Source organism: Amphibalanus amphitrite, unplaced genomic scaffold, assembly GCF_019059575.1.
Source record: "Amphibalanus amphitrite isolate SeventyFive unplaced genomic scaffold, NRLGWU_Aamphi_draft 000149F_arrow, whole genome shotgun sequence".
Lineage (NCBI taxonomy): Eukaryota > Metazoa > Arthropoda > Thecostraca > Balanomorpha > Balanidae > Amphibalanus > Amphibalanus amphitrite.
In genome coordinates this window covers 466,352-610,530 of record NW_024881644.1, presented here as the reverse complement: position 1 = coordinate 610,530, position 144,179 = coordinate 466,352, and the positions used below count along the sequence as shown (strand labels likewise).

The window sequence follows — 144,179 nt, the reverse complement described above, 5'->3', positions numbered from 1 at the left end:
ATGTAAAAAGCCATAGTGGTATACTACATAACTACAAGACGAAGAGGTTCAAAGACTGAATATGCATATATTCATATCATACGGAACATCTCATCGGAACAAACCAGGCTGATACGATATGTACAGAATTTATCGGAATAGATTAGGATATATAATAAATATTGACCTCTTTTGAGATCACCGGACTAGAATGCTCCGAGAGCAAAGCGAAGAAGCACGCCTCGAAACTGGCTCGGGATCTCAGAGCACTGCGGCTGTCACAGCTGCGTCACATTTGTAGCGCGTCTGCGCCACATAATTGCGCGTCGCTGCGGACCGCTCTTTGGATGCGCCAGGAGCACTGCATCGGTGATTATTACAATCGCGAGACGCGCAACAAAACAACTCACACTCACAAATTCACTCACGCCTCGACAAGCAAGCATTCCGTGACCCACTATGTCTATACGCAATACACATACAACAAGTCTTGTCGCCATGGTGTTACCTTGTCAGCCGGGCACAAACCGCCCGAGGCGGTGTACACTGGTTTTCAAATTCTACAGACAGACAGCGCACCACTAAACAAGCTTCCACTGCCGGCCACAACAAGACGACCGGCAGTCAACGTTAAATCCGAAGAATTAGACGTCCCGTCAGGGACAACCAAAGGCGTTTAAAGCTATTTACCGTGCTTTCTTCTGTAAACAGAATACACCCTAGATTCAGCTAATTTTTACGGTATGATACAAAAGCAAAAACACTGAACCAATACAAAGAGAAGGCCGGAGCCGAGCGGCCCCGAATGGCATCAACAGCGGCATAGCAACAAGACACTCATCACACTAGTTAACAACAGGCCGTCCCTGCCGCGGCCCGGGTCACCGGAGGTCATCTGACCGCCACCACGTCACTGTCACGTGACCAGGTCAGGCCCGGTCAGGCCGCGCACTGCCTTCGGGCGTCTCTGAGGTGGTTGAACACCATCATTGAGTTGGCTACTGGCGATCGGAGATCGGGTTCCTGAACGATGTTAGATAAGTTGATCTTCTAATGCCGGGATGTCTGCGAGGAGCATCTTGAGCTCCGTCTAGGTATCTGATTAGTCTCATTAGAACCACTGCAGAATTGGTCCACATTGCACCAGCCAGTGGTCACTTTAGTTCACAGACGGTGATATGCAGCCACTGGGGGTCTGTCTGATCCACGGTCGACCTCGATGACCTCGCTATGACCGCAATGGCGCAGATGACCTCCGATGACCGCGACTCCCGGGACCAGCCCGGAGAGACGCTCGGCTCCCGTCCGGAGCCAGCCGGGGGAGCCAGTCCGGAGGAGCCAGTCCGGAGGAGCCAGCCGCTTCGCTGTCGTTCCATACGTCCGAAGGGTTATCACGAGGACGCAGCGTCGGGTCCCGGGCTGGGGCCCCGCTTCGGTGCTGGGTCCTCGTCCGAGGCCTTGGAGGCGGACTCCGAAACGCGCTGCCGCTTCCGCGTACGAAGCATGTCTGCAAAGACAGAACAGAAACCGGTCAGGGCGGGTTGCGAGCCGGTGACAGTGCGGCGCGGATCTCTGGTCGGAGCGCCGCTGAGCTGCTTGCACGGCCGGCTGGTTTGGCCGGTGGAGACGACCGCGGAAGGCACTGCGGAGAGACCCGGCCGGGGCGGTTTTTTGCCGCCGCGGTCCCTACTACGAGCGAGAGATGCGTGGAAGGGACCGGTTAGTTGGAGTGGTGCAAAACACACCTGGCCGGTTTTATAGTAGATTTTAGAGTTAAAGATTTCAACGTTGTTACGTAAATTTTGCAGCCAGTACCTATACACCTGGCTTTAAATTTGGGCATGTTTGGCAGACTGAATTCAAACTACGTAAAATAAAACTAGTTGTGACATTCACAAGATCGCTCGTCCTCACAAAATTTTCACGAGTTGTTGATTTTTCCCAAAAACACAGCGGCACCCAGCCCTGTGTGTCAAACCAAACACTTCCCCTGGGAACCTGCACTGAGTCGGGCCAGTGTCTCAAACATTTTCCGGGTCATTTCAGCATCCGATTTCCGAACACTAAATCATCGCCCTAAAAAACTTCGTGCTCCGTATTCTTCGTGGCTAGCAATAATTACGCGATCTAATGAAAACGGTTGTTGTCGGACCGTTGTCGTTATTTATAGCGGCTCATTACATTTCAGTGTGTTGTTACGGAGATGGATGGAAGCTAGCAGCCGAGGAAAACACGGAGCGACACAGCGCCGAGCGTCGTTACTGGTCGCCGTTAGCGTTGTTAACGTCGCCGGCATACGCATTATTTCAATATTCTGGCCATCAACACGCCCTTAGCCGAGGGCCTACAAGCAGCCCGGCTCGGTCCACACAGCCCTCGGCTGGAACAATCACGGCACTTATACACACAGCGAGAATGTGATGTTGAAAGCTGGCCAGATTAGCTTCGTGGAGAGTGTCGTACAAGGATCTGTTGTTTCACCAAACTTTTTTTTTTCGTTTTAACGGCTCGAAGCATTGCTTGCTATAAAAAATATTAGCCGGGGCAAATTCCAGCATTCTGGAAGTTACTTTTGAACACGTCTGAATTTTCAGATGACTCACTATCTGAACAGGGTTGTGCTCGACTCAAAAAAATTGCCGACTCGACTCATCATTCAACTTCAGAAAGCCTTGACTTAACTCTGACTCAAACAAGGAGCTTATTTTTCCCTTGACTCCACTCATGACTCAAGCGGCTCTATGAAAATATGAGTCGACTCAAATTTGACTCAAATTTTTTGTTTAGTCAAGTGAGTTGACTCAAATTGACTCAGATAAAAACGTTGTTGAGCGGAGGGGGGATGAAAAAATTCGGCAGCAAGCCTTGGTTTTTAAGCGGGGGGATGAAAGCTTGTCTCTAGAAAGTTGAGTCAGTTGACTCATGTTCCTAAATGTTCAACTCAACTCAATGTCAAAAGTTATTTTACTGACTCAACTCTGACTCAACTCAACGCCTTAATATTTTTGTCCGACTCAACTCTGACTCAACTCAACAGCTCAGCATTTTATCCGACTCGACTCAAATCTGACTCATTTGAGTCAGAGTTGAGTCAAATTGCTGACTCGACTCATGAGTCAAGCACAACCCTGTATCTGAAACAGTTCGTGGGTAAAAATATAAATTTGTGATCTCCACGCATCAGGGGAACACAATCCTTCAAGGGAAATCTCTTTAGCACATTGAATGATGAACGATAAAAAGATACCAGAACGGAAAATCAAATGAAAACTTAATTTCAAGGTTCGCAGCTGCACAAGCTACGAAAGTGCAGTAAATTCGAAGTTTGTGATTTCTAGTTTTTTTTTCTGAATTGTGTTGCAGTACTAGCAATAATATTTTGTTTCTGGAAGTTGAAATTAGTTCAAAGGAGTCCTTCGACCATAAGTTAAAAAATGACAGCATCTGCCTCGAGTGTTTTCAGAGCTGTTGGCGATCAGACCGGTATATCTGCGGCCGCGGCCGGTCCGTCCAGCGGCTGCAGCGGCCAGTGCCGGGGTGCGGCCGGGGCCCGGACTGGTCTGGCGTGCACTGACGTGCAGCGACTGGCCGGTCCCGTGCACGGACCGGCCTGCCATTACCGCGGCACAGGACCGGTTTTTGCTCGCGCCGCCGGCCGGCCGGGGGTCAACGGTTTCGGGCCGGCTCCGGCATGCTTTTTGCGCCGCCTTTAAAGTGCACGTATACGAGAAGGAAGGAGCGGGCATGCTCACCTGTGATTGCCGCCTGACTCCTGGCGGGCCGGTTCGACGCCCGGTCGGATGGGGCGGCGGCGGGGGCGGCGACGGGAGCCGGAGCCGGAGCCGGAGCAGCCGGCTCCTGAACCCGCTCCGAGGGCTCCGGGCCGTAGGCGGCCTCGGTGCGGGACTGCTCCGGCGGCGGCGGCTGCACGCGCTCCCACAGGTACCGACCGCCCGGCACCGGCTCCTCCTTCTCGAAGTCAAAGTTCCACTTCTTCTTCTGGCTCTCGTAGATGTGCCTCATCTCCTCCTCGAGGACGCGCCTAGTCTCGGCCGGGTCAACGGGGCCGAACAGGCGTCGTCGCGGGGAACCGGCAGCGCGCCTGACCTGCGCGTGGCCCAGGTAGAAGAGCCTGAGGTCGGGCGCGTTCTGATTGTCCATTATCATCATCGTCGACGGCACACAGCACGGGAGGACCGGAGCGCGCACAACCACTTTGGAGGGCTGCCGAACGCCAACTGACGGGCAGGGAGCGGAGCGACCGGCCGACTCCTGGGGCCGACTGGGGTGGGCCGCGCCGGGCCGGCTGCGCGGGGACACTGCGCACCAACAGCCAATCAGCGGCCGGCGCTACAATGACGTAGGGCAGAGCATGGTCTTTGATTGGTTGAAGGCCGTGGGACGACTGCGTGGGTTCAATGAGTTATAGGAATAAAAATTGCACATAGGTGCTCTGATTTGACCGGGCCCAAATGCAAAGATTTGTGGCGGCTCGTAAGCAGCAAAAACCAAGTACCAAGCTCTGATTTGGAAACGGTTCTTACCGGACCCAAATGCAAGAATTTGTGGCGGCCCGTAAGTAAGAATGATCAAGAACCAAGAAACGGTTCACAAGGGAAACATGAGACTGATGAGAAACAGGACTGATCAGAAGTAAGCTTCGGGGAACCGTTCCCATTCGATTAACAGCTCAAGTCTAAGCAACAACAGGCCACATGATTGCATTGCAGGTTTCATGAAAATTTGAACGTTTCGATAAAGTTAATCCAGCATGTAGGTAAAAATAAAATCACACTGGTATATTATAACTAATATTGAGTACAAGGTAGGCTAGGTACGTTGCTAGGCTGGTACAAAAATAAGGATAAACTTTGTGTTGCCACTAAATGTGGACGATTAGGAAGTTATTGATCGAAGTGGAAAATTTGGAATAAAAAATATATCTGAGAGCGATGCTGTTGGAAAAGTTATATGATGATCTCATCACAAATATTATAGTTATTAGTCACACATTGTGATGCTAATTGCTAGAAAATGAGAGAGGACACCTATTCACCAGGTCAAGCTAGGGTCAGGTCAATAGTAAGCAGTTTGTGTGATAAAAGACGCGAGTTTGTCATTGCTACAGCTTATCTCGTAGACGTTTAAAGTTCGGTGTTTTGTGTGAGGGTAACAGTACCTTACGTCAGATTTCCTTTTTTAACCCGCGCCCCACTGGGTGCATTTTCATGCCAATTCATTAACTTTTTTGAAGGTGGGAGGGTCCCTTTAAGAAGATATTGCAGAAAACTCGGAGGGTGCTCTTAATTGCTCCCCTCCCCCCCCCCCAGTGAGACGCAGGGTAAACCGCACTCTGGTGGGGGGCATTTTTTGCCCCCCCCCCTCCAGACTTTTCGATACATCTCCAGAACCGCTGCGCGCCGATCGTCCCCAAACTTCCAGTACCCTACACTCAATTTTACACATTGTGACCGAAAATGTTTCCAAAGGTTATGATAGGTTGGCTGCAAATGACGTCAGAGTGAAATCATGTTCTGCCGTTTTCGACCCAAAAAAAAGGTTTTGCGGGAAGAGCCATCAGGCCTATAGCTTTGAAAATACAGAAAAAACGTTTGGACATATAAGGCGTAGAATTAGCAGGGCTACCAAACTGCGATCTATGAAATTTGTTTTTTTATTTTGACCCCCAAAAATAAAAAAAAAATATTTAAAAAATATAATTGCCAAAAAATCCAAAAGTTTTTCGATTTTCGAAAAAAAACTGATCGTATATATCTGATAGTCCTTACCAACTCCTATTTACATACCAACTTTTAGATCGATACCTCTTTTGTTGGCCAAGATATAGCGAAAAAACTATTCAAAATTGATAACGTAAAAATTTCAAGCTCAATATTCAGCAATTCTAGACCACGTAGCGTAAAACAAAGACCACCATTTGACTCGCCGTGACAAGCTGCATCGAATCAATACCCATTTTACGCAAAAATATCAACTTCAACATTTGACCTTTTTAACCCTTGCCCCGTTGGGGGGGCCATTTTGGCCCCCCCTGTGGTTTTTCCTGAATAGCAAGAAAACGGCGGCGCGCAGCGCCGCCAAATTTTCAGTACCTTTCCGGGCATCAATTTGACACCTTCACACCAAATTTCAAGTCTTAGGTCACCTTAGGTCAGGAGTTATTGAGGTCAAACTGAGGTCATGTTCGAGCAAAAATGAGCAAAAAACATGCAATCTTGAAACGCTCACCAAATCTACAGTTATCAAGCAATTTCAAAGTTCTTTGTATGGTCTAATAGACAAAAAGCGGCGCTACAAAATTGCTATCTCGGATTTTCAAAATTTTGGGTTTTTGACCCAAAAAATTTCAAACAATTGATTTTTTTAGAAAAACTAAAAAAAATCCAAAACTTTTTCCGAATTTCGAAAAAAACCGGAATATATGTGATAGTCCCTACGCTCTTCTATATACATACCAAATTTTAGATCGATATCTCGTTTTTTGGCCAAGTTATAGCGAGAAAACTGTTCAAAAATGATGACGTGAAATTTTTGAACTCAATTTTTAGCGATTATAGACCTCGTACGGCAAAACAAAGACCACCATTGAACTCCCCGTGACGAGCTGCATCGATTCGATACCCATTTTATGCAAAAATATCAACTTTGAAATTTGACCTAATTTGACCTGACCTTGACCTGACCTTGACCTGACCTTGACCAAAACGTGACCTAAGCTGGCCCCAAAGGCTGCCTGACTCACATAATCGCATTCGTCATGTAAAATGGACCATAAAACATGTATCACACGACACTTTCATATTGTGACCCCCGATGACCTGACCTCTGTGACCTGACCTGGTATCAGTGACCTCAACTAGCAAAATATGTGTTTGAAGAACATTTCCCCATCGATGATTTTCAATGAAATGCATTTTACTCGATTTTACAACGCATTTCTTGAAATGCCTGTAAGCGGTGAAAATTGGACATTTGACCTGACCTGTGACGTCATCGGTTTGACCTAGGTCAATAAAATTGGGTCACAAGGTAGTTCCCTGATAGGGATATCCACAACCGTTTGCCGCTTGTCGCTACGTTGCGTGGTTCTCGAGATCTTAGGGGGGGGGGGCAAAATGGCCCCCCAACGGGGCGCGTTGCTCGGCAGAGCCCAACGGGGCGCGGGTTAACCTGACCTTGACCCCAGCTCCACCAGGGAGTGACCTAAACCGTTCCTGATGGTTTTAACTTTTATAACCATCACCACTGAGGTTGAAATGAAAAATTGGCCATAAAACATGCATCACACAGCCCTAGTAAAATTGGGTTCATGTGCTGACCCTTGGTGACCTGACCTGTGACCTGACACCTGACCTGACATTATCGGTGACCTCTAATAGCAACATATGTACTAGGCAACTGACGTTCTATCGCTGATTTTCGATTAAATGCGTTTTAGTCGATGTTATGGTGCATTCCCTAGAAGACCCGTGACCGGCAAAACATTTTATCATTGACCTGGCCTGTGACATCATCGGTGACCCCGATGTCAATGAAATTGGATTTCCTTCGACAAATTTGATAGGGCTTTCGAACCCCGTTTGGATTTTGCGGATCCGTCCAGTAGTTTCGGAGATACGAGGGGGGAGCAAAAAATGCCCCCCCCCCTCCCCACCAGGTGGCGTTATAAACGGACCCCATCAGGGTGCGGGTTATAGTAATATCGGTGACCTGGGGTTAGGCCAGTTTCGTGATTTTAGCATTTTGTAGCAATAGTGGAAAAAGTAGGTATACCAATAACCACGATCAGTTTCAGAATCATAAAATCTCTTACTCATGGGCTCCGTCACCGGGGGGACGGGGGGACTTGTCCCCCCCCCAATATTTTACATTTTTAACATTATGCCTATGGGTGTTGCATGGAAAGAATCGACTTCAAACGGCCTTCGTCCCCCCCCCCCTCCCAACCATCGGGTCGTGACGGAGCCCTTGCCCTTACTTACCCATATGCAACGGACAGGGCAAGCAGTTGATGGCCAGCAGTGATTTGAAAAGCCATGCTAGATCATATAGGTCACCAACAGCAGTTTTCAGGCGAAAATTTTAGATGGAGGCAAACCAAAAAATGCTACATCTGGATCCCGTTCAGCTCAGCAATAGCCGTTTTCACGACGTCCATCTGGTACACATTTGGTGCACATTTGGTGCAGATTAGGTGCAAATTTGGTCAAATTAGGTTCACTCGCCGGATAGCCCGTCGTGAAAACGGCTAATACGTATTAGCCCGTGCCGAGCCGGTGCTATATATGTACTATGTAGTTGCATTGCATCCCTCAACATTTGCTGCAAACTGGGGAGGAGGTGGTGGTGGTGGTGGGGGTGGGGGGGGGGGGACGGAAGTGCCACGGGACAGACAGCGGATGTGTCCACCCCCGCCCCCGCCCCAGGGCGACCTTCCCGCCACCTTGAGCTGGTATATGGCGCCGCCATCTCCCGGAGGGCGGGACTAAGCTGACGCGCCATGAAGAGAAACACCAGGCTGATGCAGTGGTGCCCGGGCTCGGTCGCAAACCTGGTAACGAAATGGAACACTGTTTGCAGCTGGCTGAAACAGTAAAATAGCGAGTGGTATCAACCTTTGCAATGAATACCTACACTTTCCAGTGAATTCAAATTAACCCTCGCCCGTATAGGGGGGGGGGGGTCGAACGGACCCCCCCATGGTTTTTCGCGAATAACTCGCGTAAAAAGCGGCCGATCGCGACGAAACTTTCAGTACCCTCGCATTCATCAATTTCACACCTACCCTGAAATTTTCATGACCCTGACCCAAATGACCTTTGACCTGTGACCTACTTTTCGAGACCATGTTTGGCTGGAATCGCGATTCGGCGTATATGTCGGCTCGCATTAGCCGCGCGTTTGCAGTCTTTTCGTGGTTTCAAGCGTTCAAGCATGTGATATGATGTTGCCCCCATGCATTAGGGTGGGTGTCAAGGTCACCTGAAGGTCAGGTCAGGTCATTGACCTTTGATGACCTCGGTTCACTTTTTCAAGTTTTACATGTTTCTAGGCCAGTTTTTGGAGCTGAATTCGAATTTAGCAACCATATGAACATTTACGAAGTAGTTTTGGTGCCTTCGTAACATGTTACGAAGCTGTCAGAGGCGGTTGCCACCTACTACGAATACCCTTACTGGTTGACCTGACCTGACCTGACCCGACCTAGCCTAAATACATGAAGACATCATCTGTGATCAAAACTAACATGATATTCGTGATCAGGACCCTGAAAAAAACCATAACAGCCACACTTTACGACGTTCTAACAGGTCCCGATTTTCCCGCCTTTGGGGTCATTGACCTGACCTGCAAGGTCAACCAATGACCTAGGACCTTAAAATTGGGTATCAATGGCTTCCTCTCGTCACGGGCAGCACGCTCGTTTTTTCCGCGAAGCTCTAGCTCGATCAGGGGCGAAACGGCAAGGGGGGGGGTCCAACGGACCCCCCCCCTTATACGTTCGCGGCTGGAAAAACACCAATACGGGCGAGGGTTAATATAGGTATGGAATCGTAGTTGTGCTTATATTCATTTTCAAGGTTGTTCATTTTGACTGTTTTAGAGGTTTACAACGATCATTTTATCGAAGATGATAATGCATAAATGAAATTTGTAAAAAGCACGTTAACTAACAGCTACTGTCCAAGTCAAATCTTCTAGGATTTTAAACTGGCCTAACTTTACGAAATCTGCGGTGAGAAGCAACCAAGTTTTTGCTCAATGGAATTCGCCAATGATTTAGGAGCAGACATGTGCTGGACCCCTCCCTCACAGTAAGCAAAGCTACATTGTTACTATTCAAATCCTTGTCCCCATATATGGACTTTATAGGTAAAACGTTTGGTAACGTAGCTTGCATTCCTCAAAGGACTTATAATACCTTCCACTTACAAAAAACTTAACCCGCGCCCCACTGGGGGGGCTATTTATAGCCCCCCCTCCCGTTTTTCTGCAATAACTTCCAAACCGCTTGGCGGATCGACGCCAAACTTACAGTACCTTTGGCTGCATCAATTTGACACCTTGTGTCAAAATTTGAACTTCGTAGCTACCATAGGTCGGCCGAAAATGACGTCAGAGTGACGTCATGTTCGGCCGATTTCGACGCAAAACATTGAACCACGGCAATCGCTCCCAAGAGCTCAGTTTTTAAGCTAGATCCAATTTCTTTGCATGAAAAGACTCAGAATTGACCGCGCTATCAAACTGCTATCTCGAATTTTCAAAATTTTGAAAATTTCGAAAATTTGATATAATAATATTCAAAATATGTATTTTTATATTTTTTCAAAAAGTTTTTGACTTTTCGAAAAAACCGGAATATATGTGACAGAACGCTTGATTATGACTAACTCTAGCAAGTGTTAGCTAAATATCTTCAAAAATGGCCAAGTTATACGCATTATTGCAAAAAATTCACAATTATTAATTTTTCAAATCAATTTTTCAGTACGTATTTGACATCGTACACCAATATAAATGGCACCATCGTGTTCCTGAGCTCAAACTGCATCCGATAGACACCTTTTTTGTTGAAAAATTTTAACTTCAAAATTTGACCTTTTTTGACCTGAAAGTGACCTGACCTAAGCTAAATTCGACTCAAAATGACCTCAAATGACACAGACGACATCAAATTCGAAATCTATGGCCTAAATGGACCATAAAACATGTGTCACGTGACCGACGCATGATAAAATATTTTCGTGACCTGTGATGACCTGACCTTGACCTGAAAATCAAAGTAAAAGCTTGGTACCCTCAGGGTATCTAGAGCATCTGTTTAAGAGTGTGTGTACCAAAAATGAGCCTGATCTGACTTGTAAGACGGCGGCCAGAGCCCAAAATGTGAACAAGCCAAAATGCTAATAATTTTTACTTTGACCTGACCTGTGACGTCATCGGTGACCTCGAGGTCAATGAAATTAGGTTTCGCTCGACAGTTTTTCCGGGGCTATCGGACGCCGTTTGAATTTTGACGATCGGCCCAGTAGTTTCGGAGTTAGGAGGGGGGGGGCTATGAATAGCCCCCCCCCCCAGTAGGGCGTGTTATACACAGACCCCAGTGGGGCGCGGGTTAACGGGAACTAACCTCTACGGGGATTAAAAAAAAAACGAATTGCTAGTTAGGTAAAAGCTGAAAGCAATAAAATATTTCTCCTTTCAGGCATAGCCATTGACGATGATAATAAAATCTCTTTCGTTTCGGGATCTGTGAAGCCGTTCACTTTACACGCTTCATCTCGGTAATGCAGTCATGAAGACGAAAGACTACCACACTCTTCCAATCCCATTTCAGTGGCCATAAAAGCTAAAACGTCGCTCGAAGAGCCACTTGGAGTGAGACGGTTCAATACGAACGGCCCATGAATACGTTATACACGCACGGTTCTGCTTACGACCCCATCAGGTGGTCGAAGAGGGAGACAGATATGGTCACTGACTGCATTCTTCTCCCACAAACCACTGCCTTTAGCAGGGCTGGAGTCGCTCAGTAGAAGTGCTGTTCAATATACATGTGTGTCCGAGCCTGTGCAACAGTTTATGCATTTGCCTCATGGGTCTACCGTTATATAAGTCGGTAGCAAAAGCCGCGGAAGCAGCCCATATATGAAATTTTATTACCCTTTTCGCTCCATGAATACAGCTACGATCGATTACAACTCGATGTGTGTTTAAGTGTGTGTACTTGCATGAACAGCTACGAAGATGCTCACATGACTTTCCCGCGTCACCAGAGTGCATGCGTCAGTGATTGATCAGCCTAAGCAAATTGACCTTTTACAGCTACTTCACTCTAAAGGTCTGAGCCCTGGGAGGCACTTCCGCCCGAGAGACCGCTAACTCCACAGCACCCAGCCAGGCAGCGTGGGGTGGGCGCGCCGTGCTCGCTCCCAGGCGGATAACAGCCCGTCGCCAGAGTGGCAGGCCGCCGCCAAATTAGCAGGTGTCACAAAAACAGCAGCCCTAATGAGACCTCCTTCGGGCAGACGGATGGCGCCGGCGTCTGTTGGCAAAATCACTGCCGCCTTTCCGTAATGCGACTTTAATCATGGCGCACACCACTTTCTTGGTTACCTGAGCGGATTCGGGGAGGTTTCGGAACGAGAGAGTAATGGCCAAAGTCACGCCAGATATGAGAGAGCACCTCCGGAATGTCTGAAAAAGCGCATGCCGTCACAGGAGGCGCCAACCTCCAGACCCTCCGATACAGGAGCGACTGGCAGCCAGTTGCGTCAGACGGAATGCATGGTACACATCCAAGCGGTGATTCAGGTAGCAGACATCTTGATTCTTGGTGCAGCATGCAACGTAGGTATATCTGGACGTATATCTGCATTGTCGAACATTTTTGGACTGGGCTGGTAATATCTCTAACCTAATCAAAGTAAACACGATTATATCGCCAGAAAAGGATCGATATCTGCTGTCTTTGACAAAAAGTTCACGCTATCTATTTTCATATATTTTACATTCACCCAATTACTCAGTAGCCGATATCACTTAGGTATCCATGATTCAGAAAACCGTATGGCAATGCAGCGAGTTTCTGTAGTAAAGACTAGAAGTCGAAGACCATGACCACTGTTCAGCTTTTTTTTCTTCTTCTTCCAGACGCGTCGGACGGGCCAGACAGACAGCGAATTGGCACCGATTGACCCTCAGCTCCAGGGCAGCCGTCATGAGCCAGCAAAACGCAGCCCTGACTGTCAGCAAAAAGCCGTCTGGACAAACCTAACTGTTGTCTCTCTGTCGTATTGTGACAGCGCCACGGCGCCCAAACAGTCCGCCTTTTTGCGCGGCTCGACCAACACCGAGCGTCCAAGTTCGTATTTACATGTGACACGAATTTCCCTGTTCCAATATTTTGCCACATCACGCAGAACGAGCGTCGCGCACGAGAGCGTGGCGTTTGGCCGGAGCTGACACCATCCGCCGCCACGCTTACGCGGCGGTTCCGTGGCCTTTCTCAGGCCGCCCCGGTCCGGCTGCGGCGCGCCGGTCGTCGCCGGCGTCACGCGCGTCGCCGACGGCAGTTACCTTTAAACCCCACGAGCCACGCATCGCCGCCCCGAGTGGCATCTTTCCGGCGGCGAAATTTAAACCTCGTCGGCGGTGGTTAACCCTTGGGTTCCCAGGGGGAGGTGTCCGGAAGCCCCGGCGGCGGCGGTCGGGGACGGTGGGGACGGAGCCCGAGGGGCGTCACACGCCGGGCACACGCGATCGTCAACCCCAGAACGCCGACAAGACGCACATGTCGACTCGAGAAAAACAGTGTTCGCTTCTCGACCGGGGAGCCCGACCCATGTCGCCGGTAATTAGGAGGGACGCGAAAATGTGCTCTTTCCAACCCCGCACCCGAAAGTCTAAATGAACGATTGCATGATTGGAGGATTGCCACAAGCGACGCCCGACTTACGTCACTGGTGGCAACGCAGCACCACGGAAAATACATGTTCTTACTCTATGATGTTACTCTATATCTTCTCTGATGGCGATATAGTTTTACTCTGTCCCTTTGTGGTAGAAAATGGACATTGCAGAGTAACTTTGGGGATCATTAGCTCCTGGAGGGTGCGTGAGTCGAAACACTGCCTGTGCCACGGTGAAAGGTCAACAGCGGCGGTGAGACGCGGCAGTGAGACCCGTCAGCGACTGCTCGGGAGTGACGTGACCGCCGGCGGCGACACTCCATCAGACGGCCGGTGCAGCATTTCAGACATTCTAAAGCGTCGCTCGATGTCTTTTAATGCATTTTATGGGCAGTAACGCAGCCCGTTATGGCCATCCAGCGGCCATGTGTGGGGTCATTCGTGATAGCTGAGTAGGTGCTTAGGCGCAGACGGTTATTTCTCAATATGTTTTTGAGCTGTGCGTGGGGTGAGCTCGCCTGGTAGAAACAATCTTTGCTGTATCATCTGTGGCAGTAGCTAAAACATCAATGAATGTCGACATTCTTTTTTTTTTAAGTCATGTTCAGTGACCCATGACAACTTTTCAATCAGCTTTTCAGCAGGAGGTACGGAACGAATTGTGTTCCCATTTTGGCAATGCACGATGCAGATTTGCCTTAAATTTACCTGAACTATTTGGGATGATAGTTCAGGTAACCCTTTACGACTTTGATAGAATAATAGTCCCTAAATGACCTTACCAATTAATAGCAACACCTCAGGAACTAGATCTTCTGGGTGCAAGGACACGCTGCACCACCTTCCCACTCTGGACTCCAGTTGACCCATCTCTCCCCTCCCCCGGCGTGCCCAGCGGTCTGAGTCATCCCACCTGGGCGTCTCCCCGCCCGCTCGAGGCAGGTGACGTGCCCCGCCGCCCCCGTCCCGCCCGCACCCCTTCCCTTCCCTCGCTGCGAACCTCGACGCGATGGGCGCGCCAAAACCAACCGCCGGAAATGGCGCGGGAACGACAAAAACGGCGCGTCTCCAAGGTGCGCGGATTATTGATTTATGTAAGTGACAGACGTCGGTCTTTTTAGCATAAAAACGTGCAGAGGCTTGCCCCCAGCCGGAACCGAGCAGCGCCCTGGTAGTTTAAGCCATTTAAACCTGACGCCATTAGCTGCGGTAAATTGAGAAGAATTTCAAACAGACGCCGAATCGTCATGGTTTCCCACATACTGGGCGCAACAGCTGTCACTGTGGTATAAATGCACCCCGTAGCGCCCTGCATCCCACAGGATCTATAAAGCATCGACACCCGGCGCTGTTTTAATGTGGACCGCTGCGGTATCATGGGAACATACCTGAGGCAGTTTTTTTTTGGCGGAGGGGGCTGCTGCGCAGGTAGCCAGGTCCTATGCATTTCTGCCTTTGTTTTGAGCCCACGGGGCCGAACACTGCCATCATTCCTATGCTTTAAAAAATTGTCATAAAATGAGACATACACGCAATGAAGTACAGCGCACTCTATGAGCAAATCATCTATGGCTACTGGCCATCTTCCCATAGTAAAAAATTCCAAGTCTTTGGATTATTAGTTTCTGAGCCACTGACGCCGTGTTCTAGTTAAAAACCCCGGGTCTTTTCACCGGAGGGCGGCAGCTGGCTGCTGGGACAGAAGAGATTAATCGATTAGATATGCAGACAGCTGACAGGGAATATGCAATGACCCACAGAAAGTGTCACAGGACGCGTACACACACAGGGACCGGGGGACCCACGCGGCACCCGGCCACCCGCATGTAAGGCACAGAGGGCGCCCGGTGGCTGCTCCCTGTGTTTAATGGGAAGGAGGCGGGCCCAATTATAAGGTGCTTCAAATGAATGCATAGCATTGACGGACAATGGACCTTATTTTAATAATGACGCAGCTCTTCAAGTTCTGGGTCACTTCTGATTGAATCTTGCCTATTTGTCCAAATCAAACAATGTATTTTAGATGCATTGTAAATTGTTTTGAAATGCATCAATAATATTTTATAGAGCTTTCTAGCTCGAAAATTTATTTCTGTTTATATCGGGATGCACTATTCACAAAATGATAGTTGCAACGGCAACAGCCTTTCAATGGCCAGCATATTACCCTTTAGTAATATTTTACCATTTCCGGGAACTCTGTCAGACGTAGCTCGCTAACAAACCCCCTCCCCAAACCATCGCTGTCCGTCCACGGGCTGCACTGCTCACCTGCCAACAGCCCTGATAACGTTAAATCACGCCCCCTGATATTGCAGAAGACAGGTGATGCGTAATTGCCGATTAGAGCCGTGTGTGCGGGCGCTGAGTGCACCCTGAGCAGCTGTGCAGACCACCTGGTCAGGCATATGTGGTGTGAGTCCGCTGGCTATTGTGCGAATTCAATCATAAAGTTCTTGCTGGTAGGTGAAAGTTGTTATTCAGTTTATTGAAAAGCTGACGAGTACTGAAACACCGGCAATGCAATGCAGCTGGCTTGATGACAGAGGAAAATATGCCGGCGGGACAAGTGTTCAAATATTTCATCGTGGTATAAGCGCATCATAGCACCAAACTATATTTTTTCTTATGCCACGTGTGCATTGAATGTTTAGAAAGCTTATCCTCCAATCGTGCTCAACATTAGGAGCGAGCTAGCACTTTCCGATAGTGGGTTCAAATAACACTTATTACGAGATACTTCACTAATAAGAGCATAGTTGAACAGGTTGTCATTTATGTCTCTAAAAACCCACGCCAAATGGAACCCCAGCCCATGTCCCTCATCCATATGGCCACCCGTCTCTGGCGCCTCGCGTGCAGAGCTGCGCGAGGCGGGTCAGGTAGCGCACCTCGCAGGCTCGCTCGCGGCCTGGCTCGCTCCCCGCCGTCGGCTACTCATTACCGGCACTGCTCCTCTCCAAATACTGCCGCAAAACACGGCTCTAATCGACCAGAGGCCCGCTAAAAAGCCGAAAACGTGTAAATTACGACCTCGCCAGCGCCGGATTCGGCTTCCTGTGCGCAGCGCGCGGCCCACGCTCGCCCGGGGCGCCTAAACGCGGCTGAATTGATTTACACAGCTCTCCCCGGGCGCCGATGGTAAAAAGCGAGCTGCTTCCGGCGTCGAGGTTGCAAGTTCCCACGAGCGCCCCGGATGCGGAATTCGGGCCTGGCCTGTGAAAAACAGAGCGGGGACACACGGCTGGAAGGACACGTCGGATCGTCTCACGGTGCTGACCTTGGTGCCGGCGATGATGTCAGAGGTGCTGGGATGCTCAACACCGCGTGCGGAAGGGGAAGCTAGCGTTTTTCGGTGTTTTTAGGTGTGTTGTGGCAAGAGATGAGATCTGTCTTCTGCCGCAGCTCTGCTCTTTCCGTCCTGCGGAGGATGATAGCGGCAAGAAAAACATCTAAATGCGCTCCTCAACGTCTGATAATCATTATTGCCCCTCGTGATTAAGTTTTTATTATTTCAGGAGGCGAAAAAAAAAGATGGAGTGGCAGCTGGATGATGGGGTTTGATTGGAAATCGGGTAGTTAGCATACGACTGCACCCAGAAAATTATGCAGCTCATTTATCACTTCTTACTTGACGGCGATTAATTTACATCTACAACTCCTTGGCAATTTGTGATGGGTCATCACCGTCTTGAATAAAGCCTACATACCCTGTCAGCTGTCACTAATCACTCTCATCATTTCAAGAGCGCGCTTATCGCAGAAGTGACACAGACACTTATGGGACCCATTAATTTTGGATGCATTTATTCATCGGTGTAGCCAAGTGCCTTTGCAAATATGACAAGTCTGAAGAGGAATCGGATGTTTTCACTCCTATAGTGTTGTTAAAGCCATCAGTTATCTTTATACATGGGAATTAAACAGACTTTATGTAAATGCATTCATGCAATGGTGTCAGCGTTCATAACTAGTTAAACTTTGTCTCGTATTGACAAGGAACAGTCCATGGTATACAATGTAAAAGAGGCAAGGAGTGATATCGTGATGTGATTCTCAACAGCGGTCTTAAAACCATCTGCAGGATAAGAAGTTGCTTACTAATATATATTTTTGGTTGGGAGGGAGGGGGAATAACATAGGTACGCGTTTGATGGAGCAGTGACATCGCAAATTACTGATCCAACACATCCCTACATTTATTGAAGTGTTAACACCTATTGAAGTGTTGTAGTTACAACACTTCAATCGATCACTTCGATACACGGCACCATACTATTTCACCAAGTGTTCGATAGCCTCCCGATAAGCACTCCACCGCACAATAAGGAAGCTTTGGAGACCCCTGGAGCCATTGCCTCACGATGTCTCACGGGCCATGCCACACGATATCTCACGGCCGGTGTCTCACGATGCCTGACGAGCCGGCACGGCCGGAGACCATCCGTTCCGCTGTCCAAATCACAGCCCCCGTGCGCGGAGCGTGAAATCACCCTCGGGCTCGTTACCGCTCCGTTGTCGGGCTCGCAATCGTTCTGTCGTCTCATTGTCAGGTGGTTGGCAGACGGTTGGCGGGATGTTGTGGTTGGCGGGTGGTTGTCGGACGGTTGCTGCAGAAATTGTCAAACAGTCGTCGGGCGTTTACTGTGCCTTTGTTGGCCTGCTGTCTATACTGTTGTCGGGCGATTTTCCGTCGGGCGGTCGTCGGCGTTTCTCTCGCGTTTGTCACACTGTTGTCGGACTGTTGTCGGGCCGCTGTCGGGTTGACAGTCGCCGGACCTCTATGCCGTCGCCCCGCCGTCATCAGCCGAGCCCAGTTCCTGTGTCAACGGCAGCGATGGCCAGCGCAGCGGAACGCGTCTCTCCCGACGCGGTCCGACGCTGCCCCGTCACAGCGGACGTCACAGCGGACGTCCGCGTCCCGTCCAGCGGCCGTGACGCGTCACGTCCAGTTCAACGGTCGCTCCGCGTGACCGTGACGGCACGGTGAAAGGGTCGTCCGAAGGGGCTTGAATCTCTGTCGTCATGTTTGAGTCGATCTGCCGTCATGGCGTGCAGTCGAATATGATGGCCGAAAGGGTTGCCCGGACGGGTGGCAAGTTTGACAGTCCCAGAAAAGATGTGAAGAGATGTTAACATTCAGTGCTGTTTTGTCGAGAAGACATCCAGCTCGTCGATGTGTGCTATCGCAGTGTCGTCTTTGCTTGAAATGCGAAAAGTGAGTGAGAGGCTAAAATTCAAACAACGAATTCAGATATGGATTATGCGACATCCATATAAGATAAAACCGAATGCTTATTTGCATGTTATGAAAAAAGAGCACAAATCACATTTTATAATGCAGTCACAACCTACTTCCCGACGTGATGCTTTCAGCTCCACCTCAAACGTCGAGGCGTGTGCATGAATTACCAGGAATCACCACATGCATTAGCGGCCCCCGCTTCATTCATTACCCCGTTTCCGTTTGCCGGCATCCTGTCACACCCTCCTTGGCCACCTGTCCTGCACGTGCACTGCACGCTGCTGAGCACTGCACTGAGCACAGGCCTGTCCTGTCTTGAAGGGAGTGTGACAGGGAGGGTGAGGGGCCGGGGGCCCCGAGGTCGGCACAGGGGCCGTGACGATCACACTTCATTCTGGAGCTTTGAATGGAGAGACGGCAGCCGGGCGTGGCGGCGGTTTCCGCCGCACCTGCGACAGTTTGAGGTGCCGTGCTTGGTGTGCTGTTGTCGAGGTGTTTAGAAGATGTCTGTCAACTGCAGATGAGGCAGCGTGGTTTGTGAGAGCTGATGCTGCTCACTTTTATGATCGACGACAGCCTGTGGGCTGTGTGGTCTGATCTTGTATTGAATATGAACTGGTTAACGTTATTCGCTTGCTTGTGTAGCTTTGTGTGGTGTTATGGCCTCACTAGACTGCACTATTTTGAAAACTATAAAGCACAATTTTGGGCTAATGTCACGCATTCCCGAGTCTTGAGTCCCGTCAAGCTGTACTTAATTCATAAGTAAACCAAAAAATCCGAAGAAAATCAAAATCCCCAAACTACCAACCCGTCCCCTGGCCAGTTCAATGGCGTGGATGCCGCCCCGGCCTGCGCCGGCACCGACAGCCGAGTCCCGGTGACAGTTCTATCTCTCCATCACCCTCCCCTCCCCCGCCCCTCCTCCGGTCATACCTCCCCTCCCCTTCCCGCCGGCCGCCGTGATTTGAAATTAAAAGCCGCGCGGCGCCGGCGGCCGTGCGTTTCCTCGCTGGCTAATCGTCCAGCCGTCGCTTCGTTAGCAATTATGTTTGAATTTAAACCGGATTCGAGCCACTTAACTCCACAGGTGGTATACCTGCACAATGCGTACTGAGAGCCATTGTAGCAGCGGCAATGCAAACGCACAGGTCCGTTGAGACCTCTGTGTTCACCTGTGTGGGCACCTGTACGAGTTGCTCCTTTTCTACCCGACTTTGCCATGCTGTTGAGCGACTGTGCAGTGGGCAATGGGGCATACTACACCAAGTATTGGCAATCTAGATCTACCATTTCTGCCATCCTGAAGTGAGGCTCAACTAAACACTGAACAATTTAAACAACATCGCGATTTCCATACAAAAGACCGGCGGTGCATTATGCATTACAATAACAACTGGATGAATGAAATTCCATCGTCCAGCTGTTTCCATTCAGTTGACATTTGGTGGGGCGGAGGTCGCACTAGCCGCCCGGGACTGCTGCAATAGACCGGAAACGTCAGCCGGAAACGCCTGGTACCGGTGAGGCTCTGGCGGCTGGCGAGTGGCGAGTCAGCCACCGACGGCGACGGGACGGCGCAACGGCGCAGTTTGTGTAGCGGACGAGAGAGTTCGCCCGTCCCCTGTGCCCGTCGCCGCTCCACCGCCACCGCCGCGCCGTAACGCTTGGCCCACGCCAAGCCTTCCAGTAGGGTTTTGAATTTCTGCATCCTGTTTTTCGCATGCAGTTTGCCGCCTGTCAGTCGCCTTGCCAGAGTTCAAATGTCCAGGGCCCGGCGGTGACGACTCTGCAGCAGATATCAGTTGAATGGCAGTCGCCGTCGCGGCGCCACGCACCATGTATTTGCAGGTCGGGGCTTCCTGTAGCTTCCCGTCTTGTCAGCAATGTCTGTTTCCGGCGGCGTCTGTTCGGAGTCAGAGCCGGAGCTGGAGTCAGAGACGAGGTCAGAGTCAGAGTCGTGCCCGTGCTCATGGTCGAGGTCAGAGTCGAGGTGCCGCCAATCGCCGCACTGCGGCAGAACAGCTGGCCAGTTCATGTTTTGCCGGCCGCTGTGGTAAAAAACGGCGCCGAGCTGGCTTACATGATCATAAACAGTCGCGGTGAGCTGCATACAGGAAGCCGCTCGGTGGATCTGGTTAGACTGCAGTCAGTGGCGATCCTGAAAGGGCAGAAAAAGAAAAGGCAGAAAAGATATCACTGCGGCGAGGCGTACAGTTGTTGGTTTTGCTTCAGGTGTTTATAAATCATTTGCAATTCATCAAATATCCATTGCCCATGCGTCATCCGATTCCAATTACAATTATGAGCTCCAAATGTCTGTGCTAGACAATGGTGAGCCTTTATATAACGAAGCATTACTGATATACTCGTAAGTCTCACCTAGGCACAGTCAACCTACGGCGCTGTTGGAGTCAGAACTCAGAATGCGATTCCTTTCTGTGAACCCTTTCTGCGGCACATTCCGTTATCATTCCAGCGGTTCCCTCAGCCACAGATGGGTGACTCGGTGTCATGCGCCGACACCACGGGGCGTGGCCGTGGGACCGGGATCGGAACGGGACCGGGACCGGGGCCGGAGCCGGGGCTGGGATCCGGAGCCGGGGCCGGAGCCGGGGCCGGAGCCGGAGCCGGGTCGGGTTGACTGCCGACACCAGTTCCGGCCGCGCCGCAGCGGATGTCAAACCGTCAACTGCCAACCGGCCCGCCGTCAAACCCGCGCGCGCGGAAGGCAAACAGAGCGCGGTGTGACGCTCGTGACGCGGCGCGGCCATTGTGGCGCGCGGCGCGACGCTGACGGATGGGCGTGCCGCCGCATTCCGCGTCACGAGCGCCACGCCGCCAGCCAAAGGGTGGGAACGCGCCGCGGAGAAAGGCGGCCAAAGCGGCGCGCTGCGGCGCGCGGTGGCACGCTGCGTCGGCATCGCCGCCAGCGCGTCACAATAGCCAACCGTCTGATCCATCAGGAGCTCTGTTGTGCGCCGGCATTGCCGCGCCAATCAGTCGCGGCGTAATTAAGCGGCGCTCGATCTGGCGCACTGACGGCACAATCCGGCGCAGCGCGGCCCGCTGATGGATCGGCTGCAGCACTCTTTCGGCGAGTTAATCGCCAGTAGACAGGGCGGGGTTCAGGAGTTGAGGGCGATCCCGCCCCGCTGGAATCGCAGAGGCTACCCACCCGACACCCAGAGCAACGCGATCACGAAATTGGACTGACATGCTTGTCGAGTTGGGAGTGTTCGACATCAAACTAAAGGCAAAAAGGTGACTTGTTGATGGCCGGAAATAGTCATCAAGCGAGCATAAATGCAGTCCAGCAACAGAAAAGCTGTCAGTGTGTCAGTGAAAAAAATGAAAAAAAATCATTCCTTGTGTTGCCTAACATTTGCTGTCTCCAACCCCAGACTCGTTATACAGCTTATAGACGACTGACAAGATCCAAACAAAACCGAGACATAGTTATACCCATAACCAGTCTAGAAACAGGCAACAAATTTAATTATGCTTATACCCTGACCACTAAAACCCATTGAACATAGACAAGACAATAGTAGAGCATGATGTCGACCTAGACCCTGACTGAAACCGTAGTCACACAAAGGTTAGACTACACCTTTTTTCCTTCAGTTTGAAAAAGTTGAAGCGCAATTTGAAAAAGATGCAGTTCAATTTGAAAAAGTTGTACTTCAATTTGAAATAAGGTAACTTCAATTTGAAAAAGATGAAATTCTTTTTGAAATAGTTAAAATACAAATAGAAAAAGATATAATTCATTTTGAAACGTATCGGGCTCGGATGAGAACACACTACATATAGTGTGCTCGTACCCATGAGTATTATTGATGAAAATTATTGGATTGGAGCAAATACTAAAAATACATACTTTGCGCTTCAAAAGCGCTTATTTCTCCGATTTTCTGCCATGAAAATGGATTGAAACAAGCCTTTGTTTGCCAGACATGAAGAGTAACGCTAAAACGCTGCCATTGTCCTATATTTGCGCCACCTGTCGAGTGGCCCATTTGCAATATGCACTGTGTAATGGGTGAAGCCACCAGTCCTGTATAGACAATTAGACATGCTCAGCAAATGGTTTCCGTGATTTGTGACGTGTGATTTTTGTCGCCGATTAGTTGCGTCCAGATGTATGGAATTGGACACTACACCTTTAGGCGGACCCATTCTGGACACCTTGTAGAAGTGTCCATAGAACTGGTGATGCTGTCATCATAAGTAAATTACAAAAATGGTCTTGCTTGATTTATGGATGCGGAAATCGTCTGTAATAACTTTTGAGGTGACTTAGTTATTCAAAATCTGCTTTTGAGAGAGATCTTTAGATGGTGGCGCAAATGGGGCAAGGTCTGGCGATTTTAGGGCAGAGGTGCCCTAATTGCGCCTTTTGCAAGGGTTTACTACTGAAAACCCTTCTATACCGCCGCGCCCTGTAGAATTCGCGGCTGATTTAAGAAGTGTGGTAAGGGCATTTTTATAGCAAATTTATCAAATTACGAATTAGAAGACGTTAACCAGCTCTCCACCCATCCCTTTACGAGAAATAGTTCATTAAGCTAAGCATGGCGGCTGGCGCAATTTGGGCACCGTCCCCTACTAAGTTACTCAACATGGTTTCTTTTCAAATTGAACTTTATCTATTTCAAGTTGAATTTCATCTTTTTCAACTTGAATTTATTTCTTTTCAAAATGAATTTTATCTTTTTCAAATTGAAGTTCACCTTTTTCAAATTGAATTACATCTTTTTCAAATTGAGCTACAACTTTTTCAAACTGAAGGAAAAAAGGTGTAGACAACGCTAGGCCAGTCCAGGCCAGACCAGATCAGACCTGGCCTCCCACCTGGTCAGATGTGAACCAGCCCTTCCGACCCTCTGTTCCCCACACGTCAAACCGACATTAGTGGTAGTGTGCGTGGCCGACGTCATGTAATCCCCCCTTCACTGACCACCCAGCTGGTCGGACAGCGGGGCGCCCGTCCGAACCCATCCCCCCGCCCCCTGCCCGATCCCATCCCCCCCCCCGCCCGACCCTACACGTGCCCCGTCCGCTACTGGGGGATTATCTCCCCGGGGAGGGGGAGGGAGGGAGGGAGGACCGCCACGACCCAGACAGTAATTGGAGTGACGTTTATGGACCCGGGTCTGTACCCACTGACTGGGAACTAATTGAATTACTTCAGACCGAGAGGGCGACTGTCGATGAGGTCCCAGCGACAAATCGAGTGGTGGGTATAATGGGACCACCTCGAGTGACGCTGGGACAACGCAACCATGATTAGTAAATTGAATATTGCAAAATTCCATTGCTACGTCCAAGAGTTTGCCAGAATGTAGCCAGAATGACACTGTAACTTAAAAATACCAGCCTGATTTCTTAGGACTGCTCTTTGACTTTACCCACACTCTAAACTAATGACTTGTCTGATAATATGTTTTACTTTACGAGAGACTGAAGCAATATTCGAAGGAGAGAGATTGGGCCAAAGTGCGTGCTCTTACATGAAGTCGTTTATGGCGGTCAGATAGTGCTGATATAGTGTCCTGCTCCGACGGAGGTGGTCCTTTTTGCGCACGACGTGCTCTTTGACATCTAAGGCGGACAAAAAGGTGCGCTTTCGGTAGGGCCAGTAAGGTAGGGGTGTTTGCTCCACTTCCACAGACTGCTTTTTACGCTAGGTCAAGGCTCGGTTATCGTAGTTTTTACCGGCTCTCTGGCAGTATACTACCGGATAAAAACTCAGATTATGACCCATCCCAGGCGTCAAGATCGGGCATAAGGGACGGGAGTAGTCGTCTATGAAATGATGGTCCCGAAATTCGACCGCCGTAACAGGACTCAAATTATCGGATAATCAGAAGAGCGGGTCGACGAAGTAGTTAGTCAGTAGCACGCACTCCCAGCGCGACCGATTCTAATTCTGCTTCTCGATGAAGATTTAGATGTTAGGCATAGCGAGCCCAAGTCAACTCATATAGTGTTACTTGCGGAGAGTTTCGTAGAATCGTAGAAGTGGGCGGAATTTACACTGATTCTAGGCACGCATTATTGCAAATGGGAACAAGCTTAACGAAGATTGGTCTTCGAATTATTTCAGATTCGGAGCTACTATCATCAACCTGCGCCGAATGCACCATATTCACCCCTGTTGCGCCGCACACGCCGCACCAGATGGGCAAAATCTCAATCGGGGACGACGCCGACTGAGAAGCGGACGACGCGTCGCCGGCCAGATGGGAAAGAGTTGCGGGATTAAAATTGATGAAGAGGTAAGTAGAGTTAATGGATTCTCCTCAGAACGAACCCGGCTCATGCCAGATTCCAATAATTTGGTCATTAGCCCGACGGACAAAAAAAAGCGGTCACCGCCGGCGGCACTCAGAAAACAATGCGGCCATTATAGCGGAGAAACGGTGCCGGTTCGGGCCGGGGACAGCCGCGAACGGTATGGGTTATCACGCCGCCTCCCGGTCCCAGCCGACCAGCCGCTCTGGGCGGGGTCGAACAGAACGGGGTCGGAACCGATTGTGTGGAAGAGTTCATTCATCATAGATAATTATTTATCCGCTGTGAAAGCGTGAAGATACTTTTGGTGATGTCGGTGGGGTAATAAGCTTGAATCCTATCTGTACCGGAATGTCATGGCCAGGGTTAATGCCCACTTGGCTGATTGGAGCGTCATTTTAGCTCTGGATCTGTTTGGAATGGTTGCAGAAGATGGATTACCAGGCAGACAGAAACCATGCTCTATTTTGTTTAACACAATTTAATTATTAGTTAAATCAATTTCATTTTATTCAGCGTAACAACGCCCGAAAAATTTTCATTTTCGTGCAAAATGTATTCACATAAACCTTTCATCTGTCTCACCAGATCGCCAGTCATCCGTCCATTCCCACACTAATCCTACGGGTCATCAGCGCACACAAACAGCTCAAAGCCTAATCCGATCGACGTCCACGGCCGCTGACCGTCCGGCACTAAACCGCTGACCGTCCGCGGCACTAAACCTCCTGCCATCCTCCCCCGCCGGCCGCCGCCTTTGTCGACGATCTGGCGCGGCGCGTGCTGCACGTGCGCAGCTGCACGGCGCACGTGCCGCCATAAACGCCGCACACAGGTGACCGGCGCGCCGTAATCGCCACTCTGGGCCGGTAATCCGGCCGGGCCTTTAAAGGCGGTCGGCGCCATCTGTCGTGAATTTCGGGGGATTAGACGGGTGTCGGAGGGTGCATGGAGAGGGTGGGGGTGATAGGAAAATGGTGCAGGGGTGTGATGATGGCACCCGTGACCGCTGAGCAGTTGGTCAATATGGACAGTGGCGTTATTGAGGAAGGTACGTTATCGTTCCATTTGGGGGATTGATGCTGTTTGCCACTCACTGGAAAGCTCTCTTCAGCATTGTTCTTTTATTTGCCATTTCTTTTATCTTACTAATAGTGTCTTGCACTGTTAAACATGCCGTTGAGCGTTAAATATTCATTCTAACCTCAGTTATTGAAAAAATGTATTGTAGCAAAAACACGAATAACCCTCGCCGGACCTATTGGTTTTCTACATACGCGCCGGCCGAGGGGGGGGGGGGGTACGACCCCCCCTCGCCGTTTCGCCCCTGGTGGAGCTAGCGCGTCGCGGAAAAAACGAGCGTGTGCGCCGTTACGAGACGCAGAGATTGGTACCCGATTTTAAGGTCCTAGGTCAACCGGTGACCTCTGAGGTCAGGTCAAGTGCCCCAGGGTACGGTTCAGTTTTTGGTGAATAACTTCGCAAAAAACGGCCGCAGAGCCGCGATTTTGGCAGCATCGTGCTCGCCTTGCTCAGGCGCGTCGAATGATATACTTTTTGTTCGGGTCAGGTCAACTTAGGGTGTTGACCTCAGGTCAAGGTCAGGTTAGCACCCCCAGGTCACGAAGTTGGTCGAAAGAGGTCATGTCGCATATCATTCGATTCGGCAGGTCTTCCTGAGTCCATTGGTGGCTTTCCCGACTCGCTAGCTCAATTTGATCGGGAGTTATTGACGAAAAACTAATATGACCTTGATGACGTCATAAATGACGTCACGGAAGGTCAACATTGCAAAAGTGACGCATCTAACCTTGCAAAGTGTGCATCAAATCACGATTCTGTGTGCTTGAGATAGTTGGAGATCGCTCCCGGCGCCAGAATAGCAGTTTGAATTTTTCCCCATTGACTTATAATGGTGAGGTCACGAAAATGACCTGACCTCATATGACCTTTAGGAAAAATCCGAGATATACAAGTTGTGAGACTCATAATGGATACTAGATCCTGCAAGTTTCATTTCCCTGTGACATCTCCTCTGGCAGTGAGGGCGTTGCGAAGTTGCGACATCTGAAGACCGTGCAGAGGTTCACTTATGACGTCATAGGTCAGTGACCTGACCTGACCCAAAAATGCGGTTGGTGTCAAAAGATGCGGCTTGGATCAAAGGTCAGGTATGCCAAGTTTCAGCTCTCTCTATCGCCAGCGTGTTCGGAGCTATCGCGAAAAAACCCTATGGGGGGGGCGGCACCCGCCCCCCCCCCCTCGGCCGGCGAGGGATAATGTATCAGTGTTTTACCACTCCTTTGCCCGTGAAGGGCAACGGTGATGATCATTTATGTACACGAACAGAAATGTTTCAGGAATACGCTGGTGAACTACCAGCACACCTTTTTGTTGTCTCCATTCTCTCAGAATGGATTCCCTCAGTCCTGAGTCCTCAGTCTCCATTCCCTCAGTCGTCATCCTATTGGCTGCTAGCTGGCCCCCGGTGACCAGTCAAGGACACTTGAGCCTCCGGTGACCGGTCAAGGACACCGACAGAGGGCAGCTCTGTCCGTGCTTTGCTGTGAGTGTCGCGAGGCATGTCTGGTGGCGATCGTTCGTCTCCGACCAGTGTGTGTCCACGTTCGGGAGAAGTGTTAACTTTATAGTTATTATACGTATCAGATTGTCACGGATCATAAGGCAGTGGAGAAAATCGAAGTGGAAGAACCGAAGAAACATGTATTTTCATATTTCAATTTGTTGGGCGGAGTGGATGTTGCGGCTGCAGGTAGGTGCGAATTCCTTTCTCTTTATGAATATTATGCCATTTTTACAGTTAATATCTGATGAAGAAGACTCCATGAATCATCGGGTAAAGTGAAATTCATAAATACTGCGCGAAATATCCTTCCAATTATCATCCATCCCAAGAAATATTGACAGCTTTCGGCTGCCAAAGCTGCTCACTACCCTGTCGGCCACTGTTGCCTCCGTCTCACCGGCTCACCCCGTGAGCTAGTCGGTTGTGTGTAAGTACTTACCTCTCCACTATCCTCCTTGGTTACACCCCTCCCGCTCTCCCTCCGAAAGACATCCGAGCTGGGCCGATCCGGGCCGGTGACGTCTGCGGTGCCGACGTAAACAGGGGTCGACGCCAGGATAGGGGTGAGACGCCAGGGCTCCCCTTTGCGGCTACCGGTTGCAGGGGATTGACCCCTCGGAGAAATCCGAGCTGCTCGTTTGTGGTACGCTCCACCTGCGGGGCTGATGGGGGGGGGGGGCTAATGAGGCAGAGGGGAGGGGGCATGCAGGGTGCTCTAGATGCGGGCGAGTGGGGAACGCAGACCGTGGTATGGTGGTGCTTTACATTGCAAATTGTGGCAGTGGCTCATGCCTGAAGCCTTTCAGCACTGAATGAGCTAGCTTCAGTTGAGATAATTGAAGTAAGGAAGCGTTCTCAGTTGATCGTTGATTAAAAAAAAAAGTTGCTTAAGTCCACTGACTTCTGGAAAACCAACTCATGGAAACACTGTGCCGGTTGGCTGCAGCAAGCAGAATGCCGCGTTTGCCGGCTTCTTTAGGGCATCTATGTAATTCGTGCACAGCTTCAAAGTCTATTAGCTCACAAACAGAGCACCAACTCTGCGTGGCTTTTGTTTTCCCCCGGCGTGAAAGGAGGCCCACCGATCGGCTGCCGCCTGCCTCCTGCCTGGGGCGGTCGCGTTCCCATGTGATTCCCATCTGTTGCCGCCGGCCCACTCCCTCCCTGGACGGCGCGGCGCCCAGTAACTACGAGCGGTGCTGCCGTCTGCGCCGGCCCACTGCCGGCTGTCGGCGCCCCATAACGCCGTAATGAGGGTATTTTGGTCGCGTTTGCGGTGTAACCTCGCCTCTCGAGTCCGAACGGAAGGCGCGGCGGAAACACAGAAGGTGGATGCGGAGGGAACTAATGATCAACATGTGCCACCCAATGCCCATGGACCTCCGGCGGGCCGGCGGAAACGGCCTCTTCGACCAGTTTTGTCGCTTTCTGACTAAATGATGTTTCTAGCCGCCACCAGTGGTTATCGCTAGGTTCCTTTTAAATACTAAACCAAGCGTGAATGCTAGGCATCCATTGCGCTTGCTTGGAGTCGTTTGGTTGCTTTAATCGCTTATGAATCAACATGGCCCATGAGCATAGCAGAGTGAATGAAGGGAGAACAATACTTTATCCATAGACTATACTGTCCCCCGTTCCAGCGCGGCTAACGACCATTCTTCGATCGTCTTGTGAGCGTATCCAATGTCACCACTGTCTATAAAAACCTCTCTCCGATGCCGAGCATTCGCCGAAAAACCTAATTACGTCTATAGCAGCCCGATGAGGCGTGCCGGGCTTCTGCGTCTAACAGGCGGAGGGGCGCGTCGAGGCACTTCTTGGCTACCCACAGACCGACAAAAACACCTGTGGGCGGCGGTGGCGGCGGGGCGGCGGCCGGGCGGGGGCGGGGGCGGCCGGCCAGGTCAGCGTCCTGCAGCCCGTTCAGGGAGGCATGATAGCATGCAACGGCCACCGGTCGGCACCGCCCCGGTTTTTGTGCGCAGTGAGAGCGGGCCGGGCGGTGCGGGCGGTGCGGGCAGTGGCCCCGGTTCCCACAGTAAGCCGACGGGCGGGGTGGGGCGGAACACGCACACACGCTCTGCTCTGTGACCGCCGCTGACCCCCCACAGAACCGGGTGACACAGGTAACTAGATACACGGAGAGACGAGGGAAGGGCACATACCAGAGAAAGGATGCGGAGAGAGACGTGGGTGAGTTCAGAAAAATGAGGAGTGTTTGAAACTTATGTCGGTAAGATGAGCGACCTATGCATCGCGCATTTTGCGTCACAGAGCACTGACATCGACCGAACGACATGTGATTCTTGAGTCTTTGGATGTCGATAGCCGCCAGACTTTGTACTCAATTGCCACTAGATCTTTACCGGCGCACGCTTTTTTCTACGAACATTATATCCCTTTCAGCATTTAGGTACCGCTTTTCACTCGTGTACCCTCGGAGGTCTTACGTGTACAAACGCACCGATCTCGATACGCCTCCCGACACTTATCTACAAAACACCTGTAATTGCCTGTGAAAGATCGCTCGCTTTAGCAGCCTGACGTCCTATGCCGCACCTGTCTCTCCGTTCATTTTCATGCCGTCACTCAGATTTTTTTACGGCCCCACTAGACCTTATCAAACCGTCGACCGTACCGCCCCTGTACCAATATTGATAGAGAAAGCACGACCCAGCCGGTTAGAGAAAAAATCGTCACAAAAAAACGCTCGCGCCGACACCGCGCGAGTGGCGCGCGGAGAGCGGTGAACCTGTTCGTTTTTTTGTGACGTGATATGGTGAATCTGGTGTGATTTATTGCGTGTCTGGTGTGACGGCTAAGACACCTGCCGATGAGAGGAGGCCAGGAACAGCGACAGGAGAGCGTGTTGTGACGTGTCACAGTCGGCGACTGTCCAATCTGAGAGGGAAGAGTGAAGTGCGGGGGGCTATAGAGATGGAGAGATGGAGAGATGGAGAGATGGAGAGATGGAGAGATGGGAGAGAGAGAGAGAGAGAGAGAGAGAGAGAGAGAGAGAGGGAGAGAGAGAGGAGAGATAGGGAGGGGAAAGGAGAGAGAAAGAGAGAAGAAAGTAGGAAGGGGTATAGTAGCAGGTGCAGTTGGAGATGGACGTGATTTCTGTCAAATGGTGTGCTCGTGGAATTGAAATGAAGGCGCTGGGATAAGTTGAGGCGGAGAGAGATTACATGTGAGGTACCTAAATAGTTACTGGTGCTCACTGCTCAGACCGGATTGAAATAGGACCGGCTGGAATCATTGTTTTTCCAAGTTAACACTTTTTGTCGGATGCTAGCATTTGTACAGAGGGTAGGTACATTTCATATTTTCTTATGCGCAAGTAGTAAAATATATCTTGGGGCGAAACTATTCAGGCCGATTTAGGAAATCACTGAGCTCAGTAGTGAGCCAGCTCTGTTTGGGCTATCACTTCTGGAATCTGTACTACTCGTACATTATTTCCTGGGTGACCGTATAAGCCAGGTGAAGCAGATGCCCTGCTCATTAACAGGCTCCGCAAAAGCTGCCAAATCTGCGAGATAGCTCGAGTAGTCTCCAAATGAGACATGCTTCGGTTCAATGATCATACATAGGCCATCATTGCGAGCACGCTACGCCACTTGGCTGTCCTTGTGAGGAAAATAAGCCAGCGACAAATCATACCGGGAAAACAGGCGTGCTATTGAGTGGCATCAGCCAATTCGCAACGCCTCGGACGTGACCAAATCGAACAAATCGGAGCATCCAAACCGCAGCAAAAATGTCTCCCAATTATTGAACACTTCCGGGGCTCATCTTCCACGCTGCGTTTAAATGCTGACACGAGATCTCACCGTGAATGCCAGAGGCTGCGCTTAAACGAGGTTTGCCGTTGGGCTATCGTAGGTGCAGGGTGTGACCAACATGATACGAAAGGACGTGATTTGGAACGTGATATGTGACGTGAGGATGTTAACCCTATTAGTGGCAGGCTCCTGGCTACCCCTATTAGTGGCAGGGGGGGGGGGCTGTTTACGACCCCCCTTGATATCTCGAGATCTAACGGGCCGATTTTCAAAATTCAAACGGCACTCGATTTCGCTCAACGTGATCTACATTTCTAAAAAATAAAAAAAATAAGAAAATGTCAATAGGAGGGTAGAGGGGGGTAAAAACGGGCAAATTGCAGATACATTTTAGACTGTTTATCACTGCCAGGTTTCTGAACCAATCTTAACGTAACTTTTGCCGATCGATAGAGAATGAACTAGGAATTCACATGGATCCTAAAAATATGCATTTTCAAAAATCATAGGCGGATACAGATCATTGAGATTGGGGGTACACAAAAAGTATAGTAAATAAGGTTTTTGTTGGTACTGTTTCTAAAAAGGGTAGTAATGGTCTTGTTATGTTGCAATTTTCTTATGAGAGAACGACTACAATTGTATTGGTCATGCATAGGCGGTGTCAGGGCACCTATGTTGGGAGGTAAAACATAAACCCCCTTTTTGGACGCCTGGATCCGCCTATTATAGCAAAAACGTGTCAAAAGAGGATGCACAATAACTTTGTATATGTTATCACATGACACCTTTCATTCACTGTTCGTAAAACTGGTGCATACAGTTATAATACATCAGCATCGTGATCTTCGCCCAAATGACTCGCTTCACGAATAGGATCCCCCAATTCCTAGTGCTCTGGAGCCGCCCCTGGTAAAGTTATGAACTTGAAATTTTCAGGGAATGTGCCCAATTTAGTTTTAGGAAAAGTCAGAAAATTTCAGCATCGTAGCTTCAGCGGTTTTGGAGATATTCTCGAAAAACCTGAGGGGTGGATGAAAACAACCCTCTGCCACTAATAGGGTTAAGTGACTGACGCCGATGATAAGGTGTCGTCAGCCGTGAGACGATGGAAGTGTAGATGGACGCCAGTCGGCAGTCGCTTTTCAGTTTTCTTTTGAATGATTCTATTCTTTGGCAGCATTATTGCGACGACATTGGAAAGCCAGTTGAGAACTCGGTGACGGGTGAACAAATTATTGAACAAATCATGGTGCTCAACGCCTCAACTCGTCCTACTAACAAAAAAGTGTGATTTTATATAAATGCTGCATTTGTTAAAAAAACCGCCTTTTTTGGCCTCGACTGCGCACAGAATCCAAGTCCAACACAGAGCAGCCGTCCTGCCCGGTGACGCTGTTAGACACTGTACCGGCCGCGCGATGAGCGTGCACTTTAGCGGGCCTGTTCCCACCCGCGCCGGTAAGTGACTGCGGTCAGACTCTCTCACGGGACTGTGCCGGGACGCCACGAAATGTCACGTGACGTCACGGTGTGACCGGACACGGTCCGGCGTGTGACCGGACACGGCCCACGTGACCGCCACGAGACCGGGCCCGCGTGCGACCCGCGCGCCGCCGCCGCCGTCGGAAGACGCGAAGGTGAGGGGTTGGGAAGAGTGCATTGGTGTGGGAAAACGCGAGGTGACGGACGCGGAAAGAGACTCAGGTGTGGTCAGCGTGTTTCCGACACGCATTTTGACCTCGTGAGAGCTGATGGCTGACGCTGTGTCCGTGGTCACATGTGCCCGGGGCGATGTGGTGCCCCGGGCGGTCGGAAACTATAATCGCAAAGGTACCGCTCGTTTGTTGCCGATTACGCTATGCTGGGGCTCATGACGATAAAGAAAAAGTATATGGCTTTAAGTTGATGTAATTCGGAAAAAAAATTCACTGATTTCATGTTAACGATATTACAGATACTTCGAAATCAATTGAAGCTAAGAACCTAAATTATAGTTTTTCCCTTTTCTAAAAGCTCAAAATGGATTGTGTCAATCAACCCGAAGAGCCGAAGAGACATGAAGTGACTTTACGTTCAGCCCGTCTGCCCGTGCCCATGGATGCCTCTGAGAATACTAATAATTATGCCTGTGATCATTGATATTCTGAGGTCATTTGACTACCTTCCCCGATAGTGTTCTCGGTTAGTGTTCAGGCGTGCGTTCAAACAGGGTTGACAAATCACCATCATGTCCGTGTCTTCACTCACGCTTGGTTCACAATTCTCCTTCTGAGTAGATAATACCTTGTCGATTTTGAATAGAAAGCATGTTTACCAACATGATTTGAATACAAAGCAGTACACAAGGCCGTCGATTGATAATTCACGCGGAAAACAGGAGCGGTATGCTTTGAAGTGCTAAGTTTTATAAGTGAAATTAGTATCAGTTATCACCAAACGTATACTCTTGATGCCGCAACACAAGTGGTGGCTGAGTTCTGTCAAATTCATCCATGACTGCCCGATTGGGCCGAATCGAGAGAATCTTTAAAACAATCGGCTGCAGCCTTGCGGAGAAGCCTTTCCCTCGTGTCCCCATCCACATGCTAAAACCAGGCAAACGGAAACCGTGTGTGACTTTGTGGGTGTTTGGATTCCCATACATTACGATTTTTACCTGGTAAGCGCTTCCGTCGTGTATCCTCCCACGCCGTTTCCGCGCCGTTCGGGCTAACCCAGACTGTAAATTATAGACGCAAACACAAGCAAACATCGATGACGACAGTTTCACGAACAAACGTCAGCCCGAATGTGACCAGTTACTCTCTCACGGGACCTACAAACAGCGTCGTCATGGAAACCGCTGTTTAATTACCATGACAACCGACAAAACGATACTTTTCGGAGCCTTCCTCACGAAACTATCGGCGGCGTGATTTCCGTTTCGCTTATGTCTCACCGTCGAACGGCATCCGAACACGTAACGATGATTTATGTTGGAGTGCGTCAAATACGGCGCGTCGCCGTTTTAATTCGACGGAAGTGGCGCGGCGCGGCACCGGCCGGGAGGTGGGAACGGTGCCGGTTCCGGTCTCAAGGGAGGCGGCGTCGCGCGGTGCCGGGCGTATAGGGTGCCGATGAGGCGGTGTCGCCATGTGAACGACGCCCACTGCACAATGGGAGGGAGGGGGACAGGCGCAGCGCGGTGTGATTCTGGTTTATGCAGCGTCAAGCACTAAAAAGTATGGAAGGACGTACATGAAGCTTTCGGGACAGGAAAACTGAGCTTAGCTTCCTACTTTTCTTCATGATGGAGAACAATTTCCGGGCCTGGATATTCAATAAGCTAAATAACAATCAAATGAATGCAAAGCATTATTCCATTTCACTTGTTACTGCACTAAAAAAATTAACTATGATATGGTGACCTTTTCTTCAAAACGGTAAAAAATAGTGTGATGACCAGTATTGATTACATTTCACGGTCCCTCACTACCGACAGGCGTTGGCACACGTTGCGTGCTTCTTTGTAGCGGCTGCCGCTTCCACACCACCTAATGACGCTCAGAGATAGATTCGGCGACCCATCCAGCAGCTGGGGGTCGCCGGCCACACCTGGTTGTCCAGCGTTATCCCCACATCTTCACCGGCGGGTCAGCATGCAACTTTAGCCAGCTGATGTGGAGAGATTTGCGTAATGTCGTTAGCGTTAGTACGGAGCTCTGCGTTTGTAGCAAGAGTCCAATCAACATTGCATTTGTGGAAAAAGTGGCATATTGGGAAGAGACGCAGTGTCAGAGAATGAAACGAAGGAAAGAAGTTAAGCTGAAATGATTTCTGGTAAACAACTTCTAACACTGGTGTGAATAAAGAAGCTGGTGATAATAAATTTTGACATCACAAAACATGATTTTTCAATACTTGGAAAGCAAAACAGGTCATAAAGGATGGGTGTTCTGCATTGTAGTGGTAAAAAGCCTATAGATATGTTGGCATAATTGCGAAATGAATCCACCGTGTTCATATAATTGCATTGGTACCGTGGACATTGCTGTTTTGCACATCAGTGTTTTTTCCTATTACGTCAAGTGTCACATTGACTCACAACACAAAAATGGGTCATTGTTCTTTGAAAAAGCTCTTCTTCGGAATCACCATTGACGTATTTCCGGCGAATCTTGATGGGTACTGATGTGGTAATTAAAATGCTTCATATATGAGTTAGGTACTAATATTGCACAATAATTACCTGATTGGGAGGAAAATACGGCAAAGCTAGAGGAAATCATCTAAACTATTGCAAGTTATAGTCTGTTGAAAGAGAATCAGTTGAGACCGGTGTTTAACATGTCCCATCTCCAATCCGTAAAGTGAGAGGCCTGGATGCGAAGATAGCTGAGTTATGCCCTTCTCAAAAGCCCCATTCCAAGCATGTTCTGCCTTGGAGTAAATGTGCACGCATCCGATGTATGCTCATTATCACATGCGTATGATTGGCTTCAGGCTTGGCTCATTGGCGGTGCGCATGTTTTGGTTTGCTAAATTAATCACTTGGTTCGGTCCCTGTCAGTTACACAATAGATACCCTTAACCCTTCGCTGATCTAAAGTTGGGCGGAGCGCACACAACCATTAGGGCGTTTCTTCATTTTCTACGTCTTGACCGAGGAACATCTTCGTATGACTTTTGGGCCGTCATTAATTACACCTTACACCCCACTGCCGGCTCATCGGGCTAACTCGACTTCATTAATAATGTTACTCAACCGGTCGCCTTGAGGAGCTCTCTCATTGTCTCCGGTTCTCAATCCGTGCACGCACTTCGCACAATGACTTCCCGCTCCGTTTCCGAGCGAGCGGCGCGTCTCTTCTCGGTGAATGCACGCGTCCGATTAGTGTTCTGATACGGGGCCGCCGCCCTCGCGGTCCAGTTTGCACGGTGCCGCGGTATCATTGCTCTCAGGTGGCCCGCCGCCGCCGGCAGTCCTCCAAATTAGCGATCACGTGACTGGATCTACAGGAGCGCCGCTCGCCCCCGGGGGACATCACGTGACCTGTGCAGCCTGCCGCGGCGCCCGGGGCGGTACCACACGCAGTGTTTGGCGGCGGTGGCCTCAGATCGGGAGCGGGGCGGCGCAGACAGATGACCGGTCATCACGTGAGGAGCGGTGCCGGCTCGAATTACCTCCACGCGTGTCTCCGCCGCGGCGATACATACGTGCCCGGCCGGCGGCGACAGATGCTCGTTACCGATGGTGCTGGAGAAGGGACTGCCCCTCCCGCCACGCGGCAGGTGCACAGCGAATGGACCAGACAGGGACGGGCTGAGTGGGTGGACGAGGTTTGAGCCGCCTTCCAGTATGGGTGAATTGAGGGACACATTGTTTAGGGTTGTCGCTTTGTGAAGACGGGTTGCCGCATAACTATTGCCGTTGAGCGCGATAAAAGATCGCATAGACTAATTCTGAGTTTCATCAAAGTTAAGCACGTCCATTGATTTGGATGCACTACTTGAAGTGAAGCACCACATATCAACTAATAAAGCGACGAACACATAAGTTGCTCGATAATATTGTAACAAATGTCTGATATGATGCGTAATACGCATTACGCGTCGCAATGCACTCTCACCCACATTACTGGGCACTTCATTAATCCAACCCCTTGGTCCGTGGGCGAACCTTTTGTTTCTTTATTGGGGATTTAGGGCGTGTGGACTCTAAGATCATTTTGCGCCCATCTGTGGGTGAACCCTTTTCATAAACTGCTTTTCAGTATTCTGTACGCTTTGAAATAGATTTGGTCTCACCATTAATGTGGCGTTATCAAAATTTATCTGATGAACCGGACAAAACGTGAGATGTGACACAAATTACAGCGGTCTATTAATTACATCCAGGCTACCTAATAGTCATTAAATCTTTAGACAAGATCAAGCTTGGTCATATGAAACGTTGTTCATCATGTTTGAATCTTTTTTATGAAATAACCAGTGAACTTCGTTCATCACTCCTCTTTTAAACAGGGTTTGGTGTTTGTTTAATTTTTCAAATAAACAAACATAAACAAACTGTTCACGAACAAATGTGTTCGCGAACAAGTGACGTTCTTGGTCAAATTTTGGTAAACAAACAACGAGCAGTTCGCGAACGTTCATGAACTGTTCGCGAACGCGGTAAAGAGGGGGTAGATAAGACCCCCCTCCCTAGCTATTTCGCTCCTAATTGAGATAGAATCTTGCAGAAAAAGCCAGCGTGTGCGTCTTTACTTTACGTCTTTGCGATTGGTATCCGATTTCAAGGTCTTGCACCAACCGGTGACCCCTGAGGTCAGGTCAAGTGTCATAAAGTAGGGGTTTGGTTTTTGGTAAATAACTTCGCCACAAATGGGGATAGAGCCGCGATTGTGGCACCATCGTGCTCGTCGTGGCCAGGCCCGTCGAATGATATACTTTTTTGGGGATTAGATCTTTTCAGGATGTTGACCTCAGGTCAAGGTCAGGTCAAACCCACTCGGGTCACAAAGCTGCATGGAGGATGTCATGCTGCATATCATTCGATGTGGCAGTTCTTTCTGAGTCAAGTGATGGCTCAACCGACTCGCTAGCTCAATTTGATCGGAAGTTATTAGCGAAAAGCTCTTCTGCACCAAACAACCTTAGTAGCGTCTTATATGACGTCACGCGAGGTCATAAATGCACAATTTAGCCTCAGCGTTGCAAGAATAATTATGAATCACGATTACATGTGCTTGAGGTATGACTGGTGCATTTTCCTCATGTAAAACATGTCTGCAGTCATGTCTGCACGGTATGATAACAATTGCTAGAAAGATATAAGAAATGACTTGTTCATGAACGTTCACGAACTGTTCGTGTACAGAGAATCGTTGGTGAACACGTGACCTTGAATGCCAAAATTCGTAAACTATCAAATAAACAAACAAACAAACATTGTTCACGAACTGTTCATGAACAAATATCCAAACACCAAACCCTGCTTTAAAATGTTAGAATTATAAACTAAAATAAAATAGTTCATTAGTTATTCAAGGATGCTCGACCACCGATTATTATTCGGAAGTCTGATATTCAACAAGGACTGAATCTGCTGAATATGGAGATATACAGGGTGTTTCACTAAAAGTGTCAAAAAGTAAATGCTTATTAAAGATATATAAAATACGCAAAGCACGTGGTTGCGCACGTGGCTTTGTTGCAAATTTTTGGACATTTATGCTTTGGCCACTTAAGATATATTTTACACTCATACGGAGAGAGGGCAGGAGGCCAAAGTTATTAGTCGTTTTTTTTCCTTATACAGAACAAGAACAGGTTATTTACACCGCAACGGGAGCGGTGGATTACACTTACATTTGGTGCTATCAGAAACATTGAAACCGTACGCCGACTTTTCAGGAAACGTTTCAATCTCTCACCTCGCTACGACCCAGATTATAAAAGTTTCAAAGGGCTTCTTGAGAGGTTTAAAAGGGTTCCTTTGATGCCGGTTCCAGTCCCAAAAAAAGGCGGGTCGCCCCCACCTCTCGGCGGAAATCGTTGAAAAGGTCAGGGTCTTTTTTAGGGCTTTTTAAGATAACAAGAAGCTTATTTCAACATCAGAAATAGCCAAGCCCCCAATTTATCAGAAACAACCACTGTAACAGCTGTAGCCACCAAGAACTGGCTGGACCAGAAGTTCCGTTCCCGGGCCGAATAATCAGCTGCCTCACCGCCCGCCCCTGGCCAGCGCGAGGCCCCGATCTGTCACCGCTAGCCTTCTGGTTTTGGTCAGTAGCTCTCGCAGAGCTGAGGAAGACTTAAGTCGCATCACTTTTGGAGCTGAAGAGCACAATGCAAGGCTTTGCCGACAGTCTGGACGCTGAAGATGAAAACGGGCTGTAAGGCACCTCCGGACACGTGCCGGAACGGTGCATCAAAAGAAGCGGCGGATATGCATGGAATAGGTTTGAGTGACGGTGATATCATTTTTATATATTCAAATGTCCAACAATCGCGGATGGAATGAGGTGCAAATGTCCATAGAAAACATTGTTATTATGTGCATAAGGGCCTTTTACTTTTTGACACTTTTAGTGAAACACCCTGAACAGGGTCAACAAATAATATGATCGCGCTTCATAGGTAGCAATGTAGTACGTTCAACCCAAAACTTCCATTATCATATCACCTTCACGCCTTTTTTTCTCCATCGGTCTGGCCTGACCTCGGAGTTTTTTTTTCTCGTCCGATTACCATGCTCCTGCCAGCAGCAAAGACACCTCTTTTGGAGGGGTGAGATAGAATCGAGATGTGTCTGTCTCCTGGGTGTGTTATGGTAACGACGTAACATTGGCCATACACTCGTACACAACCTCCACAATCCTCCGCGTTTTGCGGCTTTATCTTGTACTTCAGCACATAGGAATGCATGGCAAAATATTCAAAATTTTGTTTATAATGATCAAACCCTTTTTAGCCCAAACTAATCAATCAATCAATCATTAGTCTGTTCACCGTCGCCTCGGAGTGCTCGATTTTTTTAAACTTTGCCCCTAGTACCCTCCCTCTCTCTCCGTCCTCCAACCCTCTCTCCCGTCCTCATCGGTCATCTGTCGGCCCATCTCTGAATGCGTGCCGTGCCGCTAATACATTCAGCGCGATTTGAATCGCCGCTGAGGGCTGTGCCGTGGGTGGTGCGTGGTCCTCGGACGCCGGCCACCGCCCCGCCGGCACCGCACAGCCATGTGATGGATCACACCCTCGGGCACTAATAATCGACCCCAGATGGCTCGCCAAGATAAATCGCCAAACCGAACGGGCGTCTTAAGCCTTCGCCTGGTGCCGCCCATTTATATTTATCAAATAACCGTTTATCTGGGGCCAACCGTTTGATTTTGCCATTGTTATAGTTATTATCGTATTGTAATGATGGGGCGTGGAAAGGCAGGCGCAGTTTTTCGAAACGGCGTTCTGTCCCGAGGCACTGTCTCGCGTTTTCACCTGGGTGCCGACCCGTCTGCGTTCGATAAAATAACGCCCCAGAATAGAGATGGATTGACGGCAGCTATATTAAAAGGTGGCCTGACTGTGGACCTCTCGCCGGCCTGTCGATTCTATTTATTTTCCTGATCGGAGAACGGTCGAGCGCGTGCCTCAGGGAAAAGCTGGACGGGCCGCTGACGACTGGGCGGACAGACGAACAGACGGACAGACGGACAGACGGACAGACGGACAGACGGACAGACGGACAGACGGACAGACGGACAGACGGACAGACGGACAAACTGACTGACAGACGGACAGACGGACAGACAGACAAACGGACTGACAGATGGACGGACAGACGAACAGACGAACAGACGGACAGACGGACAGACGGACAGACGGATAGACGGACAGACGAACATACGGACAGACGGACAGACGGACAGACAACACAGACAACACAGACAGATAAACAGACTGACAGATGGACGGACGGACGGACGGACGGACGGACGGACGGACGGACGGACGGACGGACGGACGGACGGACGGACGGACGGACAGACGGACAGACGGACGGACGAACGGACGGACAAGAAAATTCAACTGATCTACGTCGACTACGTTTGCGTCTAAAAAGGAGCATTGGTTTTCTATCTGCTTACATTAGCATTATTAATTTTCATCCATCACCGCCATGCGCGGTCCCCTGGACTTCACCCCGGTTAGCCCTCACCGTGACGCTAGACTTGCACCCGTTTTGGCTGCACAGTGCGGCGGGTGGTTTCGGTTCGTTTCGACTCCACAGTATGTAAGTCAAGGCGACCAGCACACAACATTGTTTCGGTTCGTTTTGACCACACACATTTCAGTAAGGCAGCTGTGTTGGCACACATCGGCCGCGGAAATCCGCGAAATCCGCCCCGCCGCCTGACTCAAGTCCTTGGCAAATATGTGCGACAAATGGGTCGGCTCCAGCAAGGGAAAGCTGCGGGGGGAGGGGCGCAGGGGTCAGTGTACTGGGGTGGTGTGTTTAGGGGGAGGGGAGGGCAGCACCTAATGCTAGGTGCTAAGGATCGCCAGTGGTGAACCGGTATTGGGCTATAGGAGAGCTAGCTAAAAAGACTCTAGGTCTAATGGCATTTTCTTATTTAGGGCGAATTCCGTATGCTATGCAATAAACTGTTTTTACAATTTTCAAAATGCATACCTGAATTAGACGAAATGCATGAAAGGCATTGATCAAAGATGAAAAATGTTTAATTTTGTTGGGAACATTTCTATTAGAATGAAGGGTTAGTTGCGCAGTGTGCATCTGCCACAAATATCTAAGCAATGCCGAACAACGGACACAACCGACGTTGCTACTTTGCCGTCTTTACCGATCTGGATGTTATCGCTACCAATGCTATCGATGCTATCGATGCTATTCTGGATGCTTCCATCGCAGTAGTCTCATTCGCTCCCTTCCAGTCACCATAAAACGACCTCCAGACGACCTCTCTCAGTTCATGCGATGGCAAGGCGTCTGTAATCTGTACCCGTCGACCCACCTCCCAGCCCGTATACCATCATCCAAACCGTTGGCAAATGTTAGAAGAAGAAAAAAACATCCAAACATGCACTGCTGCAAACATTGCGCGTCCGTCAGAGGGGGAGGGGGATGGGGTGGTTTTCCGGCGGCGAAGGGGCGCCCGGCGGTCGGCCGGCGCCTGGCGGGCTTCCGTCGGAAGTCGCCTGCCGCCGACGGTATGTGTGCCCGTGTGTATGTGTGTGTGTGGCTGTGTGTGCGGGTCTCGGGTGGCGTGACGCGAACCACTCATCGGTCATTGGCCAATGGCTGCCCTGCAGATGACAGGCCCCGCCCTGCGGCGGCCGCTGGAGACCCCTCCCGCCCCCTCCCCCGTCTGGGCCGGGGTCTGCGCGCCGCGCTGGCTGGCCGCGTCTGCCGACTACCGATATCGGGTCTGTTAGACCTAACGGAACCGAATTAACCTCGTGGCTGGCACTGGAAAATTGTTTGAACCTTTTCATTTACTCTTGAGTTTTTACAATAAGATCTAGCCTCGTTCATCAATATGCTGGGTTTGCAATGCTTGTTCAATGTTCATAAGCCTGTTAGTGCAGAAATCATTAGTCGCGAAATACGGGTCTGAGCAGCGACCTCCCGTCCACGTTGGAGGCAACACTCTCTTTATATTTACTACTGAATAGAAGAGAACCATAGACTTACTTCTATAACGACTTATAAGACGACTTATTACATAACTGTAATTAACTATGACGTTCTGACTTCGGAGTCCAATGATCCACTAGCTGAACTTTAGGGATGGGGCGGATCTGTGACAAGGATTCAGCGATATTTTGTGATATGGTCATTGGTCACGTTTGATTTTCAAAATACGTTTTTCCTTTTATTTTCGTCCATATGTTCCTTCTTTCTCAACTCTTCCCGCTTGAACCTGCAACTAATTTACTATCTCTGAGTATCGTCATTTTTTTACTCGCATCTTGCAGTTTTCTAAGACAAATCTAGCATCGCTCATTGGATTTGACAATGCCTTGACTGAACTGTGACAATGTTTTGACAGTTAACCCGCGAGTTGCTGGGGGGGGGGGCGTTAAACGCCCCCACTTTTTTCGCCGGGCCATAGCATAAAAACGGCGCGCCGCAGGCGCGCCAAATTTTGGGTACCTGTAGGGAATTGATTGAAGTTTATTGTGACAAAGTTTCAAAAAAATCGGTCGGAAAATTTTTGAGATATTGAGGTTTTAGTGACGTCATGATTTCTGAGTTTTCGACCAAAAACGGAATATGTTCAAAAAATCATATAAAATCACAGAATAGACATACAGACATGCCGTAAACGCCATTAGACTGCCAATACCATGAACAATCAGATGGCTATCTTCGATTATTGATTATCGTTCCGCATTTTCCAAAATCTTGGACTGAATCTTGGCAATTCCTCGTGACTACTTCACGACCATGATACATGCATTTCTTAAATTGAACTTTTTTAGCCAAACACGTACACATATGATAAAATGAATGTCACCATCGTGTTCTACGCCCCAAATTACCCATAAAACATGTGTCACAGGCTGCGAATATCAGTTTTTATTTTCGGGCCTGCCCGGTTGACCTGACCTAACCTTGACCCTGACCTATGCTTGACTGACCCCTGCATGGAGCTGACACTCTTGTAGGCCTTATATGATGGATTGTGCACCGTTTTGACAGAGTTTATGACGAGAGGCGCCCATTGCGAAGTTCTGAAGTCCATGCTACTGAAAGCCCGATTTCAGGTGTTTGACCTGACCTTGACCTGACCTGTGACCTCAAAATTCAACTTTAAAGTACTCATCTGAAGCGTCTCGTCGCGTTCTTTCGTTTGCCGCCTCGTGCGTTTTGCTGCGCCTATTGGTTCTCGAGTTATCGGCTGGGGGCGTTTAACGCCCCCCCCCCCCCCAGCAAACGGTGGGTGGCGAAATACCCCAGCAACTGCCGGGTTAATTCTACAATTTAGCTGAGATCTGAAAATATTCTTGTAGAATCTGACCGTGCCTGCATTTATTTTTCATAGCTCACCAGCATAATGCCAATGCCCTTACTGGAACCTGACAATACCCTGATGACATTGATCTGACATCGATTAGACCGAGATTGGATAGTGCTTTAACTGGTATCTGGCTACTATTAATCCTAGGAGTCTTAGGGCTATGATGAGTCCTATGATGAGTCTTAGGCCATGGAAAACGACAACGCACTCACTGGGATATGACAGCGTTCTCGCTGAGATCCGACAGTGTTCTCGTTGAGATCTGACAGTTGTCTCGCTGTTCTACTGGAATTGATTGCACTGTTATATGATCTCATTCCCACTGGGACGTAACAGTTTGGATCTGACAGCCTGGATCAAAGCCACCTTTTGGCCGGGAACGCCGACCGCCGCGCCGGGCCGCCGCCGCCGCCGCCTGTCGTGACTGCTGGCCTCTGGGGCGGATCTGCTGGCGGGTCGGCTTTTGTCGCCTCTCGGCCGTTTCTCCGGCATTTCTCTCTCCGTCTGACCTCGATCCCAGCTCTCAACCCTTCCCAGAGACCGGCGGTGACGCGACCTGGGGCACCCGGGGCACGGCCGATGATGAATCGCCGGTAATTTTACGGCGTCTGCCGGCCCGTAATAGGGCGCCGCCGAGGTCGGGGTCGGCGGCGCGCCGTGCGGCCCGTCTCCGACCGAGCAGAGCTCTCGCGCGCCCGACCGAACGGGATAACGGAGCCGTAATTACATCGCTAAACATGGCGACTTATAAATAAAGCATAATGAGGAAGTGGAAAAAGAGGTGAGATCCCAACGGGTTTCGGCGGAGGGAGACGCGGAACGTATGAATAACTGATGGATCCGGAATCCCGAGTGACTGATTATGATGAGCTCAGCCGGCTCCACCCGACACAGCGGACAAAAAGCCGTTGGAAGTGGCTTTAGGCGGATGCTGGATTTTTCAAACGAAGTCGTCGGCTGTCACTGAGTGTTGTGGATGCCCGTTGAATGAAATTCTCGTGTAAGCCACACCACCAATGCCAGAAGAAATCGCTACCTTCTTCAGAACACAAAATGAGAAGAACAGAAGAACGCTGCTCGAATTTAAAGTAAAATGTGACGATATCACCGGACATACTGGAATTTCTATGATTTTACGTGAAAGCCGGCTCAATATCACGGCTGGAAAAGTACCATGCTGCGGCGGGCCACCCTAATTGGCTCGATTCTAGCCACACTCCAGCTGCCATTTTTCTTCACACTGGACGCGCAACCCTTTGAAGAAAAAAAAAACTAAGAATGCGGCCACTCATCCTCCACTTCGAATCGAACAAATGATATCGAGCGTCGCCGGCGCGGCCGAAATTCCACGCTCTGACGAGCCGGGTAAAGATTACCCCTTTCGCTCATCATTCTCCCATTCTTCATGTGGGGCGACCGGCCTATTCCGCCGGTGGACGGCCCCGAAGGCCGACCGCTAATGATAAAACATCTCTCCCGGCCCGACCAGCGATGATATATGAGGTTATCCGGGCCCGGGACCACGAGACCACGCAGTCCTAGGTTTCGACACAGTCTGGATCTCTCAGAGAAGGGTATGATATGAAGCAGACAAGAGGAAGTTTCAAGTTTCAGACTCAGTTCATAACAATGAACATATTCGTAGCAAGTCTTGCTATCTAAAAGTATACCCAAAACTACCAGCAACTGTATGTATGTGCCCTTCCTTTCTTGAAGCCAGTGGAGAAGCAAGCACATGGATATATTCATTCTGTTAGTTTTAAAAGCAATGTTGCTGTTTTCTAAACGTAACGGTTGCCAGATGTTATCGTCATCGTTTTGTGTAATGCTCCGAGATTGTAACGTCTCTTTGGTAATCCCTTCTCACTTCGTTTGAAGTCACCTAGTTTTGGTTGTCACATCTCTGATAATTACGTTGTTTGTGCTGTTTTACAGATAAATATGGCTTTCTTTCCGCGTGATTTCTCCGAAATATTACAAAATCGCATTAGGCCTTCTATATGAGTGATGTGAGGCAGCGTCCAATGAAGTTCGAATAGAAAATGAATGTAATAATTATTGGTCGATGGTGTAATTTCGTTATCCAGCCTATGTTAAAAAACTTAACTTTTGTGTTGCAACGCGCCTTAGAAGTGAATGAACAAACAACTCCTTGTTTGACGGCTTTTATCGTCCCGTTAGTAACTGTCATGATTCAAATTAAGCAAAAAGCTGCATTATCTTATCAGTACATCTAATATCAGTCACGAAATCGGCTGGACCTCACCGGGTTTTTGGTGTTCTAGTTCAAGCCATGAGGCCGCCAGCTGACAGATTTACGGCCAACGTTTGTTGTGGAAGGTATGTAAAATATACGTTGACTTAAACACCACAATTTTGAATCTCAAGGTCTCTATGAATATTTTTTTCAACAATCGTTTTATAGAGTTCCGCTCTGTGAAGACGTGAGGTCAGATTCCATTTATGATATTCTCGCGATTATTTTGAAAATAGTGTGATCTTGAAACGCAATGATGCCAACAGCCAGCTGTTGCCTCTAAAACTCCAGAAACTCAGTTCTGACGGGCGAACTGCGATCCGGTAAGTACCGGTTAGATAACGACTGCAGTCCGTCTCTTCGCACACCTGTGTAACAGTGACGTCACGTTCTGGCAGGTGGGGGTGGGGGTGGGGGAGGGGTCACCACAGCGCGGCGGCTCGTTCGGCACATGCTGTGGCCTCGGCGACCGACCAGCGTGCCAACAAAAAATCATAATGACCCCGTGAAAGGATGTAGAAAAAACCGGCACGCAACCATTTCGTCCTCTAGTGATCCGTCAAAAACCTGCGACAGCCAGGCAGATTATGTATTATCCCTTATACGTCCACTTAATCATAAGGAAACCCAACAGAAAGCGGCCGCGCTCACTCATTAGGCGAAAATCGCCCAAGATCTGATGGTATTTTGGACCTTGAGGTAGGTCGGCGCTCTCCAAATGTGTGTAGTCATCATTGGCGCCGCTTTCGTCCCGACTTAACCCTTCGCCGCGCTGCCGGGCGGTATGGAAGTGGCGGTGGGATCGATAAGACGCGATGAAAGGGTTCTGTCAGGTGTGGAACATCCAATGTCAAACAGCCGGCAGTGGCGGAGACGAAGACGGTTGGTCGCATCGGCTGCGATGCGGCGACGGTTCAGATCAAATAGACAGGCAACAGTGGTGAGGAGAGGAATGGAGAACCACGACTGCTGGCCGGTCGAGACACGTTGACGGATAGCCCAGTGTGCCTGTGTTCACTCAGCTAGCCGGGGTGAGGGGAGGCAGAATCACGACAGCGACTGACGTAACAGACTGACGGTTGGCCCGCGTCGAATTTGAACGGGAAGCGCTGTGATTTGACCTTCGGGGCCACACCGACCCACATGCAAAATGTCAGCGGGGATGGGAATGACAGCAACGGCGTGATATTTGAATTTGTGGGCTGCAAACGGAAATGACGCATTGGCGTGTGAATGCGAATGTGTTGAGGAAATGATGCTGGTGAATGATGGTAGAAAAATGATGACAGCTCATTCATTGAAATGCTGGTAGTCAGTGTATTCAGGCTCATATAAATAGCTGTGGTTGCGATATTATAGATAACGTAATAAAGCGATAGATAACGTAATATCAGAGGCGGATCCAGCTCGGAGTTTTGGGAGGGACAGACCATAACAATTTATCGATTCTTTCCATGACTCGTCCATAGGCGTAATGTTAAAATTATGCCGTTTGGGGGGGGGGGGGCAAATGGCAAATGCCCATTTTGCTCCCCCCTGGATCCGCCACTGGCAAAGATACCGTAAAAATTTGAATTATTAAGAAAATGTCATAGCTCGGCTGAAGCTGTCTTATCGAGTTGTTTTTATGTAGTCATATTTAAAATATTCCTAACTCATGTAAGTTTAATCACGTTACAATAACGATCAAAACTGCTGAGCAGAATTCCGACCCCCAGCTCTCCGCGCGCGCTGCGGCCCGCTGCGTCCGACGTCCCCCCGTATCGTGACCACGTGCCACGTGCCGGGTATGTCGGCCTCTAATGAAACCACCACCCTACGACGACACCACGAAAAAACTCCACCGTTGAATCGGAGAACAATCGTCGTACAGCTCGTTTCGACCGTGCCCGCTTTGTGAGACGGAGACAGACGGCTTTGGCGCCCATATAAACCACCGTTATGGATTTAGGGACACGAGTTTCCCTGAGTTTTACAATGCCACGCACCGCTACGAGTCGAATCCTCCAGAAACAAGGCACGGGTAGTGTGCTGGAGCTTTCTCAGTGCAGTTATTGCATACTCGTTGCATGTTATGGCTTGATGTCACTTGTAGTTAAAAGGATAAGTTTTATTGTTAAGGTAGTGGTAACTGTAACTTATGGTGGGCTTACCAAGGCAAGGCACGTGCCGATGTTGACATTATTTTTGGTGATATTTTTGAGTGGACATCTTTTGCAACTCCTTATAGAAAATGAGGTAATCATTTAGCGTTTGGGGGCCTCGATTCGGATTATTTTCATGTTTTCAAGAAGTTGCAGTTATTGTTGAATTATTTGTAAGATATTTATAGACGAATGAACAGCTGAAATATTCACAAAATATTGTGTATATATCTTTTGTACATATGTATGTACTTTTTCTAAACGATAACACGAGGAAACAAATATGCAAAAAAAAACTAGTAACTGATATCCATGCGAACTTTTTGTAATAAATATTTGCAAAACTAGTGACAAATGATGTGGTATAAATGGGCTATTTATACCGTTCAGTTATATGTTGTTGTTTGTACCCTATGGTTCCTTAGTCGACAGCACCGTTCACAGAAAATAACATTTCACGGACAAAAAAAAAGTGTTTGCCTACGACAAACGCCAGCAAAGGGTTGTTCGTCTGTCTCATCCCATCGGAGCTGCACCCCACCGTATCATGAAATTGAACATGTTCAGGTCAGTCCAATTAATCCCTGCATGCCCCCGCCACGTCTCTGCTGTATCATCAGGCGCTGCATCCTTGCTATTTTAGGGTAATATTTTTCACTCCGGTGGGTATGTCACGGGTAAGTCGGAAACATCGGGCATTTACATCGCCCCAGTATACGTTCTCCGGTAGTCAGTCCGGTACCAGCGTATAGCCCGGGGCGGGACGCCAGGCTGGGCTGGTATAGTCGAGTGGCGGCCGCGTGCCCCGCCGCGGGCAGACAGCCTGATAGGGGTAGCGGCCGGCCGACCCGACCCCGCGCCGCCGTGATAAATGATGAATTTGTCACCGCCTCAGGCCGCTGTCACTGGCGTTCGAGTCAAACGGCGACGGCTGTGGCGGCGTCTGCCCGCCGGCGCATCGCCATATTAAAGTGGAAACCATTACAGGAACGATCGCGCCGATACAAGATGGGGTTTTATGATTCCAGAAGGGATAGCGCGCGCGCGGCGGCACCGCGGGCGCTGGAGGCACCCGGACGCCGTTTTCTTATTCAAGCGTGAAGAGCGTCGCCGTCAGTCGGAGGGTATGGGCCGGGACGGGACGAGATGGGTTAGTGAACGGGCTGTGGGTATGGGACAGCAGCTGTGGATGACTGTGGGACAGCGTGATGTGGGTGTTGGGACGGAGGATATAGGACAACGGTGGATGTAGGGCACCGCTCGCCAGGACTTTACTGGGTTATGGGACTGCTGATTGGATGCTAAAAGTAAACATAAACTGTTGTCTCTACGTGAGAGAAGCTTGCAACCGCGACTACAAGCTACAAATTGCATTCTGTGTTGGATATCAGAAATTGTAAATCTAGTAACACTTGGGCAGCTTTTTAGTTTTTTTTTTGTCATAACATAGGTTGCCTCTTGTGAGACATTTTCCTCTAAAACCATCACTCAATCCTTTATCATGCTCAATCAATTTGTCCTTAATAATTTTCAGTCCCATTATTCGCCCATTACGTTCCATCGCCACACCACCCAGGAGAGCCCACACCGGCACTATCTTACCGGTCCAGCTCCCGGACTCTTATCTCGCTGTATCGGCCATTCTGTGTGCTGTCAGGGCCTCTGAATCTGACGACCGGCACGTGCTGACCATTCGCCGAGGTCCAGCGGCGTGGCGGTGGTGGGCAGGTCTGGCCTCCGAGTGCACCGGTTCACCTGGAGAGTTTGGGATGCATGAGGGGTGGCAGTGCGCTCTTTAATCAGAACGGTACCGCGGGATATGTCGCCAGAGATCAGACGGGACAGGACGGGATTGGGATAGGACGAGAAGAATGGGACTGTAGGACAGAACGGGACGGACGGGACAGACAGGACGGGTATAGGACAGGACAGGACTGAGACGGGACGGGACTGGGACAGAACGGGACTGGGACAGGACTGACAAGCATATCGTCTTCTGTTTATGTGAGATTCATATGCAACTTAGTTCCGAATGTTCTTATTCATCCAAAATAGTGGATATAAAAACATACAACCAAAGCCGGTACTAAACCTGTGTCTAAGTCTTCCTTTTTCTAATATCATAGATAACAGTAGAACTACTGTTATCTATGCTAATATCTAACTACGAGACCGAAATGGAAGGATTAGAAGAGCGTAATAGCGTCACAAGGACGCCATTCATGTAAGACAATGCTCCAGCGGCTGCTGGAAGTGAGCGGCTGCGCTCGAACGAGGAGTGGCGCACCGTTTGAACCAACGCCGCTCCATTGTCCACCGCCAGACCCGAGTGTTTTATTACAACATTACAGCAGGTGTGTTTAAACCCGCTCACTACAGAGAAAGGGATAAGCCGCTAATTGGATGTCTTTACTAATGAAGGCTGTTCTGTTATCCTTCGAATGAACTGTAAAGTCCTGAGTGCGGATGATTGTTTCTCAGTGAGGAGACTGCTTGCTCGCATTTACATTTTATTGGCACGAAATGATGTTGTTGCAGACGTTCTTCAACTTGACTCAGTGGACTGTATAACTGTGTGTGTGTTGACGTCTCGCATCATTTGGTGTGGCGACCGGGGCCTGACAGGATATAGGTTGATATGGTAATGAGGCGAAATTGGGAATTTATAATATAAGAAGTGGATGCTATATGAATGGATATAATTTTGGATCAAGGTTTAAGAGCACTCTTTTCAGAGCGACAAAGGAACCCTCTTTACAGAGAGCATGTTAAGACCTAAAAGGGTAGGGAGCCGGCCGCTCAGCCACCGGCTCTCGGAGGTGATTTCGGATGCAGCCAGTCCCCTCGAGCAGTCATCGGCCGGGTTCATCTTTTCTGGGACGTGCCGCCTGGTGCCGCTGAAGGTTCTCTTTCCAGACGACTCCTGAGGTTTCCTCCGTTGCAGCCGTCGGCGCACCCAGGCGGAGGCCAGATCGCTGGTCGAAGTGCCTTCCAGAACTTCGTGCCGGCTGCTCCTCCATTTAGTCAGTTTGAACCCCTCATCAGAGAGGGCTCGGATGGCTCCTTGCTTCATATGCTTGGCGGTGTCCACATCCTTGTCATACAGCAAGAAGACATCCATGCAGAAGCTTTGCTGGATCTGCTCGGGTTCTCTCGGAGGCGCTGTCCATCCTTCATTCCAGTGCTCTTGGGGCGTTTCTTTGAGGACATAGTTGGCGATGCCTGGTGACGATCGAGCCCCCAGCAAACCGGTTTTATATCGTCCTTGACTTCTGATTGTGCTCTCTTCCAACGGTTTGACCACTCTTTCTCCCTCCTTTGACCTGGGTTTAGTCTGGCAGCGCGCAGTCCCGAAAGGCTCGGTAGACCACCCTTCACTGACAGCAGCAGACCGCTCGTCCTCCTGTTCCGTCAGCAGCAGCTTCGTGGACATGACTTGGCGCAAGCTACTGGGAACGATGGCCGAGACCGATCCTGTCAGTGCCCATCCGAGGTCGGTCTTCACTGCTACTGGTTGATTCGGGCGTCCGACACGCGTCTCTCTTTGCAGGACTGCTTCTAGGACGTTCGCTCCGATAAGTAGTTCCACTTGCCCACCGTCGTACTGTGGGAACTCAAGTCCGTGAAGGTGTTCACATCCCTCGAGCTGGCTTCCTTTTACCACAGGGGCAGTCACGTTGAGAGCTGGAACGGACCACACTTCCGGGATTTGGATTTCGCTCTTCCTTCCATCAGGGTCCAGTGCGCTTATGGTCAGTGAGACGCGCTGCGAGGGCTTCTGGACGCCACTTCCTTCCACATTCTGAATTCGGAGTTGGCGACGGTGTCCGGTGATCCCAAGTTCACGCAGAACGTCTTCACGGCAGAGGGATGTTTGCGCCCCGGTATCGAGCAGCGCAAGAACCTCTTTCGAGCCTCTGGTGCCATGGACTTGGACCCGAACTACCTGAAGCAGGGTGTCTGTCTCCTCGTTCAGTGAAGCCGCCACGAACGGCGCGCTGTTACTGCCTTCTTCCTTGCGAGGTTTGTCGGGTACCGCTTGTCCTTTGTTGCCATGAAGCAGGGGATGATGCTTGAACTTGCAGCCTTCGATACCGCACCTTCTAGCCACCCTGCACCTTCGGCTCCAGTGCCCTTTGCCGAGACACGAGAAGCACAGTTTTTCAGCGCTCACGATATTCATTCTTGCTTCAGTAGTTTTGGCCTTGAACGTCGGGCAGTCTGGGAGCTTGTGCGTGTCCTCACACACCACACATGCCCGTCGGGATTCTGGATCTGCCGAAGAAGTGACGCCTGTCGCGAATGCCGACTTTCTTGCCGTCCCACCGTCCCTGGACTTGGCTGCTTCTGTCCTGTCGTTTGTCACAAACCGGCTACCAGAGTGGCTTAGGACATCGACTTCTATCTTCAACCATGAGCTAAACGCCTCCAGGGTGGGTCGCACTGGTCGGAGCCTATGCACTTCTCGGCCCCACTCTCGACCAAGCTCGACTGGTAGCTTCTCCACCACTCTTCTCAAGTTTTCGCTACTCGCTAGGTCGCTTGAGTAGCCCAGATTACGAAGAACTGTCACCGTGTTGTGGACGACTGAGTAGAATTGCTCCATGGCTGGGAGATCCATGAGAGATGGCGGGGTGCAGGTGAAGACCTTCCGCAGGTGGGCCTGTATGATGTCTTCCTCTCTGCCGAAGCGTTCCTGCAAGGTCTTGAGAGCCTCCTGGTAGAGTTCCCCGTTGAAGAGCATGCCGTTGATGGCTTGGGCAGCTGGTCCATCCACTGCGTTTTGAAGGTGTGCCATGCGCTCGGAGTCTGACAACGATGGCTGATTGTGCACCAAAGCTTTAAACAGCCCAATCCAGCGTGGCCACTCTTGAGCGCTTCCTCGGAACGTCGGCAGGGTAAGACGTGGGATGCTCTTCACAAACGCCGATTGTTGATGAAGCAAAGGCTGTTGCTCAGAGCGAGCATCTGTCACCCAGTTAGCGGGATGCTGTTCGTTCTTGCTGCACGGCAGCTCGGCGTTGTTTGTGGCTGTCTGCTGCTCAGGTTGCAGTGTTCGGCGCTGTTCTTGTGGCGGTGGTCTACGCTGAGGCAGGTCGACCGTTACTGGACCCTCCACCACATTGCACTCCCTGGGGACCAGAGCGACGTTCTCGCCATCGAAATCGTGCCGTCTCTCCCACTCAAGGTCGCTCTCAGCTGCCTTGCAGAGACGTGCCTTCACAAGCGCTCGTTCAACCTCTTCCTCCATAGCCTTCTCCTCCAGCATGTCCTCTTGCTCTCTCTTCTGCCTTTCTCGTTCCTTTCTTGCCCTGAGATGCTTCAGCTCGAGGGCCTTCATCTCTGCAGTTATTTCAGCCTCCCTTGCCACTGTTGAGGCCTTTGAGCATTTTGAAGCCCGAGACCCACTGACCTTACTTCCGTCTCGCCGTGGAGCGAGCGACATCGGCTTCCCCTCTGTCTCGGACGCTGAGCAGCCTGAGGACTTCAACTTGATGGCATCTTCGATAGCCTTGACTGTTGAGGCGTGCCTGGCAGTCATCCGGGTGGCATACTCTTCTGATTCTTCTATCTCACTCACTTCCTGCACCTTCTCCGCGTAATCATCATTTATCTTCAGGACGCCGTCCAGCGCCGTGTTCAGGGCCTCAAGCCGCTTCCTTAGTTCCTCTTCGTTCGCACGGCAAGTGATTTGTGTCTCAGCCGCGTTACAGGCACGGGTGAACTGGGCGGCCTTGCGGCCACGCTGCAGCTTCAGGACCTTCAGCTCACTGGTGGCTGTTCCTTCCTTCACTGCGTCATCGACCCTGTTCTGCGGTATCGCCTTCCCGTTGCTTTCCTCTGTTGAGTCTTGAGGCGTCAGGGCTCCCAACTCTCCAGCAGCACGTCCATTCTCTGCTCCAGCGCCGTCGCCGCTCCGTAGCATCATCTCTCTGTCGTCTCCCTCCTTTGAATCTTCCATTAACCTTCACTTAGATCCTGCAGGGGGCGAGTTGATACCACTTGACGAACACTGGCGAGGGTTGCTACTGCGGGCTGTGCCTCTGGGCCTCTTCCTCTGACTTCTCACCTCTGGCCGGGATCATCCGGCCCGGAGGACCAGAAAATGTTGCAGACGTTCTTCAACTTGACTCAGTGGACTGTATAACTGTGTGTGTGTTGACGTCTCGCATCATTTGGTGTGGCGACCGGGGCCTGACAGGATATAGGTTGATATGGTAATGAGGCGAAATTGGGAATTTATAATATAAGAAGTGGATGCTATATGAGTGGATATAATTTTGGATCAAGGTTTAAGAGCACTCTTTTCAGAGCGACAAAGGAACCCTCTTTACAGAGAGCATGTTAAGACCTAAAAGGGTATGCAGAGCCCTCTTTTCAGAGAGACAAAGGAACCCTCTTTACAGAGAGCATGTTAAGACCTAAAAGGGTATGCAGAGCCCTCTTTTCAGAGAGACAAAGGAACCCTCTTTACAGAGAGCATGTTAAGACCTAAATATAGAGCCCTATTTACAGAGAGACAAAGGAGCCCTCTTTACAAAGAGCAAGAGGTATTAGGAAAATAAGGAATCAGATAGGAATGATAAGTAGACCCGGTCACCGTGAAATAGAAGACTGTGCGAACTGACTGTGTGCCACTCTCCCCGTGCTCTTATCCGCCGCTGCACTCCACTCTTCACCATTCACAAACACAAGATTCTTCCGAACTGGTGAGTATTGCAGATGGCGAATAGGCGATGACAACACAGTATCACTGACAAGAAGAGTTGGCCAGAGAGAGCGAGGCAGTGCTCTCTCGGCGCCGAAAAGTAAAGAAGTGAGAGCGAGGGTTGCTCCCGCCCCGTTTATGTACTGGGTCGGGAGGACACAGATGGCGACGGAAGTGATGAAATAACAAAGAAGCTACACACTACACAGCGTCCTGGTAACCCTACCAGGCGGTCGGCACATGTCGGCCTAACGGCTCCGGCCCGCCGGGGACACAGTTCCACGTGCGACGCCACACCAGCCCACCCCCTCCCCCCGGGTCAGCCCCTCCGGTAACAGCGCATCCTTTCATACAACTGCCGCTGTAGGACACGGTCGCAGGGAGAGAGGAGCGTCCAGTCACCCGATCACTGCCATAAAGTCTCTCGCGGACGGCCCATCTGCCGGCGGCGTGGCAGGGGGATGGGGGCGGCGGCGGCGTGGAGCGGCGCCGGCCGGGATCACGAGTCGGCCCGGCCCGGCAGCTACGATCAGAGCCGAAATGAGCCGCAACACCAACTACCTAGTGCAGTTTGTCGGCAACAGATGTGCCTTGTTCTTAGATGTAATTCTGAAAAAAACATATGAGAAAACGCATCACTATTGTACAAAGTAACGATATGCTTGACCTCATGCACTGCCATGCTTCATTAGAAGGTGCATGCGCGAATCGTCTCTTTTTTGGATGACATGATTATCAGTGCTGTATCCGGGCATTTCTTCCCGTCCCCCACTCTAACCATTCCACTTTCCCTTCCCCGCGCGCCCCGACCTGACCTCGTGACCCTAAACGTGACGTCATTACGCACTTTAGCACCCTCGGCTGACCTGGGGCAGTGCGCGAGCGACGTGGCACGAGCAATTAGCACTGAGCCAACAAGGCACCCTCAATCCATCGGCACGGGTGTTAGTCCTTTGTTCGCCCGTTCAAATCCCCGAATTATGTAAATTGGGGTGTTCGTAGTGGGGCCTGGAGGGCTCACGTGAGGCGTTGAGGGTACGATAAAGGAAGAGGGTCGTGGAGGGACCCTAACGGGCCAATACGGGTTTGTTTGTTTTACGGATGTATCATGAAAGTGAAACGGAGCCGCAAGGAATAATAAAATTGGGTATATGTGATTGCTCTTTTAGTTACATACATCGATTTGTGTAGCTTCAACAGCGGGCAATGGTAAGGATAATAACAGTAGCGAGATAAACAATATGATGCATGTTTTGTATGCATATATCCAAAGAAAAATCGACCAATGTTCAACTTGAAAAGTACATATGTAAAGGAGAGAGTAGAGTGCTTTAGCTTGGAAACTGCACTGAAAACACTTTGGAAGAACGTTAAGAACGTACAGGGGTATTTAGACCCCTGTGGGGTAAAATGTTATGCCACCGTTTTTCAGAACCTCCATGGTTCTTCACGTAGACGGCTTTGCATTCTCATCAAAAGAATCCACACGATTCTTCCAAAGACTCTTATGAGGTTTAGGGTTTATAATAAGAGCGTTCTTAGCACCTAGATAAGAACCCCAAAGGGTCTGTGAAGAAGTCCCTGAGGTTTATAGGGAAACCACCCTGTGTTCTGAATATCGGTTGTAGAATGTAGAACCCTTTCAGTTCTATTGCAATACCGCAAAATCCCCGTTCATTCGTCTATTGAACCTCCCATGCATGGCTATCGACCTGCGCCGTCACATCTGCTGCGCAAACACAGTACTTGATACACCTTAAAATGTATTACCTTCCTCTTTACTCTGAGCAATCAGCCTGCAAGTCTCCAGTCAGGAACAACCAGCCCGCAACCAGCCCATGCGATCAGCCCGCAACCAGCCCGCATTCAGTCTGCGATCAGCCCGCAATCAGCCTGCAGGAACGCTTTCCATTCGGCCGCGTCACTTGCCTTACACATCCAAGCCAAAGAACTCCAGGAGCCAAATATGAACACATTTTTAGCTTTAGCAAGTGAATGTTTTCACAAACACTGTATGTTTGCGCTATCTCCCATCACTGAGAGCTGTTTTGATTCCTTTTAAGCATATTAGGGGGATTGGTCTAAAACAACACCCTGATCATTTCTCCGAATATACCCCAAATACACTTTCTTTGAATATCACTCTGAAATTCTTCTAATATACCCTACACTGAGAACCTTTTTGATTCCTTTTGAGCATATTAGGGGTTTTGGTCTAAAACAACACCCTGATCATTTCTTCGAATATACCCAAACTATACCCTTGTTCTTTAAATAGCTCCCTTGAATTCTTCTAATATACCCTAGTAAGTACCGAAGAGGAAAGGAATATGATTCCTGTTCTATTCCCTGCGATACCCACAGTACACTCCTTTTAACCTACCAAAATACCCTTACATCGAAACCTCTAGTATTCCTTCGTAAGCGTATAAGGGGAATATTTTGCAAACTATACTCGCATTATACCACGTAACACTCCCGTATTATTCTGTGATTTCCATCACTGATCTCATTGTATTCTTGCATTAGACCCCACATAAACCCAGAAGGGAAAATAATAATGCCCTAGGTATATTCGTCGTAGAACTTGCTCAGAAACTGTCTCATTACTCTCAGCTCCCTCGTCCGATTTCCCTTTATATGTATATCGTAGCACATCCAAAACGAGGGTTAAGGTTCTATCCCCAGCAGGGCGCGTATGGCTGAATAGCCCAGCGGGGCGCGGGTTAGTGGTCAGCAACACGTCCAGGGAGCGACTGCCCGTCCTCCTCGCCCGCCCGGCCGGCCAGTCCCGGCCCGCCGACCGGTCACCGCCGGAGGCGCCGAGCGGCACAGGTACGGTATCTGACAGTAGCGGCAGAGACTGTACACTAGGGTATATTAGAAGAATTCAAGGGAGGTATTTAAAGAATGAGGGTGTAGTTTGGGTATGTTCGAAGAAAATGATCAGGGTGTTGTTTTAGACCAAAACCCCTGATATGCTTAAAAGGAATCATTTGAGGAATCATTTGAGTATCTTAAGGGCATTCCGCCAGGAAAACGGCAGAGTTATAGGAGCATGACACACCATGATCAAAAGGAATAGAGAATCGTTTTGGTTGTCAGTGATGTCAGCAGCCGGGTGGCGATATCGCATTCTCCCAAATCACATACAGTTTCTCCTTCCACCACCAGCCTCAAGCCAGCGTTTTCGACGATGTCGACGTCTCCGCGCGGCGCGCGCCAGGACGCTCTCCTCAGACTCCAGGGCCTCAATCAGAGCGGAGATGGCCTCGTCCCCTAGAATGAAGAGTCGGGCGGATGCGTTATTCAACAGGCAGGGAGTAAAGAAACTTAGATTGACTTCAGAGACCATGAGCCTACTCCAAAAATAAAATAATGCACTTGACATATAAAGTGCAGTATAGATAAAATATTGCACTAATCAGCACGAACATATGTTTATTAAAATCAGCCAAATTTATAGGTACCTAAATCAATTGACCCCAAAATGGCAAGCTGATTCTATTCCTGGTTTATCTTCATTTGGAAGATTTGTCTAAATACCACATGCATAATCTAAGCTATGGGGCATTTATACAACATATAAATACTTACTGCATTGATTGGTCTTGCATAAGAATTGTCTTCATCCAATGCATTCATCCATGCATTTGAAGAGCGTTGTGATATTGCTTATTATAGTCAATCACAAGTAATATAAATAATACACAACACTTGACAAGCAAAAAATTAACCTTATTTCAGTTCTTCAATATTTGATTACTTGCCATTCACCCAATCTTGCACCAGCCGCTCGTCACTGCACAAAGCGTGATCCAACGCGATCGAAAAATGGCGATCGCTTCCGGTGGACGCTAGAACGTGGTACCGCGGGCGTGGTCTTGATGAAAGCCATTACACTGATTAAACCACAACCCCTTCTTCTTAAACCCGATGCTAGTTCGTGCAAAACCTTCAAAGGGTTTATCTTTCGCGCGCTTGGTGTGACGTAATATCACGTGACTAGGGAGAACGAAGAAGAACCGGTGTTGGTCGAGTTGAAGCCCCCTGGGGCCACTAAGATTGCACGCGAAGAAGCAGCACGTGTCTTCGGTCTATGTGAAACACTGTGCATGTCAGTGTGTTCTTCATGAACCAGACGTTCTGCTTCGCCTCTAAGCCAGTTTACCCTAATACCCAAAAAACCTAAGTGTGGAATATTTTAAGATGCTTTTGCATAACGTTCTTTCAACTTGTTTTCAGTGTGTCAGGAACTGAAGTATGAAACCTCGAAATATATCTGAAGGCCGAGTAAAGGACGCCGGCTGAGAGTTATTCACACGTGATCTGGTTTTATTGGTCCGTCACTGTCCCGATTCCATTGACCTTTTCAGACAACCGAACACGATTTTTTATCGGTCTCTTTTGAGCTGGCCGAGCTTGTATCCATAGCCGCAGCATTGTCACTCGCCGAACCGTGAAACCGAGAGGCATCCACAAAATCGTCAGCGTCAGGCACAAAAAGTGTAGCGACAGCTTAAAAAGTCCACACCTACAATGCGCCCAAAAAGCATGCATAATTGGCTCAGTCTGCATCAATTGAATTTTGTACATTTGTCATGTTGTGAATGGTTTATGAATTGCTGATGAAAGAGCCTTTATGAAGAAACTCCGGTTGGCAAAAACCCATGACAATGTCGCGTGGCCATGGTGGGGGCGGTCCGGAGGTAAAAAAGGAAGCAAAACCTGGCTGAACTTAGCGGCGAAAGGTGATCCTTCATTTAGGTGTGTATCCATGGCGCGGCGAGTCGGCGGATTTTCCACAAATATTTCACGGCTATGTGTCATGCATCATAGCTTTCCTTTCAAAGCATTCTAGCATAGCTGTGAAGTGTGAAGGCAGGGAAATGCCATGCATTCAATGTTCACATGGCATGGATCCATGGCCGGAAACTTCCACTGTAGGCGAATAAAACATCGCTCCAACTGAGTGTGGGAACTCAGCAACCATGTAACTTAGGAAATGCTGACAGATGCAAGCTAATGCCGCCTTGATCTGCATATTTGCCTGTTTGTAATAGATTCACACAATATTGTCAATGGCATATGCATTTTTATGGACCTTATGATTCAAGACTCAATGCTAGCAAAAAATCGTTAGAGTATTTCGCAATTGTTAGCTATTTCCTTCTTTCTTAAAAACTTTTTGTTATGATTTTCTTCGAAATCAAATTGAAGTTTTCTTGCAATATTCAATATTCATGCTATATGCAACAAATTCAAGGCTGCATTGACTGTCGAGGTTGTCAAGACTGTTCTTTCTTATCTCATGAGAAGCTTTGCGACGCGACACACTGCAGCTTTCCCAGAGGGACTAAACAGCGATAATACGTCACCAAACACAGAAGCTTCTGGTCGGTCGGTCCAGGGTCCCTGAGGTCGACTCTCGTCACGTTTGCCCGGTCACGAGGCTGGCACAGCCGACTCGAGCTCCGGTTCGCCTGACGCGCACTCCGCGTACCATGTCGTGACAGAACTCGTGACTTCACGGATCGCGAGCAGCCCGACCTTGTGACCTCTGGGTAGTGCCCGACTGATGGCCAGGTCACGGAACTCACGAGTCACGAAATAGCGGCGTCACGAGATGTCACGGACGGGCATCACAGTATCACAGCCTCACGCAGTTATCTCACGGATCACTGCTCGCAGAGCCACATCAGTCACGAGGAATGATACCCTCCCTACAATCACCACCGCAGTCCACGAATCAGTTCACGGTTCACGGCTCACGAACAGTCACGATCGGCGAGCGCGGCCGGCGAAGCCGCGCGCGCCCCCCGACCGTTGGAGTTAGTTCAATATATAACCGCCTGAGGGCGTCTCAGGTCGGCTGGGGAGGGAGTTTCATGGCGATAACGACATCCTCTCCCCACCCCGTCACCCGGAGGAGGGAGGGGCTCACGGGGACAGCCATGGCTGACCGCTGCTGACCGCAAAGGGACGCCGGAAGGGTGCAGGGAGTCGGGGAGATAGGAGGGAAGTGCCGAGGGGCTGCAGACTCTGCAGAGGTCACTGCAGAGGACGGAGTTCAGTGACATGTGGATGTAAAATGTGACACGAGCAGGTATTACGAATTACTAATGAACTTGTATCGGACGATGCTGGCTGGGGGGAGGGGGGGGGGCAGGAATGAATGTAAGAACGACTAAGCAAAACGTTCGTAGGGGAGAAGGGAGCTTAATTGACGCTAGTCACTCATTGGAAAATAAAGATAGAGCAGCAACATATTGGAAGACATAACTTCAACATTTGGTATTTCCTAACGAGGGAGCACGAATTACCAAATAGCTTTCCTGTTAGATCAAAAGCGGCGTGATTTTTGGAAAAGTGAGAGAGCTGAGTCTCAAGATAACTTTAATAGAACACAGTGTGAGCCTCTGACGGGGTGAGAACGAGACCCAATCCGTCTGTCATCACAGGCCTGAAGCCTTTCAGCACCGCTATCGGTCTGAAAGGTAATCTAATGACTCAACACTGCGGGTTTTAGCGGCCGATCTAGCCATCAGCCGGGACAGCGAGCTATTTCCGCCCATTCAGGGGCTGACGGTGTGGTGGTGATGGACCGGAGAGGCCTGTCGATCCCTGTCGGTACCCCTCAGACCCGTCCACACCGGACCCGCCCCTCCCCGCCCTCCCTCCCCGACCCCCGCCGCTCGGCCCGCCCCTCCCCGCCCCGCCCTAGTCCGCCCGCCCGCCCGGCCGACACTCCCGACTGAAAGTGGCGAATTCCTTCCATTCAGGCGTGGCATGCAAATCATAAGCCATACATTACTGCTCCACAATCGTATAAATATTTTCGTTGGATCGTCCTTTGTCGACTGAAGAGCCGGAACGGCTCAGGCAGGAGGTACTCCACCCAAAGGACGGGGAGAAGCGGCTCATAAGGCGAGAGGCGGAGACAAAAGGAAGATAGAAGAGAGAGAGAGAGAGAGAGAGAGAGAGAGAGAGAGAGAGAGAGAGAGAGAGAGAGAGAGAGAGAGAGAGAGAGAGAGAGAGAGAGAGAGAGAGAGAGAGAGAGAGAGAGAGAGAGAGAGAGAGAGAGAGAGAGAGAGAGAGAGAGAGAGAGAGAGAGAGAGAGAGAGAGAGAGAGAGAGAGAGAGAGAGAGAGAGAGAGAGAGAGAGAGAGAGAGAGAGAGAGAGAGAGAGAGAGAGAGAGAGAGAGAGAGAGAGAGAGAGAGAGAGAGAGAGAGAGAGAGAGAGAGAGAGAGAGAGAGAGAGAGAGAGAGAGAGAGAGAGAGAGAGAGAGAGAGAGAGAGAGAGAGAGAGAGTGGACAAACAGCATAACAAAAGGACCCATTGACCTCAGTTTCAGCGACTCTGACGGACCAGATCACGTCTTCATACTCGCCCCGCAGAGAGAGCGTCCAATGCCGTCAAGTCGCCCGCCCGTCACCCTGAGTGTTGACAGGTGGGGCAGGCGCCTCTGTGGCGTGATTACCGGGGAGCGGTCATTGACAGCTGGGGGCGGCGGCTCAGTGAGTCGGTGAAGGGCTCAGTGAGTCGTCGATGAGTTTCTGAGCGGTAGTGGTATGTGGGGTACTGGCACCGGAAATGGGAGCGGTTGGAGGCGGGTCTAGCTGACAGAACGGGAGCTGCCGAGCCCTGGACGGCTCGCCGCCAGAGGGCGGCACCGTTCGACTCGTGACTGGTCTGTGACATCACGATGCTAGTTATTTGAGTTGTCGTTGGCCAGTTCGGTGGATTGGTGATTGATGAATTTGATGATTGAAAATGGATGCGTAAATTCATAAATCGACATTTAATTGCTGACCTCATGAGGTTTCAGTTAAAATTGTATCACGCTTCATACAAAGGTCAATAAACGCCAGGCTCAAGGAGTTCCCTGCCCAGCAGGCTCCCGTCACTGCAGTTCACTGTTATTTTCTCCATAAACCCTGCAGCATCTGTCGTGTCCGTTCAGACATACATGCTGTCGTCACACACATGGTCACATCCGAATCGATTCGTTGTCAACTCATCAGATGAAACCAGGATGCAGAGTTCACGCATGAGTTGTTTCCGTCCTCGGGTTCAGCTCGAACCCTGCATGCAACATGTGCACTTCCTGGATTGCTACAAGCGATCAACAACTCGTGATGATAAGATTTTCTCCGCTCTCCTCGCTTGCACAGAGGAGGAAGAGCGTGCAAGGAGCGTGCAAGGACTCTGCGTGAGCGAGAAGAATGAGAAGATTGCGTAGAAAATGAGAAAAGAAGATGAGACGCCGCGACTAAGCGCCGAGGTTCGATCACCTTCCTGTTGCAACGTACGCGCGGCACGGGGCAACCGCCCGTCATGCTTTGTGCAGGCCACTATATCACGAACCCATTATATCGTACACTGAAAACTTCAGTCGCCTATCTGTCACGCACCTGAGTGCAAGCCCTGACCCGCGGGATGTGCGTGAGACCCACGGATGACAAGCGACCTGCAGCGCCGGCCGGCGGCCAGCAGCGCGTGATGACAGTCCCTCGAGACCTGTAATGAGGGCGCTCGGTAATAGCGTTCTGAGATGACCGACACGGGTGTCGTGCATCCCAGACAGAGGAGCAGGATTGACGGGACAGAACACATCGCCGCTACAGCCGCTGTCACTGTTACTGTCTTCGCAGAAAGCGGGGTGGTGTCACAGCTCATAACGAGTGCCCTGGAGGGTGCCGCAGGGCGAGAGAACTGTTTGAAAATAGCCCCAAGTATCTGTTTGGAGTGCGTGCAGAAAATGGCAGAACCGGCAGAACTCATCAACAGGGACATCCTGAAAGTGTCCCGTTCTATGGCCACTGATGGAGGCGAATGGCAGGCCTGACGCACTGAGAGGTTTTCCTGAAGAGAGGAACTCACGAGATCGCTGGATGTGACGACCAGTCACGGAGATTGACAGAGACTGTCGATTATGACAGATTCAGGAAGTCATGACAGGGGCCGTCACTTTATCATGACCGCAGCTTCACTCCTGAGATAACAAATAAAAAACACATTTAGCTAGATGTTCAAGGCCGGCGCGTGAGTTCCGTTAGTTTCTCGCGCGTATAACATGATGATAGCTGCACTCATGAACAACGCAACATCTATCAACATTGTCGCCACAATGACTTGCTAATGCACAGTGATTTAACCTGTCAACAATGCAATAACGCACAGTCATTTGATAAAAATGCGTCTTGATTTCAGCAAAATTGTTTGGCTAAGACGCTTATCCCACTTAAAGGGACTGTCCCACCTTTGCATTAGTTCTGAGTTGAGATAGCCAAGTTGGCGGCCAGGTTCAGAAACCACTATATATCCTGGTCGCAATATCCTCAGTTTCGTGGTGTTAAAGAAATTCGTTCCCTTCATTTGAAAAGTGGGCCTTAGCTAAGGCCCTATCTCTTAACTATTAACGGCCATATGATGACGTCATTTGCATTTTGAACGCCTGTCACGCATGTGAAGTTTCACTTGATTTACGAATAAGCTAATCAGAGACACTTGTTATTGTATGAGCCGCGTCATATTTGAGAGCAAATACCTATATTTGCTGCCAAATTTCCCCCACATTGACATGAAGTAAATCCTTTATTACGTCACAGATCCGATCTAAATGACGTCACGATGAAACATAAAATTCGCAATATCTCAAAAAGTATACAATGAAAACGCGTAAAACTTGCAGAATTCGTCACAATATCATGAGTAACATTTCCGAATCCTAAATGGTACTTTTTTGAAGGTGGGATAGTCCCTTTAAAAGCCAACATGAATCTTTATTGATTTAATTATCGACTTCCAACAAGCAAAACTGATATATCTATGAATTGATCAGCTAAACGACTAAATGCACATAGCAAAACTCTTCAAAACCTGTCACATAATAGGTTATTTTATCTAAGATAACACCAACTCAGTTAAAAAATAGTTGTTTTAAAAGCCAAACCCTTGAAAACAGCGAAAACTGTATAGTTGAATTTAATCGCGTAGAGCAGCAAAGCCTCTTTTAACCCGCGCGGGGCTGGGGGGGGTAAATTTTACCCCTCCCCCTCGAGAATTTTTGCGATATCTCAAAAACGGCGGCGCGCAGCGCCGCCAAACTTTCATAACCTTTTCTTGCATCAATTTGACACGTTCCCTGAAAATTTGAGCAAAATCCGTCGGATTTTTTTTGAGAAATTGACGTTTTAGTGACGTCATGTTCGCCATTTTCGCCTCAAAAACGGCAAAAGTTCAAACGCCGCTAACATCTTCATTTTTAAAGGAATCAAGACGTAACAAAAAAGGTTATGCGTAATTTTACTTTGTCTATCAAATGGCTATCTCGGTTTTTTGAAAATTTTGGATTTTGGCCTAAATTTTTTCAAAAAACTGACTTTTTTGGGAAAATCAATATAAAATCCAAAATTTTGAGTCTATCGAAAAAAAAACGGAATATATGTCAGAGAAGTGGTCTATGTGCACCTACATACCAAATTTTAGAAGAATCGGTTCAAAAATGTGGGAGTTATTCAAAATTTTATGACGTCACGACATACAATTTTTTTGAAAAATGACTTTTTTGGAAGTTCTAGACCTCGTACGGAAACCAAAATAGCACCATTCGATTCGCCGTGAAAAACTGCATCAGATAGACACCTTTTTAGGCCTTAACAACCAACTTCAAAATTTGACCTCACTTGACCTGACCTTGACCTGACCTCGACCTGAAATTCATCCAGAGGTGGTCCATATCACTTATTGAGTGTGCCTATTGAATTCTATGAGTAAAATGACCCATAAAACATGTGTCGCACATGCCCTTTTCTATATTTTGTTTTTTGGTGACCTGACCTGACCTGACCTGACCTTGACCTTGACCTCTGAATGATATTGTATGCAACGAATATTGTCTTGGTAGCCTAAGAACACGTTTTGGGCGATCAGTCTCAGTCCATGACTCCATTCTTCGGCAACTACGGTGCAAGGCCGATACTGTAGAAACTTGCAATTTGTACCCTTGACCTGACCTTGACCTTGACCTCAAACTTTAAATTAAGTACATGTTTTTAGTAGTTCGTGATGAGAGCTTTCGATTGGCGTTTGAATTTTCCAAATCGGACCATTAGTTCGGGAGATAACAGGGGGGTAAAATTTACCCCCCCCCCCCAGCCCCGCGCGTTCGGCTGGAGACCCCAGCCCCGCGCGGGTTAAGTATAGTCGACAGTCCATCCAGCTTATCCGGCGCTCACGCTTTACCTCTGGTCTCTCGCTTCATATTTACAAATCACAGCACGATATACCCTCCAAATATGCTACATAAGCGAGCCCACCACCAGACCAGACCCAGAGCCAGGCGAGGTCATTTGTCTCGACCTCAGTCCACACAAGGGGAACTGAAAACCCGTCCAAACGCCCATCTCTAACTGACACCGTATCGGGCCGCTGGCCATCCGTCAGTGAGCGGCGTCATCGCACCACGAGCGCCACATTTGTCTCCGGCTCGTGCGCCGGCGTCTGGGCTGCCCCGCGCCACATTTGTCTCCGGCCCGTGCGGCGGCGTCCGGCACTGCCCCGTCTATCCGCCGCCGCGGGACACCGCCTCATAAGGCGAACTACTACACCCATCAGTGCTGCCGCGGCTGCGATGGGACACGATACCGGTGATCTTTGTGATTTTGCGATACCGTGATATATACCGTGATGCTCGTGATACCGTGGAAATGTGTGTTTTAGCGGTATCACGCGTCCTGAGAAGGGGTGGCGATATGCGGGCAGCGTCTCGGGCCAGAAGCGTCGCCTCCAGTGTCAAAAGCGCCGCGCCGGGAGTGTCGTCTCACAGCGCCGGGAGCGATGCTCTAGAGGCCCAATCGCGACGGACGCGGAACCCTGGCCCCGGGCGGCTCACCGCGACGGAGAAATCACGGTGACGAAACGTCCCTTCGCGACCGCCGCCGCCGCCGCTAGCGCCGGCACGCCGCCGGCCTACGGCGCGACCACAATAGCAGAAACTGCCGCTTCATGCCTTTAGTGGTAATTACAGATATTACTGCGATATGTTATTATCGGCGCAAAGCTTCTGGGTTACCCTAGCCGGCGGCGGGCCGCGGGCGGTGTTGGGAGCAGGTCGACGGAGGTGTATTTTTTGCGCGCTCCGCGCACCATTACGGGGAAGGCAATGCGAGCCGGGACTAATGACCGACAGGGCGCCGCTCGTCGTGACGCCGTCAGAGGCGGTTTGTTTGTAAATAGCCGGCGATCGAGACTGGCGAGCGGCGCGAGCGTTTGTCGTAACGGTCGACGAGTGAATCTCAGCCACTCACCCGTCCCCGTCCTCACACGCCATTCACTGGGGGTGATGGGGTAATTAGTGAATGGGGAGGGGAGGGGAGGGGTGGAGTGTGCACGGTAGCAAGGTCGGGTCACCAACGGTCGTCGCAGACTAATGGGCCGGCGAGCGACACAAAGTGATGCGGGACAGGCGCTAATGCTGGTTGCCGGGCGTGAGAGGGTGGGAGGAGGGAGGGAGAGAGTGGGAGGAGGGAGGGAGAGGGTGGGAGGCGCGGTGGGATCAAACCCGGGTGACGCGGTGGATCAGACGAATGGTGGGAGAGTTCCGCGTGTCCTGGTGTCTGGGAAGCAGCCGTTGGAGTGGGAGGAGTTTGGTGTTTTTGAACCCTTGATTGATGAATGTCTGGAGATAATGTTTGAAGTGGGATGCTGAGGCTGGCACCAGATCCAACGGCTTTTTTCTGCGTTACACCTTACGTCAAATTGTGCCTCTATACAACATACAAAGCTCACCGCAATAAAAATCGACTTTTTCAAAGATTTGGAATAAAGAACGGTCTCAGAAGCTGGATGACGTGAAATACTATTCCTTTTTTTAGTGTCTATCCCTAATTGCAATCGTTACTCAACAGGCTAAATTAAGTCTATTTATATCGGACCCAAATGGAACGTTTTCAGTTTAGTTTGAAAGTGTGTCAATGTTCACAAATACGCACCTGATGCTTCATGTTGAATTTGCTTCGCTTGTTTTTTTTTCTGCAAAATTTGTACCTTCTTTTGTTTCCTTTTTAAGATTTAACATTTTCCAGAAGATTTTAAAGGTTTAAGACATGTTTAAAAAGAAGTAACATTTTTTTCTAGATCACTTAGTTTTGTTTTACTCGAACTATACCAAGTTTCCATAATTTTCATTTCTCTCTCTCTCCCCCCTCTCTCTCTCTCTCTCTCTCTCTCTCTCTCTCTCTCTCTCTCTCTCTCTCCGTCTCTCTCGGCTCGTCTGTGCCGCCCTCACAGCCTCTAATTACACCTGCCGCCGACGAGTCCGCCCGCTCTCCAAGTGCCTTCGTCCCGTCCATCGACCGTCGACACCCGCTCACAAAAAAACACACCTCAGACAGCCAGCTGTCCATCCAACGTGCTAAAACAAATATTCCACCAGACAGGAGCGCACCATGGGTGGAATTTATTATTTCGGGAGGGCAGAAAAAAAGACGCGTGACGTCGCCTCGTGCTGATTGTGGATTTTGGACGGAGCGCGATCGGACGACTAAGGTGGTCGGTTTGGGGTGTGGTGGGATGTCAGGATGACACACATGGGGTGAGGGTGTGGTGACTGGTGTCACGTACGATCTGTGACACAGCGCTGTAACATATAGTGACATACGGTGGGTGATGGTGCAAGGTTCGATGTCAGCTGATTTAGTTTTACCGTCAACGTGTCACGAAAAACTAAAACTTATTGTTATTGCCAAGATCCCTATTGCTTTGACAGTGAGTGTAATCTAGCACAAGATGTTTGACAGTGTAAAAAGAGTGCCGACTATGATGACTTTTATTGCTCTAGTTCCAAACATCTTGAGCCATGACCTCGAGCAGTTTTGTGCTCATGCTGCCTGATTGCGCCTGCAGCATGGCTTTGACTCAGAAGTCAGAACCGTCCTGACAATCCTGACTTTCCTCGGACCCGCATGGGACAGTGCAGAATCGGACGCAAAACAGTCTTGCCTCGGACCCTGGCTTCACCAACGCGCTCTGTAGCGGATAATGCCCATCCACCCCCTGCCGTAATAGCAGGGCAAAGCAGCCAGCTGTGGCCAGTGAAAAATGGCAGAAAATAACACCCGAATCCGTGCAGTTGACAAGCAGAACGGAATCCATTTGGGCCCGCCGTGCCTGTATAATTGATGATCATTAGTCCCCACGGTAAAAGGGCTCGGTGACACGCGCCCGCAGTTAAATGGCCATTTTCACGATGGTGGTCTCCCATGGAAGCGCATAGTATTAGTCAAAGGATGACATGTGATAGTTCATGCGGTGAATGAACTTCACATGTGTGGCTGTCTTATAATGAGATCTGAGAAAGGGTGCGAGGAGTATTCGATTGACTCTAAACATATGTTTTTTCCGTCCTGTGGTTTCAACGATAAACTATAGGTATAGACTGTATCAATGAACATATGCAGTAATTCTTTGTAAAGGAATGTAATTTTCATGCATGAAGCATGCCGACATATTCCTTCGATATCAAACCTTCAAGCATAAATGCTCTCCTCTCAGTACACAGATCCAGCTGCGAGTCTCACGACAAAAAAAAACTATGCAGTAGCGCACTATTCTATATCCAGAGACAAAAAGGTTCTCGAAAATAGCAGGCTCTGTCTTTCCTCATTGTCATTCAGAAGCGGGCCAGTGGCGGATCTACGTTGGGGCAAAATGGGCAATTGCCCCCCCTAAACGGAAAACCTCTGGGCAAACATATCTTTTTGCCCCCCCTAAAAAAACTACAACTTGAATACTAAAAATATGGTGTTTGAAAAGAAAATGTGAAATAAATGGAGGACTAGAAGGTTGTCATATTCGTGATATTAAGTTGTGAGCTGATAAAAAGTCCTCCGCCCCATGAATGTCAGTCCATGTCCATCATCCATCAGCAGTGCTACTACTGCTACTGCTACCAAAAAAAAAAAAAAATAAACCGATTTATTGAACCTTGAACCAAGTAAACAAACCGTCAACAGCAGACCGCCAGACGCCAGTGGGGTCAGGGGTCACCACACTGGTGAGCGGTTGGACAGTGGTGGGTTTGCATGGGTATATAAGAAGTGTTTGCATAATATTTTATTGCTAGATAGCATGGGCGTAGGAGCTGAAAAAATATTGGTGGGTCTAAATATCCATTAGTACCTAGCATTTTCACTGTGGCTACATTAGTTATGTCCAGAGGCGGATACAGCCATTTCCAAAGGGGGTGCCAAAAGGGTGCCAAAGTCCGAGAGTCTCTACAAGAGCTGCATGTGTGTATGCATTCCTGGATGGTGCAAGGCGTCCTCGCTGAAGGTGAGTGAGAGGTGTGGACACTTCATAAGTCCGGCTACTTATCTGACCCGGAGAGGGTGTCGGTGATGATTAGTGATGAGTTCGGTGGGGATTAGTGATGGGTAAACAATGTGGCAGTCAGACGCTGTGAAATGTGAAGTAAAGCTGCGCTGGTGGTAGCTGTAACATGGCAGGCGAGATAGAACTGGTTGAGTGAACGATATGGTTGAGCTACTGCCGCTGTGTCACTCAGTTACCGGGGTTACATGAGCAAGTAAATCAAAATGCGTATCAGGAACGGATTTTCCTATTCGCTCACCATTGTAGTCCGTTTGTAATGCGTATTAACTCTGCTCATGTAACCCCGAGCAGTGATGGCCAGAAAGAACGGTGTACTGCGTGCCTTTGAGAACAAGTGCGAGATAGGTTTCTGAGAGGAATAACGTAAAGAAGATTACCAATCGCGGCTTTTTCATGAGCCATACCGTTATCTAACGGGGTCAAACACAGAAAGGCTCAGTCAGAGCTTTTGGTTTGCGAGGTGTTGGAGAAGCTCAGTATGTTGTGGGAACTTAACGCTGTTCAGTGTGATTCCGTTGGCTGTTGCGCTGTGGTCCTATGTAGTCTGTAGAAGCATCGTTTATCTCCTCTCGAAAGTAACACTTATTGTATAATTTTGCTAGCTCGCGAAGTTTAGTCCCAAAGTTAAGGAATGTTCATTGTAATTGCATCAATAAATGCAGGACCGAAAACAAATGCGCTGTTCTTCGTCTATTTCTTGTTGGGATTCTTAATCGACTGATCTCATTTTCTATTACCGGAAACAACTGTTAATACGTTTAACTACGTGGCAACCCTGACTGCGTATAGTATCGCAGGTACGCTGATGTGGCCTTTGGTCGTGGGCATTTACACATGAAACTGCTGCTGCGACCCTTATCGGTCTCCGGATACAGAAGCCCTTGAGAACCGGCGCGGGCGGACCTTTCGGACGAGGTCTTGCCGAGGTGATGCGGGAGGTAGAGGACGGACCGTCCATAGCGCCGGTGAGCTATTCTCTATCTCCCGGAGTCAGTGTGGCTGCAATTTTTTTTTTGCGCTGCCCTGGCTTGGCCGGACTGACAAAAATGTAAAAAATCAAAAAAAAATCCCGAAATCCGAGGAGAAAAATAGGGGTAGCTCGTTTTTTTTTTTGTTCCTAAGACTGGACGTTTGAAATTTTCACCGACTTGCCTGGCGGCGCAATGTTTGCCCCCCCCCCCCTAAACTCAAATCCTAGATCCGCCACTGAAGCGGGCTCCGCCACCCTGAGCGTCACCGAGCCCCGTGATCATGAATCTCTTCAGCAGACACCGGACTGTCCCCATCAGTGGCACGTACCAACCCTTTATTACCCGACCTCCCCCGCAGCCGCGGTAACGGGCTCGTTGTGTAAAATTGACCGTCTTGATTAATGAATGGGTAGGCGGCGGACCCGGTCCGACCCTGGGACCGCTCTGCAAACGGTAAAACCCGCGTCTAGACAGCTGGGAGGATAATAGCCCGGTGTGGTGGTGGGAGCATCACCCATCTCCACCGCTGCCCTCCGCCCTCAGCCCTCACTCCGCCCTCCACTGGCCCTCCGCCCAGCCGGCCAGCGCGCCGACCCCAAATAAAGTCATTTCTCAAAGCTGACATATTCGGTGTACCATGGACACGCTGATTATACTAATCGAGCGGACGGATTCGGCGTCTGCGTTCGCTGTGGCAGGTGGTTAGAGAGTTATTCTCCGGTGCTCTGCCGTTTGTGGATCAGGGGTTCTGCGCTGGTGTGGTGTAGGCGGGTGTGACCGCTTGTGACCGTTCAGGTAATATTCGGACTGGGAGCCTACTTGTGCGTCAGATGTGGTGGGTGATTGTGAGTCAGACTTCAGTCATATGCCTATTGCCTGATGATGATAGATATTCTATGGAATACCTACATAATTTATTTGAATAGGTATGGCAGCGGACATGCACGGAACGTCTGGTGGAGTTCACACATCAATATATTTGAAATTTAGTTTCTTATAACTTTTTGGGTCATAAGTGACTTTAAATAAGCCTCGAGAGAGAAATTGTCCAAAACGGGACTGCCCTGTTTTGAGTCATCCGTTCATTGCGGAACTTCTTCGATCTTTCATATCGCCTCTCATCAGAATGAAGCATTTACATATACGCCACCATTTTTGATACACCATTTAAGCTTGCAGAACTGTCTTCCAGTTCAAAACTAATCCCTCCGGTGGGACCGCCGACCGCCTCCCCAAGCACTATGTCTACCCGTGACGACGCGACGGTACTGAGAGCAGAGGCGCCGCTACGGTACCGGTAGCGACATCTCTGAACAGAGCGACGAACTACACTCGGCCCACACCGCCGACCGGCGGCTTGCAATTTATTATTTACTGACAAGCACTGGTGGATCCAGGGGGGGGGGGGGCATTGGAACAAATACAATCCCCCAGCATCGCCCGAAATCGACGAAAATCAACGCGTTTCGAGAACAAAATGAAAATTTAACAACGTTTATTAACCCGCACATGACTGCGGAGCTCTACAGAGCCCCCCTCCAGTTTTTCTGCAATATCTTCTAAATCGCTTGACATATCGAGATCAAACTTGCACAACTTTCAGTGGCATCAATTTGACATCTTGTGTTAAAATTTCAACTTCCTACCTACTATAGGTCGGCCGGAAATGACGCCAGAGTGACATCATGTCGGCCGATTTTGATGCAAAACATTGAACTACGGTAATCGCTCTCAAAAGCTCCGTTTTTTAGCTAGATCCGATTTCTTTGCATGAGTGCACTGAGAATACACGTGGCTATCAAACTGCTATCTCAGATTTTAAAATGTTGAAAATTTCGGAAAATATATAAATAGCATTTCTAAAAAAATATTCTTTTTATTTTTTCAAAACTTTATACCTTTTTGAAAAGCTAAATAGGTATATATGTGATAGTGCACCCACTGATGAACTACTGTAGAAGGTTGTAGCCCAATATCTTCAAAAATGGCTGAGTTATCCGCATTACAGTAGGGGAAGCCGGGGGAAGCCCGGCATAGAAAGCTCTTTTTCATTTTTATTACATACCATACGTGCTGTATAAAATGTTGATATCCTGCTAGCTAGCTAAGTTCATTGGCCGTGTTTTCCCAAAAATTCGGTTTCGTGGAATAAGTATAAGGTTGAGAAAATCGAATTTTAAAAAAGTGTTGATTTTTCTGGGGTAAGCCCGGCATAGGGGTAACGCCGGCCACCTCCCCAGCGCTTTACAACGAGTTGATGAAACCATTATGTGTCTTTCAAATATTAACGGAAAGTGAAATATTACTGATTAGCTCTGGACATCTTAGAGTTTATGTCACTACTGGTATTTTAGCTAGCGTCTACCACAAATATCTTACCTGAATCAAAGGTCAGGTATGCCAAGATTCAGCTCTCTATCGCCAGCGTGTTCCGAGCTATCGCGAAAAAACCTATGGGGGTGGCACCTGCCCCCCCCCCCCCGCCTCGGCTGGCGAGGCGGGGGGGGGGGCAGGTGCCACCCCCCATAGGTTTTTTCGCGATAGCTCGGAACACGCTGGCGATAGAGAGCTGAATCTTGGCATACCTGACCTTTGATTCAGGTAAGATATTTCGACACCAACCACATTTTCGGGTCAGGTCAGGTCACTGACCTATTACGTCATAAGTGAACCTATGCACGGTCTTCAGATGTCTCAACCTCGGAACGCCCTCACTGCCAGAGGAGCTTTCACAGGAAAATGAAACTTGCAGGATCTAATATCCATTACGAGTCTCACAGGTTGTATATCTCGGATTTTTCTTTAAAGTCATATGAGGTCAGGTCATTTTCGTGACATCACCATAAGTCAATGGAGAAAAATGGAAACTGCTATTCTGGCGCCGAGAACGATCTCCAACTATCTCAAGCACACAGAATCGTGATTTGATGCACTCCTTGTAAGGTTACAAGCGTCATTTTTGCAATGTCGACCTTGCGTGACGTCATTTATGACGTCATTAGGGTCATATTAGTTTTTCGTCAATAACTCCCGATCAAATTGAGCTAGCGAGTCTGCATAGCCACCAATGGACTCAGGAAGACCTGCCGAATCGAATGATATGCGACATGACCTATTTCGACCAATGTCGTGACCTGGGGGCGCTGACCGGACCGTGACTTGAGGTCAACACCCTAAGTTGACCTGACCCAAACAAAAAGTATATCTTTCGACGCGCCTGAGCAAGGCGAACACGATGCTGCCAAAATCACGGCTCTACGGTCATTTTTTTTGCGAAGTTATTCACCAAAAACGGAACCGTACCTTGGGGCACTTGACCTGACCTCAGAGGTCACCGATTGACCTAGGACCTTAACCCTCGCCGGCACAGGCCATTTTGAGTCCTTCGACGGCACAAGGGGGGGGGGGGGGTTTGGTACGACCCCCCCTCGCGTTTCGCCCCTGATCGAGCTAGAGCTTCGCGGAAAAAACGAGCGTGTTGCCCGTCACGAGAGGAAGCCGATGATACCCATTTTTAAGGTCCTAGGTCATCGGGTGACCTTCCAGGTCAGGTCAATGACCCGAAAACCGGGAAAATCGGGACCTGTTAGAAAGTCGTAAAGTGTGGCTGCTATGTGGTTTTCCGGGGTGCTGATCACAAATATCGTGTTAGTTTTGATCAGAGATGATGTCTTTAAGCATTTAGACCAGGTCGGGTCAGGTCAGGTCAGGTCAACCGGTAGGGGTTGTGACGGGTATTCGTAATACGTGTCAACCGCCTCGGACAGCTTCGTAACATGTTACGAAGGCACCAAAACTATTTCGTTATTGTTCAAATGGTTGCTAAATTCGAATTCAGCTCTAAAAACTAGCCTAGAAACATGTAAAACTCGAAAAAGTGAACCGAGGTCACCCGAGGTCACCAAAGGTCAATGACCTGACCTGACCTTCAGGTGACCTTGATACCCACCATAATTCATGGGAGCAACATCAAATCACATGTTTGAACGTTTGAAACCACGAAAAGCTTACAAACGCGCGGCTAATGCGAGCCGACATGCGCCGAACCGCGATTTCGGCCAAACATGGTCACAGAAAAGAGGTCACAGGTCAAAGGTCACTGCGGTCAGGGTCATGAAATTTTCAGGGTAGGTGTAAAATTGATCAATGCGAGGGTACTGAAAGTTTCGTCGCGATCGGCCGCTTTTTACGCGAGTTATTTGCGAAAAACCTTAGGGGGGGGGGGGTTGCATCAACCCCCCCCCCTGTGCCGGCGAGGGTTAAAATCGGTGATCAATCTCTGCGTCTCGGAATGGGCACACGCTCGTTTTTGCGACGCGCTAGCTCCACTGGGGGGCGAAACGGCAAGGGGGTCGTACCCTCCCCCCCTCGACCGGCGCGTATGTAGACAACCAATAGGTCCGGCGAGTGTTAAATTAATTAATTAAACAAATGAATAAGAATAATATTTTTTCGTCTGGTGTATCAATAACCCACGCCCCGCTGGGGGTTTTGGATTTCCACGCTCGGTTGGAGGGGGGGGGGGGTGAACACCGCAGGTTAAAGGTCAGATCAAAGGTCAGATCATCAAAGGCCATTGAAAGCGAAATTTTGCCGATTTTGAGGCCTAAAATCGACAACTTCCAACAAACCGATGGATAATTTGGAGTTTAACAGCGCCCCAGAAAAACGCATTTGTATAAGCGATATTTACGACATTTGTATAAACGTTCGTTCTGATTAATTCTCTCATCTTTGACCTAGCGTCAACGGTTTGGTCTGCAGGCGAAAAACTGCAAAAAGACGACTTTTTTAGAACAGTTCTTCTGCAATAACTTTTGACTCAAACCTTGCACGAGCATACGCCCTACTTTTACCGGCATCGTGTTCCTCTCGTCAAGACGCATCGAATGAACTATAATTTGAACTTGAAAGGTCAAACTCGAAATTTTGACGTCAGGCCTAGGTCATGACCTGACCGGAAAGGGTCATGTTGCATATCAGTTGATCGGTATCGTCCAGGTGAACACCTCCCAGGCATTTTCGTTGCTCTAGCGTGCCTCGATCAAAAGGTATTTACGAAAAACTGTTATGTATCATTCATGACCTGAGATGACCTCAAGGGCATAAACAGGGGTCACGGGTGCCATTTTCTAGTCAAGTGTGTCATAGTTTCTTGTAATTCAGTGTTTGAGAGTGTTTAGAATGGCGTTCGTCCATAAGAGCCGCTTTTCAATTTTCTTTCATTATTTATCGAGTATAATGGAGAGGTCGCAAAATTTTAGGTCTCGATATCTAAATTATGTGAGATAAATTTCACACATACTGCTTCTCTCATCAATTGCTGAAAGTTTCAAAGCGATCTAACATTCAGTGTTGATAAGGGCAAGCATTGGAACTTTTTCTGAGGTGAGGTCACTTGACGTGACCTGGTGACCTGACCTTTAGAGACTCTGGTGACCTGGTCCGAACTTTTCCCAACCTGTGCAGAAAAGATGTATATGATAAGGTGTGCCAAAAACGGCGGCAAGTGTCGCCGCTGTCTTTGAGATATTTGCAAAAAAAAAAAACTGAGGGTTTCCAACACCCCTTTTCCCAGCAGAGCGTGGAAGATACATCTTGAAGCTTTCCGCGTCTTCTTCATGTAAAAATGTCCACGCCAGTCAGTCAAATCACCCGCACCCTTCCTCTCCTGCCTGACCTCCCCTCCTCCTTCCCACCTCCCCCCGCGGTGTCACAGGTCAGCCGATCAGCTCGGAGGTCACGGAACACCTCGCGCGAGTACCGGTTGTGCCATCCCGGCAGCACCGATCGCCCCAGGGCAGACGCCGCGCCGCCGCCGCCGCCGCCGCTGTCCTTGACCGGATACAAACGTAACGTAAAGGTTCGACGACACTTGCCGCGCGGAAGACGCCGCCGCCGCCGCCGCCAGATGGCGCTGCGCCGCAGACGCCGCCGTAGCGTCATATATGGCGCCACGCGAGACGCGAAGATAGCGATTCGCGCGGATGGTGTCACGGCGCGACAAATTGGCGGAGATAATATGTCTACCATGAGTCGCATTCGCGACAGAAGCCGCGCTGTGGAGCTGTGGATAGCACTTCTAGAAGCATTGTGGATGATAGCCGTTCTGTAGTAGGTAAGCAGTCGGGCTGTGGATGGTAGCCGTGAATTGGTAGCCGTGCTGTGAACGGTATAGCCGCACTGTGGATGATAGCCGTGCTGTGGATGGTACGGCTGTGTTGTGGGTGGTAGCCGTGCTGTGAATGGTATAGCCGCACTGTGGATGACAGCCGTGCTGTGGATGGTACGGCCGCATTGTGGATGGATAGCCGTAGGTATACTGTGGATGATATAACCGTGCTGTGGACGGTACCCGTGCGTGGATGGTGCGGCCGTGTTGTGGATGGCACGGCCGTCTTGTGAGTGGTAGGTACGACCGTGTTGTTGGTAGCCGGACTGTGGATGGTCAAGCCGTGCCCTCTGCATTCACTGTGGTATAGACTGAGAGGAAAGACGGTCACGGACTTACGAGGCGGCACAAGCTGAGTTTCAAATCTAATTTCACAAATGCTGTGGGATATTCATTTACCCATAAAACAAGAATCTGCAATACAACATAATTCTTGTGAGAAGAAAAATGAATAATGATCGTAACAGCGTGCACAGTCAACACACGTTATTGAGCCGTGACTGGTGGATCGCTCAGCCAAGATCGGGGCTGCATTCAGTCGTCGATATTGTGGGCAGCGCCCATGCGACATGCTCTGCCATATCTCTACCCATGTCACTCGGCGTCTTCTGAGGACGTCACCGACTGCAAGTCATTGCGGCTGATCAGTTACAAATCTGCCACGGGTGGGGAGCAGTGGAGACCGACGTGCGGCGCCTTCCCGCATCCACCGAGACGCCACTCAGTCGGGTCCTCAGCAAGCTGAACTGCAAGACCGCCCTCTGATCTGGGCGAAATGATCACAGGAATGCGATGAGCAGGGTGTCATGAGGATTAATTATCGCTATTATTTGGAATGACACGCCCGTAGTAGTACGTCCGCACAGTAGCATATTTACTGATCACGAACGAATACTTCACAAAAGAACGTGCATGAAATGATCAAACACTCGCTGAAAGACTGCGTAAATGGCTTTAGTTAGACCATCGAATAGCATGGCCGTTCAAAATAGCGCCGTTTTTGCTCTCGAGTTTTCAATAGCTATGCAAGTTTGCTGAGGCAGCGACAAGCACCAATAAAGAAACGCGTGGAGACTGTCAAGTCACCATGAATTAGACACGAAAGGCGCTTAAACGCACAGACGTGGGAGCTAATGACTACCAACCAGTGTTGCAGCCACACGCATCTGTTACAATCAATTGCATTTCGATGTGTCTCGAACCGTCCTCACCGAAGTCCGAGGCATTTCCGACTGTCCCAGCCCTGTCCAGACTCCGTCCCCTTCTGCTGGCTGACTCACCGTTGCCCTTGTTGCAGGTGGAGGGGGGGGGGGGGGGACGCCAGTGTCCGTGTCGGGAGGGTAGGGGAGGGGAGGGGAGGAGAGTGACCATCTGCCCGCGCCCGAGCGGAGCCGCTCCAATCTGGCCACACCATCAGTTGATGCGGGTGGCAATAAATGGACAACGCCAGCTGTGCACGTAGCATGGACGTGAACTCATGAATGTCGTGAGAGGGTAAAATGAGACGCCGCCACCGAAACAGATGGAACAAATAGCAGCGATCTGAAGCTACTCTCTGCAAAGAATATTCGAACAGAAATAACGTAACTATAACTTGCTATATAACGCAACTATAACTAATGTAACTATAACTATTATAGACGTCCTTTTCATATCGTAAGATACACCATTTTGTCGCTTTTTGGCTTGACTATTCGTCATCGCACCGGTCGTAGTTTGTGTTTGTTGTATGGACTTTCGAACTTAAACTTAATTACTAACACCATGTGTTTGATGCCTATTTACAACATCATTAACTGCATGGCTCAGTGGTTTTAGACTGTGGAATACATGCATAGACGCTGTTGAGCAACGCCGAGTCACCTTCTTTCAGATTATTTTCGTTTTATAGCCCCGAACGTTCCGATTGACAGAGTGCAATCACTATTTGCAAAGCTTCTGGGGCGTGATTCCTAGCAATTCATGCATGACGTATATACCTTGCCTATGTGGCCTCATAACACAGAAAATCGGGACAACACTTGCAATATTTTGTCTTATGGTCGCGTTTGATTTCCTCGCTAAATGCCAGGTGAATGGTTAGTGATCCGGGCTGGACAGCCCCGACTTCTTTCACAAAGTCGGTATGCATCCGCATCCGGTGTTTCTCGAATGACTCATCGCTTTATAATGCCAATAATCGGGCGAAGCGATGGTGTTATCAGGGGGATCAGGGTCTGGAGTGAACCCTGAAGGAAGCTTACCATTGAGAGGGTATTTAAGCTGTCGACTTACTTGGATCAGATGATAACGGGGTTGTCTGAGTCACTCCACTAATGTCTGCACAAAACCATACATACATGATGGGTTGTGTGGTCCCCGTGGCTTTTAATAAACACAGTTTAGTCATCTGACCCCTCCTCAATCACCAGTGGGTCAGCACGACCCTTCCACTGACTCGTCAGTCCGTGACCTGCCACTGACCCGGGGTCACCACAGTGGGCGTCGGTCGGCCGGTAACAATGCCATCTGGCCCGAAGAGGGGTCAGTTTGGCCTGTCGTAAAGCCTACTGCAGGCTGCACCCCAAGAATGGACGCCGGGCAGACTTGCTGGAGATAATGAGCTCGGTCCCACGGCTGTACTTACACCGGCCCATTATGACCAGAAGACGCCACTGGCGTCCCTATGGCACAGGTCACGGGTTATGCTCTACCAGCACTCCTCTATACAGGAGCGTCTAATGAGAAGTGGGATGAGAAAATTAGCAAACACGAGAATTCCATGCCTTCACAAGCAGTTTTTCAATTAAAAATTCCCCTAGATTTCACTCAATCAATTTGAAAACAAACGATAGTACGCAGAACGCAGAGAGTTCTGGTTAATAATTGTTATTCTGATGTGATTAGAGTTACGTCCGGTGTCCCACAAGGGAGTGTATTGGGTCCAATATTATTTCTTTTATATATTAACGATCTTCCGGATATGATTAATTGTCAGATAAAATTATATGCAGATGATGTTGTTCTTTACACAGACATCTTAAGCAATGAAGAATGTAGTTTTTCGTTACAGGCAAATATAAATAGATTATCTCAATGGTGTTCCAAATGGAAAATGTCTATTAATGTTGGAAAGTGTGCTATCATGAGAATGACAAAGCAAAAACTTGCTGCAATGCCTAGATACTATTTGAATGGAATAGAAGTTCAGGTTGTCAATGAGTTCAAATATTTAGGCGTGCATATTTCGAATAAATGTACCTGGCAAAATCATGTACAACATGTCACTGGTAAAGCGAATCAGATGCTACGATTTATTAAGCGAAATTTCAAGGATTGCCCACAAGCTGTAAAGGAAATCATGTATTTGTCCCTTGTTAGGCCACATCTAGACTATGCCAGCTCTGTCTGGGACCCATGGGGAGAGGGTATGAAGCATGAGCTTGAAATGGTTCAAAGGCGCGCTGCTAGATTTATACTTAATGACTACGACCGACACACTTCAGGGCATATTTTAAGGATTTTTCACTGCGTCCCAAAGGTGGCATAGGGCACACGCTTTGATCGGAAAGGGCACATTGCAAGCGAAATAGTATATAATGCAAGTGAGATAATGTACATACAGATACATTGTGTACTGTGCTGGTGGAGGGGCACTGCAAGCGGGATATTGGGAGCGGGCTGTGATTGCTTTTGGCCAGTCTCGAAATTCGCCCAGTCGTAGTGCGTTCTTTATCCGCATTCAAAGGGCGGACCGGCGATTTAATGACATTTACATTGTTGTTAGTCACTCGTTTTCCTGAACGGCGTTGGGCGTGTTTGACCTCCCTTGACGCACCAAATTGTACCTATGCTTAGAGAATAAAAATGAATATGCACATGATTAAAATGTGATACATACGTCTCTTCATGCGTTTTTCACCCTTATCAATCGATTCAAAATAGAGGTTGACGTGTGAAACATTGCCAATTTGCATTGAAGATACTATGTGTTTGAAAAAATTAGATGACGTAAGGTCAACCAGTACCCACTTTGTGACAAGAAATCATCGGATTTTAAAGCTACATAAAAAATCCATCATAGATTAATGCTTTGGATGAACGGATGCTTTGGATGCTTCGGATTTCGCTTCCTTACTGCCTATCACGTAATATAACCCAAACTTTTCCCAATGGAAGTTCCTTTGTTTAATTATTATGCCCAGAAATGTGTCGATTTTGTGCCATTTCCGGGCGCTTTGGGGGGGGGGGGGGAGCATGGCCCCGTGGCCCCCTCTATATCCTCCTATGGCCAGACGGCCATGACGGCCCTGATCTGACCGTATGCCATCAAATGTCAAACTTCGCAATGATGCGATATTTTTTTTCGGAAAACGTGCCGGTGTCTCAAAAACTATGATAGCTAGGAGGGCGCAATCGATAGGAGAAAAGCAATCGATATATCTTGAACAGCTCTTTCGTCAATATTTCGTCAGAATTGAGTTCAGATCAACGGTTAAGGATCCATAGCCAAAAACGGGTAAAATTACAATTTTTGTCAATATAGGTTTCATGAAAAGCTTTTGAACTAAAAAAAGGCAGAGAATTTTCGTTTGCACGATCGTTCTTCTCTCATTTTTACCTCGAAATGTCAAGGTCAGAACTTGACCTCACATTAAGGTCATTTCGTGACCAAGATAGATCATGTCGCATATCAGTCGATGCGTTTCGATGAGGTACCTCAAAACAATGATACAATCCACTGTGCATGCAAAAGCCCTGTAGGGCCGGATTTTGGGCCAGACTCCGGGCCTGCGGGCTCCAACTTGACATCTCTAAACAGGACTTTAGGGAAGGGCAGGACACAGAGTCTGAGCCCTAAGGACAGGGCAGGCACAGGCCATGAAGCTAAGATAAGACGGATACTTGAGGGCTGGGTAGGATGCAGGGTCCGAGGGCAAGGCAAGGCGCGGGTCTGAGGCTATCATTACACAAGGCCGGAGAGCAGTGTAAGACACAGGGCCTTAGAACACCTGATGATCAACACACCTGGTGGCAGGGCAACACGCAGGATCTCAGAGCAGGGCAAGAAATAGTACCTAAAGCCAAGGTAGAGCAAGACATAAGACACAGGTAGGTATGGCACAAGGCCCGAAACACCGCCCACGTCTTGTCATACCTTCGGGCCCCGAAGGTATGACAAGACGTGGGCGGTGTTTCACGGACGCTGCTATCAAATTCCGCGAGCTGACGTCATACTTGTGGTAGTGTTTGAGCAATGGGCCTGTTGATGTCTCCATGGAAACCCAAATTGACACGTGTAATAGCAGCGTGCTGCTATCACCGGTGAAACAGGGCCAGGGTATGGGGCCTGAGGGCAGTGCAAGGCTCAGGGCATGAAGGCAGAACAAAGCACGGGTTCTGAGGACAGGTAAGGGCACGGGGCATGAGGACGGGAAACGGCACGGGACCTGAGGGCGGGAGACACCACAGGGCCTGATGACAGGGCAGGGCACAGCGCCTGAGAGCGGGCATGGGACACGAGACCTTAGGGCAATGCAGAATACAGGGCTTGAGGGCAGAGTAGGAGACAGGGTCTCATGGCATGGGACGGCACAAGGCCTGACGACAGGGCAGAGCACAGCAACTTAGGGCGAGGCAGGGCACGGGCCTGAGGGCGATATAACGCATAAGGCTTAATGGCAGAATAGGGCACAGGGTCTAAGGGCAGGGCAATGCACATGAGGCCTGGAAGCAGAACATGACAGGACAGGGCCTGAGGCAGGGCAAGGCATTAGGCTCGAGGATGGGCGCGGGGCCGGGGCATGAGGACATAGGAAGGCACAAGGCCTGATGGCAGGGCAGGGCACAGTACCTGAAGACAAGGCAGCGGCACGGGGTCTGATGGCAGGACGTGTCACAAGGCTTGAGGGCAGAGAAGGGCAGGGGCCCCAAACTAGGGTAGGGCAGGGCACGGGGCCAAAAGACGGGAAGGCAGCGCATCAAATTTCCAGGCAGAATATATAAAGTATCGTGTTTGAGGGCAGGGCAGAGCGGGGCACAGGGCCTGAAGAAAGGACAGGGCAAGGTACAAGACCTAAGGACAGGGCACTGGGCAGGGCACATATCTTAGGGGTATAGTAGGGAAGAACATAATAAGGTGTATGACCAAGGGTAGGGCAGGGCACAAGGACTGGAGAGGGCATGTATGTGCTTAGGTACATAGTAAATCAGGGCACAAAGCAATCGGAAAGCCAACATCTTTTACACAGTAAAACACCGAGGCATATTACTTATTTTTGCTCGCACTTTTCGGCTGAAACCGTGGCATTTCAGTGTGGGACGCAGTGGTCCAAATTTCGCGAGGGCTACGTCCCAAAGGCAGGGGGCTGCGTCCCAAAATGGGACGCAGTCAGTATGTTAAAATATGCCCTGTAGCAGTGTTACTGACATGCTGGCCACAATAGGATGGGTATCCCTAGAAAGCCGACGTAGAGAGGCGAGATTATGCTTACTGTACAAATTACACCATGGCAACATGAAAGTAGATGTTAGTAGAATTATATGTGAACCTAGCTATATATCACGGAGTGATCACCCTAAAAAGATAGACAGACTTCCGTCGAGATTACTTCAGTACCATAACTCGTTTTTCCCAAAAACCATAAGAGAGTGGAACCAACTTTTGCCCAGCATGATGGAAGCCGAATCTGTGGAAGATTTTCGGAAAAACGTTCAAACACATGTAAATTCGGCGTAAACGTGATTGTAATTGAGATTGCTCATGAGTAATGCAGAATGAATCAATCTAAAATGAGTAGTAATGTGAGTAGGTATGTACTTGTGTGTATGTACTTGTGTGTATGTGCGATACTGATGTGTGCATGATGTGTGAACCAGATTTAACATCACCAGGGCCAACCGGCATTCGTGATTGTTGTAATACATGATACATGATACATGAAAGTAATCTAAAGTTAGCCATTTTTCCTAGCCACGTATAAGGGCATTTCGTTACATTGTGAAATGTGATGATTGCAGTTATTATTTCCGTTTATTCGATTCGCCACTGTTATTTTTGGTACCTACACTTTCCACAATCTATTTACAGTTTACACCATATATAAAAAATCCTCGTTAACCCTCGCCCGTAAACGGCGATCTGCCACCTTCGCCCGTGCAGGGGGGGGGGGGGGTTGGTGCGACCCCCCCCCTTGGCGTTTGAAAACGGAGCGTCGTAGAGCTTAGCGGAAAAGACCAACGGATTGCTCTCGCCGAGATCTCGCGATTGGTGGTATATTTTTTGGTCCTAGGTCAACATTTGACCTACTTTTGACCGGTCAAAGGTCAAATTTTTCGGAAAAATAGACTTTTTCAACTTTCTGCGGCGATTGCGGCAAAACGGTGGGAGATATCGACTTGAAACCTTCACTATCGTGTTCCTTGATCAATTTTCTATCGTTTGGTATGTATTTCGTTTCCCTAGCTCTAAAAATGGCGCGTTGGGAGCGCCGGAAGTCGGCAAGGTCACAGTTGGCGGCAGAAATTCGAAAAATCAAAATTTAGATTTTTGAAATCTGATTGTATTTTTGGATTTGGGAGGTCCATTTGCTCCCTATAGAAGCTAATATTGCTGCATATTCCCATCGAGGTGACAAGAATTAACAAAATAGTGGTTCGGGCGCTTTTCAAAAATAGTACCGGACGCTGTTCCTCTTGTGACGTTATAGCTCCGTGACCTGACCTGACCCAGTCAAGTTTCTTTACCATATGATAGCCAATACTTGCCCCAACATGCATGGGAAGTTTCATCACGATCCATCAACCGATGTCCGTACCACCGGCAGGAAACCTCGGGCGTTGGCACTCAGTTTGTGAAAATCCGGCCGGAGGTTGTTCCCTTTGTGACGTCATAACTCCGTGACCTGACATGACCCGGTCAAATTTTTTTTATCAAAAGATGCGCAAGGTTTGCCCCATAAGGTACCCAAAATTTGGCGGCGCTGCGCGCCGCCGTTTTTGCACTATTTCCGAAAAAACCTCAGGGGGGGGGGTTGCACCAACCCCCCCCCTACATGGGCGAGGGTTAATTACAAATGATAATTACAAGCTGTCCTTTCAAAACATAAAGCTCATCTCGCCTCCGAGAGACAATACACGTTTCCTATCTACCAAAGACCCAGCACGCTTTGCACGTCTCGTCTCTCCTCCCTTTAGCAGTGCTAACCGCAGAGCTGTGATGTAAAAAGGCAATTGGTACCGGCTTCTGTTCTGAGTAGCCGCGGTGGAAACAGGCGCTAATCAGGCGGGCAGGCGCCGGTAGGGCCGGTCCGACATCCATCCGAAGATCATCGGGTTTGTTTTCGGTGTGTCGCTCCATCAATCTGACACAGCGTATCACCGTCCCACCTTGTGCTGTGTGAGGTGTGCTGATCTGCGGGCGGCAGGGTGCCCCGACGACTGGTTGCGCAAGGGTTACGATCCAGCTGTCTGTGTTGTGTTTTTTTTTTTCGAAGACGAAGCCTAGCAACCGCTTTGTGTTTAGGGCAGAAATTGCTTTTTTAAAGTGTAAACTAGAGCTAATTATGCTTTGTTCAGGCCTGGTTATTTCAAAATACCTATTCCTGGTTGCATCAGAATCTGAGCTTGACATGATATGAAAAAGCTGAGAAGGTCAAAATGATAGCAAAATGATATGCAGTGCAGGAGATCTACGGAAGGACTATGATCTGAAATTACTCGCGATGCAGAGCACGCTCTGCAGGACACGGACGATAATTCAGCGAGGAAGTTTAGGGAGCCATGGCACGGAGCCTTGAAGCATGCCCGGAGGCGAGTGACTCATCTCTCATGTTCTCGTTGCTGCAGGTTCAGCGTCTGCCGACGAAACAACTGGCTGCAGAGTAGCATCCAACCTTAGGGAGCCTAAAACTCATTGTTGACTAATACGCAACCATCAGCACACACGGAAATCAACAGTTTTGGATTTAAGTTTGTCTACAAACATCATATAGAAAGACCTGGTGTTTCTAAGGTGGAATCCTAAATACGACTTTACCGGCTCCGTTAGATAATATTCTAGTATGCTCGATACCGTAATCATGTCGTCTATGACTGTTGCAGGCCACCAGCCGTATGAGCCAACAGCTACTTCAGCTCACCAGCCGTACCTGCCAACAGCAGCCAGCAGCTCACCAGCCGTACCTGCCGACAATCGTGCACTCACCATGAGGAAGCCAACCGCTCTTACCGCTAATCATAACGCTAGATCGCCAATCGTGATCTCGATTGGCGATTAACTAAGCTAACGGTGCCCGCAGTACTCATACCTACCCTCCAGAGCGGGGCAACTGCCGGTTCTGCGTTCGCCAGAGGGCCCAATCAATCGTCCGAATGTCTGCAGGTCAATCCGTTTACCGTATCTCTACTTACGCCGCCCCTCTTTAGAGGGTTCCCACACACGGAGAGAGGGGCCGTTTAGTTTATGGTCGTTGTCTGCGAGCGGCGACGATCGTGACTGCTCCGCCAGCGTCCGTGAGATGTGAGGACGGCAGAGCCACTGGCGGCGACGTCCCTCCTTCCCCTAACCCCCCCCCCCCCCCGCCCTCTGCAGGGCGGACCTCGTGACTGCTGGGCCGGCGGCGGCCCGTAATGGGTGCGTCTCTCCAGCCGGAGGCCACACGATACCCCGGAACTTCCTGTTATCCGGCCGGCCCGGCCGCCGTGCCGTCAATCCGAGCTGTCCGCGCGTCGCCTTGGTAGTACCTGCCTCCTGACCGGCCGGCGGGGCGGGGGGGGGGGGGGGGGGCGAAGGGGGTAGGGTAGCGTCGCTTGGCCGGTTGGCCAGTAATCCGCCCCCAAGGTCACTGGGTGGCCGGGCCCGGCACAGTACCGACGGCGGCGGCGGCGGCGCCCGGTTGCGTGATACAGATTCGCGTTCGGAGCCGGCCGCGGCCCCGTCTTTCCGCGAGCAGCGCGGCGTGTTCCTGGATCTGGAAGGATTCGGGACCGGAACATCCCTGGGGCGGATCCTTGGCTCGCGCACGGCGACGTAGGGGCTGTTTTGAAAACTGAGCATTCTGATAGGAGAGGACGTTGGCTGATCAGTGACGACAGGTCACCAAGTATCCGAAGGGCGGTAATCGGCAACCAGCCCAGGGATAACGATTCACCAGAAGGTTGACATGAGGAATAAAGAAGAACGTCGGAAGAGTGGAGTAGACGTCAATAAATACGAAAGCATGTGGAGGCTAAGAGAAATGTAATAAGGAAACCTGTGGCCAGTTAGGGCGTCTACAGGCTGGCTGACGCTGAATGTCCTATGTATGGGGCCGAGGATCCAAACCTTGTTCATATACTCTTGCAACATGTGCTAACTGCAAAGCTTGCTCTCGTTTCCATGCTCAGTGCTCAATACCATAACCTTACCGTGGCATAGGGAGACCAAGACTTTTTCTGAAGGTCCCTGCACGGGAATGGGAATCTGACTTTCTGAAGTGGATGGCGCTTCTTCATTGTAAAATGGTATAGGAGACGTCTAACTGTATACGACATTGCACGAGACAGGCAGGAGAAATCCTGTTATGTAATTATCAGGGTGTTTTCATCAGATATTATTCTGATTTTCTAGGGATAGCATTGTTCTTCAGCTGCCCGAACAGTTCATCTCCAGCATTTGCGCGATAAGAAGCCAATTAGGACTTCGTTTACGCCTCGTATCAAAATAACAATGAGTTGTCTTGCATGTCAACAGTGCACTGCACAGAGGTACGGGCAGATTCGGTTTAATAGGTAGACAATTCTCAGTGTGTTTGCCTAAAACCTCATTCGTGTCTAGGTGCGCGCCTTTTACAGTGCCTCATGTGTCATGATCGTAGTAAGCTCGTAAAAAATTCTCCAAAAGTAATAAGTAAAAAGGTCGGACTCCTTCCCAAATCCCAGCCGTTCGACCTCTGTTTTGACCGAGAACCTAGCGAAAGTAATCGATCTGGATAAGACATTGCCAATGGCATGTAACATACCTATCAGGACCTAACGGACCATTTATTGGCCTTGATGTGAAGTTAGACCAATGAACACAAACTCAAGTCAAATAAGAACTGCTAGAACGATTTAAAGTGAGATCAAAATGAGGCATTCTAGAGTATATCGAATTTGGCTTTCGTTTTCTTAACCCTCGCCCGCACATGGGGGTTGGGGGGAGGGGGTTGCCACCCCACCCCCCAGGTAGTTTTTCTGTTCTGCACGGAACATTTTTAAAACTAGAAGCCTGATTTTTCGTAAAGCTGCTCCTCCATCCTTTCTCATCGTCCACTGAAAATTTCAAGTTTCTGTGATTTTTGGTTTCGGAGGTATGACCTTGTTTTTCAGGTCATGTTATGACCCAAATGACCAAAACTCAATATCTTGCGTTAGCTATGGGTCTTGTGAGCTTTTGTCTTCTGACACCTTGATTTCGGTATGTTTTTGCTAGTCTTACCTCCCACCTATCATGGAACATGTTATTCCACGATGTGCAGATGTCAGGGTCAGGGTCAAGGTCAACCTAGGTCATCTAAAAACATTTTTTCTTAGAAATTTTGTCCAAATGGATGAATGGGTGGCTATGGGCCCGGGTGCCCCGCTAAGCAGTGCTTGTTGCGAATGACACCACGGACCCACCACCCCACCTTGCCCGCGCCCGGTTCACCGGTCATAATTTAGATCGAAAGTTTAACGTGCCGCAGGTAGATGGCGGCACGGTCCTCCCGGGTCTAGCGTGGCCCTCTCTCGCCAGTTGCCAGCTGGCTTAACCCGCGCGGGGCTGGGGTCTCCAGCCGAACGCGCGGGGCTGGGGGGGGGGTAAATTTTACCCCCCCCCCCTGTTATCTCCCGAACTAACGGTCCGATTTGGAAAATTCAAACGCCAATCGAAAGCTCTCATCACGAACTACTAAAAACATGTACTTAATTTCAAGTTTAAGGTCAAGGTCAAGGTCAGGTCAAGGGTACAAATTGCAAGTTTCTACAGTATCGGCCTTGCACCGTAGTTGCCGAAGAATGGAGTCATGGACTGAGACTGATCGCCCAAAACGTATTCTTAGGCTACCAAGACAATATTCGTTGCATACAATATCATTCAGAGGTCAAGGTCAAGGTCAGGTCAGGTCAGGTCAGGTCACCAAAAACAAAATATAGAAAAGGGCATGTGCGACACATGTTTTATGGGTCATTTTACTCATAGAATTCAATAGGCACACTCAATAAGTGATATGGACCACCTCTGGATGAATTTCAGGTCGAGGTCAGGTCAAGGTCAGGTCAAGTGAGGTCAAATTTTGAAGTTGGCTGTTAAGGCCTAAAAAGGTGTCTATCTGATGCAGTTTTTCACGGCGAATCGAATGGTGCTATTTTTGTTTCCGTACGAGGTCTAGAACTTCCAAAAAAGTCATTTTTCAAAAAATTTGTGTGTCGTGACGTCATAAAATTTTGAATAACTCCCACATTTTTGAACCGATTCTTCTAAAATTTGGTATGTAGGTGCACATAGACCACTTCTCTGACATATATTCCGGTTTTTTTGATAGACTCAAAATTTTGGATTTTATAATGATTTTCCCAAAAAAGTCAGTTTTTTGAAAAAAAAAATTGGGCCAAAATCCAAAATTTTCAAAAAACCGAGATAGCCATTTGATAGACAAAGTAAAATTACGTATAACCTTTTTTTGTTACGTCTTGATTCCTTTAAAAATGAAGATGTTAGCGGCGTTTGAACTTTTGCCGTTTTTGAGGCGAAAATGACGAACATGATGTCGCTAAAACGTCAATTTCTCAAAAATTTCCGACGGATTTCGCTCAAATTTTCAGGGAACGTGTCAAATTGATGTAAGGAAAGGTACTGAAAGTTTGGCGGCGCTGCGCGCCGCCGTTTTTGAGATATCGCAAAAATTCGCGAGGGGGGTAAAATTTACCCCCCCCCCCCCCAGCCCCGCGCGGGTTAATATAGGAACGCGGGTCAAACGACGTGGAGCTTCCCGGCCGCGAACTCGCTGCCACCGAGTTAGGAGACGGACGCCTTATCCACTAGGCCACGGGGAGGACGAACATTGCATTTTAGGCCTAACATTGCATTTTAGGCTTGCTAAATTTACTTTTCGTGAAAATTTTTACTGCATTTTTGGTAAGAGCTTCTCAGATCATGATCTCATGTAATAGGGACACACAGACCAATCGGTGCACACATCAGTATACACACAGACACACACAGACATACAAACACATATCATTGACCTTGACCTAGCTTGACCTGAAATGACCACAGCCGGTAAAAACCCAGTCGGATAGTGTGACACATAGCCGTTCTAGCTGGGTTGGCACCACAAAGGGTAGCGCCATCATATGATGGGCACTGCATCGCATGTGATATTTCAACGGTGGCTCCAAACAGCAACATTTTTTATTTTAGTTTGACCTGACCTAGAAGGTCAATGATTGACCTAAGGAGATAAAATTGGGTACCATTGGAATCGTCTCTTCCCTAAAAAAATATGTTGGTTTTTGCCGCTATGTATCTCCAGTAGAAACGAAATGGCGCGGAGGTGGCAACCCCCCCCCCCGCCCCAATTTGCATTCTAGGATGGGAAAATGGCATGTGCGGGCGAGGGTTAAACCGAGCCTGGATAAATCTTTTTTTCAAACATCTCCCTTGATAATTCCACCTGCTTTATTTACCCTGAATGAACTATCCACAAATCATGTTGCAGATTGTGACTCAGCCTGGTTACACACAGCTGGTCAGGTTCTGTTCTGACCACCGATAGCGCCGCATTAGTCGACGATACGCGGCGTCAGTGCAGCTCCTCGGTCGCTCTAAAGCCGAGCAGTGATGTGTACTTACAAGAAGCAACGTTCTGGGAGTATAGCCCAATGACACACTCGGCAAACACAGCTGTCAAGTTGCCAAAGGTGCTGCGCCGGCTGATAGCGAGGACTCTGTACTCTGGTTAAAGGGGCCTTTGTGAGTGATTAATGATGTTTGGAGCCTAATTTCAGCATTGAATGTACACTGTGGGCGAAGAAAGCTGTTACCATCTGTAGGGATATTGTATGAATTATTGTGTGTTCGGTTGCGAAGCCACTCAGTTTTCTACATACACACCGGCCGGAGGGGGGGGGGAGAGAGGGCGGGTTTGTTGGAAGCCTTCACTGTTTCGCCTTTCACTGAGCTACAACATCGCCTACAAAATAAACGTGCGCCCCTTTACGAAACACGCCGACTGGTATATACTCAAGTAATTCTAAGGTCTCATGTCAGTCAGTGACCTCTGAGGTCAGGTCAAACGTTTAAAGGTAGAGGTCCAGTTTTTCGTGAATATTTGCAAAAAAAAAAAAAATGGTCGCGGAGCCACGATTCGACCATCGTGCTCGTCATGATCCATTCGTCGGACGATATGCTTTTTGTTTGGTGAAGGTCAAACTAGGGTGTTGACCTCAGGTCTAGGCAAGGTCACAGCTGCTCAGGTTATGAATTTGGTCGAAGGAAGGCACATTGCATAGCATTCGGTTCGATAGGTTCTCTCGAGTCCTTTGGTGGCTATCTCGACTTGTTAGCTCAATTCGGTCGAGAGTTATTGACGAAAAACTTTGATTTTCTCGAGTCAAGCGACCTTTGTGACGTCATAATTGCCATCATATAAGATCTCAATGCAAAACCTAAGCATCAGACCTCATGCGGTATGTAATGAAATCACGATTCCAGGTGCCCGAGATCATCTTTAAATTTCCAACGTCAAAATCAGTGTCAATTTTTATCCCATTGACTCTATAATTGTAAGGTCACGGGACCGATCTGGCTTTAGGCCACCTTTATGAAAATTTGGAATATGCAATTTGTGAGGGATCGGATCTTACTGTTTCAGTTATTTTCATCGTCCCTCGAAAGGCCCTGACTGAGTGCGTTGCAAATTTGCGACATTTTTTTTTACCGTACATACAAAGGTTCGCGTGTGACGTTATAGGTCAGTGACTTGAGTTCGGCTTGAAGCAAAGGTCATGTCAGATTCCTCATCCAGCTTTCCATCGCTAAAAGGCTCTCAGCAGTCGCGAAGCTGTATCCGTGACAGACGATTGTCGTAGAGACTTACTTTAAAAAAAAAAAACACCGAGCATGACGTCATTCTGACCAGGGCTGCGGAGTCAACGGATTTTAGGGTGACTCAGACTCCGACTCCGACTCCAGCTTCAAAAATCGACTCCAACTCCGACTCCAACTCAGACTCCGACTCCGGACGGTTATATCAAAATCCACATAATTATATTGAAGTTCATAATGGAGATGTTTTTACCTTGCCTGAAACGATCCCTTGTGCGTTCCATGGCTTTGCAGTGCAAATATGCATTAAAAATAGCATGCAGGAATAAAAAACAAGTTCTGGAGAATTCACCGTCTTCTGCTTCTTTCAATGAAAATATTCGTCCAAAACAAAAACAAATTGCCTTTTTTCGACAAAACATAATTTCAAGCGCCATATCGTCAATCAAACAGGTGCAGTGCAGTGCATGACGTTGAACCATACAGCGTTAACTCCGACTCCGCAGCGCTGATTCTGACCATTCCGACTAGCATATGATAGCAGCGAAGTCCTTCATCTGACTTCAGCTGTCATATTGATGCAGCAGAAGTTACTGAAAGTTTGGTGTTCATAGGCATCGCAGTTAAGAAAATGTTACAGGAGGGGAAAAACGAGAAGTCATCGGCAAAGGCAAAAGCCTCAAAGGCTAGTCATACATTTTGCAAACTTCCCTCTTTACTGTCCTTTGAAAAATAAAATCCAATTTTTATCAGCGTCACCGGCATGGAATATTCCTTTTTTACTGAACTGGTTTTTACTGATACCTATAGATGATACTGATATTATCTGTTAACCCTAATCATGGATCAGAGGTAGGTATTTACGAGCACGTGTTTGCCTATTGACAGACTCAGACACCACTGAGCCGGTCCGGGGTGTCCGGTTTCAGCGCTCACCGCACCCCGGTCTCGGCAGTTGTAATGAGCGCGAGTTCGTGGTAATCGCTCCCTCACGACGCCGGCCGGCCGTTACCGTGATTTGAAGACCTCTGGTTCCCTGCCAGCGTCGCGCCACTCCTGGATTCTGATTGGTCGACACAGGCCGCCAGAGTCCGCCCGCCCCCAGCCGACGCCACTCGTGACGCTGCAGCAGGGTTTGAGGACCACTGCACGCCCACAGCCGTCGGACCATAATTCTTCCTGTCCACTGCCGAGTTGAGAACCCCATGGCGTCTCGGGACCCGACTGACTACAACTGTGTAGGGCGGCGACGGGCGCCGAGGGCTCACGGCGCTCTGCAAACGGCCGAGCGGGGCCGGGCGCCGACTCGGGGCGACGGATAAACCGAGCCCACCCCAGGAAAACCGACATAACCGAGATCTCAAATATCGAGTACGTCGAGTACCCGCGGCTCTGCAACAGAAAGTATTCGATCGACGTTTTGTGACCACCCCTGTTTGACTGATGATCATCAAACAATCTGACATTTGCACTCGACCGCATAATGTTTCGAAATGTTTGCTAAACGCAAGCCACAGTTCCGAGCGGAGTGGGAACAGGATTCCTCTCATCACCTCGCCATTCTAGCGGTGGTTACACTTTCCGTCAACATACATCAATGCCACTATTGGCACCAGCGCTACTCCCCGTCTGTCCCCTCTCTCTCTATCAGCACACATCCAGGCCGAAATGTATTGCCGCTTAGAGAATTCCGCAGAGCGATAACCGACCAGCACCCACCCAGAGACCGGCGAGCTTCGAGCTCCGACACAGACACGGGCGCAGAGACACGGACAGAAGCACAGCGTGGCCCTCAGCTGAGATCTGTAGGTTGCATGTGACAAATAATCGCGACACCAAGGATACGGCAACCCCAACAACAACACAAACACACAGACACACCGCGCCGCGCCGCCGCACACGATAATGTGGTCCCCCGCGACAGTTGAGGAGGCATTGCACGCCCTCTTGTTTCCTGCTACAGTCGAATCAGAGCAGAACGGAATGGGTAGACAGACAGACAGACGATCAGACAGACAGACAAACAGACAGACAGACAGGGCAGGCTTACACGGGACGGGAACAGGACTCTCTTTCGAGTCATTACCCTCGTAGTAACGCAAAATATTTTTAGCTATTTGCGAAAATGCAGATTTACGTCTAAATAATAAGTCATGCTACTCTTTGCAACACGGATGTTGTGTCAAGCTCATTCGTTACGTCGTTCGGTACCCACTCTGGTGCACCTGTCCTCAGGCAAACCACTCACGAATTACTACCGGAACATTCATAATCAGCTTCCAAAACATCACCGGACCCAAGACATTTATGTCGAGCGGCACTGGAAAATTCAAAACATCTAAATTTATCAACCCTAATCGCTGTTGGAAGACATTCTCAGATCAGGCTATAACCTACATCAGGAATGCAGTGCATCGGCCATGGATGCTTAAATGATGGACATGAAGTGCTCACTAAGACAATGCTCCATCACCATAACACTACACGGCACGCGGGCAAACGCACACGAAGGGAACGCACTTCGCCAGCCCCAAACTACGGTGAAATTCTAACAGGCCGCCCATACGAAAGGACCTGTAACTGTATACATACACGCCCCATTCTCAGTCATTCATGATCAAAAACGACTGCGACAATAGAGATCCAACAACGGAAAACTTCCAATAACTATGGTATAATAAAATTTGTAACATTTATCACATGAATGAAAGTAGCGTCTCCACCATCGGTGCGTTCTTCTAACGCACCCGATGAAGGCTCCCGGTTCCTCATGGTCGTAAGGCCTCACCTCTCGTGGCTCGGCTTAGCTCCGAATCTTCAGCTCCGAATCGTTAGCTCCGCGGCTTTAGCTCCGTAGCTTTAGCTCGGCAGCTAGACCCCGAAGAGCTGCTCCGCGTGCATTCGACGGCTCCGAGCCTGCCGATGCCGACAAGACGGCCAGATTCTCGTGGATGCCGGCGCGCGCTGGGACGCCTCCCTCCAGTGTTCGGACTCGCTGTCCCGGTTCCACATGACCGCACCCTGTCCGGTGGCGTGAAGCAGCCCGCGCCAACAGCAGCACAACAGGTACAGGTACATCACCAGTGCAGCGCGGCCGTCGAGCATTGCACGCGCCGCTCCGACCGGAGAAAATAGTTCTGATAGATTCCACCTCCTCCGGATCCGTCTCCTCCGCGTTCCTCCTCTCCAGTTCCTCCGCGCAGCCGCCGCCACCTGCACCCCTATCACAGTCAGTAGGACTGGCAAGTGTAAAATTTGCACTGGAGACGCGCGTCCGACCTCTAGGGCTGGTCGGCGGCAGGCCCGGAGGCAGGCGACTCGGGCCGCCGGGCGCGCGTCACCGGTCGCGGCGGCGCGGCCCTCTCCCACTGCCACCGACCCGGCTGCGGCCGCTCCTCCTCAAAGTTAAAGTTCCAGCGCTCCGTCTGGGCACGCATCGTCTCCTGCTCGTGCTGGTGCCGCGCGCGCTCCGCCGAGCCCGGCTCGACAGGCCCGAACAGGCGACGGCGCACCAGCATCGAGGGCGCCCGCGGCCCGCCGCCCGCGTCCTCCGCCACCTCGCCGCCGGCTGAGCTGGAGCGACGCAGGCGCTTGGAGCGGCGCGGCGCCGGCGCCGGCTCAGCGTCCCCACTGGAGCTCGAGCTGCGCCGCGTCTTGGTGGAGTCCGCCTCTGGCTCCGGAGGGCCGGCAGAGCTGGAGGCTGCCGCTCCGTTAGCGGAGGGGGCCGCCGGTCGGCTCGGCGGCGGCTCTGTGACGGCCGGCGGTGACGGGGCCGGCTGGTCGGCGACGTCCTCGTCACTGGCGTGGTCCCGGCAGGACATGGCCGACTTCAGCCGGGCCCGAACCGCATCCTACCTGCGGCACACAGGGGTCATCGAGGTCAGGTCACGGAGGTCACCACGGTCAGGTCACATAGATCACCACAGTTGGGTCACGGAGATCGCCAAACTGTTATCGATGTCAGGTCACGGATGTCATCAAGACCAGGTCACAGGTCATCAAGGTCAGGTCACGGAGGTCACCGGGATCATGTCACGAAGGTCATGAAGGTCACGTTAAGGTGGTTATCAAAGGAAGGTCGCGGAGGTCTACACGGTTACGTCACGGAGGTCACCACGGGCAGGTGGTCATGGAAGTCAATAAGGTCAGATCACGAAGGTCATCAAGGTCAGGGCACGGTGGTTACTAAGGTCAGGTCACGGCACGACGTTCAAGGCATCGATTTAAACGAAGATCTTGCGCAGGGGCGTAGCAGCGTACTAAAAGTTATACGTTGACGAATGTCAATTGTCATCGATTCGTGATAACTAAATCGGTTAGGGCGGGGGGGGGGGGGGGTATGGGTGGCAGGACATTTTTGGGCGAGGGGGACTTTCATATGGTGTCTGATCTTCAAAGTAATCATAATACACATGCCCTTTTCGGTCTTACAAATTCCAGAGACGAGTTGCCCGTGCTCATTACCCGTCCCACTGTCAATGCGAGTCCCGAACGCATTCAAAGCCAGAAGCAAAGATTAAGAAGCTCTTGAGAAGACGTTTGTTGTAAATGGATGCAAAAGTGTCAGATTATGCAATGGCATACACACTTTATTTCCGCACTTGTTTGATGGATGTTCGTACAGTAAGAATATAGGTAAGTATGTACATTGTACATTCGCTGTGGCTAGCACCTGGCAAAGCGGGTAATTTATTTACCTACTATTTTCGGTTCCTAGCATGGCTAGGGTTAATGTCTCTCTAAGTCATGAAAACATGCATTGTTGCTTCTATTTTTTTTACAGCGTTGTATTTGGCCAGGACCTGTGACCATGTGATGTTATTCTCTTTTTACAACAGAAGCTTCTAAAACAGAGAAGTCACAGAACTGCACGATATTCGGCGACGGGATGAAGTTGGCTGCTATTGACCACTGTTGGATTTGTGGGGCGTGATTGCTTGGAAAATGCTATGCCTACAATCTCCACTAAGCCAAAACAGCATTTACATCATGTTTAAATCACTGTGTCGGTGTCGTCCCCCACTCCAGAGAAAATCGCACCTCGGTTGACCTGTAATGACTTCTTGCACTTGTATGCCTTTTCGGGGTATTTTGATGCCCTGAATTCGAATTTGCTATCCATTTCAGGCATCGTCGGTTGTTTCTTGTAGTTCATTTTGGGTCAGGGTCAGGTCAGTGACGTCACACGCCTGACGTGACCCAATGCACAAATGACCTTGCAGACTTCCGATGCTCCCAACGCATCATTTTTAGAGTTATGACATCGAAATACACACCAAACGATAGAGAATTGATCAAGGATCACGATAGTGAAGGTTTCAAGTCGATATCTCTTACCGTGTTGCCGCAATCGGCGCGGAAGTCTGAAAAAGTTAGATTTTTCCGAAAATTTGACCTTTGACCGGTCATAAGTAGGTCAAATGTTGACCTAGGACCAAAAAATATACCACCAATCGCGAGATCTCGTTGAGAGCAATCCGTTGGTCCTTTCCGCTAAGCTCTACGACGCTCCGTTTTCAAACGCCAGGGGGGTCGCACCCCCCCCCCTGCATGGGCGAAGGTGGCAAAACACCGTTTACGGGCGAGGGTTAAGGGGAGGGGGGGAACACCGCCGACTTTTGGTCCCATTCTTTCCATGCAACGCCTATAGGGCTAATGTTAAAATGCCAAAATCAAAGGGGGGCACGGTGCCCCGGTGCCCTCCCCGTTCCACCGCCTATGGACAAGCGACCTCGCTTGACCTGGGGAGCTTGAAATGTCCAAACAGTTTGATCAAATGTAGGTTGTGTTACTTTACAACATTACGCGAGATTTCGTTATAAGATAGTGACACTTCGACCGACACTCAACGGGCACTCATCGTGGAATAAACTTAGCGGCTGACAGTGACATTGATATGAGTAAAACCGATAACAGCGGTTGAATCCATGAGATTGATTGAGATAACCATATCATGATTCATGAGTGAGCATCGTCGAGTTAAGCACCGAAAAGGCCGTCTCACGAGCATAGGTGTGTCATTCGTGAATCGTGTGCCCTCGCCTTCAGCAGTCACCGGACAGGTGCCGCCCTCAGCGTCACCAGTAAACCGCCGGTGCCATCTTCAGCACCAGCCGTCGCCAGTGCCACCAGAGAGTCACCAGTGGCCGCCTTCAGCGATCACCAGTGGCCTCCGGTGCCATCTTCGGCACCAGTGTCGCCAGTGAGTCCTTCAGCGGTCACTATTGATCCCCCGGTGCCACCTCGCCAGTGCTCTATGCTGCACCAGCGGGTCACAGTGACAGCCGGCGCCCCTCCGGGGGACGAGGACGGCGGCAGCCTGTTCTCTGAGCTCCAGGGGCCGCCGCCTACCGTCGACGGCGGCCCGGTCAGGGTGCTGACACTGCTGAAGATCAACGACATCGACGTGGGGGCCGCGGCCGCGGTCGAGAACCACTCCCTGTGCACAGTCAGCGGGTGGCTGCACGTCGAGTGGAGTGACCCGCGCGTGTGCCGGCCCAGTAACGCGAGGGTGACGCTGGGCAGAGCCTGGCGACCCGACCTACGCGTCCTGAACTCGGCCTCGGAGATGGCGGCACCGCTGATCGACGACCAGACTGAGGCGCTGGTGCTGCGCCACGGCTGGCTACTGGCCACGGTCCGGGTTCAGTGTCGGGTGCGGGTCACCAAACACGACTCGGGCAGCCACGCGGTGCGTCTGCGGCTGGGCTCGCACCTGCTCACCTCCGAGGACGTCATGTTCCACTCGCTGGACGAGGCCGTGGATGTGACGCACCTCACCGGTAACGATCGGTTCGGCGCGCGCAGGACGTCCCTTGTGGCGGACACATTTCAGGCGCGCCATTTCGGTGGTGAGTTTGTGACGTTCAGCTCAATTGTGGCCACAATTGTGTTCTAGTCTGGATGTCGCAGTTACGCTAATTTAAATTTATTCCTATGTTTTCAATTTCAATCAAGGTAAGCGTCTGTATTTGAACTGTTTGAAAACTGACATTAATGACATGGCGTATTTCATCTGCAAGCATGGGTGGAGAACCTGCCCCGGCCACCCCGGCCGTGGCCGGGGTAACTTTCAGCCTACCCCGGCGCGGCCGGGGTAACTTTTCTACTCTTGTAAATCCTAAAAGCTGTCTCCATACGAGAAAAGAAAACTCATGCTCTTCGAATGTTGACTTCCATGGGCGTAATATTGCAAATCAGGTAGGTATTTATTTTTATTTACTTTTACTTAACTTGTACTTAAATTTACTTTACTTAATTTCATTTACTTAACTTGCCATAATCTCCAACCCTAAGACCCGCGTGTGGTCGCCAATGCCAAGATTGCTCTCAAATCCTGTTCAGTTTCGAAATTTTTATGCGCCTTCGGCGCACTTTTTCAAAGCCACTGCTTGACCTCATTGCCTTCGACTGGCCTGCCACCAACCGCAACCACACCCGTTTATGAGCGTACCCGTCAGGGTGCTCATAAACACCGAGCGGCCATCATGTTTCGAACTCGGACTGTTGTAACCGGGACGCGTGCTCTCGCCACGCGGAGTCCAACGCTCTAGCGACTGAGCTACGTGACCGGGACAGGTCGATATTCCTGGATCGACTCCCTTTTTGTCTTATAAGAGCCGCCCAACATTGAAAAAGGCTGCAGGGCCTATTTTAACATGTTAACTGGGGGGGGGGGCAAATGCCCCCGCACTCAACAGAATTGCCCCCCTAGTCGTCGAGATTTGCCCACTATAAAAATGGGCATAAAGGAACAGGGTGACAAACATACTACGTAACTACTGTGACTTGTTTTGCAATGGATGTCAAATGAGTCAGTCTGTAAGTAATGACCAGTGGTGTATCTAAGGGTGGGTCATATGGGTCATGACCCCCCACCGCCTTGGGGCCCGGGGACACCACAGGCCTGCCAGGGGCACCACCGGCCTGTCAGGGGCACCACAGGCCTGTTGGGAGCACCATCAACCTAGCAAGAGCACCATAGGTCTGCCAGGGGCACCACAGACCTGCCAGGGGCCCCACCGGCCTCGCAGGGGCACCACCTTGGGCCTGTCAGGGGTACCACCACAGGCCCGCCAGGGGCACCATAGGCCTGCCAGAGGCACCATAGGCCTAGCAAGGGCGCCACGGACCTGTCAGGGGCACCAGAGGCCTAGTATGGACACCACATGCCTGGCAGGGACACCACCGGCCTCTAGGGACTGGGACACCTTGGGCCTGTTAGTGGCACCACGTGCCTGTCGGGGACACTCCAGGCTTGTCAGGAGCACCACAGTCCTGTCAGGGCCCAGGGGCACCACCGGCCTCACGTGGACACCACCGGCCTCGCAAAGGCATCATGGGCCTGTCGGGGGCACCACGGGCCTGTCGTTGGAACTTCAGGCTTGTCAGGGGCACCACAGTTCTTTCAGATGCACCGGCGGCCTAGCACCATGGCACCATGTTTGGCTGAGGTCGCGATTCGGCGTATGTCGCCTCGCATTAGCCGCGCGTTTGCAGTCTTTTCGTGGTTTCAAACGTTCAAACATGGGATATGATGTTGCTCCCATGCATTAGGGTGGGTGTCAAGATCACCGGAAGGTCAGGTCAGATCATTTACCTTTGATGACCTCGGTTCACATTTTCGAGTTTTATATGTTTCTAGGCTAGTTTTTGGAGCTGAATTCGAATTAAGCAACCATTTGACCATTTACGAAGTAGTTTTGGTGCCTTCGTAACATGTTACGAAGCTGTCAGAGGCGGTTGCCACCTACTACGAATACCCGGCAAAACCCTTACTGGTTGACCTGGCCTGACCTGACCTGGCCTAAATGCATGAAGACATCATCTACGATCATAACTAACATGATATTCGTGATCAGCACCCCGAAAAACCATAGCAGCCACTCTTTACGACGCTCTAACAGGTCCCGATTTTCCCGACTTTTGGGTCAATGACCTGACCTGGAAGGTCAACCGATGACCTAGGACCTTAAAATTGGGTATAATCGGCTTCCTTTCATCACGGGCAACACGGTCGTTTTTTTCCGCGAAGCTCTAGCTCGATCAGGGGCGAAACGGCAAGGGGGAGGGTCCAACGGACCCCCCCCCCTATACGCTCGCTACTGGAAACACCAATACGGGCGAGGGTTAATGGATTATTAAATTAAAGACAATTTTCCAGGTTGCCCCCCCCCAGTCAAATTCCCTTAAAATAGGCTCTGAAAGGCTGGGTCCGTGGATGTCAGTGACCTATTTTAGTGCTTTGTTTGGCTCGATCTGTCAGTTTCTCTGTAAAGGTTCTACTAGGTGAGTTGTCTTTTTGTAGCTATTTTGAGACACAATAAAAAGCTGAAAACGCAACATTCAGGTACTCAAAATGGCATATGGTTTGGTTTGGGTTTGGTGTGAAATTGCAAGTTTAAGTAAAAAGAAATAATAACTTAAAAGGAAATTGCCTTTTCGATCATTCCAAAAATGTTATGAATAATACGGTGTCGGATACAACGCTCATCCTTGAGCAAACACAGCATCCTATTCCATGCGTCAGAATAGGGGTTTGATGATGACCGTTGAGAACAACGTGCGTATATCGTCTTCCCGCGACTATCGGTCGCCGGCCGGGGTAACTTTTTCAAACATTCTCCACCCATGTCTGCAAGTCTGTGCTCTTCATTCGATTCCTTGTATCTGTTCATATCTACTTGCCACATTGGTGTAAGCGATGCCTCTTGACTGTGGAATGTGCTTTTACTTTATCGTTACAGGAGACATGATTAACATCAAAGGTCACTATTATTTATTTGTGTGATCCCGTGAATTAGGTACTCTACACTTGATGAACTCTTCTCATGTGTTCTACATGTACATGTACTTCTACATGTACATGTGTTTTTGTTTTGCACTGCACATTGAGCTTCTTATGAACTAGAAATCGTGACAGAATTTCTTTATTAATGCGCAGTTCAGGAAATCATTTAAGTAAAGTTTTATGTAGTTGGTGCGAGAAAAATATACCACATTGCACATTGCGCAATGCTTATCATCCAGGCATGATTATACGATTCTGCATCCATTTGTGAGGTAATATAATGAGCGTGTCGCTCCAGTGTTTTCGAACCCGGATGTGATAACCTATTATGGCTCACGGCAATGTGATCTGTAAGAGTGTTGTCCATGTCGAATAGGTCTGCGAAATCCACTGACCTGATACCGGTGTCAATGAATTTATTATGTCTGCCACGTGTTATCACCACTTAGTATGTCGACCAGTTCAATGTTGAAACGGTTGAAACCATCCAATAACATCCATGATAAACCATGATAAACCTCATGAAAGCCAAGACAAACCGTCGCCTGTCTGCCAGATTTTGTACACTTTTTCCTTTTATCGATTTGTCCTATGGTAACAGCATTTGATGTCCAGTTTCGGTACAGGACGTAAGGCCTTTACCGTAAGTCTCTTCACCTTTAGCTTCGACGCACTTATACATGCGTATATAGTACATACATTAGTTGCCAAATATGATGTAACTTCAGCAGTCCTTCATCGTTCCGTTTTAATTACCCCACGCACAGGTAGGATGTTTTTGTTAGACAAGAGCCAATGCGGTTAATGCTAACAGCCCGTAACTTCGCTCCTTTTATTGATTCATAGCCTCGCGAAGGAAACGAGCGGTTGCTTTTACAAGCACATGAAATTTGTATCCAATTTTACCATCTTAGGTAGTTTAGTGACGTTTGAGGTGAGGCCAAATCTCAAATGGCCGCCAATATTGATTTTTTTTCAAGATTAGGCGTACCGTTTAGAAATAACTATGACGCGTTTATCAGCACAAAACTGGCAGCGAGGTCTTCACATTTAACCCGCGCACCGACGGGGGTCTGCGCCAACTTAGTACCGACGGGGGGGGGGGGGGCGGATGACCGCCCCCCCCCCTGAGATCTCGAGAACGAAGCAAGATAGCGACAAGCGGTAAACGGCATCGGATACGCACGGCCAAGATCTACAATTTTTACTAAGGTCATTTTCAGGTCAGGTCAAAGATGACGTCACAGGGGTCGAAAAAGTCAAAATGGCGGCGCTAGATATGGAGAGAGTTTTTCTCGAATAACTTTCGAATTAGTCAAGATAGGAACAAACTAGGGGCATCATCGTGATCCTCTCGTCAATCCGCATCGAATGATATATATGTTGACCTCGAAAGGTCAAGGTCAAAGGTTGACCTCAGGTCACGTGACCTCGAGGTCATCATGTATATCATTCGATGCGTCTTGACGAGCTGAACACAATGAGACCATCCACGCGTCTGTATCTTGTTCCTGTACGGAGTTATTGGCCAAAAACCTTTGGTGACCTTTGATGACGTCACATGACCTCACAGCTGCCCAACAGCAAAACAGACCTCAAGGTAGTGAAGGTTGATCGTATATGAAGTCATGTATGGTATATGGGGCCATTCCGACCCGTTTTAGTGGTAAAAACAGGGAGTTGATTTTTCCCCCATTGACTTATAATGGGGAGGTCGCGAAATTGACCTGACCTTAGGTCACCGATATCAAAATTCCGAGATATACAAATTGTAGCTACTAATGACCTAATAACATCCTGCGGCTTTCAAAGGCCTCCGACATCTACTGTAGCTCTGGCACGGTGACAAAGTTGCAAAAAAGTGACTTGAGGTTGGGTCATTCAAAGTGACCTGGTGACCTGACCTTGAAAGGTAGGAGGTTCAAACTTGCACACCATGTGTAAAATTGATAAGGGAATAGTCATATCAAATTTCGCGGCGCTACGCGCCGCGGTTTTCCCGCTATTCGCGAAAAACCTCAGGGGGGGGGGCGGATATCCGCCCCCCCCCGTCGGTGCGCGGGTTAACCTTCTCGAAGCGACTGCCTTTTTCTGTTTTAATCGAATATTGAGAGCACATTTTGACGAGCATTCTGACGGAACGTTGCATCGCAAAAACTGGTCGCAGTCGTCGGATTCAGCCGTCACGGGACGCCGCCACTCGCCAAGCTGTGTTAGCGTTCAGATTGACACATCGTCAACCGCGCTGGCAGCAGAGGAATCAACAAATAAATGACAATCAGAATTCAGAGGCCCAATGGAATATAAGCCCTAATGACACTGCGCCACGACAGAGACAGACTGGAGCCCGTTTTTTATACTTTCCTATACGTAGGATCTTCAGAAATGACTGTTGAATGGTCCAGAAACATTGGCAGCCTGACATAATTTAACCCGCGCCCTGCTGGGGGGGGGGTGTTTGAACACCCCCCCCTGTGGTTTTTCGCGAATATCTCAAAAACGGCGGCGCGGAGCGCCGCCGTTTTTGGTACACCTTATCATACATCAATTCTACACATGTTGTGAAAATTTCAGACCAAGGTCATTCAAGGTCAGGTCACCAGGTCACCTGAAGTGACCTCACCTCATCAAAACTTTCAATGTCTGTCATAGCTACACCGAGTGACCGATCGCTTTGAAACTTTCAGCGATTGCTAAGAGCAATAGCGTGTACAAAATGTATATCTCAGAATTTTGATATCGATGACCTAAGGTCAGGTCAATTTTGCGACCTCCCCATTATAAGTCAATGGGAGAAAATTGAAATACGCCTCTTTTGGATGAAAGACATTATAAACACTCCCAAACACCGAATTACAAGTGGTTTAGACACACTGAACTTGAAAATGGTGTCCGTGACCCTTGTTTATGCCCTGAGGTCATCTTAGGTCACGAATGGTATCTAACAGTTTTTCGCAAATAACTTTTGATAGAGGCATGCTAGAGCGATGAAAACGCCTTAGATGTGTTCAGCTCGACGATACGGATCGACTGATATGCAACATGACCCTTTCCGGTCAGGTCATGACCTTGACCTGAGGTCAAATTTTCAAGTTGACCTTTCAAGGTCAAGTTATAGTCCATTCGATGCGTCTTGACGAGAGGAACACGATGCCGGTAAAAGTAAGCTCGTATATGGCTTGGGTCAAAAGTTATTGCAGAAAAACTGTTTCCGAAAAAATCGGCTATTTTTGCAGTTTTTGCCCCCTGCAGGCAAAACCGTTGACGTTAGGTCAAATCTGAGAGAATTACTCAGAAAGGGCGTTAATAGGGCTATCGAATGCGCTTTTCCGCGGCGCTGTAGCTCTATTGGTTCCCGAGTTATGCGTTGGCTTCTTGGAAATTTTCGACATTCGATCTGGAAATCGGCGAAATTTTGCCTTCAATGACCTCTGGTGACCTGACCTTTGACCTGACCAAAAAATTGACCAAAGTGATTTCGTCATTATTTTTTACGCTCTTTCGAACGCCGCCTTCCGCGTATCGCTACGTGGCCCAGGAGCCGAGTTACAAGGGGGGGGGTGTTCAAACACCCCCCCCCCCCAGCAGGGCGTGGAAATCCAGGACCCCCAGCCGGGCGCGGGTTAACCCTCGCCGGCTCCATTGGTTTTCTACATAAGCCCCGGCCGAAAGAGGAGGTGTGGTTGCCACGACCCACTCTGGCCGTTTCGCCCCTTACATTGAGCTAGAGCCTCGCAAAAAAATTAAGTGTGCACCATTAAGAGAATACAGCAACTGGTACCCGATGTCAACGTCTTATGTGACCGTTGACCTCTGAGGGCAGGTCAAGTGCCCCAATGTATTGTTTTGGTTTTTGGTGAACAACATTGCCAAAAACGATTGCAGAGCCGCGATTTTGGCACCGTCGTATTTCGCATGCTCAGGCGCTTCAAATGATATGCTTTTTGTTTCAGTGGGTTCAACTTTGGGTGTTGACCTCAGGTCAAGGTCAGTTCAGAGCTATTCAGGTCAGGAAATTGAATAGATGAGGTCATATTCCATATCAGTCAATTCGACAAATCTTCATGAGTCTCTTGGTGAATTTTCCGACTCGCTAGCTCAATTTGATCGGGAGTTATTGACGAAAAATTACTAAAACCTTAGTAACGTCATAAATAGAGATTGCAATCCCGGAACGTTTTGCCAATCCCGGGATCCCGAATGTTTTTATTTCGGGATCCCGGGATCCCGGGATCCCGGTCTTGTCACTAAATGTCGTAAGAGTGATTTCCTACTGACATATTTTGTGTCTTTTAGCTTACCACAAACAAAGAGGCATCAAAAGCCAACTATGTCATTTGCATTAAAAACGATTGAATTTGCGAAGAAAATGTTTCGATTTGATTAGCATTATCATTTATTCCCAATTGGCCTTTATAAAACTGTGCGTCGACCAGTACGTTTACTAGACGGGTTCCAGCATATCCATGCCTCACTCATTCTTCGTCTACGCTACTCGTAGTTAGCGCGACAGTTTTAAGCCATTGCTGGTAAGTCTGTCTACTTAAAAACTCGCAACCAGTGTACGCCAAATTTGGCAGCTCCCTATTTCGAATTTCACAATGTTTTCAAGACGTCGGTTGGTCACTTCACCTCCTTCGGTTCCGCTTTCATCACTAATGTCTCTCAGAATTTGCTCGAAAGTCGCTTTGAGAGCAGAGTCACTGACTGGGAGAGCTCCACTCTACCGTCTTCAACGTCTGAATCAGTGAGCTCTGCCGTCACTTGCGTGACATCTGCGACACGAGCTCAAAGACTGTCTTGATGACCTCTTTTTCCCGGCCACGGACGGGCAAGTCAGAATCGCTGAACGATCTGTGGTCCTGATAAAGATGTTGCAGCGCTGATGCTGCAATTTTTTGGCGTTCGGGACCCTTTTTCGTACGTATTTAAGCGGCTTAACCGCTGTGGGTGATACCCGGGAGCTACCAACACGGTCGATTGTGGACGGCCAATACGGGGTGCCAGCTAAATAGTTTATCTGCTTTATGTCACGCAGCACCATGAACAGTGTAAACAAGACTCGTGCAGCGGCTGCATTCTTTTTATGGTGAAAACTGATTTTTTCGGTATCCCGGGATTGGCGGAATTTCGGGATCGGGATCGGGATTAAAATCCCGCCGGGATCCCGGGATCCCGATCCCGGGATTGCAATCTCTAGTCATAAATGACGTCACGCAAGGTCAACGATGCAAAAGTTAAGCATCTGACCTTTTAAAAAGTGCATGAAATCACGATTTCATGAATCAGTCCTATGAGGCAGTCCTAGATTATTGCTGGCACCAAAATACCAGCTTTTCAAATTTCCTCCATTGAGTTATAATGGTGAGGTCATGTGAGCGACCTGAACTCAGGCGACACTTAGGAAAAACTCAAGATATAAAACTTGTGAGGGCTCGGGAGTTTACTGATTCTACAAAGAAAGCTTCATCGTCCTGCAAAAGCTCCTCTAGCCCTGACGGCATTGCGTATAAGTTGCGACATTTTAGGACCGTGAGAGGTTTACTAGTGGTGACGTCATAGGTCAGTGACCTGACCTGAGCTGAACATGGAATTGGTGTCATGAGATCTGGCTTGAAGCAATGGATCAGGTATGTAAATTTTCAGCTGTCTATCTCCGGTGTGTTCCCGAACAGTCCTGAGATAACCATAAATGAGGCACCCCCCCCTGAGACGGTGAGGGATATCTCGGTGTCATCGTTTTTTTCGATTTTTTTTTGTTCCGGTGACCAATTTATGAAAATATTTTGGTTATACAGAAGCCTGTTCAGAATTCAGAACATTATTTCGGCTCCAACTCGTTGTTATTTGTGATTTTTGTTCCACGGGACGGCAGAACGGTATTGTTGTTCGCGTAATGCACTCGTTATGAGATGGGCTTAACGACGTGAGCTCAAATCCCGCAGAAACCAAAAAATTAATACTAATATAAATTAAAGAATTAATACTGGTGCAGCAAGCTTTGCGTACCAGTAAACTATTGAAACAGTCCGCTGTATCACTCTATCATATAAAGGCACCATGGGGTGTCATAGAATCTAGCAACAATCGCTCGAAAGATCTATGTAGCTTCAAAGTAGTACTTAAGCAATTCTTGTGATGTTAACCAGCGCCCCTGGGGTCTGTGTATAACGCGCCCTGCTGAGGGGGGGGGGACTATTCATAGCCCTCCCCCTTCTGACTCCGAAGCTACTGGGCCGATCGCCAAAATTCAAGCGGCGTCAGATAGCCCCGGAAAAACTGTCGACGGAAACCTAATTTCATTGAACTCGAGGTCACCGATGACGTCACAGGTCAGGTCAAAGTAAAACTTATCGATGTTTGGCTAGTTCACCTTTTGGGCTCTGGCCGCCGTCTTACAAGTCAGATCAGGCTCATTTTTGGTTTACACACTCGTGAACAGATGCTTTAGGTACGCTAAGGGTACCAACTTGTACTTTGATTTTCAGGTCAGGGTCATGTCATCACAGGTCACGGAAATCTTATATCATGCGTCGGTCACGTGACACATGCTTTATGGTCCATTTAGACCATAGATTTCGAATTTGATGTCGTTTATGTCATTCGAGGTCATTTTGAGTTGAATTTAGCTTAGGTCAGGCCACTTCCAGGTCAAAAAGGTCAAATTTTGAAGTTGAAATTTTTTCAACAAAAACATGACTACCGGATGCAGCTTGAGCTCAGCACCACGATGGTGCTATTTATTTTGGTGTACGATGTCAAATACGTACTGAAAAGTTGACTTGAAAAATGCATTTTTGTGAAATTTTTGCTAAAATGAGTATAACTTGGCCATTTTCGAAAATATCTGGCTAAAACTTGCTAGAGTAAGCATGTGTTCTATCATATATATTCCGGTGTTTTCGAAAAGTCAAAAACGTCTTGAAAAAATATAATTTTTGAATCTTGATATATAAAATTTCAAAAAGTTTAAAATTTTGATGCAATGCATGTAAATACATGATCAAACTTTTGTGCCGCTAAACGTTCCACGATTTCTTTGTAACGCCTTCTCAAGTTTAGTTTGTATAAATATAACAATTTACTTTGGATTTAGCCGAAAGATTTGAATCCACATGGAGTCTGATAATGTAAAATTAAAAATAGCTGCTATGCTTTTGTATAATTTATTTTAAAAAACGATTGATTTAGTAGGTAATCCTAAATCAATCAAATGTAGAGCAGGTGAATGTCGTTCAACCAATTAGCGTAGCGTCTGTTCAGCTATTCAAATTAGGTAGCTAATAATAGCATCAGCATTTAGTAGGGAATCGAATGAAAACTACATTTGCCCGTTTCAACATGGACACCATGCATCCTGAATATATCAGAAGGGAGAATCTACTCAAACAATCTTGTTCGATAACCAATAGTTGGTTCATCATCAGCAGTTCCGACTAACTAATGTGTGCGTGTGTGCACTGTGCCTGCATGCTAGGGAAGAAAGTAGAACCAATGGTTTTAGTTGACGAGAAGTTTTCGACACAATATTTGATACTTTCGTATATGTAGACTCCATAGGTGCATCTGTAACATTTTCAAGAATAGCGTTGGTCTATGGGTCTATGTATGCATGTGTAAAAATATTGCAAGGGAATATTATGTTTCAAAACTCTGCCAGTTCCATTTCTGCCTGAAGCTTGATAACTTAAAAGACAGATGCATTGAATGAGAAAAGCCCCACCCATCAATCAAATGCCCGACTACCTATTTGCACCACAGTGACCCGCAGTCAAATGGTGTCTGGTCACTCAGAGTGACGCTCCATCAAAAAGTGCACTTCTTTTTGCCGAAATAATATCTATGCGTTATAATTCTCATATATTTTGTAACGTGAACGTTGTAATAAGCGAGATAATGGAAAAGTCCAACGCCATTGGGAATCGTGCACAAATGCTTGACGCGTCAACTCCTGATCTGTAAACTTCGGCCGAATTGGGACATGCCCACATATGAAACATTTATTAAATAAATAAAATAAACAACGTTTTAGATGTAATTATCGATGCAGAGCTTGTATAGCCAGGGTGGTAATCTTGCTCTTTGCCATTGCAGCCAAGTGGAGCTCGGCCTCCAACCGTTGTGCGCGCACTGCGTAATAATGTGACGGGAATCGTGACATTGATCTTTAGGCTCAACGGACGCAAATTCAAATTCATGAATTTGTACACTTAGTGATGGTTTATGAAGCCAAACATTCATCACATGCTCTAACTGTCCTACACAGTTCCTAAAATCATCGCAGCAATCTTACCGGTAGGATTATTGCTCGCCCTTCCCGCCCTAACATATGTTCTCAGATTCAAATTTTGAATCCTAACGGTCGTCGTGAGACGTCCCAACGGCCACTCGCAGATCACGGTGAGCGTCCCGTGATCGGAGCCACGGGCAAAAACCGGATCTGGCTGGCCGGCCGGCATGGCAGCCGGGCGGCAGTACCCTAGGGTAACGGTTTCCATTGGGGACAGACCCTTAGGGCAAAAAGCTGTGATTTGGCGTTTTACGACTTCCTGGCGCGGCGCCAATGAACGGCACCTGTTGCGCGGTGCTAAGGGAGGGGTGATTAGCGAGTGCCCTAGTTTCCCCATAGACTGGGGGTGGCGGCTCTCACCTGTCGTTGGTGGTGCTCCTCTGTCTCCGTCGACTGTCGGAAGCGATCGTCGACGACGGGCACCCGGCGCGCGCACTCACCGCCGGCGGCACTCTATTGACACAGGTGCAGCGCGCCAGATAGCACGGGCCGAGCGGCCGCCGGCTCGATCGTCGGCGTCGGAGGGCGCTGAGCGGCGCGGGCGGCGCGGCCGGCCGGCAGGGCGGCTCTGTAGTCTGTACTGCAGGCGCGCTGCAACGGCCGGGCCGCGCGACCGCCGCGCCGGCCGCTCCGCTACGCTGCCCGTACTATTGGCCGCCGGTTGCCCTGCATACCAATAGACGTACGTCGACGACGGCCGCAGAGGCGGCGCCAACGTCACCGGCGGGGCCCGCGCCCCGCGGCCAGCCGCCGCCGCCGACACGGCTGAGGGTCACGGCGAGGTCACGAGAAGTCACGGGCTGTCACGGGATGCGGCGGACGGCCGGCCGGCCGGGAGGGCGGCGCACGGCCGCAGTGCGCATGCGCGCGGCGTCAGGCGGCGTCACTTGCCGGGACGCAATCCGTTCGAATTTGACATGCGCCTCGGTGCAGGCTGGCGCGACGCGACGCCGGCGGACCGGTTTGAGAGCCACTGGGTTTGGAATACGTAGGCGTATGTTACGGTGCGCGTCGTGGCGGCCTCAGCAGTAGTATGTGACGTCACGGCTTGTTCACGCTGCTAGTACGCGGCAGCACGCGCCGCCTCGGCAACTGTCAATGGCGCCGGCGATTTTAAATCGGGAGTCGGGCGAGCGCGCCAATACGTCACGGGAGGGGGGCGGGCAGGGGGGCGGATTTCGCTGGAAACCCGGCGGCGGCGGTTGGAGGTTCTCGGAACGGCCGGCCCAGCTCGTGACGCCGCACGGCTCCGTGAGACGGCCGGCCGGGAGACGCGGCAACTTTGAACGAGCCGGCAACTGGACTGCAACGAACTCCGTGAGCCGCGCGCCGGAGCTGCAGGCCGGCCGGCCCGCCGGCCGATTTTTGTGGAATTTTGAATGCTGGCTGATGAAATGAGGTGTCACGTCAGTTGCAGAGTCTTTGCCCGCTTGACGCCCTCATCATGCTCTGACAGATGCTGTGCTCGTTATTTGTAGGGACAAGTTGAAAGATATGCACAAATGAGGATTTGATGCCATAAACGGAAACGGCCGGTAAGCTCCTTGGTTTTCCCTTCAGGGTGGCCCCCGGGAAAGCCAGCAGTAAAAAGCCGGTCCTATGTAATTACTATTGCAGGGGTGGGGAAGGGGAGGGGTCGGTAGCAGGTCCACGACAGGTGAAGGTGGGAGGGGGCAGAGGGGAGGGGCCAGTGGCAGCCGGGCAGTGGTGCATTCCGCGACAGGTGCTTCCATAAATTAAACGGCGTTTTAGAGCAGTGGGTATGGCATTTGTCACGGCTATGTTTCGAGACCTGTTGCAGGGAACTAAGATTAAAAAAGTTATTAATTGCTGGGTAAGTACTGAAAAATGGTAAGCATTTTTTGCGTTCTTTTTGCATTCCATGACCAACTATTCAAAATGTTTGTTTGGAAGGGCTCATTCCTATTGCCAAATACGATAAAATGCTGTATTACGCCTAATAAATTAACGCTTCAATGATATTCCTAATTACCAGTTCCATGGTCGCCTTTCGAGGTCGCTAAGCTTCGGTAGCATGATGCTATAAATTACGAAATTTCATTTCAAATCCAGTATTAATACTGGATTTGAAATGAAATTTGGAATGGGAATTCCCATTCCCACGTTTGGAGGGCCTTGGCTTGGCGCACGCCGCACATGTTACCTATACTCTGCTACCGCTTCTTGTCACCGGATCGTCTGCAAGGCTCCGGTATATAGGCGGTAGCAGTCACCGGATCGCTGTCTGCGGTTTTCGAGGGGTGCGGCTGGGAATTGTGTGTCATTGTTTTGCTGCCGCCAGCCGCTCCGACTGGCCGCAGCAGTTTCAGGCCCAGATATGGTTGGTGGAACTTCTGCGGACTTCTGCTACGAAACTTCAGTTCAACCACAACTGGTTTATCTGCAGTTGTTGATGGGGCTGCAGCGTATCAGGCCTCAGCCGAGGACACTGAGCCGAAAGCAGGCGACGTAAGTAGCAGTCAACCCTAACTTTGCTCATTATTTGTTGAAAATTACGAATATTATAAAAAATGTTTGGTGTTCAAAATCCCAAGGCAATAGGCAATGCAATTTGCGTAAAACATTTTGCATATTCCAAGTTATACGACTGGGGCGGCAATAAGACACTTCTGACCACAACGCCGCCTGGCGTCCGGAGCATTTCCTTTGTTGTGATTGCACTCCTGAAACGTTATATCGGTGTACGATGATGATGCAACAGTGCTGTGCTGGGCGCTCGCTGGCCTGGCTGCTCTCAGAAGCCACGGTGCAAAGGACAAGGTTCACGACCACTCCAGTATGTCGGCCGACCCAGACCGGCCGTCGCCGTCCTTATGTAAGTAGGTACGGGCTACGGTGGCACTGGCGAAGATACGAGAGCTGACGGAACGGGCTTGGCGCGTCACGGCGCTGATACTGGTCCCAACGGATTTATAGGGTGGGCACTGGGCTGTTGTTCCTTAATGGAATTTTGGGCTTAATTTTGTAAGAACGTTTCATCAGCCATTCTATTACCTCGGGAGCATCAGTTTTATCGATATCGATCGATTTTATCGAGGCCTTGTTTTCCCCTTAGGCCTTCATTTTATTTCCGTCTAATTCTATCTTGAAAGTCTGAATAGAAGCATAACTTATCCAGCGATAGACATTGCATAATACATAAAGATATTGTCAGTATGTGGCACGGCACGGGTCAGCAAAGCGTCTCAATATCTGCTGCCGACCTCACAACTGTTTTTGCAACCCCGGCCCCCTCCCGTGTAGTGATGTCCATCCCTCCCCATGGCCCCTCCTCAGTGAACCCCCTCCCCCCTCTTCCCGGTTAGGGGCGGCTGAGTTGAGCCGTATCGGTGGCGGCCGGCCGTGTTTATTTGTTCTAGTGGCGTGTTCGACTTCGGTGCCAGACCGTCTGGCCCGCGCTGTAAGACGCGGACGCCCCGTCTCAGAGAGACAGACTTATGGAATTAGAGAGGCCGGTTACCAGCGCCGCATTATTTGCCAGAGCTGAAGATATTAGGAATTAAAAATGCTCAAATGGGGTTGAAGACCAGGAAGTCTCTCGGTTCAAACACTAAATAAGCTCACTTTTCAACAGACTCCTTGCCAGGAATTGTTTTGCTACCAAACCTCGTTTTTTTTCAAAAGCGTCAGCGAAAAAAAAAGCGATGGACGTTAGCGACGCCGTATTTGATACAACGTATATCTCGCCCATCACGCATTCTTACGCAGGGCGTGAATTGCTATAGTTGTTCATTTTAATTCTCCCTAGACGGGAGGATTGAGGTGGCTAATGCCAGGCAAAATGTTTTTTTTTCTAATTGCTGAATGCATACTTGAAATTGAGTGCTGAGTATCCAAAGAGTTTTAATTTGAAAGCAACAAATAAATTAGTACTTCTCTACACCTTTCTTTAAAAATATTACAACTTCGCAGTTCGCAACACCTTAACCCTCGCCGGCACAGGCTATTTTGCGTCCTTCAATGGCACAAAGGGGGAGAGACGACCTCCCCCCCTCGCGTTTGGCCCCTGATCGAGCTAGAGCTTCGCGGAAAAACGAGCGTGCTGCCCTTCACGAGAGGAAGCCGATGGTACCCAATTTTAAGGTCCTAGGTCATCAGTTGACCTTCCAAGTCAGGTCAATGACCCAAATGTCGGGATAATCGGGACCTGTTAGAAAGTCGTAAAGTGTGGCTGCTAGGGGGTTTTTCGGGGTGCTGATCACGAATATTGTGATAGTTTTGATCACAGAAGATGATGTCTTTAAGCATTTAGATGGGCCTCGTTTCATAAAACTCTGCCGTAACTTACACCTTTCCGTAATTCACATCCTTTCAAACTACGGAGCGCAAATGAAGCGGTTTCACAAAGCCACAACTGGAATTGTTTACACCTCCGTAACTAAGCACATTTGCGTAGTTGCCGTAATTTATCAAGCGTCCTACAAATTACAATTTCGTGTCAACACTTATTTTTTTACGAGAAATTATAAAACAATTATGTTGAGTTTTAATCTTAAAAATTATTTATGAAAACACAAAATTGATATTGATGACCATCCTTTATTAAATCAATATATTGAAAATAGCAGAAAGCCAGCTAAGCAGAAGTGCCTTACTACGAAAGTGGCGCGGCGCGGCGAATCAACAAAATTCCGATAGTTGCCACAAAAAGCGACTGGTACAGAAGATTCGCAGTTTCTTTTTCTCATTTTGGCTGTTCTTTCTTCCTCACCGGGCTCAACATTATAACATATATTAAAAATTAGCTTCGAATCTTCACATTAATTCAAATTCACGCCAGGGCCTCGGCTAAGGAATTTTGACTACTGGGGCAAATCGTCAAAGTGTGTTGGCGCCCTGCTGGGGGGGGAGGTGTTTGAACACCTGCGATTTTTCCTGCGTTTTTTCGCGGATATCTAAAAAACGGCGGCGCTCCATCATCCATCAATTCTACACGTGTTGTAAAAATTTCAGACCAAGATCATTCAAGATCATCACCAGGTCACCAGGTCACTTCAAGTAACCTCTGTTTGTTTGTTGGGGGGTTAGGGGCGCGCCGACGGCGAGGTCATTTTGCGCCCACTTCAAGTAACCTCACCTTATAAAATGTTTCAATGTATGCCGTATCTACACCGAGTGACCGATCGCTTTGAAACTTTCAGCGATTGATAAGGGCAACAGCATGTGCAAAATTTATATCTCGGAATTTTCATATCGGTGACTAAAGGTCAGCTCAATTTTGCGACTTCTTTATAAGTCAATTTGAGAAAATTCAAAACCAACTCTTTTGGACGAAAGTTATTCTAAACACTATAAAACACTGTACGTGACTTTGACACACTGAACATGAAAATAGCACCCGGCCGTGACCCTTGTTTATGCCCCTGAGGTCATCTCAGTTCACGAATGGTATCTAACAGTTTTTCGCGAATAACTTTTGAAAGAGGCATGCTAGAGCGATGAAAATGCCTTAGTTGTGTTTGGCTCGACGATGCAGATCGACTGATATGCAACATGACAATTTCCGGTCAGATTTCCGGTTCACCTTGACCTGAGGTCAATTTTCAAGTTGACCTTCAAGGTCAAATTGCAATTAATTTGATGCGTCTTAACGAGATGAACACGATGTCGGTAAAAGAAAGCTCGTGCAGGGCATGAGTCAAAAGCTATTGCAGAAAAACTTTCCAGAAAAAAATCGTCTATTTTGGTAGTTTTTGCCCCTTGCAGGCAAAACCGTTGAAGTTGGGTCAAATCTAAGAGAAATAACCAGAAAGCATGCTAATATGGCTATCAAATGTTCCGCGGTGCTGTAGCTCTAATTGGTTCCCGCGAGTTATGCGTCGGCAATGGCATCTTGTAAACTGTCGATATTCGACCTGAAAATCGGCGAAATTTGGCCTTCACCATGACCTGACCTTTGACTTGACCAAAAAAGTGGCCGAAGTAATTTCGTCATTATTTTTGACGCTCTTTCGAACGAAAATGGATTATGGGGTGCAAAAAGATATGTTTGCCAATGCACGCTTATGTTTTTGGATGGAAATTGAGGGTGCAGCTGCACACCGTGCGCTCCCTCTTCCGCCGCCCCTGATTTTTTGCCACAAACGTCTTCAACCGCTCCCGAATGAAAGAATGTACGTTAACCCATTTATGCCCAGGAATATTGACCATCATGAAAATCGACGAAATCAAAATATGTTATGCTCCTACCAGGGCCTTGTATGGAATCGAAAATAATTTTTGCCTGCAGCAAAAGTTTCTCGAGAAAAACGTAAAAAACATGCGTTGCGAAATCGCAACGAAGGGCACACCGGGCGCCATCAGCGTTGCGAAAACGCAACGACGGGCACATCAGACGGACATAAAGTACACTGAACTGCCGTATATGCTAATATGTTTTGACAAAACATCAATTAACTGTTGACAACTATTGCTTGAAAATGCGGAGCCCACATCCGTCATGCTCTATAACCCGCCTAAGAGCCTCAGTGAGGAAGCATAACTTCATGATTCGCGAACGGGGAGATGGCAACACGGTCATTATCAACCATTTACGTTGCCCATTGCTGTTCATTTAAAGTTGTGGTCGACACGTATCCAGGGTGATGCTTTCTTTTTGGAAGCTAGACAGATCCATTACCTCCACCTATCAGACCCTGCACAGTGCACACTGAATACAATTAAACGGAGGATTGGGAGTAAACCAGTGCCTCTCGTATGCGCGTATATCCGCAATCATTTTTAACCACCCTCCTAGGAGTAAAGTTAAAATCCATTGCAGGTTAGTCGTACCCACTCTCAGCAAAAAGAAAAAAGTACCAGGACAGAAATGCCAGGACAGAATGGTGATTCGACGTCAATCCGTCCTTTCCATCTTCAGGATAGTTGAATCCTCCTCCACGCCTCATCCCCCTGTTCCGGGCTGGACCGGCAACGTATATCGCAATCGGGCAGCTCACATAGGAGCGCGCCTGTAGCCGGGTGCAGTGAGTGCTTGGGAGGGGGGAAGGGGGTGGGTCATGGGTGGCGGCTGCCCACTGGCTGGGCTCAGTCTCCAGTCTACGATTGACCGTGTCCGGTCAGACAAATGTCTCCCCTAATTCCAATAATCCTGCTAGCTCTAAAAATGGTCTGATTAGATAAAAAGCCTATCAAAGTAAGAAAACAGGCGTATACTCCACATCAAGCAGCTTATGAATCTATGCGAGTTATGAATCCTAAAAATTATTATTTTCCCATGGGTCCGCCCTCATTACCCCTGCCGAAGGGCTCAGCTACCCTCAGAGGGGGCCTATCCCACTATTTGCCGACCCTCAGTTATCTTTTCTAACGTAAATGCTGGTAGTCAGCAGATTCTATCCAGAGAATGGCGATGCCTATCTGTTGCCTGATACCAGAATACATCCCCGTTATTCATTATCTATGCACAATGTACATAGTAGATCCAATTTCCAAAGGACCTAATTATCTCTCAGCTCCGTTAGCATCGCCGACCGTTTGATGCATGGGTCCTTTTCCTACCATGCGATTTTCAGATGCATGGGAACACATTGCTTAGTGAACGAACAGCCCGAGGCCGAAAATCTGCGAGAGAAAAAGAAAGGAGTGTTTGTGGCTGTTTGAGCCAGCAAATATGAAATGTGTCGCAACATTTTACGTGCGAACGCACCTTGCACTAAACATACCTATATACGTCCCTCATGGCATAGGCGGCGGAGCGGGGGGAGGGGGCACCGGGGCACCGTGCCCCCCTTGATTTTGCCATTTTAACATTATCCCGATAGGCGTTGCATGGAAATGGAAATGGAAAGAATGAGACCAAACGTCAGCAGTGCTCCCCCCCTTAATTGAAGATGTTCCGCCGCTACAGCCTCATGGCTACAAAATGAGAGAGAGAGAGAAAGAAAGAGAGAGAGAGAAAGAGAGAGAGAGAGAGAGAGAGGGGAGAGAGTTGGGGAACGAGGAGGAGAGGGAGGAAGATGGGAGAGAGAAAGAGAGAACCCACAGCGTATCACGAGTGAAGTCTACTGTTGATATTCATACTTCCGCTACCCTGCCAATGTGCCCATCGTTGCGATTTCGCAACACCGCTGTCTTTCCGATGTGCCCTTCGTTGCGTTCCCGCAACGCGACCGTAGTCATATTTGAAAATAGTCACAAACCCTTTTTGTAGCATTATTTCTTAACAAAATGCATATCTACGCTATTGTAGGGACTCTGCAGAATATGTTTACACAATTTTCATTACGATATTATTAAGCACTTAGCCTACTTATCTTGGTTTTCGTGACGTCATCACTCACAAAACCTTCGACTTCCCTCTGGGAGCTCTAGGCAGTAACTTACCGGCCGCACAGACTTGTAACTGCGTAGTATCATGCGCACAACCATGCTACACACGCTGAAACTTGTCTCATCGGTTAGTCTCTTTTACACACTTCTCAAGCTTCGATCACGTCGACGCTTGCTTGCGTTGCGAAAACGCAACGAAGGGCGTAAATGGGTTAATATTGATATATTCTCATTTTGTGGAGGATGGGCAAAGCCTGACCACTACTGGGGCATTCCTCGACTCTACTGGGGCATTTGCCCCAGTAGTTAACATGTTAGCCGAGGCCCTGATTCACGCAACATTTTTGTGCGTAGTTTACACCACTGATATCAAGAACTTGATAAAATATTTGGCGTTAATTACGTCGTTTTATGAAACCCAAATGGCATCAATTGGTCCGGATTCGAGCATTTGCTGTAAATGAAGCTCCGTAATTTCGATGGCGTGAATTACTCCGGTCTCCGGCTTTATGAAACCGAATTGGCATCAAATATGCCAAATCTGGCATAATTGACGGAACGCCGCAAGTAATTCCTTTTATGAAACGAGGCCCAGGTCGGGTCAGGTCAGGTCAGGTCAAACAGTAGGGGTCGTGACGGGTATTCGCAGTACGTGTCAACCGCCTCTGATTGCTTCGTGACATGTTACGAAGGCACCAAAACTATACTTCGTAAATGCTCAAATGGTTGCTTAATTCGAATTCAGCTCCAAAAACTAGCTTAGAAGCATGTTAAACTCGAAAAAGTGAACCGAGGTCACCAAAGGTCAGTGACCTGACCTGAACGTCAGGTGACCTTGACATCCAACCTAATACATGGGAGCAGCATCAAATCAAATGTTTGAACGTTTGAAACCACGAGAAGCTTGCAAACGCGCGGCTAATGCGAGCCGACATACGCCTAATCGCGATTCCGGCCAAACATGGTCTCGGAGAGTAAGTCTCAGACAGGTCAAAGGTCATTTGGGTCAGGGTCATGCAATTTTTCAGGGTAGGTGTAACATTTATCAATGCGAGGGTACTGAAAGTTTTGTCGCGATCGGCCGCCCTACGTGAGTTATTCGCGAACACCTTAGGGAGGGGATGGGGGTGCATCAACTCCCCCCCCCCCTTGGGCCGGCGAGGGTTAAGTGCATCAAGACATCTTTTGCGAGAAGATGTAGCTTATAGAATGTATAGTAAGCTCTTTAGTTCTCGCAGCTCGCATCCTATCCCTGATTTTCCCTAAGGGTCACCAAAGGTCAACGCGGTCACGTGATCTCACCATCACAAGTCAAAGTAAAATAAAAAAACTGTTGTTTAACAATCGTAATGTGATCTCGATGATTATAGACTGCCTCAAGCTAATCGAAACGTGAGTTCCCACATTCTTGGTAAGGCCCCATGCTATTTTCGAGCGGAAAGTTATGAATCAAGGCCATGGGCATGACACAAATGATGGAACTGAATTGTCTATGCTAATTTTTTCATACAATTTTAGACGTAGTTACCTACAAAGCCGGTAAATCGGTTGAAAAACGCCAAATTTTGAGAGTGCTTGCCCGAGTAAATCGTAAAATAGGCCCAGGTTAGATCTGGAGACACTTCTCAAAAAGACCTTTGAAAGAGCTATCGAATTCGTTTTTCCCCGGCGCAGCATAGCTCTATTGGTTCCCGAGTTATGCACCTATTTGTAAAAATGTCGAACTCGGGAGATGTATGTGATAATTTTACTCTTGGATTCCATGACAAAATAACGAATCGCAAAATATCTAACGCAAATTATCGAAAGAGAAATATCGAAGTCGCAAAATACCGAAACCGCAAAATATCGTCATCACAAAACATCGAGTCGCATAATATCGAAATTGCAAAATATGGAAATAGTTAAATATGTTATAGCAGAATAGCGAAATAGCAAATTAGGACTTGCATAATATCGCAATTGCAAAATATTGATATGGCTAACTATCGAAAGGCAAAACATGGGCAAAATATCGGAAGACAAAATATCGTGTGCAGAATATCGAAAACAAAATATAGAAAGCAGAACATGGAAAAGGCAAAATATCGAATGCATAATATCGAGAGAAAAAAATATCGAAAGCAGAATGTCGAAAGCATACCTACTCGTAATAACGAAAAGACAAAGTATCGAATGAGGGATATCGAACAGACAAAATATCGAAAAAGCAAAATAACAAAAAGACGAGAGCATAGGCAGGACCAGGGTCTTCTCGATATCATACCTTCAATATTATTCGTTTCGATATTTTGCATTTCGATATTTTGTCCAGAACTCGTCCAGAATCCAGTACCTATCCATCGTCCGGCTCTGCCGGATCCCTCAGTTGTTTCAATTTGTCGACACGCAGCGGCGCTAGTAAACGTTGGGTAGAGGGCGCTGTCAACGTCAGGGTCCCGGAGAAGACTGCGAAGACTGAGCTGCGCTCGGAGCCGTTTGTCGCATTACGCATAAACTGGTTTGGCCAGTGTGATAATTCGTGTTCAATGCATTCGTAATGTCACCGTTCCGTGCTTCTATCCTCAGGATACTGAAATCCTTCTCCTCCACGCCGCAACCTCCCTCCGGGCTGGACAGGCAACTTTATCTCATGCGGGCTGCTCCCTTGGAGCGGCACCGCTGCTCCCGAGGGAGCGCACCGGCCGTAGGTATAGCCGGGTGCAGTGAGTGCCTTGGGGCTGGGTGGCCTGTCCTCTGGACGGGCTCAGCCCCGGCGACTCACTAGGGTGCCTGCCCAGACCAATGTCTCCCCCTATATCCTATCATCCTTCCGGCTCTGAAATGGTCTCATTGGACCGAAAGGGCCTAACCCAACAAAACAAACAAAACAAACGTGAACCGCTCTGACTACATAAATTGTTCTACAAAGATCTCTAAGTTGTACACATTTGTTACATGGGCCGGATGGCATCATAACTCACCTAACTCGTAGCCACAAGTGCCAATTTGGTACCTACCTACGTGGACTCCAGCAGGCAGCAGGAGTAACAACTTGATTTTAGGCATGCATGATAATCCATGCGATGGAGGGCCAGGTTATCATGTCAACCTACCAACGCTTTGCCAGTCAAGTGATTGGAGGACAGTCTTTTGATTATAATTAACTAGCATGGACAATATCAAACGAGAATGGTTGATAGACGGTGCTCTCCTGTCTTCCTCTATTTATGTCCCTATCGGATAAAGACTTTTCCAGTTTTCGGCATCGATAACACAAGTTTTCGACGATTTGAAGCTCACACTTTGGAGACCTCAGATAAATAGCTCGTAAAAATGTCATAAACATGTCAGCCTGCATTGAACACGTCTTTCGGGTTCAGCTAATCCCATTTGGAGGCCGTTTCCATTGGCTGTATTTCTCTTCATTTCTCCTTCGTTTCCCTGACTGCCACTGGGGACTCTCCCCTCAGCATCTTCCCTCGGCAGCCATTAGTTTCATCAAAGCTACTTTATCGCCTGGCTCCCCGGGATCGACTTCCCACAACTGGCCGGTGGGTTAGATTGTTGCCGCGATAGCCGCGGAGACGAGAGGGCGAGAAGTGACCGTGCAGAAATTGTACCTGTCTTATATCCATGGTTCATCGTTTGCATTTTTGTCTGTATTTGTCTGTATTTAATTCGGGAATGTGAGTGGTAATAAATGTTATTTCAGTTTTTATGCACGTAAATTATGCCGGCTTCCCATAAATTTTAACTGAGTAGCAAGCCGAGTACGCCTCAATCTTTTACCATATACCTACTTGTGCAATAATTTCGACATATATCTAGACCTACACAGTACATATGTCACATCACCTTTTTCCGTCTATATCCTTTTAGATTCAGTAGCATTGACCCAATGATTGTGCCCAACGTTGTCCTTCCATTCAGCACACAATTTCATTGGAACCAGTCAGAAACTGTTTTTATAATTACATATTTCTTCTCAGTTCGCACTCTCACTTTCATCCCGAAATTCTAGATTGTGTGGCTGACTGGCTGGAAAATAAGCACACCTTTATCATCAGTGTCTGATCCCACACCTGACACAAACACAACCATCTCATCTGCCACCCACCCAAACAACACCTCTCCCTTCAGCACATTTGGGCAAAACTGCCCTCTGCACCTCAACAGCGCCCATCTGACCGCTGTCTTATCTCAGGAGCTTCTGCAGCTCATTGGAGGCTGCTGTCGCGGCTAGCGACATCAGCGTCAGCGCAGCTACAAATGTGGCGCATCAGAGGCTGATGATGTGACATCAGCGGTATCGGGTATACCATCAGCGGCAACGGCTGATCGGGACCAGCGTGGGGCGAATCAGAGGGACGATTTCTGTAAATGGCTGATACACACAGGGCAGATAGAGTCAGATGGGTTCCGTTTACGCTCTGATGACGGAAACGAAGCGGAAGCGAGGGTGAGCTGTACAAGCAGGCTGTGTGGTGATGGTACATACGTGTTTAGAATGAAAAAGAGGCTTTAATCGGAGGTTTACAACGCACTTACCTTGTTGATTCTATTTACCTATATTCATGCAGATTTTAGAACTCTGCATATTTTTAGACAAATTCATCACGCCATGACACCACAGTACAGAAACTGGACACCCTTAGGGATAGTACAATGGTGTATCTTGACGCTCATATAAGTGTTATCTGACACCTTTCAAAAACACCCGTGGGTATGCAGTTTAACCACTTACACCGTTAGCAGTGTTTTAAATTTTCTCCGTGTTTCTTTTCGCTTGTCAAAGACTGGCTTAGAATAAATACCAACTCCGATACTGAATTTTATGCGAGAGCGGTGATTGTTTGTGCGTGTGTTCGGCTCAGTAGTCAGTTGTTGCTTCGCTTGAGGGAACACAAGTCGCAGAGCACACATAAAAGAAAACGAGTTCTCGCCAAACAGAAAGCAGAAAGCTTGGCAGCTGAAACGGATTGGTGTTTTCCTCTGGCGCCCTGGCGCCGGCATCCCAATGGGGTCGTCCGCACGTATCTCGGCTACCGGTCGTCCGCACGTATCTCGGCTACCGGTCGTCCGCACGTATCTCGGCTACCGGTCGTCCGCACGTATCTCGGCTACCCGGGGAGCGCAGACGGGGGAAGTGGCCGAGGGGAGGGGAGGGTGAGGGGCAGCAAAAAGGACCGACGGCTGAGAGCCGGGCCCAGTGCGCAGCTGTGTCCGACGGCGAGAGATTTAGTCCGGATTCAGATCAACTCATACGAGTTTACCCTATTTGGTATAAGTCTGATTTCCGAGTAGAGTTTGGTAGGCACCGAAAAATAAGCCATAACTAGACGCTGGCGCTTATAACAATGAAAAAGACAGAGCAGAAGTTGATGCTTTGTTTATCAACTTATACCCTAATGAAGAGGATACCATACCTTCCTACCTATCTACAAAATAATTGAAGTTGAAGCAAATGGTAGGTATTTTTCTCGCTGCGACTATTATCATCTTCTTGAGACAAGGCATCGCTTAAAATGATCCTAGCATTTCATGCACATTCAAACGCTGCATGTTCTTAATGGTTTTAGCGAATAGTTTCAACACCCCTAAACGTCAATGCTTGGCTATAGTTATTAAGTCTAGCAATAGCTCTTCATGACCGATGACCAAAAATTAGGCATCCATCACCAGCTGCTGTACATATTTAGTCATTTGCCCTCTCCTGCTCTCTGCCCGGTAGACCCTCCCGTTGTGCCGGCCCTCTGTCCCTCGGCCGGGCAGTACCGCTCACCTGCCAACAGATGACGCTGGCGGTACCATACTGAACCCGACAGGAATGCAATGCATGAACAAATGCTCTGCTTTCATAAACCTCCACTTGCACTGTTTTGCCGCGCTAAATGCGTGCCGGCTCCCATTGCGCTTCAAGCTTTAAAACAAGCGTCTTTAAAACGGCTTGAATGCAATAACGCGTCCATCTCGCTTCCAATGTCAGCCCCTCCGCCCAGCCGAGCCGTGTCAATAGACGGGGAAAATTGAGAGAAGGGGACCACCAGTTCGCTCACTTTAGGGAGCTGAAATGAAGGTAGCGGCCATTAAAGGGGAGCGGGCGCAATAGGCAGCGAATTGTCAGCTTATTGCCAGTTCGTAAGCCAGCTCTATTGTCACAAGGCCTGACCCCAGCTGAGGACCCCAAGGGACGACCCCAGGGGGCGCGGGGCCGAACCCCAGGGCAAGGGAATCGCGTTTGGCTATGACTCAATAGTCCGCAATGGGATATTTCCCAGATTATCTTCTCGAAACAGGATAGAAATAGTAATATGAGTGCCATCGATCAGAGAGCTACCATTACTTTCCCACACAATAGCAATTCTCTTAACTCCATTGTGTTAATCTAGTCGGAGTATGCGAGATTTTCCTATAATACCATCATGAAATCAGAACGAGAGGTGCGATATACACTTTCAGCTTATTGCATGAAGAGGAGTTCCGTGTCCAAATTGAGTAAGTAAATTGCAATGCTTATCAAGCGTCTAGATATCTACAATACTCGTATATAATGCTGATCTGATGGTAAGGCTTTTCTGCTTTTAAACATAAACTCCTACTATTTGCGTCCTTTTCAAATCAAATATTTTATTGCTACATCGGTGGTGCTTACCCATTCTTAGCAGTCCACCTTGCTTATGACAGGCAATGATGACGATCCCGGCACCCCTCACTGCATTCCCTTCCATCTTCGCGTCCCCTCGCCACCGCCCCGGCCGCATTGTCCACGCAGATTGGCTGGGAGTGACAATAGCCGCCGCTGGCACAGAGGAGAGGAGAGCCCAGCACAGGCCCGCTGGGCACGACCCAACCCCACTCACTCACTGCGCGCTGGTGGCACCAATTTCCTGTCATTTGGCCGCTCCCCGGCCCCGCGCGCACCCCCCTACCCGTGCAGTAATGGTCATGCAGAGTACTAGCGCTAAGTGCTGTGTGACCGTACACGTCGACGCCACTCGGAGCCCAGAGGTCTTTTCGTGGAGCCCCAGGGAACGATATCTCACTGTGCACATGCCATAAGGCTGGCTGGGAAATATTGTACATTCTTACGCCGAGGAAAATGACAACAAGCGTGAATGAAGGAATGTTTAGGCATCACAGCACTGTCAAAAGGTTTTTTCATGTCATGTTTCAATAAATTAAATTTATCTTGGGATGAATGTAAAAAAACGTCAAACGCTATTCATTGTTCCAGCCTTTCAAAATGCTCTCCCAAGTTTTACTTGACCATGGTTGAGCGATTCTAAATACTTTTTATTTGAACGTCTTTCCATTTGGCTTGATTTGATCTTGTTAGTTTTTATTCGTATTTGTATTCTTCGTTCAGCCACAAGGGAAAGTGTGCGACATGGAGACGTTAGATGCCACTGGCCGATTAAAAAGGAGGCTTGAGGCACTACGGAGGGGAGCTGGAACAATCCCTAAGAAGTTTTCGATTTCCAGAAACTCCTCGAATTTCCCATTCTTTTGTCTTGTTGCTCGTTTCAAATAAACTATTCCTGATAAAAGTGGGTAATGGGTGTTGAAGGTTTCTTTCTATGCGAGGAAAAGTGCCAAATTTTGTCAAATTCTGATGCTGTGGAAAAGGCAAATGAACGTAGTGCCACTATAGTGCCCTTTGGATGCACTATAGTGGCAGGTATCGATTCTGTTACGTTCTTGCCTGTTCCCCTGACGTTTTTATCGCGCCTAACTTTCGGTCAATTTCGAACAACCGAGCTTTGGTGCCACCACATCGCTCGCTGCTGTCGTCCAGCCCGTCAAATTACGACGAGTTTAGATCCTATTGCCGAATTCAAAGTCTGATTGCTTTTCTCGGGCTGCAATAACGCTTTCTTTATCGATCTTAGTGTTGCGGCATTTTATTTATCCCGGTAGTCCCGTCAAGTGCCAAATCACAGCTCACTGACAGCTTACTGGTCGGTGGCACTGTTGTGGCCTCCTGCAACTTATGCATTTGGAGAAATTGTGAAAATATCCTCGATAAGGATGCATATTGTATTCGTGTATTGCAAAGGTCAGGTTTAAATAAAAAGAGATGCAATATTACGCTATTCAATTTTAAGTCATTTGTGTCCCATACATCGAATTTTAATGCATCTTTATTTCCAAGCAATTGATGTTAGTTCCCAAGGAATGGAATGCATACCGCATAGTTGGTTGTGACAATTTGGACGTCAGTACTAGTAGCTGCTTGTGTGCCAGATCAGATATACACCTATAAATGGCTTATCCAGCAGGGTGTCCAGCTTCCAAGCCCCATCTCCTCAGATCCATTGTGAGTCTGCCCGCGTCAGCCCGCCGTGATACAGCAGTCCCGGTCACGCTGTCAGAAACTCCTCACGTCATATCAGTCATGCCAATGACGCTCCCGGCCCTCCCTTCTCTCAGCACGCAGCGGCGGGCCCGTATGGGGCCGTGAGCGGTCGTGCGGAGCGGGGGAACCAGTTCGGGGCCGTGTTGGCCGAGGGAGCTGTGCGGACCGTGCCAAGTTCACCCGCGGAGCTGCGGCGGCTGACAGACACAATCCAGAGCGGCACGTGGACGGCGCACACCCCACCGCGGACGGTGGCGGCGCCTCCATTAACTGATGAGCCGGGTGGTGTCGGGTGTCGGCCCGACACTCTGCCGACACTCTGCCGACACTCCATCCGACACTCCGTCCGACACTGGGGTAGAAACCCCACGGGGTCTGGGTGAGGCACGGTTACGGTGTCAGACACCCGTCCAATAACCGACGGCAGGGCCCTGACAGATCCAACCCGCGATGACGCCGATATGTGACAGGTGCTATGGTGCTCGTGGCTGTCGTGATTGGACATGCAGACTGCCATCGATTTGGCTTTTGATGTGCGCTGGCGCTGTTGTATGCTGAAACGAGCAATGCAAAAAATCTGATGCAAAGCTTTCGTCCCACAACATAAAACATCCTCTCTTCAAGTTCCAGAGCCCGTATCGTTCTAAAATACTTAATTATTTTATCATTCGTTGCATCATTCACAAGGCAAACGTTTGTGAAATCTAATGCTTAATTTTCAAATATTTTTCCTGTGTGAATCTCATTTTACGTGTGTCTGTTGTTTCGAAGATATTTAACTAATGTCTTTTTAGGTATAACCGTAAAAATCATTTTACCGAAGTTCAGCTGTCTTATATGTACAGCCTGTATCGAAAAAAACGTTTCTCAACAATCCGACTCTCTTCTGTCTAAACTATTCGCTTCAACCCAGTTCCGTCTCCCTCCCCTTTGACTTCAAGCGGCGTCAAGCTGTCCGGGCTGCGGGTATATCATAAGCTCCGCTGCTCAGTTTTTCGTGCCGCAGTCAGCCCCTACTGTTGTTTTTATACTCCGGGGATGAGCTGAGCGGCAACGGTGCGCGACCCCCCACCGCCCCACAACGTCCACTCATAGTATCCCTCGCCACAGGGGGCTCGGCGCGGCGGGCAGAAAAAGGAAGGGATGGGGACGGAGCATATGTAGAGCCCATGGAGCAATGCAGAGGGGTCCATGGAGGCGGCGGAGAGGAGACTGTTCGAAACTGGCCGGATGTGAGAGAGGATTTGCAGAATGATCAGGCCTGAGGGAACATTTATTTCTTTTGATGAAGGGCTGATCTAATGTTCTAATTGTTTATTGAAAGTTACGCATTACCAGCAATCAGCATGTAAATCTCGTTAACGCAGAAGCTGTTGTTTGATTTCAATTAGCCATTAATCTTTAATTCCAAGTTATTTTTTAAGGGAAAAGGCACCCATGCAGTTTTGACTGCAATAAGCAACACCCTTCCTCAAACAAGTAATGTCGTTGCATTTTCCACTGTCCGAAATAGCAATGGATTTTGCAAAGCATATAAGCTATTGCACATTTCTTTGCGAATTAACTCTCATAATTTGCTTTAAATCACCTCCTTTTTTGGCACCACACCCTGGAGTGAAGTTTCTTATTTAAAACCCTCGCGACAACGGCGGTCGCAGCGGCGCTATATTGCGCCCACCTAGAGAAATATGCCGGTAATCCAACGCGAGCCGTACCGATGTAAATTCACCAGCGCGGCATTTGCATAATGCTACCCAAAACAATATGCAATTTGATTCGGCGCTCTATTGCCGGCGTCGCGTGGTGTATGAATATGGAGAGCGGAAGCGGTGCAGGTCGCCGTGTAACCGCCCCCGGCCAGGAGGTGTGAGAATGGCCGCCGGGTCAGGGAGACAGCCTGGAGTCGGGCTAGCGGAAGGAAGGAACGAGTTCATTGCGGTAACGGGAGTCTATTCGAATTTGCTGTCTTTAATTTTTGCTTACCTGCCTATTGTGATTGCAATGAGTGTCGGTGATTCAGACCAATTAAATGTTGTTTCCTCAAGCGGGTGGCATATTGCGGCAATCATAAAATAGCGCATAATAGTTACAAGCAACGTGAAGTTGATGAAAATGAAGGCATTTGCTTTATATGATACCTATTCGTAGGAAGGTTAGCAGAAATGTGCAAAAAAAAAACTAGCTTATATACGTACCACAATTGTTTTTTTTTATCGCCTGGCCTGGTGCCACGCTGGACTGCTTACGGTGTCGGAAGTTGTTAATTATTTGACGCCACACTGCATTACATTTATCACGATTTTGAGTTGCCCAATTGAACATCATCATTGGTGCAGAGCTCGCCTGGGGCTCATGAATTATTGAGTGATGGTTATAATCATTTGTTCCCTAATGAATCCCGATGATTAAACCCTTATCAGACCAGACGAACTGTGAATAAATATTCCTCATCCAATGAACACAGCTCAATAAAAAACGATAAATCCTTCATTTGAATTTATCCCTCCGCCAAATCCCATCCCGCAGAGGGCTGAAAAGCTGCCAGAATATCCCGGACGTCACGATGCACACGACGGCGGTATTTCACGCGCTGTCTGTCGGGCTCCGTGTCTGATCCGGTTAAACCAGCAGCTCTACGGCGCTGCTCTGTTTTGACTCTGTGTATTGTTGCCGTTGGGCTGCGCGGCCGGCCTCCTCGGCGCCGCCTGCATTGTCCGCCTCCCCTGCGGGACTGCCGAAGCCGTCACAGTCATTGTCCTGCCGCTTTGGAGCCGCACATTGCCCCAGTCTCCCCATGCCCGTGGTCCCCGCCGCCCCCGGTCGCTCGCGTCGCTCCCCATCGTCCCACCCCGCCGGTATCCCGGGCAGGACGCAGTCAAGAGACACAATGCGGCAATTTATGAGGTGCGATTCACCGGCAGATAGAGGACCGGGCCAGCCGGCAGTCCGTCATATGCTAACGACAAACGGACGAGCGGTGTATCGAGGACCGATGCGATGGGTGCCTGTGGCCGGGGTTCCGGCTCAGGGACGGTTCAGGGGTCTCAGAGTGGAGGCACGGAGGAAGTTGGTCACGGTGGCTAGAAAGGAAAATTGATGGGTTTGATGCGGGTGGTGTCTTCAAAAACAAGTGCACTAGGTGTGGAGTCCCATGCAGGCGTGGGGTGTGCGGTCGATTATGGTTGAGGGATGCTTGACTGCAGCCATTTTGTATGAAGCATAAGCTTTTTGCAAATGAAATAACGTAACTTCGCCGTCACTTCACCCCAAATGGCACTTAGTGCAAGGCCGTTTACAGTATTGCAGGCCCAATGTTTTTTTCCTGATAAAGTAATTCAATGCATGCCGTGCGTCGTCTCGATTACACATTTTATCATTTCACTGGTACTCGTAGCAACAAAAAGTAAAATAGCCCAAACAATTGCAAGATGGGCAATGTAGACTTCGACGCAATAAACGCAACCGATCTCGACTCATTTCTTAGTTGGATGGCATTGGAACTGCGTCTAGCTTCATTGAACCCTGTGCCCGGGCTATAAACTCTCGGTCTCGGTAACATACGGACGGTGGGGCAGTGTCGATAGTAAACCGTATATCGGACGGCTGTGGCCACTGGCCAGCTCCGTATGAGTAAAAATTTACCTCTGATCATAAGGTGGAGAAGTTGCGCTTTAGATGTAGAACGTGATAACGCATAATCTGTTATTCAACGAAGCCTGTCGGCTGTCACGTCTTCGCTGTGCCGAGGAAATCAACTATAATTTGAGGAGAAGCTTGTGAATCGGATTAGATCTTCAATGCTAATTTTGCTAATAGAATTTCCGTACTGATGTATGTACCGAATAATGCAAGAATGGCAAATCCCATTTAATCCACTTTGATGGTGTTTTGTGAGTGCAGAAGAAAAAAAAAGATAACTATAATTATATATTATAGATTATATAATTATAGAGCATCAGTTTTTGTTTAAATGGATTATGGAATTTCCATAGAACCCAACATTGATATTGTGGTTTTTGAAATATAGCTGGCCCTCAGCCTCCGCTACGAGCACCCTGTCAAAAATTAGTGCGGAAACAGCAAAAAGTATGCTTCTCAAAACCGGTGAGTAATTTGAAGAGATTTTATAAAGTTCTCTCTGCTGAGAAACAAAAATAAAAATGTTATTAGGAAACATAACGTGAATTTACATCGCAATGCATAAGGCTGCGAACTCAGATTTTCCGAAATCCGAGTTTTGGGAAATTATGGATCTCTCGAGGCATAATAAGTAATAGTCAAAGCTATCAAAGGTACAAAAGTTATAGGTGGGCCCCCGGCAACGGTCACTACCTCCTACCTGAACTTAGGTATATCGAGGTTCAATAAGTATCTTAGATTCACAAAAATGGCATGCCTATAAGGATCGAGTGTAATTACTGTGTGTCTAAAAAAGCAAAACTAATATGCAGCACATTTTTTTGTGCGGCGCTACCCTAAGCTGCCGCGACATATCGACAAGCAAACCTTTTTATATCGAAACTATGCCGATCCCAGGCCAGTAGTCCAATGAGCTGGATCTAACATGAGAGGTTTACTGTTACTAACAGCGTTGTTGGCAGGCGCGGTCAGACACCAGTGTCAGCGAAAGACCGCCAACAGACCACAGACTGCCACGGCACCCCGCATTGCGTCAGATTTGATCAGCAGTGCCGAGGCGAGAATTCCCCTGCCGCATTACGGCGTCCATAATTCGGTGGTTTAGGGTAGTCAGGTTTGTCAAAATTCTAGAGAAAAAGGATGTTGAAAAGAAGCACACAAAAAAAAAACATTGTTCGCTCGGTGTGCTGCTGGATAAAGAGAACAGCTTCATGCTATTCAATACAATGCTACGAATTGGGGACCGGTCGTCTTGCGCGGTCAGGTTTTCAGACTGGTGCAGGCCATGCAATTCTGACCAGGCTTGCTATGATGGATAACATCTAGAAAATATTTTCTTAGCACTTTGAGATGGAAAATGTCTCTTTCCACCCTGTTCGCTCCATCAAGACAATTGCCTCAATCTAGAAGAAACGATTTAATTCGCCAAAGAGGAGAGCTCCGACCGCACCGAGGCGGGACAAGCTTCGCGCAGACATTCTATCTGTTCGCTCTGAACACCTCCCGTCTGCGCCAGCGCGCTCGCAACCAATGAATGCTCGTTTGTATTCCGTCTGCGGCGAACACGGGCGCGAAGAAAGAGATCCAATTAGAACTGGAACAGAGGAAACGACCGCTAATTCTGTGCGCGGCCTCAGCATCGCTTGTTGAGATGATGGCCTTATTCAAAGCGTCCGACTTCAAAGCCAAAGGCAGTGCGTTTGGGGCCAGCGTGCGAATGCAAATGTCAATCTCTGAGTGGATGTTTTTCGCAGTGTGCAGGCGCGTCCATTAGTAAAGTGAATTAGTCGGATTTGCATTTCACCGAGCCGAAACGGGCGGCAAGTTTATGTTTTTTTTACTCGCGGCGGCGCTGTCACTGTCAGCTGGGCGTTGTTCGTCTCCGGTGGAGCGTGAGCAGCGATGGCAGCTGCTAAAACTTCTACAGCAGCATCCGAAATTGGCTCTGACGTGTGTGGACGGCTGTCGGCAGACGTCGAGCAGACGCATTAATGCCCGCGGAGCCGAACAGAACCGCTGTTAGTGTCGGAAGACATCACTGGCTTTAGCAGGAGAGGTTTTGGACAGGGAATTTGATGCGAGGCGATCGCCTCTGATAATTCGGAGGAAAAACTGGCATGATATCAGAATGGCGTTTGCATTTGAATATACCTATGCTCGAAAGATCTACCCATTCTACACATAGTGTTGAAGGCTGCATCAGCTCGAGTCATGCTTAGCTATGTGGAATCATCATTGCCCTGTCCTCTTTGTCTCTTTTCATAATTTTGTGAAATGAACGAGCCAAGCTGACGCAATACAAACCTGCCACGTGTCCACATAGCATTCCACCCGCCTCTCTTGGTGGAGGGCTCGGCTGGGTTCATGTAAACAATAGCCCTCAGACACTGGAGATGATAGCTCGTGACAGTCATGGAATAGCTTGTCATGTTCAACCGTCGTGGCTTATACTGCTTTTCTTATCGTTAGAAATGGACATTAAACAATAACACGTCCATTACGATTATAGTTTTTCTTGCAAAACGCAGTCATGTTTTGTGTTTGTGAAAGATGAAGTGCATAAAATACCCATTTCACATTTGCTTATCCAACTATCGTAGGCATTTTTCATTTGAGGTGATTTCGCATTTAGCTTAACAAATTGGTTTTGCCTAGTGGGAGCAACGACTATTACTGCAGAAACCTTCAGCTCTATGCCGGGCCCCCGCGGGGTCTGCTTTGACACTGACCAGACTCCAGCCAGAAACGTCAACAATTCCGTCACGTACGGGTCTGGTCGGACCAGGCTCTCCATGCCACAGTCGCGTACTTCCCTCAGTCCCCCGCGCAGTGTGTTTTCGTATCCCCACCCGCTGACAAGGACATCATCATGGCTTATCAGATCGTCGACAGTAACTACGGAAAGAACTGGGTGAAGCTACTGCACGTGACTCGTAACGGGCCGGAGCACACGATCCGCGAATGGGAGGTGTGTAGCGAGCTGACGCTGGACTCCAAGGACGACTACATGAGCGGTGACAACTCAGCCATCATCGCCACCGACTCGCAGAAGAACACCATCTACCTGCTGGCCAAGAACCACGGCCTGACGACGCCGGAGGAGTTCGGCCTGCTCCTGTGCCGTCACTTCCTCGCCCAGTACTCGCACGTCAATCGCGTCAACATCCTCATCAAGCAGCACCCCTGGAGCCGTATACAGGCGGCTGACGGTCCTCACGAGCACGCCTTTGTGACTGTCCGCGAGGCAGAGCGTGGCTGTCAGGTGCGCCAGCTCCGCGGCCAGCAGGCCACCGTCTGGGCTGAGCTCAACGGTCTCCAGGTGCTGAAGACCACCCAGTCATCGTTCGTCAACTTCGTCAACGACGAGTACCGCTCTCTGCCGGACGCCCAGGACCGCGTCTTCTCGACGGTGGTGTCGGCGCGCTGGAGGTACGTCTGCTCGCAGCGTCCCGTCGACTACGACGCCTGCTGGTCGGCGGTGCGCGAGGCCATCCTGGAGCTGTTCGCCGGGCCGGCGCGCGGCGGCATCTTCTCGCCGTCGGTGCAGAACACGCTGTACCTGACGCAGGTCAGGGTGCTGAACCGGCTGCCCGACGTCGCTGAGATCGAGATGGTGATGCCGAACAAGCACTATTTCTCAGTCGATCTGTCCAAGTTTCCGCGCGTGGGCAGCGCGAGCAACGACGAGGTCTTTCTGCCCGTGGACAAGCCCTCAGGTAACATCAGATGCGTGCTGGCCAGGGCCAACTCCAAACTCTGAGCGGAAGAGCCGATGTTTATGACATTTATGATCTATTTGCCGAGAAATTGGCAATGACAATGACGATGGGCTGATATTGGTGATAAAATGGGAAAAACAAATGCATAAGCTGCGTGCTATAGTGCGAGTGAAGCAGTGTGTAAGTTGGTGGCGTCAAGTGCAATTAAATGGGCTCTGGCGGGAGTGCAGGGATCGTGCAATATCAACTATTGTTTTTAGTTCTGGGCTTGTGCCCGCTATACTATGATGCAATACATAAGTCGCATAATCGTAGGTTATTTTGCGTCCAATGTGAAATACCCGGCGTATGTAGGGAGGTAAGTACACAGTACTTACCTACCACGATTTCACAGTTTGTTTATGTGTGGCTTAACTATCTCATTCTCTTTTGCAAAGAATCTGTTTGCTGTAAACACTGACATATCAAGATTTATGTCTCACTATATTGATATCTCACGTATTGGTGTCTCATGATATTGAGTGTCGTCGGGTCGAAAGCAAATATAATTTTCTTGAATAATGTGGAAAAAAGAAAGAAAGCAAAGATAATGCCATGTCAGTTCAGTTGTTTATTATTCTTATTGTTGGTGGTGGGTAAGGTGAAATGAAAAAGTGAACGGTGACTACTGAATAAATAAACAGAGAAGAAAACCTGTTGTTTGTCAGGTTATCAGGTACAGAATGCATGCAGGCAGGTGAGCACATGGAGGAGACAGAAGGATGCCCTTAGGTGATTTTACGTCGACTGAGAAAGTACCTAGATCGAACGCTGCGGTATTTTTATTCTAAAACCATAAGTAAATATAAATTCTAGACCATAAGCAGATTATGAGAAGTAGCCTGCTACCAATGCTTCGCCCAGTATCCTTTACGATTAAGGTCGTGCTAGATAAAAAATCCCTATTGCGTCCGCCCAAAATTGGCCCGGATCCCTCACCGGTCACCCCATCCCGTCGGTACGCGAGGTATGCCGCGCCCCGTTGAGGTCTGGCAGGTTCCACGTCCTGTTGGGAAGGGGGAAGGCCCCCCGTCGTATCTCTGGAACCAATAGCCGGATCGGAAAAATTCAAACGGTATTCGAAAGAGCTCATCAAGATGCACAAGATAGGATATCGATGACCCTAATAATTGACCTGTGACGTCACAGGGAGGTCAAACAAGGTCAAATCAGTCCAATGACAATGACGAGAAGTAGGTCATAAAAATGAAATCTAAGTTTCCAAAATGAGTTTGGATATGATCTATATGATAGATCTGGCATGTGGATAGTCACCTGAGTGGATGATGACCTGTGACGTCACAACAGAGGTCAGCCTCGACCAATCAGAGAACACTTTCGTGAATCGTAAGGAAAGGCATGTTAAATTGGAAATATTTGAGTCTTTATAAAGACTACCCAAGATAGATAGATAGATAATGTATTAAGACCTTCCATGACATGGATTATATAGCGTCTACGTCAGTACAAAAGTGATGGTTAAAACACATCAATACAATACACTTCGTGTGATAAAAGGCGATAAATGAGACAGTAAAAAACGGCCGTTGCTATAAAATCGCACCCAATCTAGGTGAGCTCCAGCTACATCGTAGCATTCAGAGCCTTCACCGCACGGTAGAGGAAACTGCGCTTGGCAAACTCAGTCCGTACTCGGGGTAGTTCAGCCTGCCCGCTCTCACTGGCGCGTGTGCGGCGAGAGGACACATCGGACCGCGCCAACACTCGGCGGCGCAGCATCTCAGGAGCGTCACCCAATATACCCAATATACCCAATATCCCTTTATGAGGACATGTCATATACATGCATCCACAGAAGCCTCATCGACCATTTTTCGGGAACTATGACGTCACAGGAAGGTCAAACAATGTCAAATTGTAACGGTTAATTACAACGAAAAACAATTCCTTGCCCCAAAGTGATTTTACTCACTTTAAGTTGTGTAAAATTGATGTCCGAAGGTACTGAAAGTTTCAAGTCGAAATTCGCAGCCGATTCTGAGTTATCGGCGAAAACCACAGGGGGCCCTTCCCCCCCCCCCCCCCACGGGTTGCGGGTTAAACCTCAGTTTATGCCTACAATTCCAATATCGAATCGATAACAATCATTCAATGATCATTTTGCTCTTCTGACTTCTAACGAGCCGGACGTACTTGCCTAAACTCAAGGCCCGCCACTGAGGTCTTCTAAAAAGGGCAAAGGAAAAGCAGATATTTCCTTCATATGGAAACCTTGATTCCTCTATTCCTTCATATGGCAGTAGAACGTCATCAGAAAGTTTTGCTTCAATGATGGCGCGGTGAATACATTACAACGACCAGCTGGAATTGTGTAATCCGTGTGTATTTCTTTCGTTCAAGGGATAGGAATCTTGTACACTTCCCTGAACTGAGTTATTACATTTACCATTTCAGCAAGCACCATATTTTATCCAGCATGAGGTAAGGTTCAAGCATGTGCATCCTATTTTCTTCTCTGGTATTCTCATCTCAAGCCATAAGCTTCCAATGGCCTTCAACTGGATGCATTTTGCTGACAACTTTCCAAGGCACCATATCAGTTGGGGAAACTACGAGGCGAACGTCAAAAAATGGATTGGTCAATAAATGGACTTTTGATGACCATATATGGGCATAAATGCAGCCCCCGCTACTAAGGGTGAAAAACGGTATAACAAGCCGGTACTTGCGGTATCGCGTCCACTTATTGGAGAGAAAAGGCTTCCATTTTTCACTAGGAATTGGTGTGATTTGATTAAATTCGGCGAATTGACTCGAAAATGGCGATAGGAAAACGGCTTTTCTGCATGTTCTGGGCGTCGCAATCAGCTGGCCATTCAATAAATGGATTGGTTTTATGAAAGAAAATTGTTAAAAGATTTAATTTAATTACAATAAACAAAAATATTTAATTCTAAAATAATAACTTAACTACAATTAGAAAAACCATAAACAAAATCATAAAAATAATGACATTTTTAAACCACGGTACTGCTTACATTTTTTGGCGCGTCTGTTTCAATCCGCCATATTTGCCAATCACGGTTTGACCTTGCGTTGTATCTCTGCGATTTAGAGCCGCCAGTTAATTATGCACCGGGTGAGTGTAGGCCTTGTGTGGTTAAAAAACATCCTTATGCCTTATTTTTTCATTTGAATGCTAAAATTCATTGAAAAGATGAAGTTGTCTGATTTTATGACCATATATGGTCATCGCCCCGCCCACTCCAGACGCTGATTGGCTAATCCAATTTTTGTTTGGCTCCTCGTAGTTTCCCCAACTGATATGGTCAATTATTTTGATATTCAACCTGTGCCAATAAGGCAATATTTTCATCAAAATATTTTTCAAAGCATTTCATTGGTTGATGATGATAAAAGGAGTGGTGTTGGGGCATACTGCAGTGCATAGGTACTTTTCCAAGGCATGTGCAACTCTTTCAGTCGGGATTTCAATTTCAATTTACACAGTCCAAGCTTTACCTTACTGATATTCTAGTTTCATAATGTGCTGTGGCCCCTGCTCAAATAAATAGTTGCATTTTTATCAGGCTTTACAATGAATGAAAAGAGGATAGATTTACAGTGTCATTACAGTGAGTTGATGAATAGTAGGTAGGTACCTACCCATAGGTAGGTACCTACCTTCTATCTGCAATCACCAGGTGCTAAAAATTATTGTTTTTTGTTCTTTTTGCATTGTTCAGCCAGCTGACCCAGACTGCGAAACATGGCAATCACAACAGGTGTTGTTGATGCAGAGGCACTAAGGCAGTGTGTGGTCCTGGTGGCACTGGATTTCTATTTTTGTGATTTTGTTTTATTTTTTAAGCCTTGATACAGGTTTTGCACATTTTCTGGAGTGACTAGGCACCAACTTTTTATCATAATGCACTGTTGTACGAGCACAAAAATCTATGTTTTGTTCCGGTGCTGGCTGGTTTCCCGTCCCATGGTGTGGACTGGTGCATGTTTGTCACCCTAGCTGATGCAGCTGGTTGACTCTGCTGCCATGCTTTACAGTCTGACAGCTGCTGGCTGGTGGAAAAACAGCTGACTACTGGAAAAGTGTTAATGGGATTTTGTGCTTGAATGCTGAAATGCTAGGTACTTGATGCTAAAATATTTGTATTTTTTCCTTTTACAGCTCCAAGGTATCATTCAAGATCACTCTCACCTCCGACCCTAAGCTGCCCTTCAAAGTGTAAGTATGCTGGGAACTCAAAGTGCAAATGGGGTTACTGACTCTTTCCTTGCAAGGTCACTTGTAAGCAATTGTATGGCTACCAGGTGAGAGTACCTACCTAATCCAGTACCTACTGCACTGATCAGTAAATGTATGCTTACATTGGTGCTTGTGCAATCATTTATTTGCCACCTTGAATATGTTTTCATATTTTATATAATTTCAAGGCTTCTGCCACAAGCCACAGCCCTATCTTCCTCACCATGAATGGATGTTGTGCCACCGCCACCCTGCCTGTCCCACTGTCATTCTCACTGACCCATTCTTCCCTTCCTGTTCCTGTAGTCTACTTAGCATTGTGTTTTGCTGGCCGGTCTCGCCCGCCCTGCTCCTGCAGTCTGAGTGTGACCATCTCTCATACCTAGCTAACCAGTCTCACTCATCCCGCTCCTGCAGTCAGAGTTGGTATCTGTCCTACTGCTCATGCTGCGCCTCTCTGACCTCCCTGACCGCCCCTGTAGACTGAGTGTGCCTGTCCGACTGTCAGTCTGAGTGAACTCGTCCCACCGTTGTGCCTCCCTGACCTCTCTGACCGCCCCTGCAGACTGAGTGTGCCCGAGAACACGCCGTTCACTGCCGTGCTGAAGTTCGCCGCCGAGGAGTTCAAGGTGCCGCCGGCCACGTCAGCCATCATCACTGACGACGGAGTCGGCCTCAACCCTCAGCAGACGGCAGGTCAGTGGTAAAACCCTCAGCAGACGGCAGGTCAGTGGTAATCTGCAGGGGACGCAGACTGATGGTAACCCAGAGTAGACGGTAGGTCAGTGATATAACCTGCAGCAGACGGCTGGTCAGTGATATAGCCTGCAGTAGGTCAGCGATAACATGCAACAGATGGCAGGTCAGTGATATCACACAGCAGACGGCAGGTCAGTGATGACTGATGGAACCTGCTGCTAGTCGGTGATAACACCCCGAAAACGGTAGTTCATTGACGAAAAACCACAGCAGGTCATATGGCAGACGGCACGTCAGTGATGAAATCGCCGCGGCTGGTAGGTCAGGGATAGAGATTGCAATCCCGGAACGTTTTGCCAATCCCGGGATCCCGAAAGTTTTTATTTCGGGATCCCGGGATCCCGGGATCCCGGCATTGTCACTTAATGTCGTAAGAGTGATTTCCTACTGACATATTTTGCGTCTTTAAGCTTACCACAAACAAAGAGGCAACCAAAAGCCATCCTTAGACCATGTCATTTGCATTAAAAACGATTGAATTTGCGAATAAAACGTTTCGATTTGATTAGCATTAAGTCTATTAGCATTTATTCCCAATTGGCCTTCATAAAACTGTGCGTCGACCAGATCGTTTACTAGACAGGTTCCAGCACATCCACGCCTCACTCACTCTTCGTCTACGGTACTCGTAGTTAGCGCGACAGTTTTAAGCCATTGCCATGTTGGTCTACTTAAAAACTCGCAACCAGTGTACGCCAAATTTGGCAGCTCCCTATTTCACAATGTTTTCAAGACGTCGCTTGGTCACTTCACCTCCTCCCGGTTCCGCTTTCATCACTAATGTCTCTCAGAATTTGCTCGTAAGTCGCTTTGAGAGCAGAGTCACTGACTGGGAGAGCTCCACTCTACCGTATTCAACGTCTGAATCAGTGAGCTCTGCCGTCACTTGCGTGACATCTGTGACATCTTTCTGCGACACGAGCTCAAAGACTGTCTTGATGACCTCCTTTGTTCCGGCCACGGACGGGCAAGTCAGAATCGCTGAACGATCTGTGATTCTGATAAAGATGTTGCAGCGCTGATGCTGCATTTTTTTTTTTGGCTTTCGGGACCTTTTTTCGTACGTATTTAAGCGGCTTAACCGCTGTGGGTGATACCCGAGAGCTACCAACACGGTCGATTGTGGACGGCCAATACGGGGTGCCAGCTAAATAGTTTATCTGCTTTATGTCACGCAGCACAATTAACAGTGTAAACAAGACTCGTGCAGCGGCTGCATTCTTTTTAAGGTGAAAACTGATTCTTTTCGGGATCCCGGGATTGGCGGAATTTCGGGATCGGGATCGGGATTAAAATCCCGCCGGGAACCCGGGATCCCGATCCCGGGATTGCAATCTCTAGTCAGGGATAAAACCGTCACTAGAGAGCAGGCCAATGCTAACCTGTAGCAGACGGCAGGTCAGTGATCGGTCGCGATCAGATGTCGCTAATGTCCGCCAGTAGACGAGAAACACTCGTCTATCGACGGGCGAGTGATTTTGTTCGATGCCATTTAAACACCCTTACCGTGAAAGGTATGTTGTTAGGAGTTACTTTTTCTGAGCTTCAGCGGCGATCTATATGCTGTATATGTGAGTGTATACAGTACCCAGTGCGTGCTGAAGTAAGGCTGCCGTCCCCGCAGGTACCGTGTTCCTGAAGCACGGCTCCGAGCTGCGACTGATTCCCCGGGACCGGGTCGGCTGCTAAGATGGGTCGCTGACTTTTGACCTGTGACCTGACCGTGACCTTGGCCCGGCCGCCGACACCAGCTGCCTGCCCCTGAGCTGTACCAAGCACAGTTCGACGGGGGAGCGGTGAGCTTGCAGGCCCAGAGACCGTATGTGACGCATCGAGCTGACTAAGACGGGCTTCAGAGACCAGAGCGAATGACAAACGCCCAACAGTGAATGGTGATGGTGGAATAGACTCGCTTTGCCGAGTGGGGGGGGGGGGGGAGTGGCGAGCGTAAACTTGTCGACCTCTGTGTGTCGTCAGGTGATCCATTTTTCCGCCGCGGAGTGGGTTTCGGTCATTCCCTTGTAGTGTTCATTCTAGTATCGGTTGCTGTTGAATTTACAGACATTTATAAGAAATAATTTATATATTAAGTGTCTCATCTGGTTTGTTCTTCGATCTGTCTCGCCTTTCTGGTTTCTTATGGTTCTAAATTTTACAAATATATGACTATTTTATTATTTTCTTTTGTCGTTCTGACTCTCTGAAGCGGGTTTGTTGAACGAGCTTTTGTTCTTCATCTCGAAAACTGCAAAAGGACAATCGACTGTCTAATCCAGCGCGGAGCGAGACATACGAGAGGCATACTTCACACAAGTAGACTCATTCGGCTGTGGCAGTTGTGCCGACACGACCACCGCCGCCACTAGCACTACCGCCACCACCGCCACCGCCACCACCACCGCTACCACTATCACCACCGCTACCACTATCACCACCGCTACCACCATCACTACCGCCACCAATCACTACTACCACCACCACCACCACCACCACCACCACCACCACCGCTACCACTATCACCACCGCCACTGACACTACCGCCACCAGTCACCACCACCACCACCACCACCACCACCACCGCCGCCGCCGCCCCGCTGACCGCCGCCCCGCTAACCGCCTCACAATGGCGGCGGGCGACTGCACCGTGTGATTTATGGTAATGGTCGGGTCGACGGTGGCATGCGTCCCCCGACGCGGCCGCGACGCCAGATTAAAACACTGTCGGGTCGTCCCCGGCCGTCTGACCTGCCTGCGAACGTCGTCTGATCCGTGACAGCCCTGTATCCGCCCCGTCCCGCCCGCCCGTCCGTCCGTCCAGCCGTATGGTAAGGTGTCCCGCAGCAAGGACACGATAGTTTTTGTCCCAGGCCCGACAAGTTTTGGGATGTGACCTGTGTGGTGTCCTATTCAAGGTTTTCTATAGAATACGGCCTACGGAGCCCGTTGTAAGTAGGCTGGGGACTTGCTAGCTTTCCAATACGGTGCTGGTGTTCTCATTCCATTTGTACCAATTGTAGTCCATTGCTGTCATTCTCCTCCCGCTGTGTGTAATTAACGCCAGCAGTGCGTGGTTATGGTTTAATTGTGTCTCAATTGCTCGCTCGTGTGGAATTCTACGCGAGATGAGGGACCCTCGAGACGAGGGAGAGGGAGAAACAAAATTGGTGGCAGCGGGTGAAATGCGGATCGCCTAAGTTTGTGGAAGATGCAATGTTCTGCGAACTAGACCGAAAACTTGCATGAATTTCTGATGTTGGTGCATGTCTTACGTAGCTCTAGCTGCTACACCAGTTTTACATCCGACGTTATGAGGGAACTATGCCCCTACATGCAATATTGTCGATGCATTTCCTGTGACGTATTATTTTGATCACTGAGCTGAAGCGTATCCTATCTATTGCGGAGAGTGTTCTTTATATGACTTTTGTCCTCAGTCTATCTATGTCCGTCATATTTTTATCCGTGCTATCCTCATCACATGTACAAGGGCCATGTCCGGAGCGACACATATCGGCCAGTTCTTCACACCGTCAGTGCTAATTAACCCGCGCCCGGCTGGGGGTCCTGGATTTCCACGCCCTGCTGGGGGGGGGGGGGTCTGAACACCCCCTCCTTCTAACTCGGCTCCTGGGCCACGTAGCGATACGCGGAAGGCGGCGTTCGAAAGAGCGTCAAAAATAATGACGAAATCACTTCGGTCAATTTTTTGGTCAGGTCAAAGGTCAGGTCACCAGAGGTCATTGAAGGCAAAATTTCGCCGATTTCCAGGTCGAATGTCAACAATTTCCAAGATGCCAACGCATAACTCGGGAACCAATAGAGCTACAGCGCAGCGGAAAAGCGCATTCGATAGCCCTATTAACGCCCTTTCTGAGTATATCTGTCAGATTTGTTCTAACGTCAACGGTTTTGCCTGCAGGAAGCAAAAACTGCAAAAATAGCCGATTTTTCCGGAAAGTTTTTTTTTCTGCAATAACTTTTGACCCAAGCCTTGCACGAGCTTACTTTTACCGGCATCGTGTTCCTCTCGTCAAGACGCATCGAATGAACTATAACTTGACCTTGAAAGGTCAACTTGAAAATTTGACCTCAGTTCAAGGTCATGACCTGACCTGAAAGGGTCATGTTGCATATCAGTCGATCCGTATCGTCGAGCTGAACACATCTAATGCGTTTTCATCGATCTAGCATGTCTCTATCAAAAGTTATTTGCGAAAAACTGTTAGATACCATTCGTGACCTAAGATGACCTCAGGGCATAAACAGGGGTCACGGACACCATTTTCATGTTCGGTGTGTCAAAATTACTTGTAATTCAGTGTTTGGGAGTGTTTATAATGTCTTTCGTCCAAAAGAGGCGCATTTCAATTTTCTCCCATTGACTTATAATGGGGAGGTCGCAAAATTGACCTGACCTTAGGTCATCGATATCAAAATTCTGAGATATACATTTTGTACGTGCTATTGCTCTTAGCAATCGCTGAAAGTTTTAAAGCGATCGGTCACTCGGTGTAGCTATGACAGACATTGAAACTTTTTATGAGGTGAG

General features: G+C 48.9%; 4 protein-coding genes across 4 annotated transcripts; 2 read left to right on the top strand and 2 right to left on the bottom strand.

Moving 5' to 3' along the window:
- Window positions 1-47: 47 nt before the first annotated feature.
- LOC122382890 (cyclin-dependent kinase inhibitor 1B-like) lies at window positions 48-4,379 on the bottom strand. The gene is made up of 2 exons (XM_043368789.1): window positions 3,732-4,379; window positions 48-1,486 (listed from the first exon to the last, which is right to left on the bottom strand). The coding sequence occupies exons 1-2, from the start codon at window positions 4,147-4,149 to the stop codon at window positions 1,371-1,373; spliced, it is 534 nt and encodes a 177-aa protein (XP_043224724.1). The 5' UTR covers window positions 4,150-4,379; the 3' UTR covers window positions 48-1,370.
- An 89,817-nt stretch (window positions 4,380-94,196) lies between these two features.
- On the bottom strand, window positions 94,197-111,533 carry LOC122382889 (WAS/WASL-interacting protein family member 3-like). Its single transcript, XM_043368788.1, has 2 exons — window positions 110,980-111,533; window positions 94,197-96,394 (listed from the first exon to the last, which is right to left on the bottom strand). Exon 2 carries the CDS (start codon window positions 96,358-96,360, stop codon window positions 95,821-95,823), a length of 540 nt encoding a protein of 179 aa, XP_043224723.1. The 5' UTR covers window positions 96,361-96,394; window positions 110,980-111,533; the 3' UTR covers window positions 94,197-95,820.
- Window positions 111,534-133,672: 22,139 nt separating this feature from the next.
- On the top strand, window positions 133,673-135,299 carry LOC122382888 (uricase-like). Its single transcript, XM_043368787.1, has one exon. It carries the CDS (start codon window positions 133,758-133,760, stop codon window positions 134,646-134,648), a length of 891 nt encoding a protein of 296 aa, XP_043224722.1. The 5' UTR covers window positions 133,673-133,757; the 3' UTR covers window positions 134,649-135,299.
- A 1,641-nt stretch (window positions 135,300-136,940) lies between these two features.
- On the top strand, window positions 136,941-141,807 carry LOC122382887 (ubiquitin-fold modifier 1). The gene is made up of 4 exons (XM_043368786.1): window positions 136,941-137,088; window positions 138,794-138,850; window positions 139,437-139,567; window positions 141,255-141,807. The coding sequence occupies exons 1-4, from the start codon at window positions 137,084-137,086 to the stop codon at window positions 141,317-141,319; spliced, it is 258 nt and encodes an 85-aa protein (XP_043224721.1). The 5' UTR covers window positions 136,941-137,083; the 3' UTR covers window positions 141,320-141,807.
- Window positions 141,808-144,179: the final 2,372 nt, after the last annotated feature.

Coding starts and splice junctions, on each gene's coding strand:
- LOC122382887 (XM_043368786.1), top strand. Junction 138,851..139,436: donor CCTAAGCTGCCCTTCAAAGT/GTAAGTATGCTG, acceptor CCGCCCCTGCAG/ACTGAGTGTGCCCGAGAACA. Junction 139,568..141,254: donor CAACCCTCAGCAGACGGCAG/GTCAGTGGTAAA, acceptor CCGTCCCCGCAG/GTACCGTGTTCCTGAAGCAC.
- LOC122382888 (XM_043368787.1), top strand. CDS start 133,758: ATGGCTTATCAGATCGTCGACAGTAACTACGGAAAGAACTGGGTGAAG.
- LOC122382890 (XM_043368789.1), bottom strand. CDS start 4,149: ATGATGATAATGGACAATCAGAACGCGCCCGACCTCAGGCTCTTCTAC. Junction 1,487..3,731: donor GAGTCAGGCGGCAATCACAG/GTGAGCATGCCC, acceptor CTGTCTTTGCAG/ACATGCTTCGTACGCGGAAG.
- LOC122382889 (XM_043368788.1), bottom strand. CDS start 96,360: ATGTCCTGCCGGGACCACGCCAGTGACGAGGACGTCGCCGACCAGCCG.